Genomic DNA, 137,705 nt, shown 5'->3' with positions numbered 1-137,705 from the left:
CTGCCCTTCTGCCTGAGCCCAGCCTGAGCTGGTTTGTGTCTGGAAGTCCCAGGCCGAGCCTGACGAGGTGTAATGATTCACGTGGCTGCTGCCTCTCAGCACATTCCAGCAGTAGCCCCCAGCGCCTGGCATGTGAGGTGGCTGGCCCCAGACCAACCCCAGCAGCTGGGGCACGTTCCTGGGGCCCCCATCCTCAGGGGAGACCCTTTCCCAGGTCTTCCAGGCTCCTGGGGAGGACACCACAATTTACAGTTTCCGAGCACTTTCTAGTTCACAGGCTGGAGAGGGAGGTAGAGAGCTTGTCCATACCTGGCCTCCGGGTGGGGGAAATGAGGCTGAGGGGGTAGACCAGGATGGCCAGGGGCCTGGAGTGAGACGATGACAAATTAGTGTTTAGGGGGCTCCTGCCCCCCGGTGCTGGGCTGCTCCTAGGAGCGCAGCACCAAGAGGGATCCCTGGGTGCACAATGGGGACCAGATTTCAGCTTTGCAGGTCAGTTTTCCTCTGCCCTCTGTCAAGCTTGCTGCTTCCTGACTCCCCACTCACGGAGCCTCTCCCTCCTCTGAGCCCCACACACCCCTCTGCTCTTCCTGCTGTTCCCACTCTCTCTGGCCAGGGGAGTGGGAGGCTGGGGCCTGTTCTGCCCTGACCTGTGGATCCCCTTCCTGCCTTGGTTTCCTGATCTGTCATTCACAGGCCAGTTCAAGGCTTGAAGGGGCTCCACAAAGTGTGCAGGCGCTCAGGGCTTGGAATCTATGAATCTGAAAACCTGAAGACCTCTCTCCCCTTGGGGGCCGCCTGGCTGTGGCTGTGCTCCTCCAGTGAGCCCCAGTCCAGGGCTCTGAGGGGTGAGTCTGGCCCTCAGCTCCGGGGACAGGAAGTTGTATTTTGGTCCTGGGTCCTCGGGAAGGAGGCAAGGGAGAATGGCAGCTCAGACCCAGTCATGTTTACTCGGGCCCGGCCCCCTCTGAGCTCAACAGGCCCATTCATCGGGAGCCCCATAAACCCTTTGGGGCTCCCTGAGGTTCAGAGCGCCTGGACGCCAGGACTGGCTACCGCCCCCGGACTTGCTGGGGGCCATGGGCAGCAGGTGGGGCGTGAGCAAGGCAGGCCTGGGGGTGGCCTCGGACAAGCCTCAGTTTCCTGACCTGTACGTTGGAGTAATGGTTCCTGCCCATGAGTGTTGCAGAGCAGTTGAGAAAATCGAGGGGGCTTTGGTGGCTGTGTCCCATCACGCCAGGCTTCTGAGAGCATGTCCTCAAAGCCCATGGCCTTCAAGGCAAACCTGAGACCCCACACCTGGCCTTGGGGTGGGCGTGGGTGCACATCCTACAGCGGTGGAGGGGACCCTTGTTCTCTCCAGCACACAGGTCCTCATCTGTTCAACAGAGGGTCTCCATCAGAAGTGGAAGCGTGAGGATTGGTTGGGGCGTTAAGGAATGAGGCTCCAGGGTCCGTCCACCCCCAGGTGAGGACGGGGATAGCTCATGCCTCACACTGTCTTCAGGCTTCCAACTCTGCTTTAGTCGGATGGGGTCAAATATTGTCCCCTGCTCCCTTGAAATGGAAGGGAGGCAGCAGCAGTATTTGTTAGGTGGGAAGAACTGTGGCTTGGGGGTCTAAATTCCACCCAGCTGCCGTGTGACCTTGGAATAGTCCCTTCCTCCCTCCAGGCTTACCAGCTCCCACCCCCTCCGCACCCCTGCCATCATTGGCTGGGGTTAAGCCCTTAGGGTTCCCATGCCGGGCATCTGGGTGGGGACCTGGTGATGGAAAGGGCAGGGTAGGAGCAAGCCCTCCCACCCCAGATGCCTTTCAACAGCGTCCTCACATGCCTGGGCAACCTGGCCAAACTTCTGGGACCCTGGTGGGGGAGGCGGGACTAGAATGGAGTCTCCTTTCCCAGACGCCTTCCGGGTGGGGTGTGACTTCCCACTCCAGTGGTTGTAAAATCCCCTGAAGCTTGGTGGGTCCCTGGAGAGGGGGGGGTGTCTGTGCCTCGGAATACCCCCCTCCCAGGCGTGTTTGACACGTGTTTCCGCCTCTCCCAGCATGGGCTCCCGCTGCTGCTATTTATAACTTTTAAGAGCTCCTGCCGACTGCAAAGTTTTCTTAAACTCAAAATATCACCGAGGTCCTGGGCACGCGTTCCAGAGGCCGGCTGGGCCCTGCGGTTTGAAGGGACAGGGGGCCAGGAAGGAAGACACAGAAAGAAGGGGGTTAGCTCAGACACGGGGTCCTGGCTGGGGGTTATGGTGGGGAGATCTAGGGTCGGGGACCCCTAGGTCTTGGTACTGGGCCCTGCTTGGACTGGAGGGGTGCTCTCTGTGGGTGGTCCTTGGTCAGGCTGGGCCATTTGAGGACGGCGGGGCCATCTCTCTGGGCCTCAGTTTCCTCTCCTGCCTCGGAGAACACTAGCCGGGTGAAGCAATGAGCTGGCAATGACACTGGGAACATCTTGGGCTGGGACCAGACTGTGTCTGTCCGGCCATCCAGCACCCGGCACAGAGCCTGGCCCAGAGGCGCCGTGGACGTTGGCTGAACTGGCCAGAAAGAGGAAGCACTCGGGGAAGTTTATAAAACCGTGTGTGGGAGAACGATGTCCAGAGAGGGGCAATGGCGTGCCAGAGGTCATCAAGCTCATTCAGACCAAGTACCCAGGTCTTCCCAACACCCAGGACCCCGCTGGCTGTGGGAGAGGCTGAAGCGTCCTGACTGGGGACCAGTGGGTCCCCACCTCGGAGGAGATTCCAGAGATAACAGGAGAGTGACTGTGCACACATCAGAAACTTCCCCAGAGCTGGAAGGGCTCCAGCAGCTGCTTGGACCCAGGGAGGGCTGCTCAAAGTCACATACGGAGCCCCTGCCTGCTCCGGCCCACTGCTCTATCTCTGGGGCACCTCTGCCTCTTCTGGAGTGAACGAAAAGCTCAAGCCTCACTTCCCAGGTGGAAAGCAGAGGTCCTGGACCCCCACTGCACCCCTTTCCTTCCCGCCTTCCTGAGCCATATCGGGGATGCAGAGGCAGGGAGCAGGCATGCTGACCCCTGGGCCATCCAGCATGTCCTGTCCCCGCTCGAAACCCCAGGAGCCATTCCTGGCCTAGTGAGCTGAGCTGGGCCCCACGTGGAGGGAAGCCCTGCCTCTCCCACTCAGTGCTCCACACCACTGTTCTGATTCAAGCATAACCACACGGGGCTATTGAGGGGCCCAGGGGGATAAGGGAGTGATGACCTAGCAAAGAAAGAAGTTGGAGGAGAGAGAAAGGAATTGTTCTGTAAGCTCAGCCCTGATGGGGCCACTCCTCTGCTCAAATGCCTTCCTGTGGCCTCCTGGATCAGATCACTCAGTCCCCAACACTTGAGAGCTTACTGTGTGTTCGGCTGGGCCCCCAGATGTGGAGGCTTTGCTTTGCTTCCAGGAGCTACTTCCCTGTTAGCCCCCCTGGACTGGGGTTCCCGTTGCCTGAACCCTCAGTGAGCTCTCACCTTGGCCCCTGCTTCTTCCAGTCTGACTTGCCCTCCCTTCTCGGCTGGGAGGCTCTCCTATGCTCTTCTAATGTCCCTTCTTCTCCGAGGTCTTCCTGGATCTGCCCCCGCCTCCCCCCCCCCCCCACTCCCCAGCAGAATGGGACCTCACTCTCCTGATTCTTGCCATATCCTAAGAGACAGTGAGCCCATGAGGGCAGGGACTGGGTCATCTCTGTCCTGCTGCGTCCTCCGTGGTAGAAAAAACCCTCATCTTGTCCTGTATCTCTGCAGGAAGGGGTTTAGTGGCTGGAGGTTTAGACTTTGAACACTGTGCTCCTTCTTGTCCCCTCTCATCTCTCATCTGCTATGGGGAAGGCCTTCCCTTCCTGATCCTCAGTTTCCCCACGGGGAGGAAGGGAATCCCAGGATCTCAGAGGAGTCCTCCTCTGGCCTGTGGACAAGTCCCTGTCATGCAGTGTTAGAAAGTTCTCCTCCAGGGAGCCTTATGAAACTGAACCCGTCCAATGGAGAGTTCTTAGCAAATCAGGGAGCAGCCCAAGCATCAAGCTGGAGGTGACTGGAGCCCAAAACCCAAAGGGGAGACTGAAACCTGGGAGGCTGGGGGACTGCAGGGAGGGGCCACCCCAGTCCTCCAGTGCAGGCCAACCCGGCTGTCCCTGTGGCTGCTGTCCTCAGTGGGGTGATGGCGGGGGGAGACTGGCATGCCCTCTCTCTGGACCCCAAGGTCAGGCAAGCGGGGGCCGGAGGTGGCGAGTGCTCTTGGCAGCCGCAATCAATGAGTCTCTTCGTGGTTGTTGACCCCAGACTGCCGCAGCCAGTAGAGGCCAGGCGGGGGAGAGAGCGTGCTGATGGGGGTGGGCTGTGGGAGTGGCCTGCTTATCCCCTCTGACCAGAACTCCTGAAGGCAGAACCCCTCTTCAGAGGGGCGGGGTTTGCCAGCAGGCAAGGCTCTCTGAGGGCAGGGGGCGGAGGAAGCCCCCAGTGCCTCTCGCTTATCTGCAGCCTCGGACTAGCCCTATAGTTGTGCAGAATTCCAGCTGATTGTTCCCTTGATGACTCGGCTCTGAGCTCTAAGCTCCAGCAGAGAAGCCTCAGCCTTCTGCTAGGGACTGAGACCTGTGCGGGGGTGGGGGTGGGGTGGGGGGGTGGGGGGGGTGGGCAGAAGTTGGTGCAAGTGGGGAACGGAGGAGACTCGGGCTGAGCATGCCCCGATCTGACTATGCTGGGGACACTGCTTGCCTTTTGAGCTGACCCAAGGCCCCACCCCATCCTGCCAGTGTGTACCCAGAGGTCTCTGGAGGGAAGAGGCTCCAGGAGTCAGTGATGACACCAGGAGCAGGTAACTAATCCCAGGACCAGCACCTCATCATCTGCTTTGGATGGGGCATGATGCTTTCGTGTCCCCTAACATCCCAACCATCTCCCCAAAATAGCTTTTCCATTAGCCCTGGCTCCAAACCTCATGAAGCTCCCTGGAGCAGAGGGGCTCAAGTCCCGCCGCTGCAGAGAGCTGGGTGCCTGTCATGGCCCCTCTCCTTGTGCTCCGGCTGTGTACTTGGGCATCCCTGGGCTGGTTTGAGGGGTCACTCCACGTTCCTGGGCATCTGTGAGTGTCTGAACCTGCTGTGTTCTCCCACCCTGGCCCTCAAGGCCAGCCTGATGAGGACTTGCCTGTCCCTCGGCCATTGCTCTTTCCCTTTGCCCTCACCCCTGCCTGCTCTGGGGTCCAGGTTCTGGGAAAGGAATGGGTCGGGAGACTTCCAGAGAGTCCTTTCCCACGAGAGCCGAGCTCTGACCCCCGTGCTTATCTGGCCTGGGTTTGCCAAGAATAACACAGATGCTAAGGCCTGAGAGCCCCAAACCTGGGGACGCTGACCTCCCCAGGCCCAGCTGCTGTGCTCTGGCCTCTATTTTCCCTCTGTGAACAGAGGTGGGGGTGGGGGCCAGGGAGGAGGCAGTGAAAAGGTCCCAAACACCTGGATGTACACACATACACACACACACACACACACTCACTCACACTCATGTGTGCTCACATGATCTCCCAGACCTCATCAGGCAGGCCTGCTGTGGTTCCCCGATCTCCCTGATCTCTCCTCCTTCTCGTTCCTCCTAATTCCCACCCAGAACTCTTTCTGTTCCAGTGAGCTCAGAGGTGTGATGTGCTAGGTGTGCGTGTATGCGGAGGCACACGAGTGTGTGTGCATATGCGTGCGACAGGCATATGTGTGGGAGCATGTGTGCACACAGGCAGGTACACATGTGTATAAACATTTGTGCAAACGCATCTATACTGTGTGAGGATTTATGTTTAAAGGTGTGCGCGTGGGAGCATGGTTGCTCTTGGTGCAAGCCCCCGTGGACGGGGCGTGTGTGCGTGTGTGCACATACACGCTTCCGTGTGATTCCTGTTGGCCCTGGCGTTGGTGGAAAGGGACCAGGTGGTGTGGGGAGTGTCTAGGGCCCAGTGAGTATTTCCAGACAGACAGGGACTCACAGCAAGAGCAGGTTAGCCTGACTATGGTATTTCTGAGTGTGTGTGTGTGTGTGTGTGTGTGTGTGTGAGTGAGTGTGTTGTGTTTTAGACAGGGTAGGTGGGGCGGATATATAAATATCTGCAGAGGCAGGTACCGGAATTGATCCTAACTATTCCTGGCTGGGGGCTTGGGCCATTTTTATGCAGTTCCACACCCTGGGCCACAGAGGGTGTTTGTGTGGCCACTGGAGGCACAAGGACACAGCTGGTGCTGGGTGGAGTGTGTGGGTCTGGTGGGGCCACCACAACTAGGTGGCGTGTGCAAGGGGACGGGGAGGGAGGCCCTCCCGGTCATCATTGCCTCTTCTGCCATCACCACCATCACCTCCTAGTCACCCTCCTGCCGTCACCTCCGCCACTGCCATCACTGAACCCTGCGCTGCCTACATTCCCGCCACCACCCCCGCTGTCACGGCCGCCCGTGGCCTCGCTCTCTTCCCGCACCCTGGTCTGGGGCCCCTTTCCTGTCCACTCTGGGCTGCTCGCGGGTGAGGCCGAACCTGCCGTATCCCGGCTCCCAGCTGAGGGCCCGGTGCGCGCGCACCTCGTCTGGTGGCCCTGGGAAGCTGCTCCCACCCTGGGTTCTCTCTTTGTCTCTGGCTTGCCTCACAACCCTCCCTGCCCTGTCTCTGAATCCGTCCCCATCTCTGTCTCAGTCCCCGTGTCACGTCTCTGCTGCGGTCGGTGGGGGTCCCCGCCTCCAGTTTCCCCCCATGCCTGCATGGGCACGGAGTAGGGGGGGCCCGTTCCCCCTCCCAGCCAGCAGGGACTGTTTGCCTGAGACAGTCGGTCCATCCAGTCAAACAACCGCCCAATTCAGACTCCTCGTCTGACTGACGGGTTTTTTTTTTTTTCCCCTGCTAAATTTACTCTCATTTTTGACTGAATTGGCCATTCAACAGAGGTTGTGTCCACATGCCCCCACCCTGCCCCGTGCCAGCAGATGAACAGGCTCACAGAGGGACGCCCCCAGACACACTCATACACGCGTGTGGTCATGGCCTCTCGCGACACGCGTGAGCACACGAGATGGCACACATCTGCACACACGCGTTCACACCTCCTGCCACGGTGACAGTGTCTGTCCACCCTCCGACCTGTTCTGGGGAAGCCTTGGGGAAATGGGCCTGGGCAAAGCCCCCACCCCGCAGCCCGGGGCAGCCACGACCCCTGTCCTCCGAGGCCAGCCTCCGTGCCGGGCTCCTTCCACCCTCAGCCTGTCTAGGTGGGGCCTCTGGTCATCTGGGGCCGCCGCCGAGCCCCTGCAAGCCTCAGTACCAGTTCCCAGACCCCGATCCTAAAAGGGGACTCTTTTTTTTTCTTCCAAGGACAATAAATATTTGCTCTTTGGGAAACTGCTGGTGGGAGGGTACGGGGTTTGGCCCAGCGGCGGGAATGTCCAGGGCAGTTCAGGGAGGCCGCAGGCCATGCCGGCGAGGGACTGGGCGGCACCTGGCCCCGTTCCTTCGGACCCCTGCCTCGGGCCTTGCTTTCTCCATTCCTTGGCTCGGCTCATGGGTACCCCTCCTCCTGTCCCTTCCATCTGAGACCCCTCTAGCCCCAAACTCACCCCCGGAGAGCCTTCCCACTCCCATTCACCCTTGTCAGCCCCTACCCCTTTCCCACACACTCAGGATGCCCGGCCCCAACTTGCAGTCTGACTCTTTGGACTAAATAAGGGGTTCGGTATTCTCGGACCCGTTTCCAATCTACCTCCTCGGACCAGCTGCGGAGGGCAAGACCGATGCCCCCCAGGCCAGGCCTCTGAGAGCAGAGCACGCCCCTCACACTGGGCCCCTAAAGTCAGGGCTCTGCCCTCCTTCTGTAACGGACCAAGCCTGGCCAACAGTCCCCCAGTCTGTCCTCCCACGAGGCGCTGGTCCCTGGAGGCTCCTGCCTGCCCACCCCTCCCTCATGCTCAATTGGGCTCCCAAATATAGCGGCCGTGGCCACAGCCGGCCAGGACACCACAGCCCCAAGCGTCAGTCCTGGGCAGGGATCAGAGGGGCAGGAGCTGATTATAGGTCCCTGGGCCAAACCCAGGGCTTGCCTGCCAGCCCGCTGGGTCCTGCCACCCCCACCCCAGAACCACAAGGTTGGAGCATCTGGTCCCCGTCAGCACAGTGGGCAGAGGGAGGGGCCTGAGGGTTGTGTTTGGCCTGCCGAGGACAGAGTTGTCTGTGTGTGGTGTGGGGGTGGTGAGGATGGACTGGGACTCTGGGGCAGTGACTGTCACCTCGCCCCACCATGGCCATTGTACAGATGGGGAAACTGAGGCCCAGAGAAGCCAGGACCAGCCTGGGTCACAAGAGCGTACAGAGTCTCCTGCTTCCCCCTTGGCCACTCCTTCCCGTCTTTCAAGGCCTGGGGCTATGCTCCGGGAAGCAGGCCACATCCTGTTGGTGGCATAGCAGCCCTGCTGGGAAGTCCTCTTTGGAGTCAGACTTTCACCCAAGGCCCCAGGGCCGTGGAATGGTGCAGAAATTCCTGTCCTCCTGCTCCTCGTGTCTGCCTCGTGCCACCTCTGGCCAGAGTTGCTGGGCAGCCGCTGCCCCTCTGGGGGGGGGTGCCTCAGTGCCCCCATCTGTGCAGCTGCGCAGGGACCGGGGGCCCTGCGTGGGGTCTGTGCTTATGGGCACCCAACACGTGGTGGTGGGTTCACGTCTATGTGGATACACACGGGTGCCCTGGTGGGTGAGCTGCTGCCCGTGGGCTTGCCCACGCCTGGACGGGGTCCCCAGGACCTGCTGCACAGCAACATTTGACCTACTTCTAAGGCTCTGGGTCTGGCCCAGGCCGCGTTCTCGACTCCTCCGGGAAGTGTGGGCCTGCGTCCCAGCCCAGAGGCCTCAGGCCAGGAGGGGCGGGCTGGGGCGGGCCAGGACGGCCTGTGGAGCCTGCGGCCAGGGGGACAAGAGCCCGACCCTCCTTCCCTGCCTCTGGCTCCTGAGCCTAAAGGACAGCCAGGCCTTGTCCATCCCTCCCTCCCGTCACCCTCCACCACCCTCTCCACGTGGCCACCATATTCTGAGCTCCCCGAATTGGCTCTGACAGGATGAGGGACATTCCTCATGCCCCTCTGAACATTACAGGAAGGTCTGCCAAGCACTCACCCCTGCTGTTTGCCAAGCGTTTACCCTCCCCCCTTCCCCGCCCTTGTCTACACAGAGATGTCAGCAGTGCCACTCTGGGGAGCCAGCAAGCCCCCGTCCTGGGTCCTGGGTCCCGGGTCCTGGGTCCGGGGTCTGGGTTGACAGTCCTGGGTCCTGGGTCTTGAGTCCTGGGTCTGGACTCTGGGTTGACAGTCCTGCTCCTCGGCCTGGGGTCTTGGGTCTGGAGTCTGGATTGAGGGTCTGGGTTTGGCATCCCGGGTTTTAAAGTCTGGGTCTCCGGAGTGGGGTCAGGTCCTGGGCTCTGGGTTCCAGGTTCTAGTTTTGAGGTTCAGATCCTGAGATTTGAAACCGGAGTCGGGGCTTGGGGTTCCAGGTTCCAGTTCTGGATTCTGGGTTCTGGTTCGGGATCCTGGGTCCTGGGGGTTGGCTGGTTTCTATCCCTTTTACGCCCCCTGCTGGCTGGTCTTCATGGTCAAGTCACTGCCTATAGCACGGGGTCACAGTGTTTCTTCAGGCTAGTGACAGGAGTCCCAGCCAGCGGGTGGGAGTGGCAGACGGCGCAGGCCTGGGCTGAGGTGGCCACAGCTGCTGACTGTACTCCTGTCCTGGGGTGCCCCTTGCAGCGACCCAGGCTCCTACCAGTCTTCCGGCCAATCCCCCCTCCTCAATCTCCCCTGACACCACCCCATGGGTGGAGTTTAGCAATAGGTCCCAGTCCCCGTGTGAGGAATGGGTAAAACTGAGATGTTTTGGGACATCTGCTCATCCGACATTTATTGAGTGCCTACTGTGTACCAGGCTCTGTCGTAGACTCTGGGAATATACAGATGTGAAAGAACAAAATTTCCTCTGTGCCAGCTGACCCTCATGGGATGGGGGGGAGGGTGGGAATCCACATAAGAAACAAAACAACAAAGAAACAGGCTCGTTTTAGGGTGCACCGCGAAGGGGAGTCTGAGTGAGAGACAAGGCAGAAGGAGCAGGTCCAGGGTAGTCTGAGAAGGCTTCGCAGAGGAGGTGACATATCACTGAGATCAGGGGATGACAAGGAGCAAGCCATGGCCAGGGTCCCAGACGAGGGGAGGAAACAGCCTATGCAAAAGGTATGCGGGCTGGAAATAACCTAGAAGGAGGCCAGTGTGGCCTGAGGTCTTCTGCCTCTATCCATGGGCCCCTCAGAAGTTAGGGCCCATATCTTCCCCAGCATTCCCCTTGGCTGGAGAGAGAGGGGGGCAAGGTAGTTGCCCCCCAGAAGGCTCTGGACTGTAGTACCTGTGAGTCTGCATCAGACCGGTCACCACTCAGACACCGGGGCTGGCGGCACCGGAGGGATAAGAGCCAGGCTCTCCAGACCCCACAGGCCCTGCCAGGATCTTGCCTGCAGGCTGTCCTTCCTAAGGGACACAGAGCTCAGGCTGGGACCTGGGAGAGAGAGAGGAGAGCCACACCTTAGAGTGGCCCTCCTTACTGCTCACCTGCTTGCCCACCAACCCACCCCCTGCCTTGCTTCTGGCCTCAACAGCCTGTCCTGCTGGCAATGGAGGAGGCTGATCCCTGCAGAGCCCCTGCTGGGGGGCTGGGCATTAGCTTGAGGTTGAGAGAGGTCCCGCAGGGTGAGCCCTGGGGATGCTGTGGCTCCCAGGAACCAGAGCTCAGCAGTCAAAGACCTGGCCCCTGCCTCCGTCTAAGCCCTCAGGAGGCAGTGGAAGGTGGTTCTGTGCACAATGTCCCCACTGCAGGACCGCACCTGCCCTGTGCATGAGGGAAGGGGACAGAGGCCCCCCTCCCCCCCAACGTTCTCCCAAGCAGAGGACGTGGTGCAGTATGGCTCCGGCTGGCTGCATCAGCCTGTCCCACCCCGTAGCACGGACCTGGCAGCTGCCGGTCAGGAGCCCTATGTCACTCACCTACCCCTGTTCAAGCTGGTGTCGAGTGGTTTCTGAGATATGGCAGTCATGTGTGGACGAAAGGAACGAGATCAGAAGTCTGGGTGACCCTGAGTGTGTCCTCTGCCCTGGGTCTTGGTTTCACCCATCATGAGTGAAAGGGGACTGGGTAGTGTCTCACTGGTTGTGCCTGTGGGTGGCTGGAGTCCTTGTGGGACATCCAGAGTCAGTTGTCTTGAGGGCCATCGGGCCTGGGCAGTGGGGCCGCCCAAGAGCCTCTCTCTCTGTGTGTCCTCCTCTGGCTGTCTTCTCTTGTGGTATTTCTGGCTTGTCTCTGTGGACCCTCCCCCCACCCCTTTTTTTCTCAATACTTTTGCCAAACATCTGGAAGGAAAGTGAAAAACTTGCCCCCCCCCCAGCACCGGATGTTGTCAGATTTCCAGATGTGGGGTGCTCTGTCCTCCAGATGAGGGGAGGCATTTCCTGTGTTCTAGCTGGGGGGGGGGGACCCGGCCCCGTCTGTTCCACTGCTCTCCCCCTTTTGGTGAGGACGAGTGACAGGATCAGAGCGACCTGGGCTCAGCAGGTAGATGGTGGGGGGACCCCAGGAGGGGGAGGCCCCTGTGAATCCTCCCCCCCACCCCAGGCTCCAGCCCCAGCCCCTCTCCACACCCAGGAATCCCCCCTGGGGTCTGGATGGGTGAGGCATTGCCTCTGAAGTTTCTATCAAAGGCTCCGGGCACTTAAAAATAACAAGGAGCACCTCCTTCCCACCCCCGGCACAGAGGGAGGGAGCCCAATGTGCTCACAAGATGTCCCCACTCTCACAGTTCTGGGCCCGGAGGGGCCTCATGCCAGCTCAGCCTTCCCACCTCCCCCGCTTTCCCAAGTGGTGGCCTGGCCAGGCTGCCCTCTGTCACTGCCCTCTGGTGAGACCTGGGCACGGGGTGGGTGCCGGGGCGGGGGTGGGGGTTGCAAATCTCGCTTGGCTCCCTGAGGTCCCTCAGAGGCATAAATAAAGTGGTCCACAGGCAGAGGGCAGTGGGGGGAGAGGAGATGGGAAATGAGGTGAAACAGGAACCGGCGAGGGGCCAGCCGCGTGCCGAGGAAGGAGGCAGTGGGGGCCGCTGGGCTGCTGAACTGTGCTCGAGGGAGCAGCACATTCCGTTGCCACTTGGGGCCTTCCCGGAGCGCCACCCCCCCCCCCCCCGCCCCGCCCGGGGCCACAGCTGCCTGCGAGCCTTGAGCAGACACACACAGATACTTATAAACACCCAGACACAAACACACGGAAGCGACACTCACAGACGCGCTCACAGAGATACACACAGACATGTGCGTACGTATAAACACCCCGACAGACCCGCAGAGCCAACACGGAGATGGGCACGGGCCGTTCCCCACGAGACACAGAGGCGCACACGAGGACCTCCCCCACCAAGCATGAAGACACCTGGACAACACACACAGATACACGCCTCCCACCATAGACAGACAGACATACACAAACAGCCACATGCGCGCGCGCGCGCGCGCACACACACACACAAACACACACACACACACACATACACACACACGGGAATTCGGTGCACAGATGGGAAATTTAACTCAAGAGGTGCCCTTAGGTGATCACAGCCCTTCTGCTCCTGACACAACACGCTCCGGTCCAGCCTTCGGGTCCTGTTCAGTGTATTGACTTGCCGAGGGGCATCAGGGCTGCTGTGCCTATGGGTGCGTGTGCATTTGAGGGTGAGTGGTGTGTGTTGAGCAGTGGCTTCGGTCCTCTCCTCCCCCTCCCTCTCCCCAACAGGTGATTGGGAGGAAGGGAGGGCCCTCCCTCTTCCCCACCCATTCCCGAGCCCGAACAATGCCCTCCCCAGGCCCCGAAATAGCCCCTGAGCTTAGCCAATGTCCTTTTATGGCCCTGTCCCTATTGTGCACTGTGGGGGTGGGGGGGACTGGGGTCAGGAGGTGTCCGGACAGGATAAAGGCCAGGCCTGGGAGCCTCACCTACCCTGCTCTCTGCTTTCCATCTCTCCACATCCCTCTCTGTGCTTACAGCTCCCATGGCCCCCAAAAAGCCAGACCCCAAGAAGGACGACGCCAAAGCAGCCAAGGCGGCTCCCGCGCCACCGCCCGCACCTGCACCCGAGCCCGAGCGCCCCAAGGAAGTGGAGTTTGATGCCTCCAAAATCAAGGTGGGTGTGGGAGCTGGGTTTCAGCAGGAAGGACGGGGCAAGTCAGTGGATCCCAGAGTGGACCTACTCAGTGGCAGGCCAGACTCTAGAAAGTGAGCACTGAGCTGACCCTGGAAGCCTCCACGCAGAGGTCAGACAGGCCCTGGGGGCTTTCAGGCATCCGGAGGGCTGCAGCAGGAGGGATGGTTGTCAGACATCAGGCAGGACTCCCCCAGTGCCGCCGAAGGGCAAGTCTTTTGCTGGCTCTGGAAACTGTCTCTTGCCCTTCTCTCTGGACCTCACATCCTTGGGGAATCCCGGAGCTGCCTGGACCCAACCCCTGTGGCCAAGTGGAGATCTTCCTTGTCTAGCAGCGGGGTCTCACGTCCACGCCAAGTCCCCCAGGGTGGCCTGAGGGGAGAGGATGAGGAAGTGAGGCCCCTGCCCAGGCTGGGTCACACTCACCCCTACCAGAGTGGCCGAGCCCCAGACTTAGTCAAGCCTCAGCTTTTAGGTAGGGAAGTTGAGGCACAGGCTGAGTAGATCATGTAGGAAATTGGTCTTGGAGCCGTGACCAGTGGAACCAGAGATTCTTTCTCAGAGTCTAAACTTGGAGGGAGAGCCATGACTCCCACCTGTGGTATTTGCATAGTGGCACATCCCCCGTGTCCTGCCTGTCCCCTGTTCGTGGCTGGCCACCGGTCACTGCCACCCTGCCCTGTGGAGTTCCCCCAGCCCTACACAGCTCCTGCCTGTCCAGCCAGACCTGTGGCCCAACTGCACAGAACCGTCTCCCGTTCGTGAGCCCTTCCCGGGGCGCCTACCTTGTCCCTCAAGACCCGGGTTCAAATCCCAACATTGTTCCCTCCTGTTCACTGCTCTGGGGCTCGGTTTCCCCAGATGTGAAATGGGGTAATAAACCTTCCTTGCAGGCTACCAGGAACTGTTCACAGAAAGTGCTCTTTGGAGTTGGCTCCCTGACCCCAGCCACCCCCTGTGTCCAAACTCGTGTCCCACAGGCCCCCTGCTGAGGTCCGACCACTCCAGGCCCAAGGTGGCGTTGTCCAGTCTCCCCGGATCTGCGGCGGGCACAGACCCCCTCCGAGAGGAGGGTGTAGGGAGCCCCTCGGGCCGGCCAGTGAAGGGCAGGAGGCTTTGCCAGGAGGCCAGGCAGCCTAATGTCAGCAGGCTTCCTGGTGCCGAGAGAGCTCGCAGGGGGCCGGGAGCAACAACTTGTTCTTCCCAGCACTGGGTGGGGACAAGCACGACAAGGTGGCAGGGTTCCTCTGCGCTGATGTGTGCCGTGGAGGTGGAGGTCGGTGGGGCTCCCAGGGAGCAGCAGTGGAAGAGGTGCCAGTCACGCCCCCTCCCCCAAGCTCCTTTCCCTCCTGCGACCTTGACCTTGGGGCGAGTGACTGCCGTGATAAAAATAGACCTGGTATCGGGTGAGGAGGGGGAAACCAGGTCCCAGGAGGCCTCCTGACCTCAGGTGGCTCTGATGTGGCCTCAGCAAACACTCACCCACACCCCCCTGGCCCCATGCTCTGCTTCGGTGGGGGTGGCCTCGGGCTTATGGAAGGGGTGTGTAAGACCCCATTGTAGAGCGGGGCCATGTGAGTGACAGTGCCTAGCCTTGAGGGCCCTGTGCGGGACAGGCGCGTGTAAACACTTGCAGATGCACACACGTGTGTGAATATACACACGTGCCTCTCTCTCACACACACGCGTGCATTCCTGTGGATATGCTCTCACGCTGACAGAAACGATCTGGCCTGTACCTTCCCCCTTCCCCCTCCTGTCACCCTCCACGAGGAGATGAGGCCTCCCGTCTCTCTCCTGTGGATGGTCCTGCCCGTTAGGCCCCCAGGCCTGCCGGGGGTGGGGGCAAAGCCAGTCTGATCAAATCTTGTGGCTTCAGACACCTCTGTCCAGGACCAGGGGTGACAGGTAAGGCCTAGGCTGAGCTGGGGACTCAGGGCACCGGGCCAGCCTTCTCACCTCTTCCCCAGATGCGGCCCCCCGCCCCCTCTCCCCACCGCCATCAGGGTCTGAGCACATGCAGACTGAAGGCCCTCGTTCTAACAGGTCAGGAGGGGGAAGGAGGCAGGAAGGTGCCAGGGTCGATGGCAGGAGGTTGTGGGTGCTGGAACGGGGACAAGTCGGGTGGCCAAGAGGCTGAGGCCTGGGTTGTGCCCCTGGAAGTGCCTGGGAGGAGGCCTGGTCCCACCCTCTGAGCCAGGCACTCAGAATCTTTGGGGTCTCCTTTCAGATCGAGTTTACACCGGAGCAGATTGAAGGTGAGTGAGGGTCTTGAGCCCGAGGGCGGCAGGGTGGGGCCCAGGGTCCCCAGCCTGAGAGTCCTGCCAGCGCAGCGTGAGTGGGGTGGGCTGACTCTGGGCGTGTCCCCGGTTCACGCCCTCTCCTGGCAGAATTCAAGGAAGCCTTCATGCTGTTCGACCGCACACCCAAGTGTGAGATGAAGATCACATACGGGCAGTGCGGGGATGTCCTGCGGGCGCTGGGCCAGAACCCTACGCAGGCCGAGGTGCTCCGCGTCCTGGGGAGACCGAAGCAAGAAGGTTGGTATGCGTGAGTGCCAGGCCCCGGGGAGGCCGCTGGGGGGGGGGGCGCCGTCTGTGGTGGGACAACGTGGGACCCTCCCTGCTCTGCGCTCTCCTGACATCTTCCCATTGTCTGGATGAGGACACTGAGCTGGTCTCAGGCGATGCCGACGGGGCAACAAGCAGTGAGTTTGCTGGGCCATCTGGCCCCACGCTTATTCGCCAGATAGGAAACTGACAGTGCAAATGAGCTGCCGCGGCTGGTGTGAGGGCGGGCGGGGGGGGGGGGCACCCAGCCTTGGCCACCCTCTGCTCCGTGGCCCTTCCTTGTCTCCTCCACATCTCTCTGGGGCTCCGGGCCCCAGATTCCCTCACCGTTTTTGCCAGAGAGGTTTGCCTACTTTGCCCCGAGGAAGAGTGAGACTTAAGCCCTCTCCCCAGGTTCAAAAGTCCCAGGGACGGTCTCTGATTGGCCCCACTGCTCCTGGCCAATCACAGGTTGTGGGGAGGGTGGGGTCTATTAGAAAATGACACTATCTAGGAGGGTTTCCCCAAAGGAGAGCAGAGGCTCTAGACAGAGCACTGCAGCCAACCGTCCTTGTGGACAGCAAAGGATTATGTAAACAATGCATTTCTCCGTTGACTGTGAAGTGCCTCGTGATGGTGAAGTGCTTTGTAAATGGCTAACGGGTGTAGAGAGTGCTTTGGGACCGTGTGAGGGCCACAGCCCTTCACCATAAGGCACAGCAGAAGGGTGTGCCCATCCCGCCCCTCAGAGCGTGGGACCAAGGACCATCTCTCCACAGAGCTTAACACCAAGATGATGGACTTTGACACCTTCCTGCCCATGCTCCAGCACATTTCCAAGAACAAGGACACAGGCACCTATGAGGACTTTGTGGAGGGGCTGCGGGTCTTCGACAAAGAGGGCAATGGCACTGTCATGGGTGCCGAGCTCCGCCACGTGCTGGCCACTCTAGGTGAGGGCCGCGTCCTCCTCACCCCCACTCCTCCCTCGCGGGGCATCCTGGGAGAAACCACTCGTCACCAGGCGAGCCTGTGTCTCATGTCTGAAATGGAGAGAGTGACAGTCAAGAAGCCTCTATGGCAGGCGACAGCAATGTGGGGAATTTAGAGACTTAGGTAGGGAGGAAGAGAAGGTGTTGGTGCAGCTCACAGAACCCTAGGGGGCTGAGGACAGCTCTGGGGACAGGGTAGGGCAGTGTGGTGTATCCAGCAGGATCAACTCAGTCCCAGTGTTCGTTGTCTTGAGGTCACATCCCAGGGACACGGCAAGTAAGTGGCCCAGTAGGTTAGGCGCCTGCCTCTTGGACATCCAGACCCCCATCATCTGGCTGGCAGGGGCACCCCCTTCTCAAAGAAGCTTTTTTGTACAGTAAATGTTTATTGAGCACCTACTATGTCTGCTCAAAGCAGCTTTTCCCCGTACCAAACGTTGACTGAACTCCTACTGCGTGCTTAGCCCTGTGCTGGTCTCTGGGTTGTGTGTGTGGCTGGGGGTAGGAGGTCGCCCCCCACCGCAGTGAGGGAACCCACACAGCACACAAAACCCAGAGGCAGGAGCGTGGCAGACTTGTCTGGAGAACAGAGATGTTGTCTCTTGGTCTCCTCCACCATCACCCCTCAAGGCCCTCAGCTTCACCCCACGGGTCCTTCCTCGAGCCTCAAAAGGCCGCCCTGGGGAACTGCTTCTGGGGACATGGTGGGGCTGGCCTCCTCATGATGGGAGGACCCCCAGCAGCCCGTCGAAAAAAGAGGACAGTGCGTGCTGGTGACTTGAACGCCAAGCTGGCTTTTTAAAGACAGAGCCCAGGCTTGGAGGGGGTACCAGGCCTGCACCCCAGGTTCCACCGTTTTTGACTTGTCACTGATTCCCCTGGACTCAGAAATGGGGTGATGGCCGAGGCCTTGTGAGCCGGGATGGCCGTGCCAAAGTGAGGTGTGGGAGCACTAGGGAGGCAGACCCACCACCCAGAGGGGCTCAGGGGGTCCCCGCACCCTTCGCACCTTCCGGGGGTGCTGACTCAGCCTCCCGCCCCGCCAGGTGAGAGGCTGACGGAAGATGAGGTGGAGAAATTGATGGCGGGGCAGGAAGACTCCAATGGCTGCATCAACTACGAAGGTGCTGCTCAGCAGGCCAGGAGCCGGTGGGGGGTCAGGGGTGGGGACTGGGACCCTAGGCTCCCGCCCTTGGCTACCCAGTGCTTGAGCCCTGCCACTCACTCTCCCTTTCCTTCCAGCATTCGTGAAGCACATCATGGCCAGCTGAGCCTCCCATCGCAGGTGAGACCCCCCACTTCTTTCCAAACCAGCTGCGGCCTCTGCTGAGAGCAGAGATGGCCTCACGCGCTGTCATCCGGATCCCTTATCGCCACCTCCCCATCCCCACCAACTCCAGTTCTCAGTTGGCATCCTGCTGCCTCGCTCCGCCCTGTCCTCTGTAACCAGTGACCGCCTTTGCTCTCAGGGAGCCCAGGGAGGCCATGCTGGGGACCGCTCATTCCCCACTCTCAGCGCTGACACCGTGGCCTGGAGTTGTGGGGAGCAAGGGAGGGCATCGAGGCTCCTACACCAGCTCCCTCCGCACCGCCCTGCAGATCTCCGTGTGCCTGTCATCTCCCTCTATGAGCTGTGCCTCCCTGTCTTCACCCCAGGGGCCTCATGAATAAACGGCTTCTGTCCTTCCTTTCTTCCTCATTCATTCCTTTCTTCCTTCCCTCTCTCCCTCCTTCCTTCTTTCCCCTCTGTGGCCCTTTGGTTGACTTCTGTAATATGTATGAGCCCCACATGGTTAGCCCTGGACAAAATGAGGGGAGTCATGCCGAGATCCTGCCTCCTTTCTCCCCTTCAAACTATCCTGTCCGGTGTGCCCAAATCCCCTGCGCCTGCGTCCAGGGGCACAGGTAGGAGTAGGGCTGAGCTGGAAGAGGCCCGGGTGCCCCCCCCCCCTTGCTCTTGTCCTCTCCTCCTCCCCCTCTCCCCTCTGGAGGTGGGAGCTGTGCTGTAGCCCCCAACACAGGGATGCCACTGGGGTGTCTGAACTGTCTCCTCCCACCACCAGTAATCGGGGACTCACGGGGCATGGGCCCAGGGCCGCCCGTGTCGCAGGTGGGGAAACTGAGGCCCAGAGCAGTCACACTGAGTCACATTGGGAATGAATGGCAGGGCAGGAGCTAACTTTGTTTCCAGGCTATCAGAATGGAAGGGGCCTTAGACCCCTGCCTGACTCAGGTGGGGAAACTGAGGCACTCTGCCTGTGTTGTGGCTGTAGGCCAGAGGAAGAGGCCTTACTGGGGCAGTATCCGGGGTCCCTGGTGGGTTCCCCAGCCCTGGGCTTCTCAGCAACAGATAAGTGTACAGTCTCTGAAATGACAGGGGGAGGTACATACACGACCTGCAAACCCCGTCCCGTTGCCCACACCCTGCTTGGGGCCAGGGCTCCTCCCCTCCCCTTGGAGTTCAGTGGGGAGTGTGAGGGGAGACTTCCTGGAGGAGGTGATCCACATGGTTTTGATCGGGAGGAAAAGCAATGCCCTGCAGAGAGGCTGGGGGCCCTAGAGACCGGGGGTGTGGGGGAGATCAGGGGCTCAGAGTGAGGAGTGGCCCACACAGGGTAGGAAACTGCCCACAGGCCAGGAGGACCCAGGAGGTCAGGGCAGCTCCATCAGGGTGCATTTGCATGGCCTCCTGTGCATGTGGGTGCGTCAGCATGTGAGGTGAGCCTGTGGCTGTGTGAGTCGCTGCGTGAGGGTGTGGTGTGGTGGGTGGGGGTCCTGTCTGCAAGTGCGCTCGGGTTGTCAGTGTAAGCGCGTGTGGGGAGTGCGCCCGCAGCGCGTGTGAGACAGTATGTATGAGGGGGTGAGTGTGCGGGAGCCCCACTCATCTTCCTTTCATTTTCTCAGAGTTTATTGAGCACCGACTGTTTGCCAGGCTCTCGCCTAGGCCCCGGGAACACCGTTGTGGAGAAAGTGTCAAAACCTCTGCCCCGTGGAGCTCACAAAGTCACCAACCATAAAGTGTGTCAACACGTGATAAAGGCTGAGGAGGGACCCAAAGTGGGGAAGAGGCTTTGCGGTGCGTGTGTGTGTGTGTATGTGTGTGTGCACGTGCGTGCCCATGTGTAAGAGCTAGGAGGGGGTTGACATGTTAAATAATGAGGCCGGTGATGATCGGAGAAGGTAATAGTTGGACAACGACTTAAAAAAAGAGGAGATAATAGCCAGAATATATAAAGGATCTCTACAACTCAAGAGCAAAATAATTAATAACCTGCCTCAACGATGGGCAAGACTTGGGGCGCCTGGGTGGCTCAGTCGGTTGAGCGTCTGACTCTTGATTTCGGCTCAGGTCGTGATCCCAGGGTCTTGGGATGGGGCCCCAAAGGTTCTCTCTCTCCCTCTGCCTTTCTTTCCCGCACAGGCACTCTTTCTCTCTAAAATTAAAAAAACAAAACAAAACAGGGCAAGACTTGAACAGACATTCCTCCAAAGAAGGTCTACAAATGTCCAATTAGCATGTGAACGGATGTTCAACATCCCTAATTAGGGAAATGCAAATCCAGACCACTATGGGATACCACTTCGCGCCCATTAGGATGACGATTACCCACGAAACAACAAGCGTTGGCGAGAATGTGGAGAGACTGGGACCCGTGGGTGCTGTCGGTGGGAATGTAAAATGCAGCGGCTGTGGAAAACGCCACGGAGGGTCATCGCAAAATTAAACACACGTTGCCATATGATTCCTGCAATTCCATTTCTAAGTACATGCCCGAAAGGATTGAAAGCAGGGACAAAGAGATACTCGCACATCAACGTTCATAGAGCCATTATTCACCATAGCCCCAAGGTGGAAACAGCCAAGCGCCCACGGACAGATGAATGGTGTATACACACAATGGACAGTTATTCGGCCCCGAAAAAGGAAGGACATTCTGGCACGCGTTACAACATGGATGAAATTTGAGGATGTTCTGCTGAGTGAAACAGGACAAACGGTGGCTGAGGACCCTCACAGAAAAGCAGGGCCTCCCGCTGGTTACTGTCCAGACTGCAGGTATGGACAAATGCTGTGTGATGCCACTTGAATGAGGTACCTTGAGTCCTCAAATTCATAGAGACAGAAAGTAGAATGCGGTTGCAGGGGAGAGGAGAATGGGAAGAAAGGAGAGATGGAATGTCTCAGCTGAGACAGGGGCCTGAATGCAAGTGGTCTCCCTGGGAGGTGACCCCAGGGAGCATGGGAGAGCAGCTGGAAGGAAAGGAAGTCTCTGTGGGGCGCATGGGAGCAGAGAGCGCCGCGGACAGTGGGGGCTCAGCCCCACTGGGGGCCTCCAGAAGATGGCTGGCTGTCCTACTGAGGGGATAAGGGAATCAGGCTATCCAGCTACTCCTGTCCTCGCTGGTTGAGGCAGGGCCTCCTAGGCAGGCTGGAACATTCGCGTGGGGCACGTTGGCATTTGCCCCGGGCAGCATCGAGGGAAGACATTCCCGCAGAGGGCACAAGGACGCTGAGCGGGAGCAGGCGGTGCCATGGGGGAGGTGGTGGGACCCGAGTCAGAGAGGTGACAGAGGGCCTGTGGCCACGGGATGGGCTTTGGTGGGTGCTCCGGGGAGATTTTTATCAGCATCACTCTGGCTGCCGTGCGTGGAGAATAGCCTGGGGGACACTAGCAGAAACAGAGTGATAAGGGAGGAGGGTCCAGGAGAGGAAAACAGATGAGAGGCAGCAGCTTGGCCCGGTGGAGATGAGAGGCAGTCAGACTGCAGGTCACTTTGAAACCAGTCTCAACAACATCTTGGGCAGATTTCGAGGCTTTCCGGTTCCTTTCCTTGTCTCAACGCAGTCCACCCCAGCCCCAGATCCTGTCTGGGGCGGCAGGAGAGGGACTGGGGCCTGCTCTTTTATGGCGGGGAGTCTGGCTGGCTGGTGGGGCGGCGTGCGGTGGCCTCTGTTAGTGGGGGTGTCTCCCGAGTACGTGTGACCTTGCTGGACTCTGGCTAGCCTCCCAGGACAAATGGTGGCTGAGGACCCTCACAGAAAAGCAGGGCCTCCCGCTGGTTACAATCAGGGCAGGGAGCCACGTGACTGACCGATACCCTTCTGGGCAGCCCCCACTTCCTGCCTGCCCCAGCCACCTCATTCCCGGACGCCAAGCCGGGGAACTGCTGAGCTCTCTTTCAGAAGTCTCCAGGGGCCGCATGGGACTGGGACATCCCAGCTTTTTCTTTCTGGGGATGCTCACCCTGGGCCGGAGTCCTGCAGGCAGGGATCACACCTGTCATCTCCAGGCAAGAAGCGACCCTGCCTCCAAGTTCACGTCTCTCCTGGATCCCAGGGGATACGTTGCTCTCTCAAGAATGCCTGCCCCTTCCAGAATGGTCCTGCGGGGCTCCCAGCCTTCCTTAGTTCCTGGGAGCTACCACCCCACTCGGCTTGGTCTGGCAGCGGAAGGGAGCGTCCCACGCGTTCCCCTAAGACACTCTGCAGCCCGAACCCACCGGTCTTCCTGTGTGGATGAGGGGGCAGGCTGGAGGTGGCTGGCGGGGTACAGCAGGGGCTGTTGTGTCTGATAAGCTCTGGCTGGGGAGGTTTGGTCCCACTCGTTGGGACTCCCCTCGGAATATGTCTCTATCCCAGTCATGGTCATGTTGCCCCTCTGGGCCTTTTTTGCCTCTTGTATATGGCTGTGCTGACCACGTGTGGGCTCCGGCCACCAGCTGTAGGTACAAGCGTCGCAGTGGGTGGGTGGAGGGTTCCAGGGGAGCCACTCAGCTGCAGGGGTGAGAGTTTTCCTCAGTCAGCATCCCCTCTCCCCCCCGCCTCGGCTGGGTGGAATGTGTATCTCTGTGTGTCCCCGTGTGTTTGTGCATGCGTGTGCCCACAAGCGGGCCTGTGTGTTTGTGTCTGAGTGTGCCTGTGAGTGCATGAGTTGCCCGTGTGCATACCTGTATATGTGTGTGCTGCTTGTCTGTGCATATGGGCACGTGTGTTTGCATGCATGTTAAAGTGCGTATGTGCTAGGGGGCTCTGCCGAGTCAGTGCTGGGCCAGGGGGACAGCACTGCCAGCCGGGTTGTGGCCTTCCCACCGTTGCATAAACACTGTCCCAGCTGTCCCCTCAAGCAGGGTGGTCTAGCCTGTGGCCCTGTGGCCGGTGGCAAGGGATGGGAGGGGACAAAGGGTTTGCCCCCTTATTGGCCTGGTTTCTTCCATGTCTCAAGTGCCTGGTCACGTGCCCTGTAAGGTGGGGTCTGATCTGGGGTCTCTCTATGGCTCACTTACCCCATCTGGTCTGAGGCCTGATCTCTGAGGTTGTTCTTTAAAAAAGTTTTTTTTAATGTTTATTTATTATTTTGAAAGAGAGATAGAGACAGCATGTGAGCAGGGGAGGAGCAGAGAGAGGGGGAGACACAGAATCCGAAGGAACTCTGAGCTGTCAGCACAGAGCCCAATGCAGGGCTTGAACCCACAGACAGTGAGATCATGACCTGAGCTGAAGTCGGATGCTTAACTGAGTCACCCAGGTGCCCCCTCTGAGGTCTTTCTAAGGTGGCAGGAATATACCTCTTTGGTTTCGGTCCTGGTCCAGGCTGATCCGGAGAGTCAGTGGGGCAGCCAGGGAAAACCGGGGGCCAGGGGCAGAGTTCAGCCTCAGGACCCTAGAACCAACTGTCCCTCCTCTGCTCTGACGTCCCTGCATGGCTGCTTCCGGCTCTTGGTAGCCTGCTACGCCCTGCGTCCTCTCTCCAAACACCATCCTCAGGGATCGTGAGGTCACCACGGGGCATGGGTCAGATAGCACTAAGTGAGGGGCTGAGAAGGCCAGAATCTCAGGCCGAGGTAGAATGAAGTCGGGCAGGGTCTTGAAGACATCAAATATTACGAGAAGGAAAATCTCACGAGAAGGAAAGAAATCAGGCTGCAGGTATGAGAAAGGGGACGCTAGGGCTCAAAGCACTCAGCGGCAGAGGGGCCGACAGAAAGCTGATGAAGACGTTAAGAGAAATCAGAGGCGGAGTAAAAGGGTCCAAGCCACAGAGTGTATGAAATCAGAGGCAGGGTTGGGGGGGGATGTGGGGGAGATAGGAGGAGAGGCCAAAGAAATCAGGCGGTGGCGGGTGTGACAGGCAGCCCTCATTGCTGTGAAAGTATGTGCTTGGGGACACCAGGCTGGAGGCTCTGCTGTCCGTCCCGAAGCTGTGGGTGGTGGGGAGTGCTGAGGGGAGGGGGCGCAGAGGAGCCTGTGGGTGCCGGCCTAGCCACACCCCAGGACTGCCGGCCCGGTCGCCTCAGAGAACAGCAGGAAAACCCCAGACCTTGAACCCGGTGACCCCGGCACAGAAGTGGCTCCCTGGGGTTCTCCCAGGTCCCTTCCACCCAGCCCCAGGCCCGCCCTCACCCAAGTTTGGGGGCTATTTGTTCCCGCTTTCCCAAAGCCGCACAATCCTGGTTTGCCCAAACACTGACAGAGCACAGCTGGAATGTGGGGAGTGTGTGAGTGTGTGTACATGAGGCTCCCTGGGGCGACCGCCCAACATGCCCCCTCCGGTCTCAGCAGCCAGGGCCCAGGGCCCCTCCGACAGGGGAGGGCCTAGAAGGTCAGGGCTGGGAGGGGAACCCTGCCAGCCCCCTCTTCCCCCGCCTAGCAGAGGACGCCTGGGATTCCACAGTTTTCTTCCAATCTGTGTTCCCTTCTCTGGCCTATAGGTCTGGGTACCTCACCCACCTATCCGGGGAGATCTTGGTGGGAATGAGCATGCCAGAGCCTTTCTAGAGGATTGGGGGTGGAATGTCGGAAGACTCTGGAACTCCAGAGATGGGAAGACAGTGGCCCTTGGGAAGTCTTAGGTCTTGGCCAACTTTCTGATTTTTATACTTTGGTCCAGCTGAATATGATAAGCTCCCCTTTTCCCCCACCAGTCCCATACCCTGGGTCTGGAGGCCTCGATCTTCCCTCCCCTCAGCATCTCTTCTACCTCACCTCATTCGTCTTCTGGTCTTTTCCCCTCCCTTCCTTCCATGGTGAGCCTAGAAGCCACTTAAAGGTGCTCCAGAATGACAGCCCCAGCTCTGGAGCTAACTGGGAGAGGTAGTGAGCACCTTGCCCCCAGGGGTGTGCAAGCACAGGGAAACCCATTCTAGTCAGGAAGGCTGCCAAAGGGGTTCTTGTGCTGGTAGAATTTGGAAGCATTGGGGTGTCCCCAAGCCCCAGGGCCCAGCTTGTGACAATATCCAAGAACGTTTTCATGAGAAAAAAGTAAGGCCCACGTTGGTGGCCCATGGCCTTTCCATGAAGCTCAATTTATCCATCTTTAAGGCCTGCTTGTCTTTCTTCCAAGATCTCATGTGGCCTCCTTTTTTTTTTTTTTTTTTTTGTCTTGAGAATATCCTTTTGTTTACAAAACAATGCTGATGGTAGCTGGTGGCTGTTGTTTTCATGTCTTTAGTTGGCAAAATAAGACCTTACAAATCAATTTTTAGGTTTTGAGAAAATCTCACAGAGAAAATCTGCGATCAACATCTCCCCCAACCCCTGGAAAGAAACCCTTGAATGAGGCCTAGCCTTTCTAGGTCTAAGGCTCATTGTAATCCATCCATCCATCCATCTATCCATCCATCCATCCATTCATTCATTCACTCATTCATTCATCCACCTGTCCTGTCATCATCAGATGCCTATGCTCCCTCTGTGATGGCTAGATGCGTACTGTGCTCCCTCTGTGATGGCTAACAGAGGCCTGGCCCTGCCAGTTGGAACGGAGCAGGGAGTGGAGACTTGGCAGGGGCAATGCAGATGAGCCCTTAAGACAAAAGGGCACTGACGGGGCCGGGGCTGGGGGAGGGGGCACACAGGGTTGGCGGGGGGAAGACGCTTCCATTCCCTTCATTGCAGACTCTGGGACCCTGTGATTTGGAGTGTCCCCAAACCTTTGGATGCCTATACCTGTTCCCACCTGCAGCTGGGAGTGGGAAGCCAGTGGCCACAGCCCCTTGTCTCTAGCTGCAGCACAGGGGCGGGATGGTGGCTGCAGAGACAGGACGGCACATGTTCAATGGTTTCTAACTCGGGGAAGAGAAACAGTGCTCAGGGCTGAGGGACAGATGAGAGGGGAGGCTGAGCACATCCCAGGAGCTTCAGGGGTTCCCTCTGCACGGCCTGATCTGAGTAAAGGGGCCCAGGGCTGGGAGCCCCCAGGAGGGACACACACCCAGATCCACAGCTCCAGGTTAAGCCAGCTCCGGACTAACTAGTAGCTTCTCCGTCTCTCAGGAGCTCAGGCTCTGTGCAGTCCATGCCCCAGAGGGTGCCTTCCTTGTAGTAAGGGGGTCCCTGGGGTAGGTCTGAAGAGTAGAGCTGGGGGTGTGGGCAGGCCCTGGGCCCCTAGGCTTGGGTGGAAGGCGCGAACCCTCCAGGGCCACACCACAGAGTGACTCTGACCCTCTGAAGAATCTGAGGATCCGGTCATCAAGCCCCACACGCAGGGTGGACATGCCTGGCTCTCGGGTCAGCAGCGGCGAGACGGTATCAGGGGTGGCCTCCAGGGGCGCCTGGGGGGCTCAGTCGGTTGAGCGTCCGACTTCGGCTCAGGTCATGATCCCGCGGTTTGTGGGTTTGAGACCCGCATCGGGCTCTCTGTCATCATTGAGGAGCCTGCTTCAGATTCCCTGTCTCCTCTCCGTGCTCTCTCTCTCTCTCAAAAATAAATAAACATTAAAACAGAAAAAAGAGTGGCTTCCACACTCAGTCCTCAGCACCCCCAGGGTTGCCTGCCCCGTCTAGGCTCCTGCCTCAGTTTCCCCTGAGGTCACAGTCCCTCTTTTAGGTGGAGGCCCTGAAGCCTGCAGGCTCGGGGACCAGGGTCTGGGTCAGACCGCATTTAACTCATCAGGACACAACCATCACCTGCTTGTGCTCCCAGCTCTCCCCCAGGCACCAGGACACTGTGGTGAGGTGACAAGGAAAATGCCTTTGCCAGGTCCTGCCCTGGTCTTGGCCCGGCTCCCAAGTGTCCTGTCCTTACAGCTCGGCCTATGCTTCCAGACCCGTCTTGCCATCCCGGAGCGAGTGAGGAGGGACCTCTAATTCCATTCATCTGGAATGGGTGCCTTCCCTGCCGGCCTTGGGTTCCGACCTCAAAGTTGGGCAGGAAGGGGCCTCAGACACCTGGGCCAACCTCTTTTCTTCCAGGGCGAGTCTGATGAGCTGCTGTGTGCTTGAACACCCCCAGCAACAGGAAACTCACCCCCTGTTGAGGCGTCTCTGCTGAGTGGGCAGCTTCCTGATGTGGGGCAACAGTTTGTCCAGGGCCTCCCTAGTTCTCCAAAACTGCGTCCTTAGAACTGTTGCTCCCCGGCCTGGCCTCTAGGTGACTCTCTAGGCTGACCCCAGCCCTGCCGTCCTCTGGGCTGATCCCTTGATCCAGGATGGGCCTTGCCCTCTGTAAGGTTGCTGACCCAGCCAGAGTTCGGTTTGTTAATGCCCTGAGCAGGGCGGGGCCCCTGAGGGCTGTTCTAGCACCTGCTCCAGGCAAGAGACGCCAGGGTCGGCTCTGCATTGTAGAGGGGGCCTCTGAGGTCACCAGTGTGGAAGGTAGCCCAGAGAGGGTGAATAGAGACAGGGAAGACAGTGTTACAAGAGGGTGACAGGGCAGCGGGGATCCAAGCTTGGGGGGAGGTAAATTCAGGTGCAGACTGTGGGGGGAGGTCCCTGCAGGTTGTCCTGGAGCTCTAGCTCTGAGCCTCAGTCTCTCTCCTGTGCTGGGCTGGAGGTGTGGAAGCCTCTGCCGTTCTGAACCCTGGAGAGGCCCCTTCTGGACTCTGAGCTTCGGGCTGGGGGTGGTGGGGGGCGGCGGGAGGCGACAGCTGCTTTGAAATGTGGAGAATAATAAAGCGAGGAATGTCTGAGCTCAGGGGAAAAAAATAACCCCCACCCACTGGGCCTCCCACCCTGCCTGGCGTAATGAATTAAGTACAGGGAGGCACGTTTCATGTGGGGGCGCAGGCTGGGGGAGGCTAGAGGGCCCCTAATGAGAAACAGGGTCCTGGTGGGGCCCCCGGGATCTGGAGCCAGGGGCCACCTGACCCGAGCCTTGGCGGTGGGTGCCCTTATTCCCCAAAACCTTCCTCTCAATCTCCCTTTGTCTGCATGTGAGAGGGGGTGGGGGCACTGTCCCATCCCGGTGCTGACCTCTGACCCTGGGCTGCACTCCAGTATTGGCTCTAAAAGTCAGAAAAGGGAGAAAGTGTAGCTGACTTGGAGGGACCATCTCTTTCTTCATTCTCACTCTTCCTGAACAGAGCACTGATTGGGTGCATCCTGAGTCCAGGATGAGGGGGCCCACGCTGCCCCCTGCTGGATCCCACCAAACCTGCAGCAGCCGCCTCTGACCAGCAAGCCCCAGGCCCCTGATTCCAGGCCACCTCCTGACTTCTAGTCTCCACAGTCCCTCCCCTTCCTCCACCAATCCCTCTGCCCAAAGCAGCCTTCCACCCTGGCCCCAGCTCACCTCTCCTTGGGACTTGGACATCAGTGCCTCCCAGTCCAGCACTACCCTTTCAGTCCACCAGTCTGGGGAATCTGGCTTTCTCACAGGTCACCTTCCCCCACCTCTGCTCTCTCCCTCCCCAGTGAACTTAATATTCCCCCAACAAAGCCCACACTCTCACGTCTCCACTCATGCTGTCCCCTCTTTCTTATCTGGTGGACCCCGCTCCATCTACCTGCAAAATGGCCTTCTAAAAGACCACCCCTTCCCAGGGGGCCCAGGGAACAGTAGGTACGTGAGCAACTGAACCATCAGCAATACGATGAATTCTCAACAAAGGAGCTGGAGAGGGGTGGAGGCAGGTAGGGGTGTTCTTGGAGTTTCCCAAAGAGCCTGGCCTCCCAGCTTCTGCTGGCTTGGGGCAAAGCTGCCACTTTATTTTTAAGAAGTCTGGCCCAGGACTTGGAGCTCCTTGAAATATTCTCCCCCACGTCCCTTCCCTCCCCCCACCCACTTTAATTAAAACCATTGTTTGCAAGCACATGTTAATTAAAAAGCAAACATGTTTTGCTAAGTAATTTGGAAGCTCTGGTTATACAAACCAGAGTCATTCCAGTTAAAAACAACAACAACAACAAAAAAAAACACCCTCACCCAGCTTGCCCCAGTGTCTTGAGAGCTGAGCCTGTGTCCTGGGAGCTGAGGACCCCTTTGGCTACAGTAGATGCCTGTCCCTTTAGAGTTTACACTCTGTGTGGAGGCGTAGCCAGGTCAGGGCATCCTTTCGTCTCACAGGTGGAGGCCCAGAGGTGACTCAGAGGCCTGGAGCTCTTGGCCAACCCTTTGCAAACGTGTACTTTGGGCCCCAGGAGCAACAGCTGGTGAGGAAGGGGGACAGACTCCTGTGCCCCATCTTGCAGGCAGGGTCCTTGTCTCAGAGCCACTGCCCAGCTGTGGGGTGAAGGGAGGAGGATGGGAGCATAACAATGCTGCAAGCCCCGCGAGGAAGGCTGGTGGGTGCTGGGTGGCCAGGGCTACCCCCCTAAGGTCTCTAGCACAGCTGGGGCTACAGATACCCAAAGCTGGCACAGCTGATCCTTTAGGTGAGGGTCAAAGGCCGGGACCAGCCTGATGGGTCAGGGGAGCCCTGGATGCTCAGAGACATCTCCTCTAGCTCCAGCTCCCCACTCTGTGTCTGGGGATGGCCACAATGCCATGTTCCCCACCCTGGCTCCTGGCCCTGGGGGTGCTGGGGCCTTGGAGGCCCTTCAGACCCTGTGCAGTAACCCCAGGGCCCATTGCAGGGTTCAGTGACCTCCAGCCTCTCCTGCTCCCCCCTCCCCCGGCTGGCAGGGATGAGCGCATTTCCCCAAGGGACCTCTCTAGGCTGCTAACTACCTTGCAACCTGCCTGTGGGTTCTCCCACTTGGGAGCCCTGCTAACAGGAAGGAGTTTCTTATACGAAGGTCTCCTCGTGTGGTCTCTGTGTGTCACTGTTAGCCGTGACCGTGACCCCGGTGTGAAGTGGGTGTGAAGTGGTCTCTCCTTCCCTCCTGAAGGAGGAGAGGGCCTGAGGATGCAGGGGTGGGGGCCTGGGGCAGTGACCGGGAAGGGTAAGTTTGTGTGTGGGCAGAGGGGAGGTGGACGCCGGCACTGTGGGGCACGGTGGGCGGGCTCGTTGTTCTGCGTGCGCGCGCGCGCACACACACACACACACACACACACACACACACGGAGAAGGGGATCAGTGGCAGGGAGCCAGGAGACCCAGCTTTGTGCGGTCCAGCCGGCCCTCTCCCCTCTCTGCACTTGGTAGAATGAAGACTGTGTGCTGGGATGCGCGTAACGTAACTTGTCACACGCGGTGTTTGCCCCACGGGAACACACACACACCCTCACAAGCCACGACACGCGGTGACATACAGCGACACACGCTGGCGGCCGGCTCCCGGGACTCAGCCCTCCCTCGGCGGCGCGCCAGCGACACACACAACACCGCCTCTCCACTCGCACCCACATTCCGGGCGGAGTCGCGCTCCCGCCGCGCTGCCCCGATCGGCCCGCGGCGCGGCGCTTCTGTTCCGTTCGCTTCCAGCGCCGGGACCGCAGCGGGCGGGCGGGGATGAGCTCACGCCGCCGCCCGCCGGCCTCCCCGGCCTAACTCGCTCCAGATGCCGGCGGCCCGGCCGGGAGCGCGGCCCTCGGGCGCCCCCTGCAGGGAGCGGCGGGCGGCTCGGGGCGCACCGCCCGCCCGGAAGGGGAGGGCCTCAGGCCCCCCGCCCGCGGTCGGAGCCGCCGCGGGTGGGGGGGGGGGGGGCTGTCCCGCCGGCTCCCGCGTGCTTTCCCGGTCACCAGCCCACGCCCCTCCTCCCCGGTCGGCCCCGCTTTCCTGTGCTGTGTGCTTCCCCCGCCCCCCACCGCGGCCCCGGCCCACACCTCGGGGTGCGCCCCCTCCCCCTGCCCGGCTCCCCGGGACGCCCGGACCCCTGGCCAGGTAGGTGCTGCGGCTCCCGCCTCCCGCCCGCGGTGCTGGCCAGGCCCTGCCCACTCTCGTCGCTCTCGGAACAAACACCCTAGTTTCTACTGGGAAAGCAGCAGGGGCCTGACCACCGCCTGGTTTTAATAAGGAGCTGGTATTTCCCCGAAATCGCGGGCCGGTGGCTGACCTCACGGGGATGACGGCTGGCGCTGGGCCAGGGGGCGGGAGCCGGCTCCCGGGTGAGCCCCTGACGCCTGGTCTTGCGGAGAAGTCGGGCGGGGAGGAGGGGCTCCGGCTTCTAGTCCCAGCTCTGCTGCCGCTCACCCAAAAATCTGTCCATCTTTCTGTCTGCCGTCGCTTTCTGTCTGCTGTACTGCCAGAAGCCCTTTCCAGCCCTGCCCAGGGTCCTGCTTCACCCCTGCCTCCTTGTGTGGCAAAGTGCTCGACCCCTCACCTGGCATTTCCTCTCTTGTAGGACGGGGCTGTTGTGGGATTAGAGAGGGGACCGGCGAGGGAGAGCGGATGTACCCCAGCAACGAGAAATTTCCCGAGGGCAGGGGGAGGGGCTCTCAGAAGCTGGGGGGCAGGGATCAGGCCTGAGCTTCTTGGAGCAGGGTGGCCGAGGCAGGGGTAGGGCCTGGGGAATTGGCAGCCTGGGGTAGATAGGGACAAGTCAGGTGTCCTGGCAGAGTCACAGTGCTCAGTGAAGGGTCAGCAGAGAGGTGCACCGAGTCACGTGGAGACATGGGGGCCAGAATCTTTAGGCACTGAGGGGGTGGGGTGGGGGACAGAATGGAGGAGAGTGGAGCTAAGGCATCTCCGTAAGTGAGTGGGGCCTCTGCCTGAGGGGCGAGGAGCCCTGGGAGCTGGTCCTGAAGTCCCCTCCGTAAACGAGGGACAAAGACCGAGAGAGCCAGAGGGGGACGCAGGATCCAGTGGAGGGACAGAGACTAGGGGCCTCAGAGGGAGCAGGGAGACAGAGAGAGGAGATGCCGCAGGCAGGTAGGCAGGACATGGCGGTGGCTGGTGGCTAGAAATTTGGTTTGTCGGCTCTGGGGCCTGCACCATCCAGATGCTTGGACCCCTCCTGCAAGTGACAATAACGGTGACTAATACTTCTTGAGCACAGCACAAGCCAGGCACTTCTCTAAGCACTTGAGAGTTATCTACGTTCTTGCGCTAGGATTCTGTGTTTTCATTCAGACGTGTATCAAGTGCCTACCAGGTGCCAGACGTGTCCCAGGGGCTGGGACTATAGCAGTGGCAAGACGAACCTGCAGGCGGAACGTTTAGACATGAAAGGGGAGGGCGGTTGATGTATACGTGAGTAAAATACATAGTGCAGCATAGATCATCAAAGGATAAGGGGGAAGACTGGGTGGAGGGCACAGCTTTTGAGAGGGTATCCTGGGAGAGCCTCATCGGGGAGGTGACATTTGAGTACAGACCAAATCTGGCCTGCCACCTCTGAGCTGAGCTGAGAGTGGTTCTTCCAGAAGAGCATTTGCAGTCAATTCCACGATCCGGAACACTTAACACTGATGGTATCCCCTTAAAAGAACTCCATTCTTTCTCCTTTGTAAACCTGTATTACCAAAAAATAAAGACAAAAAAATAGTACTCAGTGGTGATTATATATATACATATTTTTTTTAATTTTTAAAAATTTTTTATTTTTTAATTTTATTTATTTTATATATATATATATTTTAATGCTTATTTATTTTTGAGAGAGAGAGAGAGAGACAGAGCATGAGCGGGGGAAGGACAGAGAGGGAGACACAGACTCCGAAGCAGGCTCCAGGCTCTGAGCTGTCAGCACAGAGCCTGACGTGGGGCTTGAACCCACGAACTGTGAGGTCATGACCTGAGCCGAAGTTGGACACTTAACCGACTGAGCCACCCAGGCACCCCAGTTGTGATTATATTTTGAATTTCATCAATAAATATTTTGTGGAAGTTTGTTTTCTCTGTTCTATTTAAGTATGTGTATAATATTCTTGATTTTGTCTCTTGGCCCACAGGGCCTAAGATATTTAGTATCTGGCCCTTTACAGAAAAAGTTTGCCAACCCTTGTATAGACCTAGGAGGTGAGGAAATGAACTCTCTGGATATCTGGGAACAGAGGGAGCAGCCAGTACGAAGGCCAGGAGGCAGGAGGTCATGAGGCCCATCAAGGAGGCCAGTGAGGCTGGAGCCCCTTTAGTGAGGAGGGGAGGGATTGGAAAGGGTCAGAGGGTCCTGGGCTAATGGTGTAATGTCAGTTCCTAGGTTTGTTTGTTTGTTTATTATTATTTTTTTAGAGAGAGAGGATACAAGTGAGTGAGGGGGAGAGAGAGAGAGAGAGAGGAAGGGGAGAGAATTCTCGTGAACACCCGATGCAGGGCTTGAACTCATGAACCATGAGATCATGACCTGAGCTGAAGTCAGTTGCTTAACAACTGAGCCACTCAGATACCCCATTTCGTAGGTATTTTAAAAATGTGCGTGGCTATCATTAGTGGAATCGCTTGTTTTCTATTATATTTTCTAATTTGTGATTGCTGCAGGATAGAAGTTATTGACTTTGTATATTGATCTTTTCTCCCAGCCCTCTTAGTCTATTTTCTTATAGTTTTATTAATTTTTCAGTTGGTTCATTTGGATTTGTTTTGGAAGGCAAGTGCCTTCTGTATCTTCCTACCTGCATATGACTCAGTTTCTTCCTTTCTTTCCCTCCTTCCACTTCTCTTCTCCTTGCCTCCCTATGCTCTCCTCACCTCCTTCCTTTCCCCTTTTACCTTCCCTCCTCTCCCCTCCCTTCCCCACTCTTCACATTTAATTCCCTCCTTCCCCTGCTTTTTCTTCTTCTCCCCACTTTCCTACTTTCCACCTCATAAAAATGAGAATCTAAATTTTCAAAAGAGACTTGATGAGAGGTATCTCCATCATGTACCTTTGATGCCCCCCCCCCCGGGGTAGGGGCAGAAGGCTTTGTCCCCAGATGGAACCTGGATGTGGATGTGGGGACCGGGAGGGTCATACACAGACTCCAGAAGGGGAAGTCAAAAGAATGTCTGTGACAATCAGAAGAGGCTTTGTGATAGGGAACAGAACACTGATGTCATGTGGCTCTGAGTATAAAGGAGACTAGTAGATGGCTGTTCCTCAGGAGTCCAGATGTCAGATGGCTTTGGTGGGTACAGCCAGGACCTATATTTCACTCCTCTGTGCTCTGCCATCCTCAGGGTCAGAAAATGTGTCTTCCCACCTGGATTTCTTTTTCAAGATTGTTTTGGCTATTTGGGGTTCTTAAGTTTCCATATGAATTTTAGAATAGGCTTTCCTATTTCTGCAAAAGAAGTCACTGAGATTTTGGTAAGGATTCCACTGAATCTTCAGATTGCGTTGGATAATATTATCATTTTAACAAGACTGCATTAAGTCTTCCAGTCCATGAATAGAGGATGTCATTCTGTTTACTTAAAGTCTCTAATTTCCTTAAGCAGTGTTTTATAGTTATCATTGTACAGTTGTTTCACCTCCTTGCTTAAATTTATTTATTCCTAAGTATTTGTATTCTTTTTGATGCTGTTGTAAATGGGATTGTTTTCTTAATTTCATTTTTTAAAAAAGTTTATTTATTTCGAGAGAGACAGAGTGTGAGTGGGGGAGTGTCAGAGAGAGAGGAGAGAGAGAGAGAGAGAGAGAGAGAGAGAGAGAGAGAGAATCCCAAGCAGGCTCCATGTTGCTCCAACCCACAAAGCCATCAGATCATGACCTGAGCAGAAACCAAGAGTCAGATGCTTAACCAACCGAGCCACCCAGGCGCCCCTCTTACTTTCCTTTTTGATTGTTCACTGTTCGTGTATGCATTAGAGAATAGATATTTGTGGTTGATTTTGTATCCTACAACTTTTCTGAATTTGTTTATCATTGCTAACAGGTTCTTCTTTTTTGTGAAACCTTTATGGTGAGATCATGCCATCTATGAACAGAGATAATTTTACTTCTTGCCAATTTGGGTGCCTTTATTTCTGTTTCTTGCCTAATTGCTGAGGCTAGACCTTTCAGTACTACGTTGAATAGAAGTGGTGAAAGTTGGCATCCTTGTTTTGTTCTTGATCTTAGGCGAAAGCTTTTAATCTTCCACCACTGAGTGTGATGTTCACTGTAGGTTTTCCATATATGGCCTTTATCATACTTAGGACATTTCTCTCTATTCCTAGTTTACTGAATGTTTTTATCACGAAAAGGTGTTACATTTTGTGGAATCCTTTCTTGCATCTCAATTGAGATGTCCCCTTAAGGACAATTTTTATTATCTGCCTTTTTCCCCTGTGCATTTCTTGTTTCTTTGCAGGTCTTGCAATTTTTTCACTGAAAGGCAGACAGCAGGTAATATATTGTAGCGAATCTGGACACTGGTTCTGTGCCCCCCGGCCCCACCCCGGACTTATGGTCATGTCGTTTGTTTGGTCATTTGTTTATTTGTTTAGTGACTTGGGTAAGATAATTCTGTGAAGTCTATTTCCCTTCCATTTTGCAGTCTCTGAGATATCCTCGCTCAGATTCCTGCACCCCCCCCCCCCGCCTTATTTTAGGGTTGATTCCTGAATCAGCATAAGCCACTCATTGGTCAATGGTCGTGTGTAAACCCCTTTAGTCAGTTTTATTTTCGCTATTGACTGTTGAATATGTGTGTTTATCTTGGAGACTGCTTTCACAGCTTAGGGAATTTACTTTTCCCCTACATGTTCAGCCAGGGACTAGTAGCTTGGGAGTTCCTTGTCCATTCACTCCCTAGAAGACATAGTTTGTGCACAGTGGTGTGTGCATGGTCTTTCTGGCTCTCTCTAGTTTTCTTTCTAGTTTTCTGAACTAGTTTTCTCTGTTAAACTTCCAGCCGGTCTACCATTTCACTTGTCGCTGCCAGTGTTATGGAGCTATCAACCCTCTCTTACTTGCTAATCAGGAAGATCTCTCTGTTTTAAACAACTCCCTGAGGCACGAATTTCTCTACGTCTGTTCCAAATAAATTCAGTTATTTCAGACAGAGCTGCAGTGCCCTCCTTGCAGCCTGCCTGTCCCCCTGGGCAGAATGTTTGTGTTGCTGCTGCACCAGAGCCGAGGATGGGGGGGGGCAGCCTGCTTCTCCTCGAGTGAAACTCCTGATCCGTGAGTGGGCGCTGGGAAACAGATGGAATCCATGGGGCTTCTCACTGGCCCTTCCCCAGGCGGAACCTGTGTCCTGTGAGTGAGCTGGGATGGGGCACCCGAAGCCCCAGTGCTCTCAGCCTTCTGTGCCTGGGGTTGACCTTCTGCCCTGTGAGTAGGAGCAAAGTGTGGAAAGGGAGCTCCAGTCCTCCTGGGCATGCCTGTTGGAACAGGGCTTCTGCAAATGGACTTTGGGGAAGGAGAGACACGAGCTACCTCCTTCTTCTGAGGTGAAATCTTAGCTGGGGGAGAAGGAGATCCCGTTGTCTTGGCCGCTTATTCATAGCAGAGTTCCATAAAATGGAGCTAAGGAGGGGGGATGAGAGCTGGTTAGGGCTCAAATGCCATAGGCTCCTGCTGTTCTTACCAAGTTTTGTAGATTTTCTCGTATAAATATTTCTCGGTGTTTTGTATGCCCATAGGATTTTTCCAGACACCTGACATCATGGTTTTTAAAAAATAACTTTCACCAGTTAAGTAGCTTTTTCTCTAGAGGGAGAATCAACCAGATTCTTCACGAAGCCATTCTGGAAGTCCAAACTCCAAGTTTTAAAAAACTCGAAACATTTGCCAACTTTCAAGACATTTTTCTGTTATTCTAATTTCTGTTATGATCTGTATCTGCATGATGTAATTTGTATAGTCTCAGTTCTTTAAATTTCTGACCACTTCTTTAATGGCCCATAATGCAGTCTGTCTTGGTGTATGTTTCACAAATACTGGGCAAAAAAGTGTATCCTGCTGTTGCTAGGATAGAATATCTATAAATGTCCATTAGGTCTAACTCATTGATAGTATTTTGCAGATCTTATGTATGCTTACTAGTTCTCTGTGTACTCGTTCTATCAGTTTTTTAGAAAGACATGTTGAAGTTCCAGATTCTAATTTTGGTTAGGTTGTCTTTTTCTCCTTGCTCTGTAAATTCTGAGCTCTGTTGTTTAGGTGTATTTAGGTACATACGCATTTAGAATTTTGTTTATCATCTGTAATTAATGTCTCTGCTTATCCCTGATAATATCCTTTGCTCTGAGGTTGGCTTTGGCTGTTGGTAATAGAGCCACTCCTTTGTTTAGCCAGTGTTTGCACCATATATCATAGTCCATCCTTTTCCCTATAACCTCCCTGTTTTTATATTTAAGCTGTGTTCTTATTTAAAAAAAATTTCTTTTTAATGTTTATTTGTTTTTGAGACAGAGAGAGACAGAGCATGAACGGGGGAGGGACAGAGAGAGAGGGAGACACAGAATCTGAAGCAGGCTCCAGGCTCCGAGCTGTCAGCCCAGAGCCCGACGCGGGGCTCGAACTCATGGACGGTGAGATCATGACCTGAGCCGAAGTCGGACGCTTAACCGACTGAGCCACCCAGGCGCCCCAAGCTGTGTTTTTATATATTTGAGCTGTGTTTTTTTAAAAAAAAACCCAGTTTGAGTGTCTTAATTCACATAATAGAAGCTTTCATTCGAGGCACCTGGGTGGCTCAGATGGTTGAATGTCCAACTCTCGATCTCAGCTCAGGTCTTGATCTCAGGGTTGTGAGTTCAAGTGCCATGTTGGGCTCCACGCTGGGTGTGGAACCTACTTAAAAAAAAAAAGAAGCATTGGGGCGCCTGGGTGGCTCAGTCGGTTAAGCGGCCGACTTCGGCTCAGGTCACGATCTCGCGGTCCGTGAGTTCGAGCCCCGCGTCGGGCTCTGGGCTGACAGCTCAGAGCCTGGAGCCTGTTTCAGATTCTGTGTCTCCCTCTCTCTCTGCCCCTCCCCCGTTCATGCTCTGTCTCTCTCTGTCTCAAAAATAAATAAACGTTAAAAAAAAAAAAGAAGCATTAATTCATTTAATAGAACATTCGCCTTTCGTGTAAGTGTTGATATTGTTGGATTAAAATCTATCATGCCAATTGCTTTCTATTTGTACCATCTCGTTTCTCTTTTTCTCTGTTCCTGCTTTCTTTTAAATTAATGGAGTATTTTTTATGATTCTATTTTGTCTTTGCTCTGGTCTTATTGATAGTTATGTAACTGTTTTTCCTGATTTCCCTAGAGTTTACAGTATATATCTTTCATTAATTGCCCTTTTCTTTCAAATAATACTATTTGCTTTTCAGGAAGTGCAAGGACCTTATAACAGTATCCTCTCTATTCTTTCTCATTCCTGTATTAGTTTTCTATTGCTGTCTATGCTATAGTCAAATCATTTGGACGATAGCTAATGTTTTTTGCATCAGAAGTTATGTCAAGCTGCTTTATACAGTTCTTGTGCTGTTCAAAGTTAAACTAAGCAAGATATGCATGCCCACACAAATTTGCAGTGAATATATTTTCTGAGCTCTCTGCTATCATTCCAGAAGCAGTTTCTGGACCTCTGCGTAAGTGCCACAAAGGAAATTTACATATTTCAAACCCATTTAACTGTAAAGTCGAGGGGCTTGCACCTCAACTCCAGTGAAGTGATTAATTTGCAATGTAATGACATGATGAAAGGCAAGTATCAAGAGAAAAACTTAAAATAGCTCATTAAAGCCTTCCAAGGGAAGAATATGCTTGAAGCTATAGGTCCATGGATTAATATCAGCATTTGGCAACGCTGCATGAAAAGCCATTTTAAAAATTAAATGCATAAAATATTATAGATCACCATTAACAGAAATATGCAATTGATTTTGATGATAGAGAACACTAGTTTTTTTTTATTTTGTTATTTTATGAGTATATTGTTAAATTGGCTTGCATACAATAACCAGTGCTCATCCCAACAAGTGCCCTCCTCAATGCCCATCTCCCATCCCTGCCCCCCCCCGCCATCCACCCTCAGTTTGTTCTCTGTATTTAAGAGTTTCTTGTGGCTTGCCTCCTTCCCTCTCTGTTTATAACTATTTTTTCCCCTTCCCTTCCCCCATGGTCTTCTGGTAAGTTCCTCAAGATCCACATATGAGTGAAAACATATGATATCTGTCCTTCTCTGACCGACTTAGTTCACTCAGCATAATACCTTCCAGCTCCATCCACGATCCTGCAAACAGCATGATTTCATTCTTTCTCATTGCCAAGTAGATCCCATTGTAGATATAAACCACATCTTCTTTATCCATTCATCAGTTAATGGGCATTTAGGCTGTTTCCATAATTTGGCTATTGTTGAAAGCACTGCTATAAACATTGGGGTACACATGCCCCTATGTATCACCACTCCTGTATCCCTTGGGGAAATTCCTAGTAGTGCTGTTGCTGGGTCATAGGATAGTTCTATTTTTAATTTTTCGGGGAACCTCCACACTGTTTTCCAGAGTGGCTGCACCAGTTTGCATTCCCACCAATGGTGCAAAAGGGTTCCCGTTTCTCTACATCCTTGCCAGGCTCTGTAGTTTCCTAATTTGTTCATTTTAGCCACTTTGATCCATGTGAGGTGGTATCTCAATGTGGCTTTGATTTGTATTCCCCTGATGAAGAGTGATGTTGAACATCTTTTCATGGGTCTATTGGCCATCTGGATGTCTTCTTTGGAAAAGTGTCTATTCACGTCTTCTGCCCATTTCTTCACTGGATTATTTGTTTCTTGGGTGTTGAGTTTGCTAAGTTCTTTGTGGATTTTGGATACTAGCCCTTTATCTGATATGTCATTTGCAAATATCTTTTCCCATTCCACTGGTTGCCTTTTAGTTTTGTTGATTATTTCCTTTGCAGTGCAGAAGCTTTTTATCTTAATGAGGTCCCAATAGTTCATTTTTGCTTTTAATTCTGTTGCCTTTGGAGATGTGTCAAATAAGAAATTGCTGTGGCTGAGCTCAAAGAGGTTGTTGCCTTCTTTCTCCTCTAGGGTTTTGATGGTTTCCTGTCTCACATTTAGGTCTTTCATCCATTTTGAGTTTATTTTTGGAGAACACTAATTTTAAACCCAGTTAGGTAAATTGTTATTCTCCCCCCAGATAATCCCATTCTTCTCACTGGTAGATTTGTATGATAAAATATTATACCCAATTACTATTATTACTACATATTTTTTTAATTAAAAAAATGTTTTTTAATCTTTATTTATTTTTGAGAGAGAGACAGAGTGTGAGCAGGGGAGGAGCAGAGAGAGAGGGAGACACAGAATCCGAAGCAGGCTCCAGGCCCTGAGCTGTTGGCACAGAGCCTGACATGGGGCTCAAACTCATGAACTGTGAGATCATGACCTGAGCCCATGAACTGTGAGATCATGACCTGAGCCGAAGTCGGACCCTCAACCGACTGAGAGCCACCCAGGTGCCCCGATTATTACTATATTTTTATGGAAAAATTTTCTTCTTTTTATATAAAAGCCTACATAATATCCTCAGTTGTATCTCAAAATCCTAAAATATTTGCTCTCTGGCTCTTTATAGAAAACATTTATTGACTTCTGAATTAGAGTCTTCAAATATGTTCATCAGAGTATTTAAGATTCCCTGTGTGATAGTTCCAAACCTCATGTCATATCTGCATCTAGTTCTGTTGGTTGCTTTGTCTCTTGACACCATGTTGTTAATTTTCTTTTCATTGAGTGTCTCATCATTTTTTGTTAAAACTAGTCATTCTGTGTAGGCAAACAGAGACTTAAGTAAACACTGTGCTCAGAAATGGTCATGTCTTGGGGCACCTTGGTGGCTCGGTTGGTTAAGTGACCAACTTCAGCTCAGGTCATGATCTCAGGGTTCATGAGTTCGAGACCCGCATCGGGCTCTGTGCTGACAGCTCAGACCCTGCAGCCTGCTTCAGATTCTGTGTCTCCTTCTCTCTTTGCTCCTCCCCCCGCTCATGCTCTGTCTGTCTCTCTCCTTCAAAGATAAATAAAAATATTAAAAAGCAAAAAAAGAAATGGTCACGTCTTTTCTTTAGTAGAGAGTATCGAGACAGTCATGCCCAGTTTTGTTGTATGGTTACCCTCCGTGTGTACCAGGCTTGAAATTCTTCTGTTATTTTTTGCTTAGAGTGGTGGTTGATTCGTTGGATTGTTTCTCGGTGTCTGTTCCACACTCGGGACAGTCTTCTCTGTGCTCATGTGTCAAAGAGGGCGTCTTTCCACGCTTTTATCCCTCCTTTAGCAGTAAACTGCGGTTACTTGTTCCTGGACACTTGCTAGTCTAGTAGGGGAGGGAGGAGGTGGGACATTCTTTGTTTTTCTGGCTCAGCGCCTCACTGTCTGGCAGGTGCTATATTCTTGGCTCTCAGAGATGAGGCCTTCTCAGTGATCTTGACTCTCCCCCGGCATAGGTGAGAGAGTCTGATCTGGCTCCTTCCTTAGGGGTAGAAGTTGTTTTATGTTCTCTTCCTCTAGCTACAGTAGGCTTTAACTTGCGCTCTGAAAGGCAGGTCACAGAGTGGAGAGAGGGCCCCGGTGGAACCCAGTGCGCGACGTTTGGCACGCCAGTGGGGCCCCCAATCCGGGAGCCTCTTGTTCCGTCGCTCGCGCGCATGCGCAGACCCGTCCACCTGCCTCCGCGAGGGGAGCCGCGAAGGGGCGCCGTACCAGCCGGCTCATGGCGTCCCCCACTGGCGGCTCCCCGGGCCTCCTACTCTGGCTCCTGCTCCTCCAGCCACAGCTCAGTGGGGCGCGGGGCAGGTTGGCGCCATCCCCACTCTCCCCTTCGCCCTTGGGAGGCGGCCACGAGGACCCCGATGCCACCGTGTGGAGGGTTGCGGGACCGTCTACGCCCCCCGAGCCCCAAGAATCTGTCCCAGTCTCCCAGTTGGTGGGATTGATCCCAGGTGACACTTGGCGTTGGGGGCCCTGGGCAGGTGGCTGAGGCACCAGAGTGGGAACCAGCGCTCTTGGGGAGTGTGGGGGAGCCAGGGTCCCTCCACCTCCCCCCCCCCCCCCCCGGGGTGTGGTCTGAGGAATGCAGCACCGCTTGTGGAGTCTGAGCGGGATGCCACTCGGCCTCGCGGGTACGTGGCCTGGGGACGTCATAACACCGTCCTGGAGTCAAGGAGGCCGTGGCCTTCTCACGTGTCCAAGGGGCACCTGGGCCTTTCCTGGGAAGCCTGGGGAGCAGGGCCTGTTTCTATGAGGTTCTTCCTCCTGCGCTGTTCTCACCCCAGGGTGTGGCCAGGTAAATGCGAAAATCTTGGGAGGACAGGAGGCTGAAGACGGGAAGTGGCCCTGGCAGGTGAGCGTGAGGATCAGAGGCAAGCACGTGTGCGGAGGTTCCCTCATCACACAGCAGTGGGTACTGACTGCAGGCCACTGTATTTTAAGGTGAGGAGTGACAAGTGGAGACTTGAGAGGTTTTGGTTTTTTTTTAAATTTTATTTTAGAAAGAGAGTGCACTAGGGGGGAGAGGGGCAGTTGGGGGGTGGGGAGAGAATCCCAAGCAGACTCAACGCTCAGCGCAAAACCCTGGGCAGTGTGGGGGGGGGGGAGGGGGGAGGGGGGAGGGGGACAATCCCACCCCCCTTAGGATCAAGACCTGAGCCAAAATCAAGAATTGGATGCTCAACAGACCGACCCACCCAGGCACCCTGAGACTTGAGAGTTTTGAAGCCAGTCCTGCTCTCCTCAAATACCTAGTAGGTTCTGTTGCCCTGGCAAGTTGGCAGAACCCAAGCCCAACCCAACCCAGCCAAAGCATACCCACTAAAAATGGGCGGGGTCTGCGCTGGGAGTGTGGTTACCAGGAATACTAATTCCGAGAACAAAACCAATCGTTTGGATGAGCAGACCAGTTTTGAGAGTCGGTAAGGAGGGATTCCTGGTGTTGGGCCAGTGGAGAGAGTGGCGAGGGAGGTTGGGACCATACTGGGAGACATCTGCCATGTGTGGAAAAGGCACACGGGATGCTTCCTGGGGTCTCTGTGAGGGGGCACATCTTCTTCTCTCCCACAGCCGTTTCCACTATGATGTCAAAATGGGAGATCGGAGTGTCTATAAAGAAATTACAAGTGTGTTGGTCCCCGTCCGAGACATCATTGTCCACCCTCAGCTCTCAGTAGTTGGAACCATTCAAAAGGACCTTGCCCTTCTCCAGCTCCTCTACCCTGTAAACTTCACCATGACCATCCAGCCTATATGCATCCCTCAGAAGACTTTCCGGGTGGAAGCTGGGACCACGTGCTGGGTGACCGGTTGGGGCAGAAAAGAAGAATATGGTGAGACTGTGAGGGCAGGAAGCCGACTCAGGAAGAGGGAGACAGCTTTAGCCCTGCATTAGGCAAACAGGCTAAAGAGGGGGACAGGGAAGCAGACGGCCTGGCAGAGGGGTGAGGGGACAGCGGTTTAGCAGCAGCCAGGGTGATGGTTCCTGATTGGCTTGGGGACACTGATTGAGGACTTTTGTTACAACACAAATATTTCATGGTAGCCATTTAGGAAAGGCACCGGTCCCGGGAACTGGAGCTACTCTCAGGAGAAGAAATACAGGGGTGAAATCTCTTTATGGAGATTCGTGAGGGACCATGCCTGGCTGGCTTGGGTTTTTTTTTTTTTTAGGTTCCCTGGGGACCGAGCCAGATGCTATGGAATTCTATTCAGGGTGGCTTTCTGCTCAGCAGGTGAGGAGTGGTTTGCCAGCCAGAGCTGTCCCTCTCTGAAAGTATCTTGGTGGTTAGGGAGCTTCCCGTCCTTTTGAGTACAGGCAGAGCCAGAAGGTCGCTGTTGCTGAGGCTATAGGGCCCCCATCTCTGGGAAGAGTCTGGACTGGTAACCCTGGGGCACATTCGAGAGTCTGTGATCCTGCTCAAAAGTAAGGATACGTTACTGCTGCACGGAATACCTGTCACGATTACCACTGATACTCAGGGTAACAGATGCCTGGTGATCATTTCTCAGGCTGGTAAGGCCTTGCCTCTTCCTGTCCAGATCGGTTCTTCTTTATCCTGTCTTGGTTTTAGTTCTTACCTCCTTTTAATCCCCGTGTCAACTTTGGGCCTCAGTTTCCTCCAGAGTCTAATGGGGACGATACCCACCGCCCTGCCTTTCTCAAAGGGGATTCTAGGTGCTTAGGGGCTTACTGTCCACCTGCGCACAACCACCCACTGCTGAGTTTCTTTACTTGTAGGTGGCGACCTTATTACCTCTGTTCTCCATGAGGTCGACCAAGACATCATCCACCATGAAAAATGTAATGAGATGATTCAGAAAGCCATGAAAACAACTAGGGATGTCGTATTGGAAGGAATGCTCTGTGGCTATAAAGGTGCAGGAAAGGATTCGTGTCAGGTAAGTTCATGGACCCTTTCCTACCTCTGTATCGAGGTTGTTCCCTCCCAGTTTCCTCATTCGCAAGTGGCACGGCCTCCTCCTCCCTCGTGACTCCCCTGAGCTGGCCTGGCCTGTTTCTTCAGAGGGGAGCAGCCCTTGCTGGCCTGGGGGCACTGCCACGGTGTGGGGAAGCTGGGGCAGGTAACGCTAATACCAGAAGTTCCTTTAATTGAGTTCCTCCTCTGTGGCACTTACGGTGTGAGCCAGTGTGGGTATTGACCCCCAATAGCTCTGTGAAGCCACATCATAACCCCGCGGCATAGACATCGTAGCGATTATACAGATGAGGTGAGGTCCAAAGATGTCAGCTCCAGGTTCCCCCGTGGGTGCTTGCAGGACTCCTAGAGGATGAGTGTTTGGGTTTCTTGGAAAGAGAACAGCATTGTAGGGAGAGGGATCAGCATGTGGAGCAGCTCAGAGGTCCCAGGGAACGTGTCACATTTAAGGGAATGTTTTCCAGGTCTGGACCAAATGAGGTGGCAAATGTGGCCAGAGAAGAGGGTTGGAGTCAGAGTACGCGTGGCCTGGGGTGCTGGTCCAAGTTTCTAGACGCCGTCTGGGCAGGACTGTGGGCTAGACGTTTGTTTCCATCATCTAGGCGATGGTGCTGAGTCCCGAGCGGGACGTGGGGGACGAGGGGGTGAAGGAGGTGTGTCCGACATTGAATCATGAGCTCTGGGTGACTGAGTGCCGTTGAGGGAGGGGGCTCGGGAGAGGTTAGGAGGGCTGTCTGTTTCTGTCTGAGCTGGTTGGTGCGGGTCCACCAGAGTGGGTCTGGGAAGGACGTGCGGTGGTCTGGGTGAGGTGGGGGTATACGGGATGTCTGGGAGGGGATCTTCAAATATGGAGGCAGCTGGCTATATGGGTTAGGAGTCCTAGAGAAACTGTTAGCTAGATAGATGGATTGAGGGGGCTGCCAAGAAGAGGTGATATTCCAAATGTTTTCACAGCCACTGTGGTTTGCGCAGTGACCAGTTAAAATATTCTCCTGAGGATACTAAAGTTTTCCCATTAACTTTTCTATTTTTTTCAAAAAGGTTTTTAATTTTAAGTAATCTCTACACCCAGCATGGGGCTTGAACTTACAACTCCAAGATCAGGAGTTGTATGCTCCACCGATGGAGCCATCCAGGTGCCCCTGCCCATTAACTTTTCAGTTCTTAGTTCTCATATTTGCAGAAAGCTGGGCCTGATAGGTGCCTGGGGGAAGGTCCCCATGTGCCTGAGCCCCTGGTGCCTTGCAGGGCAGTGAGCCTGCTCTGACTTGGATGGCCTTCCATGCCTGTTTGTTTCTTTCTCTTTCTACAGGGAGACTCTGGGGGTCCTTTGGTCTGTAAATTTAAGGACACATGGGTCCAGGTGGGACTCGTGAGCTGGGGCTTAGGCTGTGGTCGTGGAAATGTGCCTGGAGTTTATACAGACATTGCTGCCTACTCTAAGTGGATAGTTGAAGTGATAAACCGGGCTGCCTCTTTGTATCCAGTGGTGTTCCTCATTCCACTTCTGTGCCTGGTGCTGCCCCTGGGCATCCTCGTGGCCCCGTGATCACCGCCGCCCACTCCCCTCCTGTTTTTGACTCTCACCCGAGGCCTGTCCTCCAACCTCCCCCTCCTCCTCATTGCCCTTTCCTCCAATGCTGGTTGGGATCCACTGACCCTGTAGAGAGCTACCCAGTAGAGAGTGGCAGTAAGCCCGGAGCCCTGAAAGTGTCCCAGCCTGATGCCCCAGTCACCTGCCTCGGCCACACCCACACCTTGGCTGTGCTCTGCCTGCCGGGAAGGAGGGAGTACAGGCATCCCAGCCTGAGAGCCAGCCGACCTGCCAGCTGGAGCCCGGTGCTTCCCTGACGCCTTGGAGAGCCTCTACCAAAGAAGAGACCTCGTGAGCAGTGAGACAGCATTCGACCTGGCTGTGGTCTCAGGCTTTCACCTGAGAGTGAGCTTGGTGATTATGCAGACAGAGCCAGGCGGTGTCACCACGGCCCTGCTGAGGTCTGAGGCCTGGGGGTTCCACATCTGACCCAGGTGTCTGGGACTGGGCGAAGTTCCCCCCTACCCAATGCGGATCCACCTGGATCCTGCTGGGGCAGCCCCGCGATGGGGCCCCCTTTCTTGAGTACCCAGTGGCCACATCCAGGCTCACCCCAAGTCGTGTGGAGGCACCGAGTGTGGAAATCTTAGATGTCAACTGAATAAATGTTTGAAGAGTTGCTTTTGTGTTCTGTACGTCTCCTGGTCTGGGCTGTGGGGGACACTGAGAAGTTATCTCACATTTAACTTAGGAGTGTGTTGATGTTGCTTTAAAACATTTCTTTAGGGGTGCCTGGATGGCTCAGTCGGTTGAATGTCCGACTTTGGCTCAGGTCATGATCTTGCAGTTTTTGAGTTCAAGCCCCACATTGGGCTCTGTGCTGACAGCTCAGAGCCTGAAGCCTGTTTCAGATTCTGTGTTTCCCTTTCTGCTCCTCCCCTGCTTGCATTCTATGTCTCTCTCTCAAAAATAAATAAACATTAAAAAAAAATTTAAAACAGGAGAGGCAGAGAGAGAGGGGGACACAGAATGCGAAGCGGGCCCCAGGCTATGAGCTGTCAGCACAGAGCCCGACGTGGGGTTCGAACTCATGGACTGCAAAATCAATACCTGAGCTGAAGTCGGATGCTCAGCCAACTGAGCCACCCAGGCGCCCACATGATGCTTTTTAAACCCTAGAGAGGGGGGGGGCCTCGACTCGAGTTTGACAGATGGTTCTAGCTCTTGGGTCCTGCTGCTGTGCCCCTCATGGCCACCAGCAGCTCTGCAGGGACCTTTGTAGTTGAATTTGCTGGCCGTTGCTTCTAGGGAGGAGGAAGTGAGAGAGAGTGGAAGCGAGAGAAAGGTCAGGACACTGCACCCAGTCTGCAACCCTTATTTTCTGCCTGTTTGTGCTGCTTCCCCTGGAGTTATGTAGAGCCTTGAGCACCAGGTTGCCTTGGCCTGTGAAGAGTGCCGGGCTAAGACTCAGCGAGAGGACAGGTTGAGTGCTTCCTGGGTCTCTGCTGGCTCACGTCCCGCATCATCTGTGGTCCCAAGAGTGGCTCTTTGTTCTGATGCAGAGATGCAGAGCACTTCCCTGCTCCAGATTTCCTTCCCTGTTCTTGAAACTTTGAGGTTCCTTTCTTTTAGGAGGAGATTAGAGCATTTTGCATGTGAGAAGAAAGTGCCAGGTGACTATTTAGGTGGATAAAGAAGGGGACTGGGGTAAAGACTGATAACTCTCCTCTGACACCTCTCATCCCTTAATAAAGCCTGTGTTTCCAAGCCTTCCACTAAGGGAGACACTAAGTTCTGTGTGCCTAAGCTCGTGTGGCACTAAGTCCTGGCCCATAAAATATAAACAGAAGTCTTGGGTGTGATTTGTGGGAAATGTCCTTAAATGGAGGACAAGCCCCTTCTTCAGATCTCTTTGCTCTCTCCTGGCTGGAGTGTGTGCACGGTAACGGGAGCTTGTGCGGGTGATATGGGACACAAGGAACAATGCTAAGGGCACAGAACAGGAATTTAGAAGGAACTTGGCTCCTTGGAGTTTGTAGCTCTGCCCTCACAGCTCTTTATGCAACAGAGAAATACACTCTTTTTTTTTTTTTTTTAATTAAGCCATTATTATCTTCAGTCTCAGTTACTCGTATAAAAACCTCATTCTAACTAATTCAGTTGGTGTCATCTGGACTTTTATTTCTGGATTTTTATGAATATAAACTTTTGAAGTCATTTATTTATTTATTTATTTATTTATTAACATTTATTTATTTTTGAGACAGAGAGAGACAGAGCATGAACGGGGGAGGGGCAGAGAGAGAGGGAGACACAGAATCGGAAGCAGGCTCCAGGCTCCGAGCCATCAGCCCAGAGCCCGACGCGGCGCTCGAACTCACGGACCGTGAGATCGTGACCTGAGCTGAAGTCGGACACTCAACCGACTGAGCCACCCAGGCGCCCCGAAGTCATTTATTTAGAAGGAATTCTTTCTAATTCCTACTTGACTATATACACCATTGCTTCCTTCTCTATTCAGTTTTTAAAATTGATAAGGTTAAAAGCTTATGTTGATGAATGACTGTTATCTCTTAATGTACTTCCGTATTGTTATTTATTGAGGTATAATTTATAGTAAAATGTACACACTGCAGTATAAAATTCTATGAGTTTTTTTAATGCTTATTTTTTATATTTGAGAGAGAGAGAGGCGGGGGGGGGGGGGGGAGGCAGAGCGTGAGTGGGGGAGGGGCAGAGAGAGCTGGAGACAGAATCTGAAGCAGGTTCCAGGCTCGGAGCTGTCAGCACAGAGCCCGACTAGGGGCTGGAACCCACGAACCGTGAGATGGTGACTTGAGCTGAAGTCGGACGCTCAACCGACTGAGCCATCCAGGCGCCCCAATTCTATGAGTTTTAAGAGAGGTATACCCCATGCCAACGTCTCCAAATCATGATTGAGAACGTTTGTATTAATCCAGAATGCTCTCTCATCTGTCCCTTTCTAATCAGCCCCTCCCAGAGATAACCACCATTCTGATTATCATCAGATTATTTGCATGTCATTAGACCTCGTATTGATGGAATAATATAGTCAATGCTCTTTTGTGTCTGGTTTCTTACCTTCCACGTGTTGTTTTTGAGATTCATTCATGTTGCTACATGTACCGTCAGTTCATTCCTTTTTATTGGTGAATAGCAATATTCTTGCATGAATATTCCACAGTTGGTTTATTCTGTTGGTGGACATTTGGGTTGTTGCCAGTCTGGGGCTACTATGAATGAAGCTGCTAGTAAACATTCTAATATAAGACTTTTTTGTATCTATACACTTTCACTTCATTTGGGAATAAACGTAGGAGCGGAACTGCTGGCTCATAAAATCGATGTATGGTTAACGTTATTGGAAATTGCAAAGACTTTTCCAAATTGGTTGTACCGTTTTACGCTAGTCCCAGCAACAAAGGAGAGTTCAGGTTGGTCCACATCTTCATCCGTCCTCGGTGTTTCTATTTGCCCAATTCTAATGGGTATGAGGTGGTATCTCATTGGGGTTTTAATTTGTGTTTCCCTGTAACTAATGATACTCAGCACCTTTTCATGTGCTATTGGTTATCTGCGTATCTTCTTTTGTGAAGTATGTTTTTAATTCTTTTGCCCATTTTTAACTAGGATGCTTATTATTATTATTTTTTTTTTATTGCTCAATTATAAGTAGTCTTCTTATGTTCTGAATAGAATCCTAAGTCTGTCACTTGCTTTTTTCACTTTTTAGCTGGGGGCTGTGAAGATTTTTCTTCTATTTTTTTCTTCCCTAAGCTTTATACTTTTAGCTTTTACATTTATGTTTGTGCTCTACAAATTCATTTGGGGGCATGGTATGGGATAAGGATCCAAGTATATTTTTCCATATCTTTAATGTTTATCCACTTCCAGTACCATTTGTTGAAAATACATTTATTTTCACATTGATTTGCATTGGTACTTCACCAAAAATTAATTGACAGTGTATATATGCATCTATTTATGGATTCTCTATTCAGTTCCCTATCTGTTTATTCTTTTTTAAATTTATAAAAAAAATTTTTATTTCGAGAGAGAGAGAGAGTGTGTGTGTGTGTGTGTGTGTGTGTGTGTGTGTGTGCGTGTGCAGGGGAGGGGCAGAGAAGAAGGGAGAGAGAGTCCCAGTCAGCCTCTGCACTGTCAGCATGGAGCCCTACTCAGGGCTGATCTCCTTGTGATCATGACCTGAGCTGAAATCAAGAGTCGGATGCTTAACCAACTGAGCCATCCAGGTACCCCCTTTTTGTGATTTGTATATTCTCACCCCAACTTTTCAGTGTTCTAATTACTGTAGCTTTTATAGGTAGTCATGAAATTTGGTAGCATTACACCTCCTAATTTGTTCACGTTTTTCAAGGTGGAGCTTTGTGTAGAAATTGACAAGCTGGTTCTAATCTGTGTATGGAAAAGTAAAGGATGTAGAATAACCAAAACAAAGAGCTACTGTACTTTAAGACTTACTATAAAAGTGTAATAATCAAGACAGTGTGGCATTGGCATGAGGGGGCAGACATATAAATCAGTGGAACAGGATAGAGTCTAGAAATAGATCTCTGCATATATGGCCAATTGATTTCAACAAAACTGCCAAGGCAATTCACTGTAGGAAAGATAGTCTTTTTAATAAATGATACGGGAAAAATAGGACATTCCTATTCAAGGAAAAAAAAAAAGCCTCAATCCTAACTTTGCATTATATGTAAAAATTAACTGAAAATGGATTAGAGAACTAAATGTAAAACCTACATCTAGAGAAACTTCTAGAGAAAACTTAGAAGAAAAGTCTTTGTGACCTTTGAGTTGGCAAAGATTCTTTATATAGGACACAAAAAGCATGCACTATACAAGAAAATCAATGATTGGATTTCATCAAAATGATTATATTCTGCTCTTTGAAAGACACTGAAAGACACCATTAAGAAAGTGAAAACAGAAGCCACAGAAAGAAAATAGGAAGAAAATAGAAAATAGGAGGAAAATAGCAGAAAGTCCACTCAAAGACTTACATATGAATGTTCATAGCATCTTTTATTGATAATAGCCAGAATCTGGAAACAATTCAAGTGTCTATCAACAGATAAATGCTAATCAATGAAATACTGCTTGGCAATCAAAAAGAATAAACTGCTGATAGAACTTCCATCCAAGAACATGGATGGAAATTCAAAAACATTATGTTGAGTGAAAGAAGCCAGACCCAACGAATACAGAGTTTTGATTCCATTTATATGAAGACCAAACAGGCACAACAGGTGATCGGTGGTTGCTTATGACGGATTTGAAGAGGGCCCAAATGCACCTTCCGGGGTTTTGAAATCGTATATAGCTTGATTGAGGTGGTAGTTATATGGACCTGTATATTTATTAAAACATTAGATTGTGCACTTAAGGTCTACGTATTTCACCATATGCAAATTTTTCCTCAGTTAAAAAATAGGTTAATGTGACACATTCTAGTTTGGCTCCGATGTCCATTCTCTTCCTCTTCCATAATACATGTCTTATGCAATGGCCTGATGTCTTAGGTCATTCTGGTGTTGTGCCTGCAAATATTTAACAAGCAGCTCTGTAGGGGGGAAAACCCTGATGTATAACATTTACAGATATCCACGGTGTAAATACTTCCACCATGGCTGATTTCGAGACACCAACATGACATTATTGAATCTGGAGTTGGGAAGAGATGTACACCGTTATATAGGAGTTCTACCATATAGCTACAGTAGACCTAATCTCAAGAGCACAGGTAATAATAAAACACAGGAAAATAACTAGGAAGTAATGAATTTTGAGTATTTACTACCTCTGTTTTGAGTGTGATTTCTTTAATGACAGCTTTTATAATTCAAATTTTAATAATGACCGTGTTTGACAGCCAGCTCATAAAAGTCCCGACAATTTGCAATCGGCTTTCGTGAGCCAGCTCCAGGATTCGCTGGGTCGTTTCTCCACGAGCAGATTCCGGGACAGGGATCCATGTTCAAGTAACCTATTAAGAGAGTTATTTTCAGGAAGAACCTGTATGGACGTGAGGGAAGCCAGATAGGAAAGGCAAAGGAGTTTAATAAGAATGTGATTAGAGGTGAAGTCTAGGCTCAGCATGATCCTGGAGTCTGCGTACATTAGAGAATCCATCCAGACCTAAGGCAAGGGAGACTGGGCTTTTGTGCCCTGCAACACCATGTCATTGGCCACAGGCTGACCGGAGGGATGGGAGGTAGGGAGGTAGGGAGGTAAGAATGCAACTCCTCGTCACCTTTTGTAATGTGGCTCCATGTGCTCAAGGGCAAGCCTCCTAAGAAGCTCCTATGAATTTCTAGCAGCAGTGCCCAGAGTAGTTGGGAGATAGGTACACCAAACAGGTAAAATGGATCCCAGGCAATCTGGGTTGATACCCACTTAAAAAGTGCCTTTCTCGGCTTCCCTTGAAGCTTAGGGTGCCCATGTATTTAAGTTATGTTCCATTAGATGTAAGAAGTAGTGTGCTGTTGGGGATGCCCTTCAAAGGGACACGGGTATGCATTTTGGCCCTGTCCCTTTCTCAAGGGAAGATAGAAAGTTGGAGGTGCCATCTTGGACTCAGAGATATGAGCCCATCTTAAGGGTGGCAGACCTCGATCAGGGCTCGATTTGGACTATTAAGTAAGAAATAAACTTTTTTTTTTAAACTGCTATATTTTGAGATAGCTCTGTTAACACACTTCAGCCCGTACCCAAACAAATACAGTGAGTAAAGAAATAAGTAATTGGGGCGCCTGCGTGGCTCAGTCGGTTGAGCGTCCGACTTCAGCTCAAGTCATGATCTCGCGGTTTGTGAGTTTGAGCCCCGCGTTGGGCTCTGTGCTGACAGCTCGGAGCCTGGAGCCTGCTTCAGATTCTGTGTCTCCTCCTCTCTCTGCCCCTCCCCTGCTCATGCTCCGTCTCTCTGTCTCTCAATAATAAATAAACGTTAAAAAAAATAAAAAAAAAAGAAACAAGTAATAACAAATACCTAAAATCATGACTGTGTAAAACAGTAATAATTTCTAATTTGTGGGCTTTTTTTTTTCTTTTTTCTTTTTTAAATCAAGACAGGACTAACCCCAACAAAATGAGAGAATGTATCAAGAAGAACAAGGAGGACATATCCACTGCACAAAAAATACAATTATTTGTACACGACCTGGTTGTCAATATAGGAAACCCCAAAAGAATCTACAAATTATTAAAATTGAAAATATAATTTGGTAAGATTGTTGAATAAAAGTATAATGTGGGGCACGTGGGTGGCTCAGTCGTTAAGCGTCCGACTTCCGCTCAGGTCATGATCTCTCAGTCCGTGAGTTCAGGCCCCGCATCGGGTTCTGTGCTGACAGCTCAGAGCCTGGAGCCTGCTTCGGATTCTGTGTCTCCCTCTCTCTCTGCCCCTCCTACACTCATACTCTGTCTCTCTCTGTCTCTCAAAAATGAATAATGTTAAAAAAAATTTAAATGGAAAATAAATGAAATTGAATTCCTACCTCACACTACAGATTAAAAAAAATGTGGATACAAGATGAAACATGAAAAACAAAACTTTAAAATCTTAGGGGAAAATAAAGGATGATGCCTTTAAGACCTCAGGATAGGGAAGGCTTTAAAAAAAATTTTTTTTAACATTTATTTATTTTTGAGACAGAGAGAGAGAGCATGAACAGGGGAGGGTCATAGGAAGAGGGAGACATAGAATCTGAAACAGGCTGCAGGCTCTGAGCTGTCAGCACAGAGCCCAACTCGGGGCTTGAACTCACTGACCGCGAGATCGTGACCTGAGCCGAAGTTGGACGCCCAACCGACTGAGCCACCCAGGCGCCCCGGGAAGGCTTTTTAAAACCAGACACAAAAACCATACATGATAAAGGAAAAGATTGCTATTTCTGACTACGTTAAAATTAAGAAGTTTTGCTCTTCAAAAGATGTAATAAAAAAAGATGTAATAAAGTGAAAAGACAAATCATGATAGATGATATTTGGAACACACATTACCCACAAAGGAGAACACGTAAAAAAAAAAAAAAAAGCTAAATGAGAAATACTTCAAAAGCAACCCAAATATAAAATTGGGTAGACGTTACAAACATTTTATAGAAAGAAAGCACAAATGGCCAGAAAAGATATGAGAATATACTCCAGGGAAATGCAAATGCAAACCATAACAAGGTATAATTTTATGCCCGCCATGTGGGAAAAGACAGAACCGTGGCAGTAGGTGTCGTGTAGAGTAACAGAGCCATAAACTGATGGTAGGAGTGTCGTTTGGTGAAATGAGTTTGAGAACTCGCATTATGAACCAAGAAATAAACATGAATACATTTCCACACGAATCATTGACATCCAAGGTCATTGCTCATTCTGGTGACACAGCTCATTCAAAAGACACACAATGAAGCAGACTTACTCGTCATCAAAAGTGAAAATATGCCAATACTATGCATGGAAAACTGGTTGTTCCGCTTTTTTGGAAAAGTAGAGTTGTTAAGAGTTAGCATTGTAGGACAGCGTAGGACTACGACCCCAGAGAGAAGGGGAACAAGGGTCCTGACTTCCTAAGCACAGGCAGTTTTCAGAAGGCACGAGGAAGGGAACCCAAACAGAACACGATGGCACCACGAAGTTAAGAGGACAGATTGGAACTCAGGAAGGCGAGGCATCTGGAGTTTGCAGGTCACAATACCGTAGAGCAGATGTTATCATACTACGCTTCGTGGGCCAATTCCACAATAGCCGGTTTTTGTACAGGGCTGAGAATGATGTACACATTTTTAAAGAGTTGCTTTTAAAAAAGAGAACCGCTCTGTCGGTTAAGCGTTTGACTCTTGATTTCGGCTCAGGTCATGATCTCACGATTGTGAGATCAAGCCCTGCGTTGGGCTCTGCCCTGGGGGTGGAGCCTGCTTGGGATTCTCTTTCTCCCTCTGCCCCTCCCCCCCCCCTCAAGGGGAAAAAAAATAATATGTGGCAGAGTCCACATGTGGCCTGCAAGGCCTCAAATATTTACTGTCTTTTACAGAGAAAGGTTGCTGATCCCTGCCGTATAGGATGGAGATATGCCAAGAAACAACTTCCAGAAATCTGCAGAACAACCCCTTTCGGTCTTTGGCTGAATACTAATCTACACATACACAGGTTAAATTTTCAGGAGGCTGGGCAAAGAACAACTGCCAGGGAGCTAGAAGAGGACCAACTCACAGAGTTCACACAGTGCTGGGAGGGTCAAGCTTCATCCACCCGGAGAAAGGACCTCGCTGAATACTCAGGCAATCAGGAGGTACCCCACAAGGCTCACACCTTAGTATTAAGGCTAAGGTAATCCTAGGATAAAGGCTACTCTAGACTCATCCTACAAAGTTTAAAAACCAGCTTCAAACGGACCAAGGTGGGCTGAAAGTAATTTAGCTGCCTGCCAAATTTCAACATTCCTTAAAGAAGGAAAATACAATTCAAATAGTCAGCAACATAACATTAATAGCCTTCAGTGTTCATTAAAAATTACTAAACCCATGCCTGGGAGGCAGAAGGAAATATTAGTGAAATCGAAGGCACAACAGTATAAACTATTCATACTGAAGCACAGATAAAAAAAGATTGAAACAAGTTATCAGACCATGATGAGTTGACCTTTGGGATATCAAATGGTCTTATGTGAGGAAATTGGAGTACAGAAGGTGGAGGAAAACTGGGAGCAGAAATACCTGAAGAAATGCTATTCTTCAAGAAAATTTGAAAAAATAGTTGCCGAAAAATTTTCCAAATTGATTAAAAACTAGAAGTCACAGATTCAGGAAGCACAGTGGACCCCAGGCCAACGCAAAGAAAACCACACTGCCAAACATAATAATTGAATTGCTATTCAAAACCTAGGGATAGAGTTTAAAAGCAGGGGGGAAAAGACATATTACTTACAGAGGAACAGAGATAAGAATGATTGGGGCACGTGGCTGGCCGAGTCAGTGGAGCATGTGACTCTTGATCTCAGGGTTGTGGGTTTGAGCCCCACACTGGGCGTGGAGATTACTTAAAAATAAAATGATAAGAATGATTGCAGACCACACCTCAGAAACAATGAGAGAAGATAGTAGGAAGAGGATCATCTTCAAATGTTGAAAGTCAGTGCAGAATTCTACATCAAATGAAAGTACCTTTCAAAAATAAAATTGAAGTAAAGACTTCTAAAAACCAAAGCTGAGAGAATTCCTTCCTGGGCTTCAAGAAATTCTAAGTTCTTCAGGCTGAAGGAAAATGATATCAGATGGAAACTGGTCTGTACAAAGAAATGCGTTGTCTGCCTAGAATGCCTGTTCAGCACACTGTCAGTGACTCATGGGGCGTCTGAGTTATCATCGTGGGATCCCCCCTGGGCACTGCCCCACAGAGTCTTGAAAGGGCGAACCGCTAGCCCTCCAGGGTGCAAATACATGGATATAATAATCGTGCTACCAAATAGCTGCTTGGTCTCCTTTAGGGATGTAGCAAATTTCAAGGCTGAAATTGAATTTCAAGGGTTGGCATTGACCTTTGATGCTGACAGGTTGGACATCCAGCAGCAGTAGTAGCTACCTCGGCTTTGGTAAGAGGAACCCCGTGTTGTTTTATTGGGTGGACGAATATCCTCCAATCTTGCCAACACAAATACTCTGTTATTGGACACAGTGCAAGCGTGGAGGTTGACAAGGGCAAGTGCTAGCCGATCTCCAGCCGAGGCGTCATCTTATCCACTTGGCCGTTGAGTGGCTCCTTGGCAGTGGATACTCACTGGTGGGCTCAGTGGTTTCCACTGCCACAGGTGCATCCAGGTACGTCTTTCCCAAATTGTGGAGTTTTGGCCTTTCTAAGCCCCTGACCAACCAGACAAGCCATTCATCGTTGTTCAGGGGCCCATTTATATTCTTATTCGGGCCGCTTCTCCTTTTGCAGCAAGCTGATGACCAAGTGCACTATTTGAAGCCCTAGGCACAGGATTTCTCCTCATCACTGCCATTCAGGGCCACTCCTGAATGAGGTTCTAGTGCAACCGCGGTCTGTTTTCAGCTGGCACCAAGATTTTGAGCCCATCTGTGAACGAGGCCCAGGTTTTTACTCTTTCATCAGCTGGTGATAGGACACCCCTTATAAAGCTATGGGTATGAACTGAGAGAGAAGCTTTAATTCAATACAAGTAGGTGATACGAAGGTCTAGGCCATTGCTTTTGTGCAATTCTCTTGTTGTCTTCAAGACCTATCATGACCCAACTCCACATATATCATGTCCATTGAATGATGAATTGCTTTGTCTGGCTGAGTTTATGACTTGGTGAGTCTGGCTAAATATCTACATTATGAGAGGAGGCATGGGACTCTCAGTCACTTCATGTCCCATGGTCTGGCCGTTAGTTTCTTTCTAGGGTGCGGTGGCGTGCCGGGAGTTGCTTTTCAAAGAATGTACAATTTCACAATTTCTTTGCTGCAGACAGTATGGTCTTGTTCCAGTACTGTGGGAGTCTATACTGTCACTCTGTAATTAGGACAGAGCAGACACTCCTTACCTCCTTACCGCATTTTAATCTTACCAGCAAACTAGCTCGATGGGGTTTGTTGGGTCACACAGCCCAAGTGATAGGCTACTACAGCCTGACTTCGTTTCTTCATAGGAGGAACTACAGAGCATTGCGGCCGCTCTTATGTGTGCGCTCTGGGATAATCTCCCCGCTCAAGAGTTTTCATTTAATCACTGTCCTTTTGCCACGTAAGGTAACGTATTCACAGGTTCAGGGGATTAGAACACCGCCATCTTTGGGTTGCCCGTATTCTGTCTATTACAGGGTTGTTTCCAGATGTTGGCTATTAAAAATAAAGCTACTAAAAACATTCCTATAGGTGTGTGTGTGTGTGTGTGTGTGTGTGTGTGTGTGTAATACAGCTTCATTTCTCTGGGGTAAGTGCCCAGGAATGCAATTACTGGGTCGTATGGTAATTGCACATTTTGTTTTATAAGAAACTGCCAGTGTCTGTTTTCCAGAGTGGCTGTAATATTTTTACATTCTTACCACAATGTCTGAGTGTACCTCTGCACCCGTGTCAAGATTTGTTGACAAATCCGGGTTGTCAAGATCTGTTATTTTAGCCAGTCTGCTGGTGTGTTGTGATATCTCATCGTGGTTTGCATTTGCCCTGCGCTAACGGCTCCGTTCAGGTGGAGGTTGATTTTTAAATTTTTGTTTTAACGTTTATTTATTATTGAGAGACAGAGCGAGACAGAGCATGAGCATGGGAGGGGCAGAGAGAGGAGGAGACACAGAATTTGAAGCAGGCTCCAGGCTCTGAGCTGTCAGCACAGAGCCCGACGGGCGGGGGCTCGAACCCACCAACTGTGAGATCATGACCTGAGCCGGAGTCGGACGCCCAGCCGACTGAGCCACCCAGGCGCCCCTAGGTGGAGGTTGATTTTTAAAAGGTGGCACTGCCATCTCTAAGACGGTGGTGGGTGCCGTTGAGGGCAGCGTGTCCGTGTCCGCTGAGCAGTCCTCATCTTGACCGTGAACCGGCGGGGGAGGAGGAGCGGCGAGGCGCGCTGCACGCCGGGCGCGGGGCTGCAGGTGCGTGGCTGCGGGGTCAGCGGTGGCACCCTGTGCCGGGCCCAAGGCCCGGGCACCAAGTGCCCGGGAGGCTCGCAAAGTCGGGACGAAAAGCCTCCCCGAGTCACGACTCCGCGGCCTGCGCCACCCGTCAGGCCACCCAGCGGACGCGGCGGGACCCTGATCTCCGCGGAACGCAGTTTCCCGCCAACGCGAGGGCAGGGCCGCCAGCCGCCGCGAGGGGGCGCTGCGAGAGGCGCGGCGCCGGCGGGCCCATGGCGTCCCCGGGTGGTGGCTCCCTTGGCCTCTTGCTCTGGCTCCTGCTCTTCCAGCCGCGGCTTGGTGGGGCGCAGGGCGAGTCGGCGCCGTCCCCACCCTCCCCGTCCCCCTCGGGGGGCGGCCGCGAGGACCGCCACGAGAGCGTGTCGAGGGTTGGGGGATCTTCTGCGACCCCCGTGCCCCAAGAGGCTGCCGCTTCCCCACAGGTGGCAGCGGTCACCCCCGTTGACCCTGGTTCCTACAGGGCTGCGGCCATTCCTCAGCCAGCAGCAAGGTCGCTGTTTCCTGCAGGTGATGTTTCGGGCCAGGCCCTGCTGCGGAGAACTGGCCTGGGCCCAGGGGGATGGGACTCTGCTCTAGGGGAGGGTCTCACGCAAAGATGGTTTTTCCCAGGGGAGGAGAGGCTCTGAGTGGTCCCAACCCTGCCCTTGAGCTCGGAGGGGACATGGCCATTGTCTTGGGGGGATACAGAGCTGCTCGGGGGGGTGGGGGTTCTGAGGGGACATGACCTTGCTTTGAGGGTTCTGAGACTTCTGAGGGTTATCCAGCTCTGCTGGTGGGGCTGTCATGGCTTTACTTTCAGTCCCCTCCCTTCCTTGACCTGCTCCAGGATGCGGCCACAGGTCTATGAGGATAGTTGGTGGAATACCCGCCCCAGAGAGGAAGTGGCCCTGGCAGGTGAGCCTGCAGATCAAGGATAAACACACGTGCGGAGGCTCCCTCATTGCCAGCCGGTGGGTGCTGACCGCTGCCCACTGCATATTTGGGTGAGTGTCTGGGGTTCTGGGCTTAGGCTCCTGTTCAGCAGGCTCTGTGACCTGTAGCCCGTCTTGTCCCCCTCCCTGAGCTTCCTCTTCCTCATCTGAAGAAGGGGGTCATAGTCCCTGCTCTTCAGACTGCAGGCAGAGGTAAGTGATGGCAGGGCCCTCGGTAGCCTGAAAAGGCAAGACCCCAAATCAGGTTCAAAGCTTGTGCCGATTAGTCTTCAAGCCAAGTGGCAAGAAAGGGGGCAAGATGCCAGCTGAGAGGCAGTGTCTGGGCAAAGACCGGCAAGGGGGAATACTTAAGAAGAGTGGAGTGTGGGAAACCAATTTGGCCAGAGTAGTGGTCTCACGCTTTAATGAGCATGGAAACACCTGCAGAGCTTGTTAAAACACAGATTGCCTGTCCCCACTCCCTCCACCCCCCCCCCCCGCCCCCAGTGTCTCTGATGCGGTAGATCAGAAATGCGATCTGAGAATCCGCATCTCTAACAAGTTCCCAGGTGATGCTGACGCATCACCAGCGAACCCGCCTTGGAGCACCACTGGATGGGTTGGCCACGGGTCCGGGGATGGGACCCGGTTTGGAGGGAGGGAAGTGGTTTGATGGAGATAGGGCCAGGCTGGGAAGGCCCAGAAGATGCGGAAGGGGGGGGGGTGTCGACCCTCCGGGATCTCTCTGCAGCCACGTGGAGTACACCGTGAAGATGGGAGACATCCACGTGAACCATACCTCCAGGATGGCCATCCAGGTGCCGGTCCGGGACATCGTTGTCCACAAATATTACAATCCTGTTGGAAGCATTGAGAATGACATTGCCCTCATCCTGCTGGAGTTCCCTGTGAATTTTTCCTCGCACATCCGGCCCGTGTGCCTCCCTGAAAAGATGTTCATGGTGGAAGCTGGTATGGAGTGCTGGGTGACCGGATGGGGAAAACGAAAAGAAACAGGTGAGGCTGGAGCAAGACTCTAAGCTCAGGCCACAGGCAAGAGGCTGCCCCGCGGTCGGCCTACGAGCTACAGGGGGAGGCGGGGAGGCCATCTTGTAGCAAGAGGGTAAGGGAGGAGGCCGCAGAATGCCGGTAGGGAGCGATTGATGGCGTTACAGACTTCGATTAGGATCTCAGGACCTGGGGTCTTGGGTGACAAGCAAGGCGGATTCTCTCTGGGGTGGACTGTAGCCCAGGGGGTGTTGATCTGTCTGCTAATGGGAGCTGTCCCCAAGCCAGCTTGGGTGATGGTGGATGGGGGGGCTTCCTGTGAGTGAAAAGAGACGCGAGAACTAATTCCTGGTGAGGCTGGTAGGGCCTCCCGTCCCTGGGGAGAGTTTGGATTCAGTACCTTTGGGGCACTCCCTGTCCAAGAGTTTATGGTCCTGCTCCAAAGGGAAGTCACTTCCCTGATGCACGGGACAACTGCCACTCTTACTAAGCATCCTGAGTGACAGACATTTGGTTTTGATTTCTCATGGCTGGTAAGGCCTCTTTCTCTCCTGATCTGTTCTTCCTCCTCCTATCTCCATTAAAAAAAAAAAAATCGTTTTTAACGTTTGTTTGTTTTTGAGAGAGAGACAGAGTGTGTGTGAGCAGGGGAGAGGCAGAGAGAGAGGGAGACAACAGACTCTGAAGCAGGCTCCAGGCTCTGAGCTGTCAGCACAGGGCCCGACGAGGGGCTCAAACTCACAAACCTCGAGATCGTGACCTGAGCCGAAGTCGGCCGCTCAACCGACTGAGCCACCCAGGCGCCTCTCCTGTCTTCGTTTTGATTCTCACCTCCTCCCCTCCCCATGTCCACTTTGGGCCTCCTTTCCTCCAGTGTCAAATGGGGACAGTATTCACTGCCGCGGGGGGTGTCTGTATGTGAACACACCGTATGGAGACCAAGAACGGACACCCGGGGCTCCGGTTTTGGTCTGCTAGGCAGATCCACCAACTCCTAAATCTTCTCTATAGATAAACCCGAAGATGCTCCGGAACAACTTCAGGAGGCCAAGCTAAACATTGTACGTTACGAGGAGTGCAATAGGGCACTCAAGGAACAGATGGAAAGTGGTAGTGACCTAGTGAAAAAAGGGGCTGTCTGTGCTTACAGTTCCCGAGGAAAGGACACCTGCCAGGTCAGTTCACGGGCCCTCGCTATCTTAGCATCTTGTTCCTCCACAGTTTCCTCTTTCACGGGCAGTGGGGCCCGTGTTATCCACCAGCCCCTCCGGTCACCCTTCATTCAAGTCAAGGGGGTCCCAGGGGACACACTGCCAAGGCCAGGCTGGCCCGACTGGATCCTTCAGTAGGACCTGCGCTGCCTGCAGGGATCTGGGAGAGGACGGGCGATTCAGGCAGAAAATACCAGTAATGCCAGTCACGTGTTTTGAACCCCTTCTAATGTGACAGGCAATACTTGGGTGAAGACTTCACTCGTTATGATTACCTCAGAGTGTGTCCATTTCCTTGGCTTATATTCTGTTCTTTGTACACGATTTTTTGAGTGTGTATACGCATTTTGTTTGCTCACGTTTTCAGCTCTCCGATCTGATATCCCCAGAAACCTAGGGCTGGTGGAAGCCCAGGGAGACCCCATGCGTGCCCGTCTCCCCAGGCCCTGCAGTGTAATCAGCCAGTTCTGATACTGATTTGTTTCATCCCTGTGTTTTTTTTTTTTCTCCTCTTTCTCCAGGGAGATTCTGGGGGCCCCATGGCCTGTGAATTTAATGAAACATGGGTCCAGGTGGGGATTGTGAGCTGGGGCTTTGGCTGTGGTCGCAGAAATTTTCCCGGAGTTTATACAGAAGTTAGTTTCTACAAGGACTGGGTCATTGATCACTTGAGTCAGGCTTGCTGTTGGGACTCTGCAGACTTCTTCATACTTCTGTGCGTGGTGCTGCCCCTGGGCATCCTGGTGGCCCCGTGATCACCCCCGCCCACTCCCCTCCTGTTTCTGACTCTTACCCGAGGCCCCTCCTCCTCATTGCCCTTTCCTCCAATGCTGGTTGGGATCCACTGACCCTGTAGAGAGCTACCCAGTAGAGAGTGGCAGTAAGCCCGGAGCCCTGAAAGTGTCCCAGCCTGAAGCCCCAGTCACCTGCCTCGGCCACACCCACACCTTGGCTGTGCTCTGCCTGCTGGGAAGGAGGCAGCCGACCTGCCACGTGGAGCCCGGTGCTTCCCTGACGCCTTGGAGAGCTTCTACCAAAGAAGAGACCTCGTGAGCAGTGAGACAGCATTCGACCTGGCTGTGGCCTCAGGCTTTCACCTGAGAGTGAGCTTGGTGATTGTGCAGGCGGTGTCACCACGGCCCTGCTGAGGTCTGAGGCCTGGGGGTTCCACATCTGACCCAGGTGTCTGGGACTGGGCGAAGTTCCCCCCTACCCAGTGCGGATCCACCTGGATCCTTCTGGGGCAGCCCCGCGATGGGGTCCCCTTTCTTGAGTACCCAGTGGCCACATCCAGGCTCACCCCAAGTCGTGCGGAGACATTAAGGAGTGTGGAGATCTTAGATGCCAATGAATAAACATTTGCGGTGCATTCTTATTTGTTCTGAAGTTCCGGTCTCCTGAACGTTGTGGGGTTGCCTAGGACATGCTCTGTAGAGAACTAGTTTCCAGTGTAGCTTGGAAAGCACTTCATGGGGTCTAGAAGATCCAGAGGTGAGGAATTCGCCTACCTTGATCTAAGTCTCATCAATGCCCTCCTATTAGAGCCATCAACGTCTCTGTGGCCGGAAGTGTTGTCGTTGAGTTCAGCGGCCTCTGGGTCAGAAGCGGGGGGAGCAAGAGAACGGAGATTGGAGCTGGACACACTCACACACCCTCGTACCTCTCCGTGCTGCCCCATACCAGGCATGCCTTGAGGAGACACCAGGGGCTGGGTGTCAAGACACTTTGAGCCCAAAGAGCTGAGTTCCCACAAGGGGAGGGTGGGTGGGAGGTCCTGGCTGTGTGTGTGTGTGTGTGTGTGTGTGTGTACAGCTTCTTTACCCAGTCACCAGACCAAGTGTCCCATAGTCCTCTGGACTGGCTGCTGATCACCCCCCAGCCTCTGTCTCTTGCCCACCGTTCCTTCCGCGGCCAGGGCTAGAGCTCCCAGTTACCATGGACCTCAGCGGGCAGTCTGTGATAGTCCCCCCTGCTGCCAGAGGGAGGCCAGGGTGGGACACTGCTTTGCAAACCCCAGCTGGTTCCAGCTAAACTCCGTTAATGCTACTACTGTCCTTTCACGGACATGCACACGCGGGCAGACCTGAGGGTCCGAGTCCTGCTACATCCCACTCTGACTTACAGCTTTCCTTCAAGCCAACTTGTCCTTTCCTGTGATGTTCCCTGCAGGGCACATCGCTCGGGCTTCGTTTCCTTCTCTCTTCCTCCTCTGTGGTTAAGACCCAGCACAGGCATTCAGTCCTCCCCAGAACCTCCCCTGTGCACTCCCCCTGGGTTGTGAAATGTGCTTTCTTCTAGGCTCCTGGCGGTCTCGTGTCCGTTCCTTACTCTTGCTTCCACTGGGGGACATTTAGGTCCCCAAGGTCAGGGGACTCTGCCCACTCATTCTCTACCTTCCACCCTCCAGTTCTAGGCCTGGAACAGAGCAAGACTTCAGGAAATACTTGGTAAATGAGTGACAGGCAGGAGTCACAGCCCTGGCTGTAGGAAAAGTCCCCAAGCTCTGGGAAGTTTGTGGTCCAGATGGGGTGTCCTGTAGCATGTGACATTAGAATGTGTTTCCTACTGGGGGCAGGGACGGAGACAGGAATTCAGTCAAGGGGCCTGGTTTCCTGAGGATGAAACTCTGGCTGCCAGAAAAGCCAGGCAGAGGCTCCCAGGCAGCAGGACATCAACTCCAAGTGATAGCCATTCTTTCCAACCAATATTTGCAGAATACGTTTTGTGGGGCAGGCACGGGGCTGCGGCTGCAGATAAGATGGGGACCGCGGGTAGGAGGGAAGAGCTGGACGGTAGGAAGACCCTTAGGTCAGGGGCGTGGTGGCCGGACCAAACCACCCTTTGAAAGAGACAAATGACACAGGCGAAGGAGGAGGTTGATGTGCAGGCAAGTTCTCCCCAAAATATTAAACTTTAAAGGGAAAAGAAACAAAGCAAAAAACGCTGGGGTTTCCAGTCATAAGAAGCAAGTGATCTAGAGCAATGAATGTTCCTAGTGCTCAGATTGCAGTGTTGAAATACAGTTTCCCACTGAGACCAGGTATGAAAAATCTCCAGGTGTGGAGCAGGAAATGTGTAGGGGGAGATAAAAATGTCATATCACACCAGATAGGAAGCTATCCAAACAATCAGAATCCTGTCAAAAGGACTCAGGAGCCAACCGGAAGAGGTGCCTTGTAGGGACATGTGGGGTTCCCGCTAAATCCCACTTGCAGAGAAAGCACATCATTCCCTGGCTCCTGAAAATACTGACTCACGTCTGCGCCCCTCACTGAAGCTGCACTCAGCTGCAGGAACGGACCCACTCAAGATTACATCCTTTCACGGTGCAGCCCGTGCCGGATGACTGACATGTGGGGACAGAAAGGCCCAGACTTCTTTTTTTTTTTTTTTTTAATTTTTAATGTTTATTTTTGAGAGAGAGACAGAGCATGAGCAGGGGAGGGGCAGAGAGAGAGGGAGACACAGAATCCGATGCAGGCTCTGGGCTCTGAACTGTCAGCACAGAGCCTGATGTGGCGCTCAAACTGTCGGATCACGAGATCATGACCTGAGCTGAAGTCAGATGCTTAACCGACTGAGCCGCCCAGGTGCCCCTGGAAAGGCCCAGACTTTTTGCCTCACTTGGGGACAACTTAGAAGGGCTTCTTGTAGGATCAGCTGAAACCTCAGCTGGGTATCATAGCTCAGCTCCTCCCCTTGCCCAGTTCTGCCTCCTTTGCTCCCTTAGAGCTTTATCTCCTGAGAGTGCCCCTCAACAGACCCTCGCTTTCACTTCTGTCTCAGGGGAGCCCCATCTGACACATGTGGCCTGGCTGAGACGGGACAGTCTGAGTTGCAATAAGTGTTTCGGTCCTCTGTGGCTGTGTGACCAACCACCCCCAAACCCAGTTGCTAAAAATAACCGTTTTGCTTTTGTGTTTTTGTTTTGTGTGTGTGTGTGTGTGTGTGTGTGTGCAGTTTTTACGTTCTGGGAAGCAGCCATGAATTAGCAAATACCGAACAACTTCTCAGAGACATACAGGAGCAGGTTCCTGGGAACCTCGTTTCACAGCATTTTCATCAGGTGGTCAATATATAACTTTATTTTCTGATTGTTTCTGGTTGAAGGCATCTTATTTAATATACTCCATTGGTTTGTTATCATCGAACTCATGGCCAACAGAAGTGCAAATCATGCCTCCAAGAAGCTTACCTAACATCTGTTTTCTCTGCCGTGCGCCTCACAGCGTGGAGTCCTTAGCAACCCTCGGCAGCCCTAAGTGATATGTCATTTTAAACAGCAAAATCATCAGCGAAATAACACAAAATTGCAAGAAAAAATGTGGCGCTTGACAGATTGGGAACAGGACAGGTATGTACACTAGGAGCTGAAACTAGGAGGCATAGAGCCGTCTCGTTGACCTCATCCTTGCGTTATTTCTGATGAGATGTGTCACCCCTCCCTTTGTTCCTTTTACTTAATATTATCACTGGTTTTGAGCCCTTTGATTAAGTCGTACTTCTTTTTTTTTTTTTTTTTAATTTATTTATTTTTGAGACAGAGAGAGACAGAGCATGAACGGGGGAGGGGCAGAGAGAGAGGGAGACACAGAATCAGAAGCAGGCTCCAGGCTCCGAGCCATCAGCCCAGAGCCCTACGCGGGGCTCGAACTCGCGGACTGCGAGATCGTGACCTGAGCTGAAGTCGGACGCTCAACCGACTGAGCCACCCAGGCGCCCCTGATTAAGTCGTACTTCTGTCTAGTTTTGTTCTGGGTTTAAAAAAAAAAATTTTTTTTTAAAAATTTAGTTCATTTTGAGAGAAAGAATGAGCGGGGGGAGAGGCAGAGAGAGAGGAAGAGTGAATCCCCAAAGCAGGCTCTGTGCTGTCAGTGCAGAGCCTGACTCGGGGCTTGATCTCATGCACCGTGAGATCATGACCTGAGCCGAAATCAAGAGTCAGACGCTTAACTGACTGAGCCACACAGGCGCCCCTGTCCAGTTTCATTCTTGTTACTTTGGTGTTCATTGAGCTTCTTGGATCTCTAGGGTAATAGTTTCTATTAAATGTGGAAAATGTTTGGCCAGTGTTTCTTTAAATATTTTGTCTCTGCTGTCCAGCACCTTCCTTTTGGGAGTGCAATGACACATGTATTAGGGCACAGCCCACATTGTTCTGTTTATTTTTATTTTTATTTATTTAAAAAATTTTTAATTTTTGAGAGAGAGAGAGAGAGAGAGAGAGAGAGAGTGAATGAGCAGGGGAGGGGCAGAGCGAGAGCAAGACTCTCAAGCAGGCTCCACTCTGTCAGCACAGAGGAGCCAGACGAGGAGCTCGATCCTATGAACCATGAGATCATGACCTGAGCCGAAAGCAAGAGTCAGATGCCCAATTGACTGAGCCACCCAGGCGTCCCTCCTAGAAATATTCTTGAGCTTTATTTGGGATGCAGTAAAATTACTTGGAAATTGATATTTTCGGGGCTTGCTTTAAAGATTTGTTAGACAGACAGTGCCTGGGTGGCTCAGTTGGTTAAGCATCTGACTTAAGCTCAGGTCATGATCTCATAGTTCGTGAGTTCGAGTCCCACTTCGGGTGAGCTTGAGCCCTGCATCTCTCTCTCTCTCTCTCTCTCTCTCTCTCTCTCTCTCTCTCTCTCAGTTGGTTAAGCATCTGACTTAAGCTCAGGTCATGATCTCATAGTTCGTGAGTTCGAGTCCCACTTCGGGTGAGCTTGAGCCCTGCATCTCTCTCTCTCTCTCTCTCTCTCTCTGCCCCTTATGGGATTCTTTCCTTCTGTCTCTGCCCCTTGCTCACTTGTGCCCTCTCTCTCTCTCAAAAAAAATTTTTTTTTGTTAGACAGGACTGTAACATCAGTCTAGGAACTAGTATTTCCTGTTGTTGAGGCAAGACCTTCCTGAATATGCTATCCAGTGGTCTGTGAGTCCTGGGTTTTTCCCGTCTGGCTGATGGAAACAGGCACTATTTCTGTCCCCATGCGAACACCAGCCATTGTTACTTCTGATCCTTTCAAGTGGTTATTTCTCTGGCCACAGGTAGCCCCCCCCTCCCCCCCCCCCCCCCCCACATGCCCTGCTCAGTACACCAGGGAATACTCAAGCGAGGAACTCTGCAGATCTCCAGAGTTCTCTCCCCTCCCCTGCCTCAGTGCGTAGCTGCTGCCTGGGGGTCCCCTGGCCCCCAGCTTCACTTGCTCCCCTGAGGGGGTCTGTAGAGCTCTGCCTAGGTTCCCCTTTTCTGAGCTACAGCCTGGAAACTCTCTCAAGGCTTCAAGCATTGGTCATCATAGGACTCACCCCATTTAGTTTCCATCTATCAGTCCTACCCTTTGTGGCCTGCTGTCCCGTGTCTTGAAAACTGCTGTTCCATACTTTTTGCCCATCTTTGGTTGTTTACATGGGAAGGGCAATCCCTATTAGTCTGTCTTGGCCAGAAGGACAAGTGAGCACATGTGTTTAATAATATTCTTCTATAATTAAAATAAATATCTGTCATATCTTTTTTAAAGTTTATTTATTTTGAGAGAGAGAGACAGAGCGGGCAGGGGAGGGGCAGTGCACAGCCCGATGCAGGGCTCGAACTCATGAACCACAAGATCATGACCTGAGCCAAAACCAAGAGTCAGACGCTTAACCGGCTGAGCCACCCAGGTGCCCCTGTCATATCTTTAAGTTACTTTCCTTTATTCTGTATTTTTCCTTCTTTTATCTTATTCAGTCTTACTAGAATGTCTCTTCTTAAGCCTTTCAGAGAACAAAATTCTGATTGTGTTCATCTTCATAATTTTGTCTCTATTGACTTCTGCTGTTATTTCCCGTTTTTCCTTTCTTTCTCCCAAATCCTGTCTTTGATTTTTACTCCATTGATCATTTTCACTTTCTGAGTTTCATATTTAGCTCCTTTGTTATCAGTCCTCTTTATTTTATAATATGGTCAAAGCTATAAATTACTTTCTAGAACCACAGCTGGATCACATGTGATTTCGTATGTAGCGCTTTCATCGGTAGTGATCTTTAAATTGTCATTACTTCTGTCATGATTTCCTTTTTTTTAAGTTTCAAGTTTGTATTTAAATTTTAGTTAGTTAACATATATGGTGAAATTGGTTTCAGGAGTAGAATTTAGTGATTCATCACTTAACGCATAACACCTAGTGCTCATTACAAGTGCCCCCCTTAATGCCTGTCACCCATCTAGCCCATCCCCCGCCCATCCCCCTCCATCAACCCTCAGTTTGTTCTCTATGGTTAAGAGTCTCTTATGGTTTGCTTCTCTCTCTCTCTTTTTTCCCCTTCCCCTATGTTCATCTGCTTTGTTTCTTAAATTCCATATATGAGTGAAATCATATGGTATCTGTCTTTCTCTGACTGACTTATTTTGCTTAGCATAATACACTCTAGCTCCATCTACGTCGTTGCAAATGGCAAGATTTCTTTCTTTTTAATCACTGAGTCATACTCCATTGTGTGTGTGTATATATACATATATATGTATATTATATACATATAATATACATTATATTATATATATATATACACACCACACACCATATTTTCTTTATCCATTCACCAGTTGATGGACATTTGGGCTCTTTCCATAGTTTGGCTATTGTTGGTAATGCTGCCATAAACATTGGGTGCATATACCCCTTCAAATCAGCATTTTTGTATCCTTTGAGTGAATACCTAATAGTGCAATTGCTGGGTCGTAGGCTAATTCTGTTTTTAACTTTTTGAGGAACCTCCATACTGTTTTCAGAGGGGCTGCACCAGTTTGCATTCCCACAAACAGTGCGAGAGGGTTCCCTTTTCACCACATCATCACCACCATCATGATTTCCTTTTAAATAAGAGGATCATTTTCTAGGGTTTTGTTTTTGTTTCAGAACTATGGACTTGTTTGTAAAAGTCGATTTTAGTATTATCGACGTCTGGCTCAAGAACAGAAGCTATGACATTGATTCCTTGAATTTATCAGTCTTCTTTTGTGACCTTTCTGAACATTTTCTGTGTGCTCAGTAAGAATGAATGTTCGGGGCGCCTGGGCTCCTGGGTGGCTCAGTCAGTTGAACGTCAGACCTCAGTTTAGGTCACGATCTCGCGGTCCGTGAGTTTGAGCCCCGCGTTGGGCTCTGTGCTGACAGCTCAGAGCCTGAAGCCTGCTTCGGATTCTGTGTCTCCTCCTCTCTCTGCCCCTCCCTGCTCATGCTCTGTCTCTCTCTGTCAAAAATAAAATAAACATTTAAAAAAAAAAGAATGAATGTTCTTCATTGGTAGTTGTAAAAAAAAAATCATCATACCACTATCAGGTCAATGTTATCCGGTGTCACAGCTAAATATCCTATATTTTTGCTTAACTTTGCCTCTATAAGCTATCAGCTTTTTTTTTTTTTTTTAAACGTTTATTTATTTTTGAGACAGAGCGTGAGCAAGGGAGGGGCAGAGAGAGAGGGAGACCGAATCTGAAACAGGCTCCAGGCTCTGAGCTGTAAGCACAGAGCCCCACGAGGGGCTGGAACTCACGGACCGCGAGATCATGACCTGAGCCGAAGTCAGACACTTAACCCACCGAGCCACCCAGGCGCCCCGCTATCAGCTTCTTAAGAGGAATGTTTCGAAAACTGGTTTCCCAGGAAGTCGGTCAGCTGTTATTTTACCTAGTAAGGGCTTACTGCATATTCTTGGTTATTTCTCTGTCCCGTATGTAATCTTTGCCTTAGATGTCAGGACCTGAAAAAATTGCTATCCCACCTTTCTTTTGCATCAGATTTGTCTGGTATTTCGTTTTCTATCCCTTTATTTTCAACGGATCTGTATTTCTTTGTTTTAAAGTTATGTCTTCAGATAGTACATTTCTGGAGCTCATCATTTTTTGAGCAATGTGAAAGTTCTTCCTTGTCCGGTTTGTTGAACCGGTTCGCACTGAATTGCAAATGCTATCGAATTAGGACTCAATACTGCTCTTTGGTGTTGTATTTTCTATTTATGATGCGTAAGCCAGCAGATCTCTATTTTAAGGTCGATAAAAGCGGTGACATCTAGATTGGTTTTCGGTGAATAACCGGGAGGTGGGAATCTTGGAGGTCTAGCTGGCTGGGAGTTGTGCCCCGGTGGAGGGGGAGGGGGGGGTAGAGGGGGGACCCGGGTCCGGCCAACGCGAGGGCAGGGCCGCGGGCCGCCGCGAGGGGGCGCGCGACAGGCTGCGGGCACCAGGGATCCCATGGCGTCCCGCGGGGGCTTTCTGGGCCTCCAGCTCTGCCTCCTGCTCCTCCAGCCTCTGCTCGGTGGGGCCGATGGGCAGCAGGCAGCGAGCAGGAGGAGAGGGGGGCTGGGCTGCTGGCGGGGAGGGGTCGTGGTGAGGGTGCGGGGGTGGGGAGGTGGGGAAGCGTAGACGAAGGGGGAAGGGTAGGCTAGGGGTGCGCTCAGGCCAGCTCCTGTGTCACTGGTCTTCCCCAGGTAAGGATTACCGCCCCAGCCAGGGTCCTGCGTTGACCTCAGGAAGCCCAGAGACGCCGTCGCCTCCAGGGCTCCTGGAATCCTCGATGCCAGTATCCACTGCAACCCCTGGGCCTCCAACACTCACAGTGGGAGAGGCCGCAGAGTCCACCCAGACCACTGGATCCCAAACGTTCTCTCCTCAAGGTACTGCTTCTGTACAGGTTGGCACAGGCCTGCCTGGGAGGCCAGAAGGGAATGCTGCTTGGCTGGGTAGACCGCGGGGTCACAGTCTATCTTGGAGGGTTTGCGAGGAAACCTGGCTCTGCCCCCGGAGGCATCCGGAGGGGGTGGTAGGGGACAACGGCTGCACTTCCAGTACTTTCTCTCTCTCTCTCTCTTTAATGTTTATTTATTTTTGGGAGAGAGAGAGAGAGAGAGAGAGAGAGACAGAGCATGAGTGGGGGAGGGGCAGAGAGAGGAGGAGACACAGAATCCCAAGCAGGCTCCAGGCTCTGAGCTGTCAGCACAGAGCCCGATGTGGAGCTTGAACCCACAAACTGTGAGATCATGACCTGAGCCGAAGTTGGACACCTTAACCAACTGAGCCACCCGGGTGCCCCATCCAGTCCCTTCTCTTTAGTGAGCCAACCAGGATGCGGCCACAGGTCTATGAGGATAGTTGGGGGAATGGCGGCCCCCAGGAGGAAGTGGCCCTGGCACGTGAGCCTGCAGATCAATAACAAACACATATGCGGAGGCTCCCTCATTGCCAGCCGGTGGGTGCTGACCGCTGCCCACTGCGTCACTGGGTGAGTGTCCGGGCCCCGCGCTTGGGGCCCCTGGTCAGGCTCTGTGACCTGGAGCCAGTCTTGTCCCCCTCCCTGAGCTTCTTCCTTTTCCTCGTCTGGAAAGGAAGTCCCAGCCCCCTACTTTTTATTCAGCCTGGAATGAGGCCCTGGGAATTAGCCTTTCCACCAAGTTCCCACACGCTGCTCTGGTAGTGCTGGGACCTCCTTTGGAGAACCACTGGAGACAGCGGTTAGGGTCTGGGGCCGGGGTGTGGTTTGCAGGCAGGCCGGTGCCTGATGGCTGGCTTAGGAGACAAGGGCCAGGCTGGGAAGAACCTGGAAGGCGTGGGAGGGGATCGACGTGAAGGGCATCTTCCCACAGCCATGAGGACTATACAGTACGGCTGGGAGACAAATCGTTATATCCTAATTCCAAAACGACACTGGTGGTTCCAGTTGAAGACATCGTTTGCCACCGCTTTTTTGACGATACAACTTTGAGGCACGACATTGCCCTCGCTCTGCTGGCCTTTGCTGTGAATTACTCCTCCTACATCCAGCCTGTGTGCCTCCCTGAGAAGTCTTTCCAAGCAGAAACTGGGACGGAGTGCTGGGTGACTGGCTGGGGCCGACCGGAAGAAGGTGAGACTGATGGGGTGGAGGGGCAGCTGAGGGGGCACCCTGGTGCCCTGGGGGTGGCCCACAAGCCAGAGGGAGGGACAGGGAGGCTGGTTCTTTCCCAGGAGGACATACTGCCGGGGTAGCATCCGAACTGCATTCAGAATGGGTTGGAGGGGCACCTGGGTGGCTCAGTCGGTTGGGCGGCCGACTTCGGCTCAGGTCATGATCTCGCGGTCCGTGAGTTCGAGCCCCGCATCGGGCTCTGTGCTGACAGCTCGGAGCCTGGAGCCTGTTTCAGATTCTGTGTCTCCCTCTCTCTCTGCCCCTCCCCCATTCATGCTCTGTCTCTCTCTGTCTCAAAAATAAATAAGCGTTAAAAAAAAAATTAAAAAAAAAAAAAAAAAGAATGGGTTGGAATGTTAGCACCCGGAGGCTCCGGGGCCCGGGTACCAGAGATGGTGGGTTCTCTCCAGCACGGATTTCAACTCTAGGGGGACGAGCTGTCCCTCCGGGAAAGTACCTGCTGTGGCCATGGGATAGCACCTACTGCCCCAACGTCCTCTGAGGAGGCACTGAGTGTGAGCGCCCCGAGCCAGAGCCAGAGCGGGTTTGGGGGGCTCTCTCCGCTCATGCAGACCCTGACTTGTCTCCTCGTAGTTTTAGCACCGATGCCAGTTCTTCTGCAGGAGACGGAGCAACACATTCTTCACCACAAGAAATGCAACTGGATATTGCAGACACAGTTAGGAACGTTTCGCAGCATGGTGAGAAAAGGGATGATCTGTGCCTATCGAGCAGAGAAGAAGGGTATCTGTAAGGTCAGTTCATGGCTCCACTGTGGCCCCTGCAGTGAGCACGTCCCCTCCCAGTTTCCTCGTTCGCAAGCGGCACGGCCTCCTCCTCCCTCGTGGCTCCCCTGAGCTGGCCTGGCCTGTTCCATCAGAGGGGAGCAGTCCCTGCTGGCCTGGGGGCACCGCCACGGTGTGGGGAAGCTGGGGCAGGTAACGCTAATACCAGAAGTCCCTTTAATTGAGTTCCTCCTCTGTGGCACTTATGGTGTGAGCCAGTGTGGGCACCGATCCCCACCAGCTCTGTGAACCCACATCATAACCCCGCGGCATAGACATCGTAGCGATTATACAGATGAGGTGAGGTCCAAAGATGTCAGCTCCAGGTTCCCCCGTGGGTGCTTGCAGGACTCCTAGAGGATGAGTGTTTGGGTTTCTTGGAAAGAGAACAGCATTGTAGGGAGAGGGGTTTCTTGGAAAGAGAACAGCATTGTAGGGAGAGGGATCAGCATGTGGAGCAGCTCAGAGGTCCCAGGGAACGTGTCACATTTAGGGAATGTTTTCCAGGTCTGGACCAAATGAGGTGGCAAATGTGGCCAGAGAAGAGGGTTGGAGTCAGAGTACGCGTGGCCTGGGGTGCTGGTCCAAGTTTCTAGACGCCGTCTGGGCAGGACTGTGGGCTAGACGTTTGTTTCCATCATCTAGGCGATGGTGCTGAGTCCCGAGCGGGATGTGGGAGGGTGAGGGGGTGAAGGAGGTGTGTCTGACATTGAATCATGAGCTCTGGGTGACCGAGTGCCGTTGAGGGAGGGGGCTCGGGAGAGGTTAGGAGGGCTGTCTGTTTCTGTCTGAGCTGGTTGGTGCGGGGCCACCACAGCAGATCTGGGAAGGACGTGCGGTGCTCTTGGTGAGGTGGGGGGGTATACGGGATGTCTGAGACTGTCTGGACACGGGGAAGTGATGCATGCATGGTGTTGGATATGTGGGTTTAAGGTCGGGGAATTTCAGGTTACAGGTGAGGATTATGGGATCCCCCCCACGCAGGGTCGATATGCAAAATATTTCACATCCTTTGAGGCCCAGGACCGAGCAATCAGAGTAGACACCAACCTTAGAGCTGGAGGAGGACTCTGGAGGCTGTGCCAGGAGATGCCCCTTTGGTGGCTGGGTCATGGGAGGCTTGGAGAGGATCATGGGGGTGCTCAGGGTCAGTTGAGGAATAGGGGTATTCAAAGAGAATTCAATATATTACCAGCACTGTTGCTGTACTGGGGCCTACTGGCTGTACATCCCTGAGCACCTGGGAAGGAGGAGGATTTCTCAGAGGATGTTAAACGTTTCACTTAGCTTTCGACTCTCAAATGTTCCCAGAAGCCAAGGGCTGGTGCAGGCTCAGGGGAGGTCGTGGGGAAGCCCCATGCGTGTCCATCTCCCCGGGCCCTGCAGTGTAATCTTAAGCCAGTTCTGATGTTGATTCTCTTCCATCCCTGTGTTTTGTTTTGTTTTGTTTTGTTTTTTCTCTTTCTCCAGGGAGATTCTGGAGGCCCCCTGGTCTGTGAATTTAATGAAACATGGGTCCAGGTGGGGATTGTGAGCTGGGGCACTGGCTGTGGTCGCAGAAATTTTCCTGCAGTTTATACAGAAGTTAGTTTCTATAGGGACTGGGTCACTGATCACTTGAGTCAGGCTTGCTCTTGGGACTCAGCAGGCTTTTTCATACTTCTGTGCCTGGTGCTGCCCCTGGGCATCCTGGTGGCCCCATGATCACCCCTGCCCACTCCCCTCCTGTTTCTGACTCTTAACACTGGGCCTGTCCTCCAACCTCCCCCTCCTCCTCATTGCCCTTTCCTCCAATGCTGGTTGGGATCCACTGACCCCGTAGAGAGCTACCCAGTAGAGAGTGGCAGTAAGCCCGGAGCCCTGAAAGTGTCCCAGCCTGAAGCCCCAGTCACCTGCCTCGGCCACACCCACACCTTGGCTGTGCTCTGCCTGCTGGGAAGGAGGCAGCCGACCTGCCACGTGGAGCCCGGTGCTTCCCTGACGCCTTGGAGAGCTTCTACCAAAGAAGAGACCTCGTGAGCAGTGAGACAGCATTCGACCTGGCTGTGGCCTCAGGCTTTCACCTGAGAGTGAGCTTGGTGATTGTGCAGGCGGTGTCACCACGGCCCTGCTGAGGTCTGAGGCCTGGGGGTTCCACATCTGACCCAGGTGTCTGGGACTGGGCGAAGTTCCCCCCTACCCAGTGCGGATCCACCTGGATCCTTCTGGGGCAGCCCCGCGATGGGGCCCCCTTTCTTGAGTACCCAGTGGCCACATCCAGGCTCACCCCAAGTCGTGCGGAGACATTAAGGAGTGTGGAGATCTTAGATGTCAATGAATAAACATTTGCGGTGCATTCTTATTTGTTCTGAAGTTCCGGTCTCCTGAACGTTGTGGGGTTGCCTAGGACATGCTCTGTAGAGAACTAGTTTCCCACGTGGCAAAGAAACTACTCGTGGTTTTCATGGAGCCCTTGAGGGAGCCGTAAGTCCCCACCTGCTCGGGTGGGAGTCCTCTGCATGGTTTTAGCTCGCTGGGTCCTGCTCCCTGGACTCAGTATGTTTGCCCGGAGCTTCGTAGCTTAATTACCAGCCCCTGGAGCTCAGAAGAGAGGATCACAAGAGACCAAAACTGGAAGCAAGAATGAAGTTAGAACATGAGAAATATTCCTTCTCTTCTGCCTCTTCCACTTGCTGCTATCGCTGCCCATTTTATTAACAAGCATTTGTACTCTCAGAGGGAGGAAGGCAAGGGAGATTCGGTGTGGGAGGCACTGGTTCATTACCCTTATTCTCTGGTCCGGTGTCTCAGCATCTCTCTGTCTGTGTCTGGCTTCTGATCAACTCCTCCCAGTCTCCTGTCCCCTGTCCTTCCAGGGGTCAATGTTTTAGATCCCATATATCCGTGGGCTCAGAGGGCAGTCCGTGTCAATCCTATATGTTGTGGGAGGAAGGCTGGGGTTGGGACCGAGCTTATTAATAAGTATTGAACCATCGGCTTTAAGAAGCCACTGAATATAAATGGGTTAGCCCAATAAATTTAACTTCTTCTTCCTAAAACATCCTAATCAAGTGTTCTTGGTCGGCAGGTATCTTTTCCCCCATCTTAAGGCTCCACTCAGCCCTGTGGTTCATGCTTTAACTGCATCAGATTTCCCCGGAGAGCTTGTTCAAATGCAGATCGCTGGTTCCACTCCTAGAGTTTGTAGTCCTGTAGGTGTGGGGTGGGGCCTGAGAACGACATCTCTAACAAGTTCCAAGCACTGCCTCTGCTGCTCTGGAGAACACTGCTGTCATTAACAGGAGGAGAGAAGGCAGCCTCCTCTTGACTGCCTTGACATGTAAGTGACACACATCACTTCAACTCACCTGCTAGTCATGGGAACTCATTATGTGGACCCCCTTAGATACCAGGCAGGGGAATGTGGTCCCCGGAGCTGGACCCCTCCCCCCATCCCCCAACTAGACAAGAGAAGGTGGAATCTTGGTGGTCAGGTCCCAATCTCTGTCACACCCAGTGGATGCAGAGACCATATCCTTCTGGAAAAATGCTCTGTGAAGGCCCAAGGCCCGGTATACGCCATCATCTCTTTCAAGACCATCCCCTTGGTGGTCTGTAGAAGAGGAGGCATGTATTTCCTTCTCACGACTTCCCCAAGAGTCCTTGTTCCAGTAATAGGTCCAGCTCAAACACCACTTTCCTAAAGACGCCTTCCCGGGTTGCCTAGCCTTAATGTTCCTTTCTTGTGCTTTCTGTATCTTTTCAGACTCTCAAATCAATATAAATTGTCAGCCTTTCGAACGCACCGAGCCCGGGGAGGGGACCAAGGGTGCGGTCAGAGGCTGGGCGACCAGGTGGCCTCACAGGTCCTGGGAATTCGGGCGGGCCTTCACTACCCAGACTGGGGGGGACGCTGTCACCAGCTTAAAGCAATTGGGAGTGTTTTCATGGGCTTGGCCACTTGGGGGGCAATCACAGATCAGGGGCTCCGAGGTCATTTTCGAGGAAGAGGCACGAGGTGTGCCAGCGCAGATGCCGGAAACGCGCCCGTGGGCGTCGGGGAAGGCTTGGCGCGTTGTCACGTGCTGGGGGCCCCATCACGTGACCGGACCCCCGTCACGTGCTGGGGGCGCCCTCGTGCGTCAGGGGCGCCCTCACGTGTCGGACTCGCGGCGCCGCGTGCCTGGGCCTGCAGGTGGCACCTCCCGGGCCTCATGGCCGCCTCGCCGCCACCCAGCTGCGCTGGAGCCTCGGGGCCCTGGGGCCTGAGCCGCCGCCTCCTCCTGCTGCTGCTGCTGCCGCTGCTGAACTCGGGTGAGGCCGCGCCTCCTCCGCGGCCGTGCGTTCCGTGTGTCCGTGTGTCTTCTGCCACCTCCCCCCGCCCCCCAGTCCCCGCTCTGCCCCTCCCAGCACCCCCCCCGCCCTTGAGGGTGGCCCCTCGGCGTGGCCCGCTCTTTGGCTACCTGGGACTCTGTGGACCCCGCCTCCCCACGGTCACCCGCCCTCCACCGCCACCCCTCAGGACGGCGCCAGCCTCCTGCCGCCCTGGCCTCCCTCAGGGGCCACCCGCCCTGCCGCCTCCTGGGGACCTGCAGGGCGGAGGACCCCCTGCATTTCCTCTCTCCCCATGCGCAGCCACTTCCTCCCCAGCCCACGCGGGCCTGGTGGCCGAGACCGAGCCGCCCTCCCGGGCGTGGTCGGGCCTCCCCGACCCCAGGCCGCTGCGCAGGCGCTGCAGGCCAGAGGCGCGTGGTCTCCGCGCGTTGAAACCGGGATGCCACGCCCCCTCTTCTGCCCCCGGCCCACTCCTCCCGTTGGCGCCCCTCTTGTCCTCCGAAGACGCAGGCCCCCAGGTGCTGTCCTCCTTGAGTGCCTCTAGCCCCCAGGGGCCCCTCCGAACCCCACTATTCAGCACCCCCCCCCCTTTTCTTTATCAATCAGAGATACACCTCCTGTTCAAGGTCAGGATGCTGACCCTGCTCTGGACCGCAGGCCCTCTCCGCGCTGCGCTGCTCGGTCATTTTCTTGGAGGTGTCCAACCTCTCCCTCCCTGTCTGCCGAGCTGCCTCTCCCCGCGCCTTCCCCTCACTGCCAGGTTTCTCCCAAGTACCAGTTTCCACTTGGTGCTGCCTTCACTGCTTCCTCGCTTCTCCCGTAATCCGTAGCCGTTCCGGCCATGCCTCTGTCCTTGTCCCTGACTTTTCTACCACTTCCTCCGTTCTCACTTTTTCCAGTCCCTTGGTTTCTCCAGCCATAACTCCTGATTCTTCTCTGCCTCAGGGTAACTCCCTTGCTCCCAACTCCTTGGGGTCCAAAGCTGAGGCTCTCATCTGACTACAAACTGGGTTCTCTTATTCTCTTCTCCTCAACTTCGTGGATAGGAGGCATTGTTCCCTAAAATCCGAAAGTGGGGGTTACCCAAGACCTAGCCATCTGCCCGCACCCCACATCTAGCTCACCATGCGTGTTCTCACTGCCACTTCCTCATTTAGACCGCCTCTTTTCTTGCCTGTGTCCTGCGGAGCCTCTGGTGGGATCTCACTGCCTGGTCGGTCATCTTCCTACTTACTCTTCACAATAGAAGCCTGACCATGTCACCCTTCCTCTGGCCTCCCTCCTCCCACAGGGTCTCTTTGCTTCTCGGCCTGGCTTCTGAGCCTCCCCCCCTCCGTGACTGACCCCGACTTTCCTGCATGGCATCATTTCTTGTCATCATAGAGCCTTGTCCTTTATCCTCTGGAGGCTCTGGCACACACCGTGGTGTTTCTTTCGCACGGAATGTCATTGTCACTTTTCCGTTTTACCTTCTTTTCATCTTTAAGACCTGGCACAATCACCCTTCTTCTCAGAAGCGTCCTCGTCCACCACTTCTTCTGGGCTCCCCTGACACCTGTAACCTGGTCCCTGCATTGATCGCACACAGGCGACTGTGTGTGTTTACTCCTGTCTCCCCTGCTGGACAGGGTGTTCCTAGAGTGCAAATACAGCCAGTATCTGTTGGAGACGCTCTGTCCCCTCCCTGGCCTCGGGCGCCAGGCTGGGAATGGAATGAGGGGGGAGGGAATATTTGGCGAATGAACAAATTAACCGATTCATGACCTCTTGCTTCGTTTCTGTTCCCCCTTTTCTCCTCCAGGTTATAAAGAAAACAATTCCATACCAGGTGGGGAGGGTGAGCCCCTGCGCCAGGAAAACCTCGGCTCCTGGGAGGGTGTGTTCTGAAGAGGGTCACACAGATAGTGTTTCTGGGTGTGTGGGAAGCAGGAATTTAGTCTGACCTGTGTGCTTTCCGAAGGGCCTTTTTCCTTAGACGGCAGGGATGGCGGGCTGGGTTGCTCCTGCTGTTGAAGGCCTTCCGTTGTCACGGGTCCTCCCTGATTTGTTACGAATTGTTCAGTTGCTGAAGTTACCTCTTCCTGCTTCTGTCCATGCCCCGCTGCCATCCTCCCCTTCCCCGTCCTTCCAGCCTTTCCTGCATGTCCAGTGCGTATCTCTGCTTGTGCGTATCCTCGTCAAGATACACATTGTGGTTTTGTGCGCATGTATTTTTAACTTACGTTAAATGGTGTTTCTCTAGATCCCTTTCTGTTTCCTCCAACTTATGGAACACCGTGCGAATACAAATAGGTCAAGGAACACACGCATCATTTTTTCAGAATCAGTTGAGGGTAACATACACCGTGACTCCTTGTCTCTAAATACGTAGGTGTGTATTTTCTAAGAATATTCCTTTACGTAGCCGTAGTATCAACTTATCAACTTATTACTTATCAACCACTTATCAACTTCACACATTTACATGGATACCATACTTTTATCTATTGTCCGTAATCTCATTTGGTCAGCCCTCTGCATTCCTATCAGCCATTTGTGAACAGACCTACTAGATGCAGCTTTTGTCTGTTTTTGCCCATCTCTAACAGATGAAAAATGGCTTCTTGATTTAATTGACATTTTTCTCATTAGTAAGGAGTTTCAGCATGCCTCAATGTGCTTTTGGCCTCTCGAGTTTCTTCTTCTAATAAATCGCCCTTACCCTTGGCATATTGCCTGTTGTTCTTTTTTTCTTGTTGATTTCCTAGAGTTCCATGTATGTTCCTAATGAAAGTCTTGTGCTGATTTTAGGTAATTGCAAACATTGCCTCCCAGTCTGTCATTAACTTGATTAATCAAAGTAATCAGTTTGATGCTTTATGGATTTTTAAAAAATGTTGATTTATGTTTGAGAGAGAGAGAGTGCGAGCCAGGGAGAGGCAGAGAGAGAAAGGAGACAGAGAATCTGAAGCGGGCTCTGCACTGACAGCAGAGAGCCCGACGTGGGGCTCAAACCTGTGCACCGTGAGAGCATGACCTGAGCCAAAGTCGGATGCTTAACCGACTGAGCCACCCAGGCGCCCCTGTGGACTGTGTTTTGAAGTTTTGTTTAAGGAGCCTTTCCCGCCCCATGTCACACAGTTCATCATTAACTTTACATTTTCACTTTTTAGGTCTTCGAAGCTGGTAGGAAAGAATCCAGTTTTGTTTTTCTTACTTTCTTTATAGTGAGTCAGTTTTCCCAGCACCGTCTACTCAACATGCATCTTCCACCCACCGATGGTGGTGGCTCCTTTATTTCCATTAAATTCCTATGTTCCCAGAACAACCTCAGGCTCTCTGTTCTTTTCCATTGCTTCCATCTGTCAGTCCTTGTCAATACCACACTATTTTTGTTATATGGTTTTGGTGTGTGTCTAGATATCTGCTAGGACAAGTGTCCCTTTATGTTCTACTCTCTCAGAGACTGAGCTATTCATGGACCTTTGTTTTTCTATGTCAGTTGTAGAGTGTAAAGTTTCCTAAAATCCTAACTTGGAAAATGACTTTATAGATTAACGTTGGGAAGAATGACATCTGAAATGTCTAGTTGTTTATGTAAAAGCAAGGTCTGGCTCCCTTCCTGGCTTCTGACAGTATAGTGTCATTTTGTATGTGTTCCTTAATGTTATATGGTGTTTGCTGTAGGTTTGTGGCATCTAACTTTTGTTAAGGATTTCCTTTCCGTTCCTACTTTGCTAAGTAACAGGTGGTGTTTGGGTTTTTTTTTTTTTTTAGTCATTAGTATGTGTTGAGTTTTTCAAATGTCTTTTTCTGCGTCTACTGAGAAAAGCATGGGATCTTTCTCTTGAGAGAAAAAGAACTGTTTATGTGGAGAATGCTCTAAGGGCTCTTCCATTGTGGGACCACCCTTGCACTCCTGAGACAATCACTACATGATTGTGATGCGTTTTTTCAAAATACAGCGTTGAGTAATATTTTATTTATAATTTTTGCGTCTGTGTTCACTCATACGGTCGTACGACTTGATTGTTGGAAGGACGTGTAAACTGAGGCCGTGTAAGCTGTGAGTGGGGGCTCCGTGGGCTCCATGTGGAGGCTCTTTCTTGAATGGCCTGTGTACAGATTTCTGACACAGAAGTCAGGAGCTTTTCTTAGCTCTGAGTAGTGTGGGGGCAGAGGCCTTTTGCATCTGGGAGATACAGCAAGCTTATGGCCTTTTGGGAACATGGCCTCGGGACTTCTTCCAGATCCAAGAGAATGTATTTCTTGTCCTGGGGCATTTTCTATGCTTCTCCCTTGTTTTGAGGTTCCCAGCTAATCTCTCCCTGTTGTCTCAGTATCTCTCTCTCTCCTGTGATCTTTATGTCTCTGGCTTGAAGCCTTTTATCTCTGTCATTGTCATTTTTTTGTCTAGCGCAGTGCCTTTCTCTCACCCTGTCTCCCCATCTTTGAAATGAGAACAAGACCCTGAATTTACAGCTTTGTGCAAATTGTCCCGGGGTGGGGTGGGGGGGCATCTCGGTCTCGGGTATCCTCATTCTCCAATATGTGGTCACCGTGTCTCCCCGGCACACTTGTTCCTGAAGTTTGTGGCAGACCCTGGTGGTCGGAAGATTTGGACATGACCCGACATTGGCCCTGGGAGGTGAGCCTCCGGCTGGAAAATGAACACATATGTGGAGGGGCCCTCATTGATCTCAGCTGGGTGGTGACTGCTGCCCACTGCATCCAAGGGTGAGTGTGGCCCCTGTGTCCACGGCCTGGAGACCCAGGGCTGCCATGGGCCCAGCCCATCCTCCTCATTTCCTCTGTGAAACAATGTGGGAGTTGGGAGGTGAAGGGGGAGTAGGAAGGGATATCCGGAATGGGGAAGAGTCCTGCTCAAGGTCTCACAGGGCGCCAGGGGCTGAGTTGAGGCAGGAGCGCAAAGCAGCCATGACTGCATCCTGAGCAAGGTGACAGGAAAACCCAGCATACACTCCCCTGCCCCCCCCCCCGGTCCTCAGACACCTCCCCCCCCTCCATGCACACAAGAACATACACGTATAGCAACACTTGCACGCTTGCATACACCATACATAGATGAGGCCGGCTTGAATCAACTTGAACAGGGAATGAGGAGGCAGCAGCAGCCCTGGCCCTGATGGCCTCCAGGCTGGATTAGCAAGATGGAAAGAGCAGAGCACATCGGGCAGGGCTTCTGCTGAGGGAGAGGGTCTTCGGCGGAGGTAGGAGCACTGCGTTGTTTGGAAACCTGACGTCGACTGGCTGAGGCCGTGTGTCTCCCGTAGCACCAAAGAGTACTCCGTGATTCTCGGCACCCCCAAGCTGAAGCCCGTGGACTTCCCGAAGGGCGTCTCGATCCCCGTGAAGGACATCATCATGCACCCCAAGTACTGGGGCCGGACCTTCATCATGGGTGATCTTGCCCTTCTCCAGCTTCAGACTCCCGCCATCTTCGGCAAGTACGTGCAGCCCATCTGCCTGCCAGAGGCCAGCTACAACCTGAAGGTTGGGACGCAGTGCTGGGTGACTGGCTGGGGCCAGGTGAAGCAGCGCTTCTCAGGTGAGCACGATGGGTTGAGGGTGGGGTGTGGAACCACAGAGGGCGTGCTGCCTTCCTTCTGGGGCCTCGGCTGCTAGACCCTTTCACGGTGCCTCTCAGGAAGCTTGTGGCTGCCACCTCTGGGCAGTTGTTGGATGTGTTAGGACGGTCCTCACGGTTTACACCGCTGGGCCTGCTGTGGGCACTAACGCAGGTCTAGCGACGCCTGCGCTGGGCACGATCTTTTGTGTCTTACAGAAGCTCGGAGTCAGGGAATCATAAATGTACTCACTCACTCATTCATTCACCTGACGAGCCTCGAGCGTCTGGCGCACCCCAGCCCCCTTGCGTTGGGAACACGAGCCCTACCTGCGTGGCGTCGTAACTGAGTGTGGGGGTGGGGGCGCAGGCTGGCAAGGAAGGAGGCCAAGACTTGGTCAGGTGATCTCGAGATCCAGCCAGGAGGGATCTGGGAGGAGCATCTGAGAAGCCTGAAGGAGGAGCGACTATTAATCAGGTGACAGAGGGCACAGCCGGTGCCAAGCTCAGAGGCTGGAGAGAAGCAGTGTGGGGTTGGGGTCTCCAGCTGTAAGTGGTTGCATTGAAACTTGGGTTGTGGCCTGCTCGGTTCAGAAGCAGCTGCTGCCCAGAGAGAGGGATCCTGAAAGCCTCCGAGGGTGAGGGGCTTGGCAGACATGGTCGGTGCTGCAGGGAGACAGACAGGTGAAGGCGGGCACGGGGGTGTGAAGGGATGTGGCTCGGCCGAGTGTCAGAAATGGCGGTGAGAGGACACTGGGGAGAGGCCAGGGCTGAGTGGAGTCAGAAGTTCTTTCTCACCCCACTGGGCTCCTCCACAGCCAACTCCACGCTGACCCCAGAGCTGCAGGAAGCCGAGGTGTTTATCATGGACACCAAGAGGTGCAACCGGATTTACCGCAAGAAGTCCCTCATCCCCCACCTTGTCCCCCTCGTCCTGGGGAACATGATCTGTGCCACCAATTATGGAGAAAACTTGTGCTCTGTGAGTTTCGGGCGGTTCTGGCAGCTCTTCTCTTGGCAGTGACTCCCAGGGTGGGGGCAGGGGAAGTTCCTGGGGAGGGGTTTGCTGGGCTTTTCCCTCTCTGTCAGCATCACCAGGCAATGCTCTGCTCCCATCCCCTGTGACTTTGACTTTGCCTGATAACCCTGGGATGGGTCCACAACTGAGGAGCTGAAGGAGGAGGGCCCCATGTAGTGAGGACCTCAAGGAGCGAAAGAATTTTCCAGGCAGAACTCAGGGTGGGCATTCTGGGTCCTCTGGGGTCCTGGGTCCCCACGGGGCCCAGGGCTTCCATTGTTCCTCTCTCTTTGCCTAGGGGGATTCTGGGGGTCCGTTGGCTTGCGAAGTCGAGGGCAAATGGATTCTGGCTGGGGTGTTGTCCTGGGAAAAGGCTTGTGCCAAAGCGCAGAATCCTGGCGTGTACACCCGTGTCACCAAATACAGCAAATGGATCAAGCAGCAAATAAGTAATGGGGCTCTCTCAGGCCCCCAAACCTCTGCCTGGCTTCTACTCCTGTTCTGGCTGCTGCAGCCCCAGATGGGCCCCTGATCTCTCTTCTCTCTTCTCCCTGCTTTGCCTGTGCTTTATGGGTCCAGGTCAAAGTTAGACCCAGTTCCTGTGTCGGTATTCAACAAGAGTCAAGGTGGGGAGAGTGGCCCCCGGGAGGATGGGGCCCTGCTTTGGCCTCCCCATGGGGAGGGATGCGGTGGATGACTAGGCCTTGGGTGACCAGGAAAAGGGACGTGTGGCCTGGAAGAGCTCTGGAATTGGGGACCAGGATAGCCGGGATTAAATTTGTGCAAATGTGAGCTGGCTCTGTTCTTTTTTTTCTGGGCGACCCTGGGAGGTTAGGGTGGATGGGAGGGCAGGGCCTCCGAGAATTCATTCTGCCAGCAGACTCCCCATAGTGGAGGCAGATGGTTTTTGCTATATCACTAGTCCAGGGCCGTAGGGAAAGGGCCTGGGCCTCAGGCCTCAGTTTCCTCATCTGTAAAGTGGGCCGGCTGGAAGGGGGCAGCCGAAGCATGCCCTGTAGGCTGACAGTAGGAAGGACCCACATAAAGTGCTCCAAATATAGCTTGCTTTCTTTTTTTAAAAATGGCACAAAAAACTGATTATAAAAATTTAGGATTAAGGTTAGGGTTAGGGTTACATGTTTTTTTTTGCTTTTAGAAATTTCTTTAAAGATTGTTTACAAGTAATATCTGAATACATTCTTATTGTGATTTACTGAAAGTGTTCAGAAATACATATAAAGAATCCCTCCTCTCAGCCACCCATGCCGCTGCCTTTCCCAGGAGTAATTTCTGCTGGCATCCTTCAATAAAATGTCTTTATGATTTTTAAAAAATAAATGAGATCTTATATATGTATTATTAATAGCCTACACTAAAAAATTACACACCTTAAAACACTTTCTATGTCAATACCTAGGGCTATTCATAATTTTACATTCCTGCCTGGGTTCTGCGCGGGTGTGACATACGTTATTTAACCAGCACCAAATTTTAGGCTGTCCTGACTTGTCAGCATGATGGTGGTGCTGCCATTAACACCCTCCTGCCTGTGCGTGTGCGTGTGCGTGTGCATGGTGGGGGTGGGGGACGGCACACTCTGAAACATTTCTGCAGCTGTCTTCCCGAGGGGCTCAGGGGAGGATGGTCATCAAAGGAAACACAAATTTAATAATTTTTTTTTTTTTTTTTTTTTTTTTTTTTTACAAATTTAATAATTTTGGATGAGTACTACCAGATGTATTCCTCCCCAAAGCTGAGCCTGTTTACATTCATACCTACAGTACAGGAGGGTGAATATTTCCCCTCTTGCCAAAAATGGATGTTATTAACCTTTTAAAAATGTGCCCATCCAATGATAGAAAGTTGTATCATTGCTGCTTTTTTTATTTAAAAAAATTTTTTAAAAGTTTATTTACTTTTGAGTGACAGAGAGAGACATGGCATGAATGGGGGAGGGGTAGAGAGAGAGAGAGAGAGACACAGAATCCGAAGCAGGCTCCAGGCTCTGAGCTGTCAGCACGGAGCCCGACGTGGGGCTTGAACTCACGAGGTGTGAGATCATGAGTCGAAGTCGGACGCTCAGCCAACTGAGTCACCCAGGCGCCTGTATCATTGCTGTTTTAATTTGGGTTTTCTTGATTGGAAAAATATCTTTTCATGTGTTTGCTCATAAAAAGATACACTTTTTCTCTAGTAAATCCTCTACTCATATACTTGGCCTATTTTTAAGATTGGGTTGCTTTTCTTTTTCTTATGAAAGGGTTTGTCTTTTCTGAATACTGAGCCCTGCTCAGTTATTTTACAAATATTGTCTTGTCTTCTGGAAATATGTGGAGTAGATGGAATTATGGACTTTTTCCATAAAGACCTTTAAAATTATTATGGAGTCAAATCTGTCAGTCTTTACTTCTTTATGGATTTTGCACCTAGCTGAAGGTGGCCTTCTCCATCTCTAGATTATAAGAGCTATCTTCCCATATTTCTCCTATTATTTTGATAAATTTATTTTTTTGTGTGTATAACTCTGTAATCCACTTGAAATTTCTGTTTATGTGTGGTGTGAGGTGGGGATCTGACTCTGTTTCCAACTGGAGAGCCAGTTCCATTGATACTATTTCTTGTAGAGTCTGTCTTTTCCCTGCTGATTTGAAAATCTGCATTCACAATAAGGAAGTCTTAATCTATTCGTGGTATGTTTTTGAAACCTCTGTTATTTTCCCAGTGATCTGTTTGTCCCTAGGGTAGTGCTGTACTGTTTCAAATAGCTTTATGTTATGTTTTGTGAAATGGTAGCAAAAGCTCCCCCTTTTTTAAAAAAAAATACTGCCTAATCTACAGTTTATCTTCCGTGTGAACTTTACGATCAGTTTGTCAATTTCCATTAGAGGTGCTGTTGGTATTTGAATCGAAATTAAACACACAGGCTAATACTGGGAGAACTATCATTTTCACAATGTTGAGTTCCTAACCAGGGATGTGGTATATGTCTCCATTCATTCAGCTCTTCTACTCCAGGATGTCTGGAAACATACTGAGTTTGGTTTTTACAAATTTTGGTTATGTTTATTGTGGGTGATATCTTTTCCCATTATATATTTTAAAAAAATATTTGAGAGAGAGAGAGAGTGAGCACGCGCATGAGCAGGGGAGGGACAGAGAGAAGAAGAGAGACTCCCAAGCAGGCTTCTCACTGTCAGTGCAGAGCCTGATGCAAGGCTCGAACTCATGGACTGTGAAATTGTGACCTGAGCCAAAATCAAGAGCTGGAGGCTTAACTGACTGAGCCACCCAGGCGCCCTTATTTTTTTCTAACTTTATATGTTAGGTATTTTAAAGCCATTTATTTATTTATTTACTTATTTAAAGTTTTTTGTTTTTTTTTTTTTGAGAGAGAGAGAGAGAGAGAGAGAGAGAGAAAGTGGGGGAGGGGCAGAGAGAGAGGGAGACAGAATCCCAAGCAGGTTCTGCACCGATAGAATTCCAAGCAGGTTCTGCACTGTCAGCGCAGAGCCCGATGTGGGGCTCAAACTTGTGAACTGCAAAATCATGGCCTGAGCTGAAATTGAGTCAGACGCTTAATGGACTGAACCACCCAGGTGCCCCTAAAGCTGTTGATTAAAAAAAAAAAAAATAGTGATCTTGATTCCTGGTCATCTTGCCAAACTGACTTACTTAATTCAACACTTTCTCTGTTGATTTCTTTTGCCTTATTTTTGGCTAATCAAATTACCTAAAATGGTGACAGCTACGTCTTGTCCTTTTTGAAAATTGTACCATTTATTTCATCATCTCTGCCTGTGACCCTCAACACAGTGTGAAATAGCCACGATGTGGGGGGTGGGGGATATGTGTGTATCTCAGTCTTCGTCTGTTTCACAGATAGTTACTAGTCTGTTTCACAGAGACTTCTCTGTGTCCCTCACTGTTTGGGGTCCTGTGGATGCAGTAATGAACTATTAAGATGATTATATGGTTTCTCTTATTTTATTTGTTCTCATAATGAAATTCATTACCAGATCTTAGTAGATTTCTTAGGTAAATTCCATAACACATTTTGAATTCAATTTGCTGGAATCTTGTTTAGAAGTTCTTCCCCAATGTTGGACTGGTCTACACCTTTCCTTTCTGTTGTACTGTTTCTTCAAGTTTGGTGTCATTGCTGTGCTAGCCTCTTAAAACATGTTGAGAAGCTTTCTGGTATTTTCCTATGTCCCAGAGAAGTGTCTGTAACAGCAGCATTATCTATTCCTTAGGTCTGATAAATTGTGCACATAAAACTCACTGGGCCTAATAGCTTTTTAAAGGACAAACGAATCTTTGACTCTTTAAAAACTATCTTGTATAGTTATTGGCTGAGTTGGGTTTCTCATTTCCTTTTGCATAAATTTTAGTATAATCACTTACTTTAGCTTAGATTCTTTTTTTTTTTTTTAACTTAGATTCTTACATTTCAAACTGATGTATAAAATTTGAATCTATGGCTTCTTTCCCATTTCTAACATTTATATATGTACTCTTGACCTTTTCTTAATACTTAAAGATTACAATTGCCAGCTTATTGTGTTTCGTAGGTGTTTTTAGAAATCCATCTGGCATACCTTATTACTTAGCTTCATGGTATCCATCCGTCCCTCATATTACCCCACGTCCTGGTCAGCGGCCCACCCCCTCTGCTGTGCTGCTCATGTTCTTTAGGGGAAAGCTATCACACTCCCAGCTCCCAGAAGGAGTGGCTCATTGGTCTGATCGAGTTAGCATAGTGCAGTGCCCCCGCCACCTGACCCCAGTTGGGTCACCCAGCCAGCGTAAGGCATGGTTAGAAGAGGGGCATGCACACTCTTTCTGTGAATGTGGATGACGAAGCAGAAGGATGTGGGCTGTTGACAACCATTTTTTTTTTAAGTTTTAATTTAAATTGCAGTGAGTTAGCATACAGTGTAATATTAGTTGTAGGTGTGCGATATAGTGATTCAGCACTTCTGTACATCACCTGGCCAACTGTTTTTCAACAAAAGAACCAACTCAGGATGAAGCCACCTCCAATGAGGAGAGGAGACAAATTTTAAGCCTCTTAGTTGGGGACTCCTGAATGGTACACACTAACTTTGGGTTTTAGTGCTCAAATCTGCTGCCGCTTTTTATTTCATTAAAGCTCTTTTAGCTTTAGTAATTCTAACTGTCTACTCTTGGGGGACTTTTTTACTGTCCTTTTTCTAACCTCTTGAGTGGTGTGCTTAGTTATTACAGACTTCTTTGATTTCTGATATTTTCACTTAACTGTGTGAAATCTCCTCTGACTCTCACTTTGACCATATTTCACAGGATTTGGTAGGTACTGACCTCACTGATTCATTTCTATATTGTTTCTAATTTCACGCGACATACATTTTTAAGGAAGATTTTATCCAAACTTTATTATGTAATGTTTGTTTCATGCAGTTGTAGCATATTTCTTCTTTTATGTGGAAGTAATTCTTGGGGCACCTGGGTGGCTCATTCAGTTGAGCATCCGACTCTTGGTTTTGGCTCAGGTCATGGTCTTAGAGTTTGTGAGATCGAGCTCTGTGGCAGGCTCCGTGCTGAGCATGGAACCCGCTTGGGAAACTCGCTCTCCCTCTCTCTCTGCACCTCCCTGCTCAAAATAAATAGATAAATAAACTTTAAAAAGAATGATTATTTTTTGTATAGAATTTATTTCAAAATATTTTGCAACCCAGACTTTCCACCATATCCTATTAATCTGAAAAAGCGATGGTTTGTTATAATTGGGGATTACACAGGGAACAATTAGGCAAAACTTATCAGTAAATATCGTTGCTAACCCTCATGCTATACTTCTTATTTAATGCAAGGTGTACATAGAAGGGTGCTCTTTAATTTCCTGATGGATTGTTTGGGGGAGGATGGGGACTTCCTTTCTTCTCTGCTATTAAAACTTATATCACAATGTGGATTTAATTATTGTTGTGTTTTGGAACTTATTGGGGTTTTATTTGTGCCTAGTATTTGGTCAGTTTTTGGTGAGTGTTTCATATGTTTGAAATGAAAGCATTGTGTCTTTTGAAACAATGTTCTAGCCGTAACTGCCTGAATCAGATTTGTTGATCGTATTATTCAGATCCTCTCAACACTTCAGATATCTTATGTCTATATAATCAGTTGATTTCTGAGAGGTTTACCACAAGAGTTAAGATTTCTTTAGGGGCGCCTGGGTGGCTCAGTCGGTTGAGCCTCCGACTTCGGCTCAGGTCATGATCTCGCGGTCTGTGAGTTCGAGCCCCGCGTCGGGCTCTGTGCTGACAGCTCAGAGCCTGGAGCCTGCTTCCGATTCTGTGTCTCCCTCTCTCTCTGCCCCTCCCCCGCTCATGCTCTGTCTCTCTCTCTGTCAAAAATAAATAAACATTAAAAAAAAAGACTTCTTTTTCAGTTCTAGTAATTCTTGCTTTCTCTTTCAAAGCTATGTTGCTAAGAGAGCAAAGTACATGTTCACTGTACCATTGTGGTGGCTTATACCCTATCCATATAAAATGTGCCTTTGATGGTATTTGCTTTTTCAAAGATCTGGATCACAGCATCCATTCCTAACTCTGCTGTTCTAACTGATGAGGGGATATATAATTTTATGTTTTGTATATGTTTCCTAAAGGTTTTCCTTGGATTTATTTTAGACCTCTTGTAGTTTCTTGGTTTGAGCATTTAATTCACTTTCATTCTTTGTTATTCAATAATAAATACCTTTAAGATTGTGGATTTGCCTTGAACACACCCAGTAAGTTTTTAACGCATTGCTCTAATTACTAACATTTTTCTAAAGAGTTTATAGAATGTTATTTCTTCAAAATAAGTTAACGAAGTTTATTTTTAAAAACTTCAGATAAGTTGCTCACTCTTGTTACTAAATCTTTGTTTCATTGATTGCATCATGGTATAAAAGTGTGGCCCAGAGTGTTCAGCTTTTAGGGAAGTTATTGTGGTGTTCTTAGTAGCCTAGTGTGCGGTTGATTTTTATAGAAATTCCATCCCCCAAAGACGGAATTGGAGAAGGCTGTCCCCTACAGGTGAGGTTTTTCAGTTTGTCACATATCGCTGATTGACTTTGCTTTCTAGGTTTGATGCAATGTGATCAGTGGACAGAACTCTACGGTGTTACGTAGTCATTGGCATTTTCATCTTCTCCCAACACAAAGTAACTTTCTTTTCCTGTTTGAAGCTTTTGTCGTGAATCACATTTGTTTGTTTCTTTCTTTCCTTCTTTCCTTCCTCCTGCCTTTCTTCCTTTTTTAGCTTCACACCCAGTGTGGAGCCCAACGTGGGGCTTGAACTCACAACCTTGAGATCAAGACCTGAGCTGAGATCGAGAGTCAGACGCTTAACTGACTGAGCCACCCAGGCACCCCCTGAATCACATTTCTAGAGATAAACGTTGCCATTTCTATTTTCACTTGTATATACTCACTATATTTCTGCCTGTCTTTTTGCTTTCAACTGCTTTGTGTCAGTATGTTTTAGGTGGGTCCCTGATAAGTAGCACATGAGTAGACTTTTTTCCTACCCACTGTATGATCTTTTACTTTTAAAAGTAGAGGGTTGTATTCACATTGGCAATGATGATAGATATGATGGTCTTCATTGAACTGTCTTATTTTGTTTCATTGACTGATCCCCCCAGAGTATTATTTTCCACAAAGGCAGAAGAGTAGATAGGGTTTTTCTTCTCCGCATTTTCTTTTCTTTCTTTCTTCTTTTTTCCCCCCCTCTCCCTCCTACTCCCTGTTTCCCCCTGGGGTAAATCTGATTGTAGGGATAATCATTTCCTTGATTTTCTGCCATGTGTCTCTGTTTTTGGTTTCATACAGTATGTACCTTTTTGTGTCCGACTTCTTTCCCTCAGCAGTACGTTGATGGGATTGGCCGTGTTGCTGCGTGTGGTGGTCCACTTTCGTTTGGGTGAATAATTGTGAGCCTCCATCCTGCCTTTTTTTTTTTTTTAATTAAAAAAATTGTTTTTGACATTTATTTATTTTTGAGAGAGCATGAGCAAGGAGGGAGGGGCAGAGAGAGAGGGAGACACAGAATGGGAAGCAGGCTCCAGGCTCTGAGCTGTCAGCACATGGGACCTGACATGGGGCTCGAACCCACGAACTGTCAGGTGCTTAACCGACTGAGCCACCCAGGCGCCCCTTCCATCCCACCTTTGGTGGCTGTTGGGTAGTTTCCGGTTGGGGCTCTATTCAGCAGCACTGCCATGAGCCATCTCTTGGATCTTTCCTGCTGTATCTGTGCATGCCTGTTTGGAGGGCACACAAGCAGAAGGGGACGTGCAGGTTGTGGGGCACATACTTTGCTTTACTATATGATCCCAGAGTGGGGACACCAGTGGCCTGGACCATCCCCCTCCCCCAGCAGTGTTGGGAGCAGCTTCGTTACCCTGAGTCCTCGGCAGCAGTGGTGATGGGGTGCGGCAGAAGGGAGTGGTCTTAAAGGACAGTGTGAAGAGCATGGGAGCACTGGGGAGGGACCACAGTGGGGTGGTGGGAAGGGGACCCAAGTCATTTATTCTGATGACTCATGAAGACCCAGGCCTACAAGCTGCTTCTTCTTAAGAAGCCACCTTCCAAGGCCTCAAACACGGGGCCTCCCTCTACCCAGGAGCTATTTTCTTGAAAATGCAGAACCTGGGGGAAAAAGGAAAACTCCAGTTCCATTCAGCCACCCACAGCAGGAACTAGCCATCCCCTTCTCAGTGCCTCAGTTTCCACACCTCCTGGGTGCCCTGAAGAGGGTTTCATGAAGGAGATTGGACTGGGCACTGGGATCCACAGGTGCTGTCATGGGCTCAGGATTGGGCATAGAGGGGCAGCATCAAGACCAAGGCTGAGCCCGGGGGGTGCTGTTGTGGGTCAGATGGCAGGTGCTGTCATGGGCTCAGGGTACCAGAAGCATCATTCCAGGGAGGTGCCTAGCAGCAGCCTCCGTTGTGGTCCCAGCGGGACCTTGCCATGACCGCACTATCTCCTTCTCAGGATCCTGCCGCTGCCTTAGCTGGGTGAGCCCCAAACCCTGGGGCAGAGACCCCGGCCCTGCTACCGTGAATAAACGAACCGTGAGTTCTAGAATTCTCACACAGTAGAGATGCTCTGCCCCACCCTGCCCCCACGTCCTATTATGAGGGCCAGTGTAGGTCAGGCACCTGCTAGCCATGGCATGTGGGCCAGGAGATCTTCAGAGCCTCACATCTCCATTTTCTTCTGCCAAACTTGGAAATTCCCTCTTTTCAGAAGGTAGGGCTTTTGGGACATGGGAGAGGGGCAGGGGAGGGGGTGTCTTTGCCTGGGTTCTGTCCTCCTTTCTGAATTGGCCCATATCCTGATGGGCACATCCTCACCAGACTGCACAGTGTACCAACTTAGGGGCCCAGATAGTGTCGAAGCACTTCCAGTTGGCAAGGGGGACCATGAACACGAGGGAAGAGTCTTGTTAGAAATTGGGGAACAAGCTAACAGACGGGGATCAGATGAGCTTGTTTGGGAGGTGCAATCTAGGAGAACCAGGACTTAGGATGACAATGTGTGAGGTATGAGTGACTGTTCACCCTCTGTAAGGTCTCAACACCCTGTGAGGTGGCCTTTACCAGTGTCTCCATTTCACAACGGGAAACCAAGGCCCAGGGGACTTAGGTGGCTTGTGGAGCCAGGGTTCAATACTGGTTTTCAGTAGACTCTAGCCACTGAGTGTTCCCTGTGTGTGTGATGGTGTCTATGGCGAGGTTGATCCCCGACACCTCACACCCCCAAACAATCCATCATGGCTCCCCTCTGACTGAACCGCTGTCCTTGGTGCTGGCACCTGATGCTGGCATCTCCAGGCTGAATCCTGCAAATCCTTTGTAAGGAGGTGGGAGTCTGTGTTTTGGATGTGAGCTCTGAGGAGTGTTGTTCCCCGAGCCCGGGGAACACACTGAGGGTGTGGAGTGTAGCGGCGAAGCCCAGCCCCGCCCCCTAGGACTGTCACTTTTTAGGTGGTGAGGCTCATTCTGCAGGACCCTGGCTCCACGGGGCCCTCAGCTTTGTGAGAAAGGAGAGGGCAAGCCTCTGGAACTCCTCTTCCCTCCCAAAGTGGAACAGCCCCCATCGGGGCAGGCTGTAATCCGAATCACAAGGTAGCCACGGACCTACCACAGCATGTGAGAAGAGCTGGAAATGCGGCTCCCCCTTGGGGGGAAATGGAAAATAGGACAGCAAGCCATTGGATAGGGACATGGGCAAGAATGGAGCCTTGAGAAAGCAAGGCAGGACAAAACTCAGTGGAGATGTGGGGGCCCTTGGGGAAGACCCTGGCTGAGGGTAAAGGTATTTAGCCGCGGAAGTCTGTGGCAAGGGAGCTGACCATCTACACCTGATGGTACCAGAAGCCCTGGGACATAGCAGAATGAGCCAAAACATCAATGGTGTGTGTGGAGGGGTTTCTGTGAGGCAGGGCACACCAGATGTTTCCACTAATGTGTCGGGGTCATCATAGGCTATTAACCTTGTCTGTTTATCAGTGGACCGCTCCACCACCGTTGTGGACCCTCCCTAGGCAAGGACAGGCCTTGGTTACTGCTGCTGAGTCCCTGATGCTCTGCTTGGCATTGCACACTGAGCTGCTGAGGGAAACAGACTTTCTGGAATCATGCCAGCTTCTGACGTCGTAAACACATGTCTAGCTTTGCCTCCATGAGGATCTGTGACTGCATGTTAGCAGCTTGTTGGCCAGTCCAACCTTGACAGCAAGCTACATACAAAAAACCCTTTTTATTTGTCTTTAATCTTGGTCTCCAACCTTTGCTGCAGAATCTCTCCCTCTCCTGTCCTCGATGTTCAGTTATTAAATACCAGTCCGAGATGGTCCAGTTCAAGATCTCAGTCTTAAACCAGTTCAGTGCAGCTCCTTCTTCTCCCACTCCTGCTGTTGGGGGTGGGGCGGGGCAAGGAGGGGGTTGACAAGCATCTCTACTCACTTTCTCATATGGTCACAGAGAGCACACCTCGGGGAGGTGACCTGCGAAGGCAGGCGCTGGAGTTGTACCAGGCGACATCACTGTCCATTGCTTTCTGACCACAGCCGTAAGCCGTCCTGCTCACTTGTGCCCCATCACTTATCCCTTGACTGGCAACTCGCTCCTCGGATGAGTCTCCTGCTTCACTCCCCTAGCCATCTGCTTGTGTAAACGAGTGGGCAGAGAGAAACCCTGGGGGTGGTGGCCGTCCAGTTCCCCTTGCGTGGGGGACTGCTTTAACATGTGGGGCATCTGTTGCCTCTAGGCCTTTGTCATTTGCAGGGCTGTATGCGAAGCCCTTCCCCACGTGTGTGGTGGCCAGAATGTGGCTCTCTCTTCCTCGATAGTCTGCTGCCGTGTGCAGTGGTCTTGAGAGTCTGCACAGGCCTGGCATGGCCCCCTTTCTACTTTTTCCTTAGAGCCCTGGTTCCAGGCCTGTGGTCACACCAACATCGCCTGCAAGATGGTGAAGGGGAAGCTGGTAGAGGTAGGCAAGTGGCCATGGCAGGTGAGCATCCTGTTTCTGGGCGCGTACATCTGCAGCGGCTCCCTCATCCACCATCAGTGGGTCCTCACGGCCGCACACTGCCTAGAGAGGTCAGTCGGGGTGGCCAGCCGTTCCCGGGGGCTTTGCTTTCTGGCGTGGGGGGTGGTGCCCAGTAGATCTGGGGATCTGGGAGTAGGGGCCTGGCTGGGTTACCCTGTGCTCAGTCTGTGTGTCTGCAACCACGTATGGCCTCACTGCTGGCAATCTGCCTCCTACCTATGGCCCTGTAGATCCAAGGACCCCAAAAAGTACTCCGTGAGGGTGGGAGTCCAGCAGGTCTCAGGAAACGGCACTTGGCTCCTGCTCACTCGCATCGTGATCCACGAGGATTTCCACAACCTCCTATCCCAGGACATTGCCCTCCTGAAGCTGAGGGACCCCATCTCCTGGTCCCCCCTCATCCAGCCTGTCTGCCTACCCAACACCAAATTCAAGCTCTCGCTCGGGACCATGTGCTGGGTGATCGGGTGGGGACATAAAAATGAACAAGGTGAGTAAAGGCAGGCAGAGGTCCCAAGACTGCAGCCTGTTCGGAACACAGCTCTGACGTGGGCTCGTTTGTTCATTCCCTTCTTCACTCGTTCAGTCCCTCAGCGAACATTCCCGAGCACTTAAGCACGCTACACACTATCCTGACCTTTGCTGATAGGAAGAGATCCATAGTGCTCTAGTGTAAAGGACGCACATGGGCTATGTGGGCCTCATTTCCCAGAGTTAAATCCAGTGCCAACCCCTCACCTTGCAGCATGGCAGGGAAATTAATCCTGGGCCACTAATGGGATTCCCTGTCTACAAGTGGCACATGGGCCATGATCTCAGGAAGTATTGAGGCACTGGACAGCCATCATACATACTTGTTACCTCAAGGCACCAATAATTCCTGGTTGGTGCCACCCTAGAGTCCTAGAATCGAGGAGTGTTTGTGGGATCCTGCCCTCCAGGGGATGGCACATTTTGGGCTCCTGGGTCTTGACACCTTGGCAGGTAGCCGTGGAGCAGGGTTTCACCCTTGTTGAAGCCTGAACTATTGCAGTAGTCTCTCCTGGTCCTCATTCAGGGCTTAGATGCTGCTCTGAGCCCCCTGGGAGGCTTTTGCTTGGTCTTTCTAAGGAGTTTGAGTGTTTCAAAAGTCAGACTGTGGGATGGGGCCTTTATAAATTACCATCCCGGGACAGTAGCCCTGTCTCACAACCCTAGTGAATGTGGACAACTTCAAGACGGAGATGTGTCAAATAGTTGAAGGGATGATGAGGCAGGATCTCTCTGTCTCTCTCTGTCTCTCTCTCTGTCTCTTCAGAAACCTCAAGTACCCCCTACCGTCTTCAGGAGGTGGCTGTCAGGATCATTAGCAACAGTATCTGCCGTCAGCAGTACCAGTTTCTCTTCTTGAAGAAAGAGAAGAAGTTCATTGGGAAGGACATGCTGTGTGCCTCCTCAGAATTGGGCATGGACTCTTGTCAGGTGCGGGGTGTGTGGCCCACGGGAGGGAGGGGACTTTCAGGGATCGCGTCTGCCTTCTCACACGGCACTGGGTGACCTGAGGAAGATCTCCTTTCCTTGGCCTTCAGTTTCCAAGTCTGTAAAATAGGGTGAAAAAACTCTTTGTGCCTGTCCACAATAATGGTAATAATGGCAATGCTTTTCAGGTCTCTTGGACATTTCTGAACATCAGTCACATGCCCAGATGTGGGCCCGGTGCTGGCAGAACTGGTTTTCATAAATGGCATCGTTCCGTAAGCGTGTGTCTGTCTCTCGCATCTTCGGTTCAACATTGTTTTTGAGATTTATCCCTATTGAAAAGTGCAGCTCTCATTCATTAATTGACATCTCGAGCTAGGATATTCTCTTGTGACCGTGGCACAATTTCTACACTCTATTGTTTATAGCATTGAGGTGGTTTTCAGGGATTTTTTCATATCACAAACCGCTGCTCTGAATATTCTTACACACATCTCCCTACTTACGTGTTCCAGAATTTCTCGACAGGATGTGTCCTGCAGGGAACTGGGGGGGTCATAGGCTGTGCATGCCTTCATCTTTAATAGTTTTTGCTGGGGCGCTGGAGGGCTCAGTTGGTGGAGCATCTGACTCTTGATTCGGCTCAGATCATGATCTCATGGTTCATGAGTTCGATCCCCACATCAGGCTCTGCGCTGACAACATGGAGCCTGCTTGGGATTCTCTCTCTCTCTCTCTCTCTCTCTCTCTCTCTGTGCCCATTCCCTGCTGTCTCTCTCTCAATAGAAAAAAAATATTAAGGGGCGCCTGAGTGGCTCAGTCGGCTGAGCGTCTGACTTCGGCTCAGTCATGATCTCGCGGCTTGTGGGTTCGAGCCCTGCGTCGGGCTCTGTGCTGACAACTCAGAGCCTGGAGCCTGCTTTGGATTCTGTGTCTCCCTCTCTCTCTGCCCCTAACCTACTTGCATTCTGTCCCTGTCTCTCTCAAAAAAATAAATCAAACATTAAAAAAATTAAAATTGTTATTGCCAATTGTTTTCCAAAGGGATCGTGTTAATCCATATTCTTACATCAGTGTTTGAGAATTCTGTTCCATATTGTTGGCAACATTTTTGGTATTGTCAGACTATAAAACGTTTTCCATCCTGTTAGATGAGAAACAGAGCAATAGTATCCCGTTGTGGTTGCAGCGTGTGTCCCCAGTGACCAGTGCAGCTATGCGTCGCTTCCTGTGTGCATTCTCCATTCGTGATTCTTCTTCTATGAATCACTTACTCAGCTGTTCTGCACATTTTCTATTGTTTGCCTTTTTCTTTTTATTATATTTTATATTTTGGATCTTGGTTCTGTGTTCCTTGTGTATATGGCCGATATCTTGTCCCGGTTTTTAAATTTATCTTTTCATTATGTTTACACTGTCCTTTGCTGAGCAGCAGTTTAGATTTTATTGAAGTCAAGACCAGATGGACTTAATATACAGAAAAAAAAATATATATGGAACATTCCATCAAAAAACAAAAGACGGCAGCATGCACTTCCTTTTCACGTGCACATACAACATTCTCCAGGAGAGCTTGATCACATGTTAGGCCACAAAGCAAGTTTCAGTGAATTCAAGAAGACTGAAACCCTATCAAGCATCTTTTCTGACCACAACAGTATGAAACTAGAGATCAGTGACAAGAAACAAAACAAAACCAGAACTGGAGAAAACAGAAACGCGGAGGCTAAACAACACGCCGCCAAATAAATAACAGGTCAATGAAGAAATCAAAGAGGAAATTAAAAAATACCTCGAGACAAATGAAAATGGAAATACAATGGTTCAAAATCTTTGAGATGCAGCAAAAGCAGTTTTTTAAAAATTTATTAAGTGTTTAATTTTAATTCCAGTATGGTTAACATACAGTGTTATATTAGTTTCAGGTGTACAATATAGTGATTCAACCATTTCATACATCATGACTCAGTGCTCATTATGATAAGTGTACTCTTAATCCCCTTTATCTGTTCCACCCACCCCCCACCCACCTCCCCTCTGACATGTTTTATTTTAAATGAATACCCTCAGTTAAAGTTACCGCTTTTTTCCAACAAGAACATTTTTTCTACTTGAAGCATATTTCAGAATATATGGTTCTAAAAGATAAATATAAAACATTCCACCCAACAAAAATAGAATACACATTTTCCTCAAGTACACATAGAAGAATCCTCTGGTTAAATCCCACAAAAAGAGACATAATAAATATTACAAATTTAAGAAGACTGAAGTCATACCAAGGATAGTTTCCAACCACAGTGGTATAAAACTAAAGATCAACAACGGTAAAACGAAGCTGGAAAATCTACAATGTGTATATTAAATATTTAATATGTAAATATTAACACACTACTGCACAAGCAATGGGCCAAATAAGAAATAAAATGGCAAATTAAAATATGTCTCAAAAGAAAGGAAAATACAATATTTCAAAACCTATGGGATGCAGCAAAAGCAGATGTTAGAGTAAAATTTATGCTATAAATGCTCGTATAAAGAGGAAAAGTTCAAATAAACAACATTACACCACAAGGAACCAGAAAAAGAAGAAACAGCTGAGATTTAGTAGAGGAAGGAGATACCAAAAAAATCAGAAATAAATAGAGACCAGAATAAACAATAACATAACACTGAAAGTAATGAGCAGTTTTTCCAAAAAAAAATAAAATTGGCAATGCTTTAAAAAGCAGTTCTAAGAGGCAAGTTTATAGTAATGCAGGCCTACATCAAGAAACAAAATCTGAGACGATCTAACTTTACACCTGAAGGAACGAGAATAAGAACAAAGGAAGGAATAAGAACAAAGTAGAAGGAAATAATAAATATTGGAGTGATATAAATAAAATAGAGACTGAAGAAACAATAGAAAAGATCAATGAAACTAAGAGCTGGCTCTTTGAAAATGTAAAATTGATAAACTTTAGCTAGACTTATCAAGGAAATGAGAGAAGACTCAAATAAAATCAGAAATGAAAGAGAAGTTCAACCAACACCACAGAAATACAAAGAAAATGGGTAAATTCCTAGAAACATACAATCTTCCAAGAATGAGTCAGGAAGAAAAAAAAAATTGGAACAGGCTGATTACTAGTAGTGAAAGTGAATCAGTAATCAAAAAACTCCCAACAAACAAAAGTCCAGAACCAGATGGCTTCACAGATGAATTCTATCAAACATTTAAAGAAGAGTTAATACCTATCTTTCTTAAAGTATTCCAAAAAATTGAGGAGGAAAGAACGGTTCCAAATTTATTCTACAAGGCCAGCACTACCCTGATACTAAAACCAGACAAAGACACTATAAAAAAAAGAAAATTACAGACCAATAGCCCTGATGAAAATAGAAGCAAAAATCCTCAACAAAATCTTAGCAAACTGAATTCAATAATACAGGAAAAGGATCATTCACCTGATCAAGTGGATTTGTTCCAGGGATGCAAACATGTTCAGTATCTGCGAATCAATCAACATGATATACCACATTAATGAATGAAGGATAAAAATCATATGATCATCTCAACAGATGTAGAAAAAGCATTTGACAAAATTCAACATCCATTCATGGTAAAAACTCTTAGCAAAGTGTGTATAGAGGGAAGATACCTTAACATAATAGAGACCATATATGACAAACCCACAGCACATCATACTCAGTGGTGAGAAGCAGAAAGCTTTTCCTCTAAGGTCAGGAATGACAAGGATGTTCACTTGCCAATTTTATTTATTTATTTTTTATTTTTAAAAATTTCACCTGGTTTTTACTTTATCTTGCTGCTTTTATGCAACAGAGTACTGAAGATTAGCCACAGCAATCAGACAAACAAAAGAAATAAAAGGCATCCAAATTAGTAAGGAAAAAGTAAAACTGTCACTATATGCAGATGATATGATACTACATATAGAAACTCCTAACGACTCCATCAAAAAACTGTTAGAGCTAATAAAGAAATTCCGTAAAGTTACAGGATACAAAATATAAAGAAATATGTTCCATTTCTACACACTAAAAATGAAGTAGCAGAAGGAAATTAAGAGAACAGCTCCATTTATCATTGCATCAAAAAGAATAAAATACCTAGGAATAGATTTAACCAAAGGTAAAAGACTTGTACTCTGAAAACTATAAGACACTGATGAAAGAAACTGAAAATAACACAGATAAATGGAAAGATATACCATGCTCATGGACTGGGAGAATTAATCATTAAAATGTCCATACTATCCAAAGCAATCTACAGATCTGATGCAATCCCTATCAAAATACCAATAGTAATTTTTGCAGAATTAGAATAAAAAATACTAAAATTTGTATAAAACCACAAAAGATCCAGAATGGACAAAGCAGTCTTGAGAAAGAAGACAAAACTGGAGGTATCACAATCCCAGATTTCAGGCTATACTACAAAGGTAGATTAATCAAAAGAATATGGTACTGAAACAAAAATAGATACAAATCAATAGTTAATCAAAGGAGGCAAGAATATACCATGGGGAAGACTGTCCCTTCAATAAATAATGTTGGGAAAACCAAACAGCTACATGCAAAAGAATGAAACTTGACCACTTTCTTACAACATACACAAAAATGAGCCCCAAATGGATTAAAGATCTAAAGGTAAGACCCCAAGCCATAAAACTCCTAAAAGAAAACATAGGCAGTAAACTCTTGCACATCAGTCTTAGCAGTTTGTTGTTGAATCTGCCCCCTCATGCTAAGCCAACAAAAGCAAAACAAAATTAAGGCAATTGGGACTACATCAAACTAAAAAAGCTTCTCACAGCAAAGGAAAACATCAACAAAATGATAAGGCAACCTACTGAATGTGAGAAGGTATTTGCAAATGATATTTTTGAGAAAGGGTTGGTATCCAAAATATGTAAAGAACTCATACAACTCAACACCAAAAACCAAAACCAAAAACCCACCCAAAAAAACCCTCCAAAAAACTCAGTCTGATTTAAAAAATGAGCAGAAGACCTGAATAGACATTTTTTTCCAAAGAAGACATACAGATGGCTAACAGACACATGAAAAGATGCTCAACATCACTCATCATCAGGGAAATACAAGTCAAAACCACGATGAGATACCGCCTCACACGTGTCAGAATGGCTAAAATCAACAACATAAGAAACAACAGGTGTCGGCAAGGATGTGGAGAAAGCGGAACCCTCTTGCACCATTGGTGGGAATGCAAACTGGTGCAGCCACTGTGGAAATAAGTATGGAGTTTCCTCAAGAAGTTAAAAATAGAACTGCTCTATGATTCATTAATTCTCCTGCTGGGCATTTATCTGAAGATAGTGAAAACACTAATTTGAAAAGACATATGCCTCCCTATGTTTATTGCAGCATTATTTACAATAGCCAAGATATGGAAGCAGCCCAAGTGTCCATCCATAGATGAATAGATAAAGAAGACATCCAGTGTAGTTTTGGACTTTTTAATTTTCTTTTAAAGCTTATTTTGAGAGAAAGAGAGCACGTGTGAGTGGGGGAGGGGCAGAGAGAGAAGGAGAGAGAGAATCCCAAGCTGGCTCTGCACTGTCAGCATGGAGCCCTATGCCGGGCTCGAACTCACAGACCTTGAGACCATGACCTGAGCCAAAATCCAGAGCCTCACATTTAACTGACGGAGCCACCCAGGCGCCCCTTACTTTTTTCTTTTCTAATGAAAGCATTTAAGGCTACACATTCCCCTCTTAGTAAATGCTTTAGCCTAATGCCACATATTTTAATATGTAGCATTTTTACTGTTATCCGGCTCTAAATATTTTCTATAATTCCCATTCTTATTTCATTTTGACCCACGACTTATTTAGAAGTGTGTTTTTTTGATTTTCAAATACATGTGTACTTATTTGTTTTGTTAATGATTTCCAACCCAATTTCTGTGTGGTCATAAAATAGGCTTTATGGCGATACCAGTTATATGGAATATGTTGTAACTTGCCTGGCAGCCTGGTATGCAGTTAAGTTTTAAACATTTATTTCATTATTATCTATTTCTATTAATTTTTCTTCTGCTTCCCTTGGGCTTGATTTGGTTTTCTTTTTCTGTCTTCTTGGACAAAAGGATTTACCCTTTCTAGTTTTGCATTTGAAGTATTTAAAACCATAAAATCATCTTTTTAAAAAAATTTTACTTGAGAGAGAGAGAGAGAGAGAGAGGGAGAGAGAGAGAAAGGGACAGAGAGGGAGAGAGAGAATCCCAAGTAGGCTCCACACTGCCTGTGCAGAGCCTGGCACGGGACTTGATCTTATGATCATGACCTGAGCCGAAATCGAGAGTTGGACGCTTAACTGAGCCACCCAGGTGCCCAAAACTTATCTTTTAATTAAACGTTGGTTTCATCTCTTAAATTCTGTACTGTTGTGATTCAATTATCACTACCTTATTTAAGAATATATACATATAGTGTGATTTGAAAGGAAATGGATGCATTGCCTTTAAAAAGTAGTACATAAATGCAAAATTTAGAAAATGAGACTCTCCTATAATCAAACTCTCCAGAAATTTCCACTCTAAGTTATTTAGCTTCTATCCTTAACATTTCTTTTCTATACATATATGAAACCCTAAATAAGTTTTAGGGTTGTTTTCTAGTTTTTATTTATTTCTAACTTTTTTAATATTTATTTTTGAGAGAGACAGAGACAGAGAGCAAGCAGGGGAGGGGCAAAGACACACACACACACACACACACACACATGCACAGAATCTGAAGTAGGCTCCAGGCTCTGAGCTGTAAGCACAGAGGCCAACACTGGACTCAAACCCACAAACCGTGAGATCATGACCCGAATGAAGCTGGACGCTTAGCCAACTGAGCCACCCAGACGCCCCTCTAGTTTTTATTTTTAATGAAAGATTGTATTATAATTTTATTCAACTTTTTTACTTTCACTTGAAATAGATCTTGGACTGTCTTGGACTATCTATATAAATGCCTTCCATTCTCGCTGAATACTGAATAGTAATTCTTTCATATTGCTGTGTCTTGATCTATTTAACCATTCTACTGATAGACATCTGAACTCATTTCAATATTTTTCTGCCATGCTAGAGTAAAAATCTTTGTTCATAGATCTTTGCACATTTGTTCAAGTATTTCTCTAAAATAAATTTTTAGAAGTGTAATTACAAGAGCAGTTGTATGCACATTTAACATTTTAAGAGATACAGACAAATTAGCCTCCTCAAATATTTTGACCCATTTACACTAATACCAACAGTATATGAGTGCCCTTTTCTCTACGTCATCATCAGCATTAGGCATTATTTTTATTTTAACTTTTGTTCCTCTGGGAGACTAAAACTTTTATTTTTGCTTTAATTTCCATGAAATCGAGCAATTTTGTAAATTGCCGGTGCAACAGGTTATTAAATAGGAAGTTTCAGTGAAGTCATCAAAATACAGTATGTATCAGGGTTCAAAGATAGTTGTGTGACATTCCACTATGTGTACATACCAAAGGGTCAAGAGAGTAGTGGGAGGTGATTTTATGAGGAGGATTTCTCTGGAAAGAGCTGCTCCTGTGTGCTCACCCTTCTTCCTTTAAGGGATGGGGGTGGGGTGTCAGATCTCTTGGGAGGGGTTTCAACAAGATCACTCAGGGAGTGTGATATGTGCCCACTCAGGGGCGGAGTCAGCTGTCAATCTGCTCAAGACCCAGAGAGCAGGAAGTACCTGGGGGATAAGCTGGTTTTCTTGCTTCCCCACCCTCCAGCTTTAACTTTGGCAGGTTCAGGAAACAGGTTAGCAAGATGGGGTTGGAGCCGTTGCTGAAGGGAAGGAACAGGAAGGGAGGGGGGGAGAGGGGAGCGGATCTGGCTTCCTCCTTCCCAGGCGTCCAAAAGCCTTAGACAGTAGTGGGGAAAAGTTCTTACTTTAAATCAAGTCTGGCGTTGTAATTATTGTGTGGGAACGCATATTCTGATTTCTGAACTGAGATATGTTTATGTGACAGTGTCCTCATAGCGCCTATGATTACATTAATCACAGGGAGCAAAACCTTCTGGTTCTGCCCAAGTGTTTACCCAGGGTCAGAGAAAGAACTCACCTTCTAAATCAATTGTAAAATGACAAAGAGAGTCTAGATAAAGATGCTTGCTGTGTTCGGTGTACCATTTACACTTTTCCCTGCCATTGGCTCATGATTTTCTATTAAACTACTTTTGTTTTTATTGATTTGTAAACACTCTGGATATTATATGCTGTAGTAATTATCAGGAAGGAGCATCATGTCTTTTCAACTTAATTTAAAATGGTGTATATATATATGTGTGTATCTATACACACACACACACACATACATACATACATATACACATACACGTATGGGGAAAGATTATAAAACAAATATGGTACAACATGAACAATTAGTAAATCTGGGTAAAAATATTATACTTGCAACTTCTCTGTGAGTCTCAAATTATTTCAAAATAAAAAAGTTATTAAAAACTTTGGGAACTGGAAATTTTAACCATTTATAACATGGTTCACAATATTTTGCCCTATTTGTCCATCATTTGCCTTTTTTCAGTGTGGATTTTTTTTTCCATAGAGTCATTTAAAATTTTGTCATTATTTCCCTTGATGATAGTGATTTTTGTGCTAGGCCTAGAAGTACCTTTCCCACCCTAAGATAAATTATTCACTCATACGTGTTCTCAATTCTTTAAATATTTTAATTTTGTTTCATCTGGAAGGTCGAGAGAAGGCATCCATTTTATTTTTCTCTAAACATAGCCAGTTATGTAAATTATCTTTTATTGAATGCTTTTAATGTGTTTTGGGGCAATGAATAGAAATGCCCCCTTTAGGGGAGGCCGGCAGGCTCAGAAGAGTGTGTGACTATTTTTTTTATTTTTTAATTTTTAATGCGTATTTATTTTTGAGAGAGAAAGGGAGACAGAGCGTGAACGGGGGACAGAGCGTGAGCAGGGAGGGGCAGAGAGAGAGGGAGACACAGAATCTGTGTCAGCACAGAGCCTAAGAGCCCGATGTGGGTCTCGAACTCACAAACCATGAGATCGTGACCTGAGCCGAAGTCAGATGCTCAACCGACTGAGCCACCCAGGTGCCCCGAGCATCCACCTCTTGATTTCAGCTCAGGGTCGTGGGATTGAGCCCTGTATCCGGCCCTGAACTGAGCCCTGAGTGTAGAGCCTGCCTGGAATTCTCTTTCTCCCTCTGCCCTTCTCCCTGGCTCACACTTGCTCTCTCTCTCTAGAATATAAAACAAAGTTCCTTTTTTAAAAAAAGCACAGTGTCTCCTGGAAGACAGACTAATTGTTCTGAAATATAGTTCTTACACTGTAGTAGACAAGAAAAATAAGAAGTACACATGTTGAAAAGAAGGAGGTAAATTGATTACTGTTTATAGATGATGGTCTCTGGACCTACAAAATTAAAGAGAATCAACTAGATCCAGAAAGGATGATTGTTACAAGGTAAATACACACACACACACATACACACACACACACACTATATATATATATATATATATATATATATATACACACACACACATTTGTAAATATATATATTTACCTTGTATATATATACATGTATTTGTATATACATATACATATATATTGTGTATATATATATTACCTTATAATATATTTACCTTGTGTACATATATACATATATATGTATAGTATGTGTATACATAAATATATAGAAATATAATGTATATATATAAATATGTGTATATAAATGTATATATATTTAAGCAGAAAATATAATGAAAGAAAACATATTGCTCACAGCAGAGATACAAAACACATAAGCATATACTTAAGCAGCATCAGGCAGTAACTATATGCAGAAAGCTGTAAACCCCTCGCTCTAGACAGAAAGAAATAGAACAAAATAGTCTATTTCCCCTAAGTTAATCTATTAATTTCCACCAACATTGCCACGTGATTTTCTTTTTGACATTATTCTAAAATTGTTCAGTTGGAATGAACGTGGGAGAACAGCCAGGCAAATTGTTTGAAAGGAGGATAATGAAGGAGGACTTGCCTTACCACATACGAAAGAAAAACAAGAATTCAAAAGCTACAATAATTTAAGAGTGGTGTTGGCAAAGGAATGAGACTGCAAGAGGCAGAAACAGACCAAAACAAGATGGGAATGTAGGATATAATAAAGGGGGCATTTCTTTTCTCTCTCTCTTTTTTTTTTTAAGGTTTTATTTTTTTTTATTATTTTTTTATTATTTTTTTTAACATTTATTTATTTTTGAGACAGAGAGAGACAGAGCATGAACGGGGGAGGGTCAGAGAGAGGGAGACACAGAATCTGAAACAGGCTCCAGGCTCTGAGCTGTCGGCACAGAGCCTGACGCGGGGCTCGAGCTCACGGAGTGCGAGATCATGACCTGAGGTGAAGTCGGCCGCCCAACCGACTGAGCCACCCAGGCGCCCCTAAGGTTTTATTTTTAAGTGGTCTCTATACTCACTGTGGGGCTCCGACTCACAACCCTGAGATCAAGAGTCGCACACTCTTGGGGCACCTGGGTGGCTCAGTCAGTTAAGCATCCGACTTCGGCTCAGGTCATGATCTCACGGTTTGTGAGTTCAAGCCCGCATCAGGCGCTCGGGCTCTGTGCTGACACAGATTCTGTGTCTCCCTCTCTCTCTGCCCCTCCCCCGTTCATGCTCCATCCCTCTCTCTCTCTTCAAAAATAAATCAACATTAAAAAAAATAAAAATAAAATAGAGTTGGATGCTCAACCGACTGAGCCACCCAGGCATCCCATATGCCATTTTGTTTTAAGTTTGTTTCTTGTTCAACAGCATAAACCTGGATGCTGTTTTTGTTGGTACCTCTGGGAGAATATCCTTTAATCCATCTACCAAAAAGAATGTTGCGTTTTGTTCCCCCACCTTGCATTTTGGGTTGATTTTGTTTTCCACTCCACCTTTCTGCTGTTGGTTTGCAATTTGTCATGTCTCAATTTCAGTCTGCTACCGGTCACCTTGCATTTTCCATGCTCATGTTTAACATTTAATATTAATATATGAACACCCAGAGTTCATTGGCATCTTCAGCTTCCTCCTCAGCAGGATGAGACCTTCCTTTCATTTTCACTTTCTTCACTTCCATCCCCAGACTCATCCTCTTGTTGAAAAGGGTGAGCTGAACTCTTCTGTTCTACCTAAGAGTTTTTAGTTGACTCTCTGGGGCTTTCCAGGCCTACACTCCTATGAGCTGCCATTAGCAATGATTTTGCCTCTTTTATTTCCACGATATTTACTTTTTTCATTGCCTTAGGCACTTCTTCTCTGAACGACCTGGAATGGAGCTGTGTTTTTTCTTGTTGCCGACCTTCTTGGACGTGCTTCTCACACTTGATCATGAAGCGTGGTGCTCATCTGGCATATCGTCTTTCAGGGAGAGAGCCACTCCTTCCTGTTCCGCTATGGCATTTTTACTTCAGGAATGAATGCCCTGCTTCCTAAAATGTGTTTTCTGTAGCTGTCAGGATGACTCCATGCTCTGATGGGATGTGCTGAGTCAGCTCCATGAACAGATTCCCTCAGGTCTGTGTCCCCTGCGTGCAGGATCGCCCTCCCCCGCTCATGGTGTACTTTTTTTTCCTTCATAGGTCGGATTCAGATTTATAATGTCTTGTTTTAGAACGTGTTTCATTTGTTCCTTCATCCAACAGACACCCCGTGCTGGGCCCCGGGCCAGGCACAGGACAGTGTGGGTGCAGGGCCCGGGAAGGGTACTGACCTGGGAAGGGAGTGTCCCGTGGGGCACCATCCACACAGCACGACCCACACGGCCTTTGTGTTTTGTCTTCTTCCTCCAGTGAGGCTGGGCTCCTTTTAAAGGCGTGTCGAGAAAGGCACCCCCTGTATCAAGGCATAGAATCAAGACTACGCTTCCCTTGAAAAATATTAGTCCATGTTCTGGAACATTTGAAAAACATAAATTACCTGCTCCTTGAATGCCGGGGAGAAGTTACCCAGGAAACCACGTGGGCCTGTTTTCCTTTGAGGGGTAGTTTCTGGACAGTATTTCAAGTTGTTTTGCCCATGGTTATTGGACTTACATGATTTGCATTTTCTTAGAAATTACTCATTTCATCCAGAATTTAAATACGTAAAGAGGAAGTTACATTCTTCAGATTCTGAGGGAGTGTATTTTCCCTGGATGCAGTTCTAGCCTCTTTTCTACTCATGCCACAAAGCATTTGCATCTCCTTCTCTTTCTGTTTTTCTTGGAAAGATTTACAAGGTGCTAATCAATTTTGTTGTTTAAAAAAATTTTTTTTAGTGTTTATTTTTTGAGAGAGAGTCAGAGCGTGGGCAGGGGAGGGGCAGAGAGAGAGGGAGACACGGAATCTGAAGCAGGCTCCAGACTCTGAGCTGTCAGCACAGAGCCCGACGCGGGGCTCAAACTCACAGACCACGAGATCATGACCTGAGCCGAAGTCAGACGCTCAACCGACTGAGCCACCCGCCCTCCCCCTATTTTGTTGTTTTTGAAGAACGACCTCTTGATTTAACTTCTCAAGGCTCTGATTTTCTGCTTTCTAATGCATGGATGTTCTCCTTTTTGTCTTTATTAATTCCTTTTCAAGTGTCTTGAGCTGAATGTGCAGGGATACATAATTGATGATAATAATGAATAACTTAGCTTCATTCTTTCTTGTTCGGTAAAAATATTTAGACTGGGACTCTTCCGTGTGCAGTTCAGGCCCCTATCCCCCGGACTTTGCCACACGTGGTATTCTTTTTGCCCTACACAACAATCGTGGGTTTTAATTCTGTTTTTACTTGAACGTTTTTGAAAATTAACTTTTCCTTTGATGGGGTAGTTCCCATTTTGTTATGGGCTCTGGTTTTATTTCATTGTGGTAAGAGAATGTCCATTTTTGAGAATTCTCTCTCTCTCCACTATTCTGAGTTCTCTTTTTCTCTGAGCTCCCAGAGTCCAGTAAATCTCTCTCGGGGAACGGCCCTCATGTTATCATTAGCTTGATTATCAGTGTCTTGATTTTCCCCTTCATCTTTCATATTCTTGCCCTGCAAAGGCACCTACTCAAATCTCTTTCTTACAGCTCTTTAAAGATGTCTGTATCTCTGGAAAATGCATAGTGTTGCTGAATGTGTATTTTAACTTGCATAAATGATATTGTGCTACATACCCCCTCCTGCATTTGTTTGCTGAGGAGTCTCAATTTGTTAGAGAATCCACATGAAATGGTTTTATTTTTTCAAGTCACTCCCCTCCACATGTCCTATGTCAAAGCTTCTTCCCTCCCCCAAACATCATTTGGGGCAGAGTATACAGTTTTCAGTCACTTTTAGTTACTATACACCCTGTCTGATTACAAGTCTCGATTTAAAAATCAATTTGATTTAAACCTTGCCAAGTTCGACCACATCTCCCTCCTCCAGTGCTCCTGGGGGATGAGGGGTTCCCTGCCTTGCCAAACTGTCAGGGAGCTGGCAACTGGAGTGGACACTCTTGTGTCTCCCTCAACTCTTTTTCTACCTCAGCTTTTTTTTTCAACTCTTTTTTTTTAAGTTTATTTATTTTGAGAGAGAGAGAGAGAGAGCATGAGAGGGCATGTGCACAAGCCGGGCAGGAGAAAGGGAGTGAGAGAATCCCAAGCAGGCTCCACACCAGCGCCGTGGAGCCTGACGTGGGGCTCAATCTCACAAACCATGAAATCATGACCTGAGCCGAAACCAAGAGTCAGACGCTCAACTGACTGAGCCACCCAGGTGCCCCATTTTCCCCCAATTCTATATGCATGATCACTGCTTCTCCATCCCCTCACTTTCAATCTGCATGCATCTTTCAATCTGAAATGAGTCTCTTGTAGGCAGTATACAGATGGCTCTTGTTTTTTTGTCTGTTCCATCACTGAATGTGACAGAGCATTTAGTCCATTTACATTCTAAGTAATTAGTGGTAGCTATGTATGTGTTGCCATTTCGTTAACTTGTTTTATGGTTTTTGTAGTTCTCTGATTTTTTTCTTACTCTCTTCTCTCACAGTTTGCGGGCTTTTAGATATGCTTGGCTTCCTTTCTTTTTGTTTTTTGCATATCTATGACCAGTTTTTGATGTGTGTTTGCCATTAGAGTTGTATGTAACATCTTCTGCATATAGCAGTCTATATGAAGTTGATGGTTACCTAAGTTTGAACCCATTCTTTCTTCTTCTCCCCGCTACCACCCCACATTTTAGGTAGATGGTGTCATACTTTACATCCTTTTATTTTGTGAGTCCCTTGACTGATTTTTATAGATATAGATTTTACTGGTTTTGTGGTTCCTACTTTTCTTACTCCCGCTTATGGTCTTTCCTTTCCACTTAAAGCATCCCCTTTAACATTTTGTATAGGGCTGGCTTGGTGGTCCACCCCCATCAACCTTCAGTTTGTTCTCTGTATTTAAGAGTCTCTGATGGTTTGCCTCCCTCTCTGTTGGTAACTATTTTTTTCTTTCCCTTCCCCCATGGTCTTCTGTTAAGTTTCTCAACTTCCACATGTGAGTGAAATCATATGATATTTGTCTTTCTCTGACTGACTTATTTCACTTAGCATAACACCCTCCAGTTCTATTCATGATGTTGCAAATGGCAAGATTTAATTCTTTTTCATTGCCTAGTGGTAGTCCATTGTATGTATATACCACATCTTCTCCTTTTTTTTTTTAATGTTTACTTATTTTTGAGAGGTATAGAGACAGTGCACGAGCAGGGAACGGGCAGAGAGAGAGGGAGACACAGAATCCGGAGGAGGCTCCAGGCTTCGAGCTGTCAGCACAGAGCCTGACATGGGGCTTGAACTCATGATCCACGTGATCATGACCTGAGACGAAGTTGGATGCTCAACTGACTGAGCCACCCAGGGGCCCCTATACCACATCATTCATTAGTTGATGGACATTTGGGCTCTTTCCATAATTTGGCTATTGTTGATAGCGCTGCTATAAACATTGGGGTGCATGTTCCCCTATGAATCAGCATTCCTGTATCCTTTGGATAGATTCCTAGTGGTGCTATCGTTGGGTTGTAGGGTAATTCTATTTTTAATTTTTTGAGGAACCTCCACACTGTTTTCCAGAGTGACTGCACTAGTTTGCATGCCCACCAACAATGCAAGAGGGTTCCATTTTCTCCACATCCTGATCACCATCTGTTGTTTCCTGAGTCGTTAACTTTAGCCACTCTGACTGGTGTGGGGTGGTATCTCAATGTGGTTTTGATTTGTATTTCCCTGATGATGAGTGATGTTGAGCATCTTTTCATGTGTCTGTTGGCCACTTGTATTTTTCTCTCTCCTGTTCAGCTTGATTGCTTTCCATAATTCTGTACTCTAGGTCACTGATCCATTCTTCTGCTTCCTCTAGTCTACTATTAATTCCCTCTAATGTATTTTTAATTTCATTTATTTGAGTTTTTTATCTCTGATGGATTCTTTTTTGTTTTCTGTCTCTTTGTTGAGGGGGTCACTGGGGTCCTCCAATCTTTTGTCAAGTCCAATGAGTATCTTTATGACCATTACTTTGAATTCTCTATCAGACATATTATCTCTATTTTGTGTAGCTCCCTTCCTGTGATTTTGTCCTCCTGTTCTTTCACTTGGGACATATTCCTCTGTTTCCTCATTTTGTCTGACTCTGTCTGTTTCTTTGTGTTAGGAAAGTCAGCTGTGTCTCCTGTTCTTGAAAGTAGCAAACTTATGAAGAAGAGGTCCTGTTGTGCCCTGCACTGCAATATCCCCTGTTCACCAGAACCTGGCACTTCAGGGGTGTCCCCTATGTGTGTTGTGTGCACCCGACTGTTGTGGCTGAGCCATGTTTGCCTTCAGTCTAGTCACCTGCAATGGCCCTCTTTGCCTGTTGTGGGTAGGGTTTGGTCTCTGTGTTGTTAGTGGGTCAGTCTGGGGCTGCCTTCAGCTTGAGTTGAGTCAGTCCAGGCGTTTGCAAGAACTGTGGTAGCACTGAATCGCTGGGTATTTCCCCTGTGTCATCCCCTGAAAACTTTCATCAGTGGGTGGAGCCTGCAGTGAGATCAGATGTCTGCCCTCAGTCCACTGCTGGGGCCACTGATGGACTGGTATGTGTGGTTATCTTCCCCTCTCCCTGGGGCAGGAGTCACCTTGGAGTGGTACTGGCACCCTGCTAGGGTGTGGCACTGCTTTGGATGGTCTCCTGCCAAGGGCGTGTTGGAGGGAGTGTGTCTATAGGAGAATGTGGTGTGGGGTGCCCAATGCCGGCAAGGCCTGTGTTCGTCACTGCAGGAGGATGAGCTGTGGCTGCCTGGGAAAACTGCTGAGGCCAGCTGGGATAGAGGGGGCATGTCCATAGGAGAATGCAGGGGTGAGGTGCGCTGTTTGCAAACTAGGTGGAGAGTGTTCTCAATGAGCTGGTTCCCGCAGGTGTCCATATATCTAGGCTGGGGGGTAGGAGAGGCAGGCGGCACCTGCCAGCCCTTTTGTTCCTGGAGAAGTCTCCCAAAGATCCCTGCCCCTCCAGCACACACTCTGAGATTAGTAAGTACGTCTCCTTTTCATATACCCTAGGTGTTTTTTAAGCTGCTCCTTCTCTGCTGTATCTCCCTGGCTGTTTGTTATGCCATCTCTTTAAGAGCAAAGACTCAGTTTCCTATTACTCTCTGGCTCTCCCAGAGCTGAGCCACTGATTTTTAAAGTTCTATTAAGCTCTACTGCTTGTAAGAACCAACAAAGTTAGGCCCCTCTAGTTTTCAAAGCCAAATGTATGAGGATGATTCATTTTCCCGGTGGGGATCCCCTGTGCCTGGGGTGCCTGGTGTGGGGTCTGCTCCTCTCCCTGCCCTGCACCTGGGGCATCCCTTCCTCCCATAGACAGTATTGCAGGTCAGTTTGGCTCCTGATTGGCTGTCCACCCTTCCTACCCTCTTCAAGGTGACCTTTTCTCTGCATTTAGCTGTGGTGAGTCTGTTCTGCCAGGCTTTGGGTCATTTTCTGGTTTATTTACTCTGATGTGGGTGTTCTCTAGGTGTATCCGTGGGACGAGGTGAGCCCAGGATCCTCCTACTCCCATCACCTTCCCCAGAAATCTCCCAAGTCTCTTTCTCTGCTTGTTACTGTTCAGGGTGTCCTTACATATACTAAATATTGACCTCTAGTTGGTTTTAGACCGAATAAATGCCCTATCTTAATTCATCATCTATCTTCAATGAGATATGGTGTCCTTCACTGAACAGTCATAAATTTGATGTACTTAAGCCCAACACATCTCCCTTCTTCAAGTTTGTAGGTTTTGAGTCTTATGTAATTTTTTAAAAATGTTTATTTTTGAGAGAGAGAGAGAGAGGGAGAGAATGAGTGGGGGAGGGGCAGAGAGAGAGGGAGACACGGAATCCGAAGCAGCTCCAGGCTCTGAGCTGTCGGCACAGAGCCCGACGTGGGGCTCGAACTCACGGACCGTGAGATCATGACCTGAGCCGAAGTCAGACGCTTAACCGACTGAGCCCCCCAGGCGCCCCGAGTTTTGTTTTAAAACATATGCTTCGGGGTGCCGGGTGGCTCGGTCGGTTAAGCGTCCGACTTTGGCTCAGGTCATGATCTCACGGTCCGTGAGTTCGAGCCCCACGTCGGGCTCTGTGCCGACAGCTCAGAGCCTGGAGCCTGCTTCGGATTCCTTGTCTCCCTCTCTCCCTGCCCCTCCCCCACTCATGCTCTGTCTCTTTCACTCTCAAAAATGAATAAATGTTAAAAAAATTTAAAAAAACCCATATGCTTCATCTTAAGTCAAAGTCATGATCCTACATGTTTTTAACGAGCTTTACCTTTTTAACTTTTCACATTGAGGGTTTTAATTCCTCTGAGGTTTTGTTATGGCAGGCAGGACCCAAGTTCATTTTTCTTCATCAGTTTCCCCACCATTACAAGAGACCACTTTTCTCAGAACTTTCTGGAACATGTGCCACATCTCCTCACATGCAGACATCAGGCTGGCTCTCCATTGCATGATTGGTCAATTTTCCTATTTTTATGCCAGTGCCACAGTTTCTGTAATCACAGCTTTGAAATATATGTAACTCTCTGCTAGGTCAAATCTACCACCAGCCGGACTTTCCAATTTGCTCTTTTTTCTCAGACCTGTCATGGAATTCATGGCCCAGTGTCCTTCCATATCAACTTTAGAATGCTTTGCACAAGGAGGGGGCTGGTTTGCATTTCAAACCGCTCACTCTGCAAGCAGGAGTATAGGAAAGAAGGTGGTCAAGGGCAACACCTTGGAGGCCTCCCATGAGTTAAGGGAGGACAGAGGTAGAGGACCCGGGGGTTCTGGTCAGAGAGGTCGCAGGAGAAGGGAGGGAGAGGCCAGTGTGGTCCTGAGCCGGGGCCCCGGTGCCGAGCTTTTGTGCCACAGAGCAGGCTCATAGCCATGTGACCAGGGACAGCACTTGCCTAACACAGCTCATGCTAAGCCTGTGGCCCAGGAAGGTGTGAATTTCGGCAGGGCCTGCAGCGAGGCTCTCCCCTCCTGCCGCTTCCCTCACGTCTCCCCCCTCCCCTCCACAGGCTAACTCTGGCAGCCCCCTCGTGTGTCAGGTGAACAACTCCTGGATCCAGGTGGGGGTGGTGAGCTGGAGCTTTCTCTGCAACCGGCGACGCTTCCCAAGCATCTATACCAGCACCCCCCACTTCACCTACTGGATCCAGAAGCAGATCAGTGACATGAGGTTCATCAGCAGGGCCAGCGCTGCCTTCCTGAGCCCGGTCACTGGCCACATCCTGCTGGTGTCCTTGGGCTCCATGTGGCTCCTGTGAGCGGTGTTTCCAGGGCAGGCCCGCCCGGAGGCCACTTCTTCCTCCCTCCGTCTGCCCTCAGGAGAAGTGGAGACCCAGGGGACACGTGACATCAGGGCAGAGCACCCTTGGGGGAGGGTCCAAGAGCTGCTGTGTTCAGAGTTGTTCAATGAAGATGCTCTTGAGTTTTGCGCCACAGAAATCATCATCTTTCTTCTTGACTGTGGCCAGAACCCTCCGGAGCCTCTGCAGCCCCGGGGGGCCTGTCTGTCCTCTCAAGGGGAGCCTTTCCTGAGGGGCTTACTTGTGCTTTGTGCTGGCCATGTTTCCCCCCTCGGGGCTGCGCTGTCCCCTTCTGCCAACTTTGGGGTGGGACTCTGTGACCCCTAAGCCCTGCTTAATCCTGTCGCCACCTCAGCAACTCCCCGGGTCCCCATGGCCCTCCCTGGGGCCTCTGACGAGAGTTTCCCTCGGGCTTTCCTAAGAGAATTTGGCCTCTTCCCAAGAAACTCACAATGACCAGATCTGCATTTATGGACTTTGTTCCAGAACCTGTGAGCCTCTCCCAACCCTTCAGATCCCCCTAAGGGTCTACAGAAGCTGACAGGTTCCTCCTCCCTCCCTGGCAGAGGTGGATGGTGACGGGGGGAGGGGGGTTGGGTGGGGGGTAAGGCAGAGTACTTGCTGGGATGAATCGTGTGAGGTGACTGCGCCCTGAGCTCCCAAGCCGCCTCAGTGACCTCCATCAACGCCCCAGGGAGCCAGAGCCCTGCCTCCGTGCGGAGGTAGGCGTGGGGTCAGCTCAGACCCGGTGGGCCTCAGGTTCAGAGCCCTTGCCCTTTGGGCTCCAAAAGCGTAGCGGGTGTGATTTGCTGTCTTCGCAGAGATTGGGGCACTGAACGGGCAGCCTGAGTGTCACCCAAGACAGCGGGTCCTGGCAAAAGTTAGAATGTCCTGACTTGCTTTCACTGTCACCTAGAATTTCCCAACAGTTTTAAGCCCCCCATAGGATTTCATCACGACACTTTTTAATTGTGTTATCTGTCTGTGTCACAGAGCCATCAAAATGTTCCCCAGGGGCGCCTGGGTGGCTTGGTCGGTTGGGCGTCCGACTTCGGCTCAGGTCATGATCTCACGGTCCAGTGAGTTCGATCCCCGCGTCGGGCTCTGTGCTGACAGCTCAGAGCCTGGAGCCTGTTTCAGATTCTGTGTCTCCCTCTCTCTCTGCCCCTCCCTTGTTCATGCTCTGTCTCTCTCTGTCTCAAAAATAAATAAACGTTAAAAAAAAAATTAAAAAAAAAAATGTTCCCCAAATTCCAACCCACCTTCAAGTGGCTTTCTGCTCCCAGAGGCTCTGCTGGTTACCATCACTCTTCCTCTGAGGAGAAACCTCACCTACCTCCTTAGCCGTCTTTCCGAAGTGGATGGATCTATAAGAGAAGAGCATTTGCTGAATGGTCGGGGGGGGGGGGGTCGCTGCTTAAAATTTTAATCTTCAAAAAATCATTCCTGAAAACCTTTCCATCTGATCAATTGCAGTGCCCCGGGGGCAAAGCCCTACAGTAGTCAGCAGGCTAAGGGGCAGGCGGGCCACTTGAAGACCCTGGAGGCCAGCCCCAGGGGCCGGGTCTCATGTCACCAGTGGAAGGGTGGAAGCAGGCCCCAGCAGGGCAAGTGGGCTGCAGGAGGGAGGAGGTGCAGGAACTGGCTGCGGGTAGCCCGAGGGAGTCCAGAAAGCGCGTGGCCCCGGGGCGCCAGAGGCAGCCCGCGCCCTGGGGCCCTGACACAGTGCGGGTGGAAGGGAGGCCAATCAGTAGGGGGCGCCCGCGGGCCGGGCGGACACGGGGAGCGCCACCGCGGGTGGCCACTGGGGGGCGCCCTCATTCCCCACGCAGCAGACGCCTGCGCGGGATGCCGACTGGGGGCGCCGTCGCGAGAGGAGCACCGCGGCGCAGAAGCGGCTACTCCCCATGGAGCCTCAGTGCAGGACGCGGGCCCGCAGGCAGGGCCCCCAGGGCCGCAGGGCCTCTGCCGTTGTGCTGCTGCTGCTGCTGGTGCTGCTGCTGCTGAGGCCCGCTGGTGAGCCCCGTCCCGCTCCCCGCCCCCCTCCCCCGGGCCCTCCCCGGGCCTCGTCTGACCCCTCTGCGTCCTTCCGCAGGCCGCCTGGCGGACCAGACTCCCGGGACACCCTCCAAGCCTGCTCCGGCCGCCCCTGGCGTCCCCTGTGCACCCACTGCCACCTGCCCCTCAGGCGGGCCTCGCCTTCCTCGCCAGGCCCCCACCGTCCTGTCGCCGCCCTTGACCCTCCAGACCAGCCCTGTTTCTAAAGAAGGCATCAGCTTATTTCCCAGTGAGTACCATGGACTCCCGGGGGGGGGGGGGGGGGAGGAGGGTGCGGGGCAGTCTTGAGGACCTCTGACCCATAGGGACGGAGGGCGCGGAGGAGGAAGGGGCAGGGAGGAGTGGGAAGAGACGTTCCTTTTCCAAGGGTTCATTGAGCATCTACCGTGGGCCGGGCCCCCATCCTGGTGAGGTAGGAGGCCAGGAAAGTTGGCGGTGCCTGCGGCGGGCTGCATGTCCCTACGTCCCTGAACTGACCCAGGCTTCCAGCCAAGGACTTAGGGGATCTCCAGGATAGGTTTCAGGGAGCCTTGGGGTGGGAGCCTTGCAGCAGTGGTTCTCCAGCATGTTGAACAGAGACCCGCGGAATCACTCCTTATCCTGGAACTTCCTGCGCACAGTTTAGCTGCCACAGAAAGGCTCTCACACAGGACCCAGTGCGTGCAGACCTCCCCTCTCCTATGTTAGCCTTGGCAAACGCTGGTCCTGGCCCATGCACCCTCATCTCACAATCCACGAATCTCCCTGGAAAAACCCTGGAGGGGGGCTGCTGTGAGGTCGGAGATGTGCGTCTTCAGTTTGAAAACTTTTTCCAAAGTGGCTGCACGCGCTGGCACTCGCTCCAGCGGGGAGTGAGCGGTCCGGGGCGGTAATCCTCACCAATACATGGTGTCAGGGACCCTGGAGTTGGCCTGGCAGGTGGGGTGGAGCGGAACCTCACTGTGATGCAAGTCGGCGTTTCCCTGAGGACTCACAGGGCTGAACAGCTTCTGTGTTGGCTGGCTGCTGGGGTTCCCTCCTCGGGATGTGTCTGTTCATGCACGTGGCTCCTTTTTCTCTTGGGTCGTCTGGTTTGTTTTCCTCACTGAGTCACAGGAGGGGTTCCCAGAGGAGGGAGAGGGGTCTGCCTTGGCCAAAGTAGGGGGAGCCAGATGGAAACATGGATGAGTTTCTGGAGGTTCTGGCCAGAGCTCAGGGGCTTCTCAGCCAGGACAAAGGGGCCAGTGCTGCACCAGGCTGGTGGCTGGGAATGCCCTGGGGCCTGGGACCAGAGAGGGGGATTGCTTGGGGAGCACTGAGGCCCTTTGGAGACTGCAGACCTCAGTCCTCACGTGGACAGCATCATAACAGGGTGACCAGTGGGGAAAGAGAACCACCGCATGAGCGTGGGCCAGCAGCCCGAGAGGCGGGAAATCGGGCTGAGGGGAGGGGTGGGAAGGCGACTTGCGATGGGGCTGGAAGGTCCCATCCTGCATCAAACTCTCACCTTCCTCCTCAGCCTGCGGCTCCTCCTTCGAGGAAGACCCCACCCTCAGGGACCCAGAGGCCATGGCTCGACGGTGGCCGTGGATGGTCAGTGTGCGGGCCAATGGCACACATATCTGTGCAGGCACCCTCATTGCCTCCCAGTGGGTGCTGACCGTGGCCCACTGCCTGATCCGGTGAGTCGGGACCTAGGTTGGTGGGTAGAAAGGCGTCTGGAGCCACTGGGGCCCAGTCATTCCTGGCAGCTGGTCCCTCGGCAGCAACTGTGGCCTCTGCAGAACCCCACGAGCCCAGCCTCAGTCCCACTTCAGCTCTTAGCAGGTGGAGGCTGAGTCCTGCAGATTCCTTCTGGGTTCAAGCCGGGTGCTTGCTCCCCTCACCTGGCTCCCCAGTCCTGAGCCTTCATGCCACAGATAGGACGGGGGGGCTTGGAAGCCGGAGGGCAGGCCTCCTTCCTCCTGTCCACAGAAAGGAGCTCCCAATTCTTTTGTTTCACACCCTTTGCTTTACTTACTCATTCCTCCCTCTGTTCGACTCAAAGCCTTTGACGTTCCTCTGGAGCCAGGCCCCGGCCTGGGTGCTGGGGGCAGGGAGGGGACACATCACTCCTCTTGGGGTGCCAGGGAACACAGATGAGAAGACAGGGGAGTCTGGGCAGTCTGGGCAGGGGACAAAAGAGGGGGCTGCACATGTTCCAGGGGGCCAAGGCAGCAGCCCGGATGCAACATCCATGCTGGCTTCGAGGGCTGACCACGGAAAAGCATGCTCCACACCTGAAGGCCGAGGTGGAGACTTCAGGGGCATGCCGGGAAAGGAGGCTGGAGGGCGAGGCCACGGATGCTTGCCTTGATGAGTGTGTTGGGCCCCTGTCACTTCCAGGGCCCAGCACGGGCTGCCAGACAGAGAGTCCAGAGTTTGGAACCAGAGAAAAATGGTCCACATCCCAGCTCTGCCACTTCCTAACTGTGTAGCCTTGAGCTGTTTGCTGGGCTCCTCTGAGCCTCGGTTTTCCTCTCCACAAAGTCAAGGGTTGTTGTGAAAGCTGGAGCACACGGTCTGTGCGCAGGGCCCTGTCCACATCTGTCGTGAGAGAAAGGCCTGGGGGGCTTGAAGCAGGTGGGTGGCCTGCCTGGGTTTGCTCAGAGTACAACAGTGGGGTGGGGGCAGGGGTGGGGTGCCTGGAGCTGATGACAGACCCCCCTCGTGGTTCTCCCAGGAATGATTTTATCTATTCAGTGCGGGCGGGGAGCCCAAGGATTGACCAGATATCTCAGACTACCGCCGATGTGCCGGCACTCCAGGTCATCGTGAACGAGAGGTACCAGTCTCATCGGTACTGGTCCTGGGTGGGCCAGGCCAACAACATTGCCCTTGTCAAGCTTGCATGGGCACTCAAGTACAACACGTACGTCTGGCCCATCTGCCTGCCTAACTTGGACTTCCAGGTGAAAGATCACTCTGTCTGCACTGTGACAGGCTGGGGACTCCCCAGGGTTGATGGTGAGTCAGAGCCTCCCCAGACTGCTTGGGTGGGGAGCGTGTGGGAGAGGACCCAGGTGCAGGCCCGAGTCTGAGACATCTTCTTGTCCGGCTCTCATCTCCTTCCCCTTGGGGGTCTCGGCAGTGAGTGCGCTGTAGCCGTTCAGGCCTTAGAGGCCCCAGAGTGCCCATGAACCCCCCGCCCCAGGCCGGGGCATGTAAACAGGACTTCCTTGAAGGCAGAGGGAGTGGAGAGTAATATCTTGCTGCCTGCACGCAGTCGTAGGACATCAGGACTTGAAGCAGGACGTCTTGAAGTGCCATGAACGAGGTTCTGTAAAAAGATCCCCCGACGCCTCACATGGTTGGTTAAGGGCAGTCCGCACCCAAAGGCTGGGAGTCACTCAGAATCCACGTGTGGCTGCCTCCTGCCCCCAGTGGGCCTCAATCCCTTTGTCACCCCAAGGGATGGAGCAAGGCCCGAAGAGCAGGCTGTCGTCCCAGGCCCCCCCAGGGGGCATTTCTTTAGGAGTCTGACGAGTGCCCAGTCCATTTAGGGAGCTCCTCTTTTTCACAAGAGAGGTGCTCTTGCCTGTGGCTTCACCGAGCCAACTTGCCTAAAAAGAGCAGCTCCACCCTGGGGGTGGGGGTGGCTGTGGCTGTTTGTCTTTCCTGCCGTGGCCTGTCTGGGGAACGGCTGGGGATGGTTGGAAGTCTGTCCCCCAGGGGCTCCTGGCTAGAGACAAAGACATGCTGGTGAGAGGGAGGAGGGGGAGGAGGAGGAGAGAGAGAGGCACACAGTGCCTGGGGCCCACAGAGGGGGGTCTGGGCTAGTGAGGGCAGAAGAGGCCTTTGGGGAGGGCTTGAGCAAAGCAGGGAGTTGGACCGGAGTGGGGCCGGGCAGGCCTTGGGAGCAGAAGGGTCAGAAGCCAAGCTGCTGAGGCAGGAACGGACCCCGTGGACTGGACTCTGTAGGGGTGAGAGCAGACCCAGCAAGGACAGACTGAGGGCAGCCTGTTCCAAGCTGTCCATGGGGGGCCGTTTGAGAGGTTGGAGGAGCGGCCAGGAGCAGGGAAGAGGGCCGCCAGGCTTGCAGCAGTGAGAGCACCAAGCCTGAGCTGTGGGGGGCCTGCCCCACAGGCATGTGGCCCCAGTTCCGGACCATTCAGGAGAAGGAAGTCACCATCCTGAACAACAAAAAATGCAACCAGTTCTACCACAAGTTTTCCAAAGTCCCCTCTATGGTCCAGATCGTGGACTCCCAGATGGTTTGTGCCGAGGACTCCGACAGGGAACACTTCTGCTATGTGAGTGCTCCTCTTCGTGCTCCCTCACCTCCAAGGGTGCATGGCCAGGAGGGGTGCTGGGGTGCAGGGCAGCGGGGCTGGAAGGGGAAGGGACAGGAGCACGGAGGGAGGGGTGAGAGAGAAGGGGGGGCAGTGGGAAGACGGGGGGTCGGGACCTGGCATGAGAGAGGGGAGATGAACCCCTCTGAGGGAGGGTCTCCTGAGTCTGGATCTCGAGGGCACCCCCTGGGCAGGGTGATGGGGGGCTGTGGGAGAGATGTGCTGCGAGGTCCCTGCTTGTCCTTGAGCTGGGGCAGGTCTCCCTCCAGCCACACCTGGCCCCCCTGACCCTTTTCGTTCCGCCACCCCTCCCCACAGGAGATAAGCGGTGAGCCCCTGGTCTGTCCTGTGGACACCACGTGGTACCTGGTGGGACTGGTGAGCTGGGGCCCAGGTTGCGAAAAGAGCAAGGCCCCGCCCATCTACCTACAGGTCACCTCCTACCGTCACTGGATCTGGGAACGCGTCAATGGGCAGGCCCTGCCAGCCCCGTCCAGGGCCCTGCTCCTGGTGCTAGCGCTGCCCCTCAGCCTCCTCGTTGCCCTCTGACACCCTCGTGCCGTCCCCGGGGGGTGCCGTCCTCCCCCTCTGAGCCCAGAATGCTGCAGGTGTAGCTCTCCCAGACCCGCAAAGTGGGGCAGAGATGAGGTGCTCAATTAAACACTTTTCTTCCACAAGCCTCCTCCTTCCTGGGTGCGCTCGAGTGGGAGGTGAGCAAGCCAGACGGGGGTTTGATGGGGGGACTCCAGACCATCTCTATTGAAAAGCGCAGAGCCCCCCCCAACCCCCGGGTCTGCCTCCATCTCTAGGTTTGGGGTGGCTCTCGCAGAAGGTGGGAGTGTATAGGGACGATACTGGGGTGATGGATGGCCTAGAATGTTCTGTCCGGGCTCAAGCTGGGCTGCCAGGACGCAGAGTGAGGCTGGGGTAAAGGTGCAGCTCTGTCTGGGCCCCGCAGGCGAGTGTGTTCTTTTCTGTGATACTTTCCTTGACTTTGGTGGCTGGAACACACCCTGTCATTGCCCTGAAGCACCGTAGTGAACTCTGATCGTCCAGCCCTGCCCCCTGCCTAGAGACTGGAGCAGGTGCCCACTGGGACCAGACATTATCTGCCAGCAGCCATGCCTGTCCATAAAAGAGCAGCGGAGGCCCCACGGCAGAGGCCAGGGAGCAGCTGGCAGGGCAGATGGAGCTCAGGCCTGGACCCCCGAGGCTTTACCAGCTGGTTCTCTGTTTGACTTCAAGTGGCCCCTGCTCCTCTGGGCCTCTGTTGCCTGGGCCACACAGGAGGGCCCTGGCCTGTATGGGTCTAATGACCTTTGCCACAACCTGAACCTGCTGTATGAGAAGCCCGTAAGGCTGGACCCTGAGGGCAGAGTCAGGGTTCCTGCCTGGCGGACTGAGCTCTCAGTGCCCACAGCAGGTCCTCTGCAATTTCTCTGCCCCCTCGCTGCTCCGTGACTCACGTCTGCCTGTAGACTCGTGTCTTCTTGTAGAACAGTGATCCAGCTGTAGGTCAGAATCCAGATTTGACTCCTCCGTGTCCCCAGCACAAGGCTCAGGCCACAGAAGGCCTACTGAAAGCCACAAAGTGGAGGGGAGGGGAGCGGAGAACGGGCCCCCCGTTTTAATGCCCAGCAGGCTGCGGCTGTCCCTCTGCCTCTCGGCCGCCACCTCTCCCTCCAGCTCATCCTAACTCAGGCTGGGAGAATAGTCAGGGGAGGGAGCTTCAGCTTGGCCCATGCCACCCGTCACTGCCACGTCACCCTCCACATAAATGCTTCAGGGATAGGGCGTCCTGAGGGGTCATCTCAGGTCACTCGGGTACGAGAAGGCACTCAGCTTTATTTACAAGTGTCTGCAGGCTGCCGAGGCAGCGAGAGATTTTCCAGCAGCTTCCCCAGCTCAGGAGCCTCTGGTTTCCAGGCTCAGACCTGAGCGCCTCAGCGGAGGTTCGCTGCCATCTGGAAACCCCTCTGAGTGTCCTGTCCCCAAAGATTCAGTCTCTAGGTGACTTGACATCTTGACTCCCTGGATCCCCAGGATGGGGCCCAAGTACCAGCTTTCTTCCCCTCTCCCTTTGGCCTACTGGTCTCAGCCTTCTGCACCCCTGACCCAGCCCTGCAGCTCCCAGCCCTGAGCCCCCAGGCCTTCCGCTCAGGCCCCCAGCAGCCTCCACTCCATTGCAGTTGCTTGGCACAGGGTATCTGCTGGGCTGGAGCCCCTGTTTCTGGGTCTCTCTGTTCACCATCCCAGCCAGCACCCCCACGGGGCCTAGAACAGTTTTGTGGCCACCAGGGCTGCTGTCTAGCCAGGTCTGAGAGCTGAAGCTTCCCCCAGACACCCTCTGCCTCCTTGTGGCTGTTCTGGGCATGGCCTCACACTGCAGCCCATCCAGTTTGGCCATCCCCTTCGGAGAGAGGAAACTGCTTCCCGTCAACCCTGTAGAGCCACTGCTGTTCCTGACGGAAGAGACAGAGGCACATCCGGGTGGGTGTGATCTGGATCTGCAGGGCAACAGTGGCCAGAGACCATGTTGGCTGAACAGCCACATGGGTGAGGCGACAGGAGCTGAGTCCATGCCGGGAGGCAGGACACCTGAGGCAGTCCTGTCTCTGCCCCTGACAGGCCGTAACGATGGGGCCTCAGCCACCCCGTCGGAGCTGAGAAGAGGGTGTTCTGCAACCTCTGTGGTCCATGTGTGAGCTTGGAGTCCGAGATGCCTGGAGCCTGGCCTGGACTTGAGCCCCAGGGCTATCCAGCCCCAGCTGCCACCTCCAGGAAGCCCTTCTCATTTTTCTCCTTTCTTCTTCTTGGCCTCATTCTTTTCATCCTCCTCTACCTTGATGGCCACTGTGTCCACGCTATCCTTCTTCTTCTTCTTCTTCTTATCCTCTGTGGGGTAGAGGAAAGGCAGGTAGCAGGAGTGAGGCAGGGTCCTAGGGCCCCCACCAGAGCCTCCCGCATCCAGCCCTTCACTTCTTCCTTCCTACCGAACTTCTCCTGCCTGCAGAAGAGCTCCAGGTGTAACTTGCCTCTGGGTCTCTCTCACTCGGGCCCATTTCTGTGCTCTGGTCTCCAGGGACAGGTTTGGGGCAGAGGCGTGGAGCAGGGCCACTCTTGGTGGCAGGACTGAGGGTCTGGCTGGCTCGGCAGGGACAGGCGGTGGTGCAGCTGGGGGCCCCTCCCTGGTCTGCTCACCTCCGGGGATTTCTGTGAGCTCGTTGAGGGGCGGCACAGTCTCCAGTTTGTCCGTGTACATCTTGGCTGCCTTTCGCTGCAGGTACCGGGCTTCGATCTCCTTCCGGGTCCGTGGCACGCGGCAGTTGAAGACACAGCACAGAGTGATAACTGTAGGGACGACAGAGCAGGCCTGGCCGAGGCTGGAGCTCAGACACCCCAGGAATGGTGCCCACATTGCAGACCTGCCTTCATCTACCTAAATGTGTCTCACCCAAGAGACTCTGGCAGAAGGCTCTGTGTTTGGACAGAACCCCTGTGGGCTCTGGGATTTCCGAGGTCAGCTCAGCAATTTCCAGAGCAGGACTGGCTTCACACGGGGGCCCGCTCTTGGAAGGGCCTCGCGCTTGGCTTAATGCTCTGCCGTCGATGTTCTTAGCAATTTGTGAGCAAGGGGTCTCATACTTTCCTTTTGCCCTGGACCCTAAATCGTGTCATTGGTCTCAGTTTCTGGCTCGATTGAGGCCCCTGGAGGGCAGGGCAGAGGACTGCACGGTGACTCACGCTACAGCTACCTGGAGGCTGTCCTGTGTTCCCACCCAGGTCTCTCGGCTCCTAGTAATTCCTAGGTTTTCCTCCCCAGGCTCCTGAGAGGACCTCAGACACTGGAGGACGTAGCTGTGTCCTCCTCAACCCCCCTGAGGACAAGCCTGAGCTCCTCCTGGCCGTGAGAGCCCATGAGAGCCCACGAGAGGGCACAGACCCTGCCCTGGGGCGTTCACCTCCCACAGTTATTCCAGGAGCGGTTTTCCGGCTCAGGGCAGCTGTGCCCACGCGAGCTGGGCCAGGGAACGAAGCTGGACTGTCTAGTGATGGGCAGGGCAGTGCTGGGCTGCCAGGGCCCGGCTGGACTGAGTTTATTTTTCTAAGGCCCCACAGTCTGACCACCTTGGCCCCAGCCTCAGGGGAGGGGACGGGGCTGCTTCCTATTATAAATCAGATGACAAGACATAACTTCCTGGCAGACTCCTGGGGGCAGGACGGCCAAGCGGGACAAGCCAGGCCTATTTTAGGGAAGATGCATCAGACCAGTGTAGCCGGGGCTGGAGCACCCTTTGGAGTCAACTGGTGTGACTCTTTCAGCCAAATATCGTGGCCCTGCTAAGTCTCCCCCAGGTTCACAGAATGAAAAACAAGGAAGGAAGGAAGGAATGCATGCGTGCATGAGATGGCCTCAAAGCCTTTGCTGCTCAGGACAGAACTGGACTCCCGAATGGGTGGGTAGGGGGAGCTAACAGCATCCGGGCACCCTGGGGGGCTGCACGAGGCCCCAGCAGTAGGTCTGTACCTTGCTGTCCAGGGGTAAACGGCAAACCTTTCTTATCCGGAGAGCTGGGTTCTGGTCTTCTCCAGACCCTTGTGTGTAGGCCTATGGCCCTAGTCCTACCACCAGCTTGGGCGGTCTCTTCCAGCCACCCCACCAGGCACGTCCTCTGACCATGCTTACTCAGGTTCTCCACAGAGGCTGGTCCCAGGCTCTATGAGGCCTCAGCTTTGCAGGGAGCTCAGCCATTGGCAGCTGGAGCAGGGCCCACACACCACCCCTTGCCTGCCCCACCCAGCCTGGCCCAGTCACTTCTCTTCAACGAAGGGAAAAAAACAACGCGTTTTGGATCGAGTCCCAGGGCCCAGGCAGGGGCTTGGAATGTGTAGTCCTCGGGCTGGAAGGACCTCCAGAGGCACCCCCACCCAACCCCAGCCCCTCTGCACGAGGTTCTGGGCCCAAGCAGCCGGGAAAGCAGGAAAGAGGTTTCCTCTCCAAGAGATGCCATCCCTACTCCCCAGGGCCCTGCATGGAGCCCTGCATGGAAGGTAACAAGTGGTGCCCTGCTGCTCAGAAGACTTTGGGACTCTCCCTTCCTCTCCCTTCCTCTTTCCTAGGAAGCAGGGTGAGGAGTAGGGGCTGGTGTGTGTGCTTCATGTCCAAGCCCCTCTTCGGGTCTGTCACTGCAACTTTCTTGTGTGGCCCTGGGCACCTCCACTGTCCGGGGCCCAGCAGAGTCTGGAGAGGCCGTTCTGTGTTTAGAGGCCCCTCAGTGCCTTCACCCCTGCTCCGTGGAGTGCCCCGGAGCTGCTCCCTGGACATGCACCCTGCACTGCTCCTTATGGGAAGATGCTCTTGGTGCTGTGGGTTGGGGGGCACGGTTTCCTCTCTGAGCACCTGGGCTGGGGCTGTAGCCACAACGGTGTCAGTAGGGCCTCCAGAGAGACGCCTGACTGATTCTCACCTTGGCTAGGAATGAAATGTAGGCCCTTGGTCAGATCCTGCTCCCACCCCAGTCATGAAGAAATGGTGGTGGGGGTGTGCGTGGAGACTTTCCCACAAGGAGGGCCTTTCTGGTGCCAGGAGAAACAGATGCAAATCAGATGTCCCTGTCTCCCTCGGAGTCCTCACATCTGGGTGGGCCCTCTGCTGTGGCGCTGCCCTCCAGGGGACCTCATCCTGAGCCAGCTCCAGCTCGAACTTATCCGACCTGGGGGGCACGCAGTAAAAGTCCTCTAGGGGTCACCTGAGACCTTGTGTGGAGGCCATTCCGTCTCTGCTCTGCCCGCACCATGCCCTCTGCCTGGCATTTTTGGGGGGCAGCCTACCCAGCCAAACTGCATGCGTCCCCGCACGCATCCACAGTGGAGAGGACCCTCCTCCGTGAAGCTTGTGCAGGGCGAGGGGGTTTTCTGTCCCTTCGTTGCCTGCGTCTCCTCCAAACCTCTGACGTGTAGGAACCTTCGTCAGACTCTGCTTTGCACCCTGATGGTCTCCCTATCCACCGACATTTCTCTGCCCTCTTTCTCCAACTCCAGACCCCTTCTCTGGAAGGGCCGAAGGGGGCACGCCAAGCCCATCTCTGTTGTGAGCTGGAGTCAAGCAACTCAGTCCCAGGAGAGGAAGGGGTCCCTTGCTCTTAATGGAGGTGGGTGTGAGTCGTTCCAGGGGGACGGGATCTGACAAGGCAGGGTTTGCAGCCTGGGAGCCACATCTGCCGGGTGTCTGGGGAGCCTCCAGGCTGGGCTGCGGCCAAGGATGGCCTTGCTGGGGCTTCTGGGTGTGGGCCCTTTAAGCCTGGCCAAACTGCAGGAGAAGCATCAGGAGGCCAGCGATAGGGAAAAATGACACGTCCTCATCCTGGTTCAGTGGAGTCCCCTGTAATTACCGTAATTGCCATGTGGCTGTGTCCCAGTTGGGCAGAATACTTCAGGTCACCACCAGCCTGTCAGCCCTCCACAGGGACTTTGTGTAGATCAGGAGGTGCCAGAAACCACAGTGGGCCTCCTGCGGGCGACTGGCCTGCTTGTACTGCCCGGAATTGCTGCTCTGAGCCCCTGGGGGTGGTGCCGGGGGCGGGGTGCAGGGGGTGGCGTGGGGTGGGAGAGGGCGGGGAGCAGCTACTCACTGATGGACAACACGAAGAGCGAGAAGATGCCCACCACGTGCCAGAGGCGCATGTCCCAGAACACCACGGTCTCCTTGGTCAATGGGGGCGGCTTGGGCTTGGGCGGGGCTGTGCTGGGCTGCAGGTCAGGAGAGAGAAGAATGAGCCAGGCAGAGGCCGGGGGCTGGGGCTGGGCCGAGAGAGGCCCAGGTTTCAGCAAGGACTCAGCCCAAGTGTTTCGGAATCTCCTAGAATCTAGAGTCTTAGACATTCACAGTCAATGTCCTAGACCTTGGGAAGTTCCGGATTTAGAGCAAGGGAAGAAAGCAGCTCCAGAACCATGGAGCCAGGGACCTGGGGTACAAGGGTACTTGGGATGCTTGAGGACACCAAGGCCTGAAGGGGCAAAGGTGGATGGCTTGTCCCAATGAGGTTCAAGGCCCCTTCGGCAGCCTGCTGGTCTCCTCCTGTTCCAGTCCTGGGCCCCGCAGGCAGATGGGGTCTCAGGACCAAGGCCAGAGACAAGGCAAGGCCTGTGCTGCCCTGGGGGACTTTGCTCTCAAGCACCCTCGGTGTGGGGTGGGTTGTGGAGCTGGACTCAGGGCCCGTGGCTCGGCTGTCTGGCCAGGATGCCCACCAGGTGACCTCAACAGTCACCTATCCTGCCAGAGTCACCTCTTCTGACCAGAAGGATAGGCCAGAGTCTCCTGGGACAGGACCAGATAAATTGTCTGCAATGAGGCAGCGACACCTAGAGGCCGAAAGCTATAAGCATGACTGGAACAAGCCTGTGCAGAGCTTAGCAGGCCACCTCCCACCTTCCCAGTGGGACACAGCCCTGCCCTGGGTGTCTAGGGACATGGCCCTGCCCTGGGGGTCTAGGGGACACGGCCCTGCCCTGGGGTACTAAGGGGACACAGCCCTGCCCTGGGGGTCTAGGGGAACAAGGCCCTGCCCTGGGGGACATAGCCCTGTCCTGGTGGTTCTAGGCAGGACCTCTCCCTGACCTAAGGGGCCGAGAGGGATATGACCCTATCTCTGTCACCAAGTTTGGCTGAGGGATGGAGGGGGAGGCGGTTAGCGCTTAGAGGGAGAGAGGACCCTGGGGCATCTGTGGAATTCATTGTCTCCTGATTAACTGAATATGGACCGACCTGAGGAGTCCTTTCTGGCTCTCTGGGAAGGAAAGGCAACTCACAACTCAACCATCCGTCCAGTCTTTCCCCTGGTACATGAGCATGGATTGGCACCTACCCCAAATTCCTCATCTAATGAACACCACCCTTCGGCATGTTTGGGGACACTCAGAGAGGATCAGCAACCTGTCCCAGGTAATGCAGGGCATCTCTGTGCTTGGGACTGATACATGATTCCTCAGCTTTTTTCTCTTAACCAGGGTAAACTGGGGTGGGAGACATCTTTCCTCTAGGCCTCAGTTTCTCCATCTGTAAGTTAAACGTGGGGTGGTTCCAAGGTTCTCTGGGAAGCTCTCTCTACCCAAGTAGAGTGGGAAAATTGACAAGAAGATAACCCTCCTCAGCATCACCCCAGGGGCCTGGATCCGTCTGCAGGGTCAGACACATGTGTGTAGGGTCAGGCACATCTGGGGGTTCAGGGCTCATGTGTGTGGGTTGGAGCGCTTAGGGTTTGGGCACATAGTTGTGGGTACAGGGCACACGTGTGGTTGGAGTACGAGCGTGTGGTCAGACATATGTCTGTAGAGTCAGGGCCGGGGTCCTAAGGCTCAGTGTGTCTGGCCTGGCTGGGCTATGTGGCTGGAAGACTCAGAGGTCCAGAGAAGAGATCTTGGATTCTGAGCCCGGGGAAGCTGAGAGCCCACTTCTGACACCTTGTTCCAGCCTTGTTCTGGGTGGAATTGAGCTTACAATCTCTCCCTGATAGGGATCTCAGGTAGAGGGTAACACATAAGAGTGGGGCACCTCCTCGTGGTTGGCACTGCTGGGGGGTCTGAACTCTAAAGCTTGGGAGCTCCGGCCTCCATCAGATGGAGGATGATGGCTGTAGGGATCGTGGTGGGCGGTACCGTGGACTCAGCCCTGCCCATCTCTCTGGTGCTTCCCTGGGTCCCCTGGGCTCAGGCTGTAGGCAGATGGCAGGCAGATGGACTCCAAATGCAATTTTCCTTGGTGAGCCAGGAGAAGATGTGCTCCTGGGGACTGAGGGGAAGAGTCCTTGGCTCAGAAGTGATGCAACACCCACCCTCAGCCTTCTGCCACACCCAGGCCAGCTCAGCTCTGCACCGGAGGCCTCAGGGCAGCCACTAAGGGGCCCAGGTACACTCTGCGGGGCTCAAGCCAGCCTGGCTCCCTTTACAGGGACACTGGAGCTGACATCCGACTCCAGCCCAGCATTTTGATCACACCCCCTGGTCTGCAGCAGGGACAGGCTAGTATCGAGGTACAGGGCTCTGTCTTCATGTCTCTTGGACCCTCAGGTTCAGCGCTGTGTCTTCTTAGACCCTCAGGATAAGGCTCTGTCCTCCCTCTCCATCCTGTCTCCTGGCACCTGCCCCCGAGGGCTCTCCTGGGCACCTTGCTGACTCCTGCCTTTCTGTCTCTCTGGCCTCTCCTCTCTGCTTCTGCCTGCACAGGCTCTAACCCCCACTCCTCCCTGGCCCTGCCTCTTGGGCCTTCTCCCTCCGGCCTCGTGTTTCAGAATTCTGGGTCTGGTCTGCCTCTTTGGCTCCCCTTCTCAGCTCAGCAAGAATGGGGTACGGAGGGGCCAGGGAGGCTGCAGGTGGCCCTGACTCTTGCCTTCCCCACCCTGCCTGGCCCCAGCTGAGCTCCCGAACCCCCCCGGCTGTCCTCCTTCTCTCTTGCTGGGCGGCACGGCAGCTCCCCGCAGTTCTCTCAGCCGTGCGCCCTCTCCCAACTTACCCTCCTCCTTCCACACCAGGACCCATCACAACTCTCCCCTGCTCAGAGACCTTTGCCAACTCTCCATTATCACCAGGACCAAGTAAGATCCCTGAGTGAGTCTCTGGGTCCTGGCCTGCCTGCCTCTCCCCACCAGGGCCAAGTGCTCCACATGGAGTTGAACTCAACACACGGCTGCTCTGTAAAGGGTCTCCTCCTCTTCCTGCCCCTACCCTCCAGCTTGGAAAGCCCTCGCCTGCTTCCTAAGGCTATGTCTCCCCCATTAGTCAGGGGACCCTGAAGGATCTCTGGAGGCAGAAGCTCTTTCCTCTGGCAGACCCTAGGATCAGGGACTAGATCTCCCCTATCAGACTAGATAGAGGTCACTGAAACCAAAGATCATGCCTCTCCCTACACCCCCCCACACCCCGCCCTCATTAGGGCAAAGGCAAGAGGATAAGGGCTGTGTCCCCCAGCGACTGAGCAAGGCTGTATCCCCAGTCAGACCTGGAATCCTTATGATCAGGGTGAGTCTCCCCCACCCGACTAATGTTCCTGAAGTCAGGGGCTGTGCCCTCCCATTAGACCAGGGACCCTAAGATTGGGGGCTGAGTCTCCCCCCCGGAGCCTGGAAGCCCTCGGGGCAGGGCTGTGTCACCCCATTAATCCAGGTCCCCTAGGGCAGGAGGAAGGGAAAAAGGCAGCTCCCAAGGCAGAAGGGCGTCCCCAGCCCTCTGCCACGCGGCCACAGCCTCCCCGAGCCCCTCGCGCCGCCCCGCCTCACCTCCACCAGCTGCCCGGCGGCGACCCCCGCGAGGCAGAGCCCCAGCGCGACGCCGCCCAGCGCCCACAGGGGCCCCGCGCCTCGCCGCTGCCCGGCCATCTTCACGCCCCGCGGCTCCGGGCCGGGCGAGGCCTCAGGTGGGGGGAGCCAGCGACGCGGGGGGCTGGGCGCGGTTGGCCCGGTGACTGCCCCGCCAGGCAGCCGGCGCTGGCGGTGACGATCTGGTCTGGTCGCAGGCCGCGAGTGGGCATCATTTATTCATCGTCGGTGTCTGGTTCCCTGCCGCCCGCCCCCACATCACCGCGGATGGAGGGCCCGCCCCCCTCCCGGTGGATCCGAGTCCGGGTCTCCCTCCCCTAACCCGATCCAGCCGGGCAGAGAGGAGTGAGAGTGACAGGCTGGGGTCAGGTCCTTGAACAACAGGCCCCAGCTCCCCTGCCCGACTTGGGCCTCAGTTTCTCCATCTGGGGCAAGGGGAGGAGTTAGAATCTGCTGATCTGGGAGGCCCTTCCCAGTCTGACGTTCTGAATTTGAAAAACCCTGCTGAACCCAGGCTGGTGGGGGGAGTGGGGGTGGGGGGGCGGGGGACGGTATGGCAGGCAGGTTGCCATAGTGACAGGCGCTCAGGGATGTCCTGGGCTTTCTGGGCTGGCTTCCTGCCCAGAAATGGCTCTGGTCACTCTGGACACCAGAGCTAGAGTGGGGGATGGGGACCAGGGGATGGTATGGTCAGAGTTGCTAGTTCTGGGTGCTATGGAAGGTTCCTGAAGAAGCCAGCACCTGCTGCCCCACGGGACTGGGACGACTCCCCCTGGAAGGGCTGGAGGACCATTTTCTGACTCTGGCCGATCTTGAGCCTCTGCCCCAGTCTGATCCCCAATTCTTACTCCAGTCTGAGCCATGATCCTGGCCTCGCACTGAACCTGGCCCACATGTACTCTGGTCCTGACCCCAGGATGAGCCTTGACAACCCAGGGATGGAGCAATGGAGGGTCTGAGAAGCTGTGGAGACCCAGAGGGCTTTGGAGGAGGATGAAAAGGAGGAGGAGGAGGAGGAGGAGGAGGAGGAGGAGGAGGAGGATGGTCTGGGGTGGGGAGACTCCTCTGGTCCATCCTTTCTCTCACTTCTCCTTCCACCCCTCCCTCCCTCCCTTCCTTCTTCCCTCCCTTCCTCCCTCTCTCCTTCCTCCCTCCCTTCCTCCCTTCCTCCCTCCCTCCCTTCCTTCCTCCCACCCTCCCTCCCTCCCTTCCTCCCTCCCTCCTTCCCTTCCTTCCTCCCTCCCTCCCTCCCTCCCTCCCTCCCTCCCTTCCTTCCTTCCTCCCTTCCTTCCTTCCTTCCTTCCTTCCTTCCTTCAGGACCCTGTAGATTCAGATCCTCATAGGGCTCCTGCCTGGAGGTGCAGCAGATGGGCAAGGGCCAAGGTGAGAGCTACAGCAGAGAGCAGAGGGCCAGCCATGGACACCCACAGGTGACAGGGGTGGGAGATCACAGGCAGGCAGGGAAACAAGAAAGCCACTGGCGAAGGACAGCTGGCCTGAGGGATCCTCAACAGTAAGTGGCAAAGTCTGGGGTCTCAGTGGGCTGGGCCACCCCATCCTCCCCAGGCTTGCCCCAGCCAGGCAAACAGGGATTCTATTAAAGCCCAAATGACTTGCTGAAGCTTCCACTTCCTCATGCCTCTGTCATGGGCCAGGCTAGGGAAAGCCGCACTGACCAGCCAGGGAGGTCACCCTTGGGACACAGGGTCAGAGAGGCCTTGGCTGGACTGGGCTGAGGTTAGTGGGCCTGACAGTGGCCGTGGGCAAGCTGTTACCCCTCTCTGCTTTGAACTTCTCGTCTACGGAATGGAGAGGGCAAGACTTTCATCAAAGGGCTGTTAGGAGGATTATATTGAACTAAGGATTATGGAGTGCTGAGTTGCTAGCTTTCCCTGCTAGCAAAAATGATTTAAATTTCCTTTTCCGCTCTCTGAAGGCGGCGAAAGTTGACCGAACAAAACTGAAGTTATTATCCCCAATTCACAAAACTAAATTAGCACGAAGAAATTTTAAGAAATGAAACTTTCAAATTAGGTTTCCTATAGATTTGTAGCTTTAAACTTTATAACTTCTAAAGGTACTGAAGCTTAAAACTAAGACTCCTGGGGCATGATCATATCGACAGCTTTCAGACCTCAGATTGAACCTCTCTGAGCTTCAATCCCTCATCTGTAAAATGGGTATAACTATGGTATCACAGCACCTGCGCATCACAAGCCTTCAGGAAATGCTAGTCGTTGTGATTGTTGTGGGTATTGTCTCAATTCCCTCTTGTCAAACATTGGTGTTTTTTCCAGTTCTCCAAAAGGTGAAATACCACGGTGAGCGAAACATCCTTGAAGCTAAAGCCTTTTCCATCTTCGAAGGCTTTTCTTCCTCTCCTCTGTGGACTTATGAGGAATTGAGGGCCAGAGAGGGGTTGTGCCCTGCATAAGGTCTCACAGGAACTGGGGCCTCAAACTCAGTCTGTGGCCCCTAACCCAGGCCTCTGTCCCCTGTCCAGTACTTTCTCTATTTCTTTTTTTTTTTTTTAATTTTTTCATGTTTATTTATTTTTGAGAGAAAGAGAGAAGAGCGTGAGCAGGGGAAGGGCAGAGAGAGAGGGAGACATAGCATCCGAAGCAGGCTCCAGGCTCTGAGCTGTCAGCACAGAGCCCAATGCGGGGCTCGAACTCACCAACTGTGAGATGGTGACCTGAGCCAAAGTCGGATGCTCAACAGATGGAGCCACCCAGGTGCCCCACTTTTTCTATTTCTTATGAGGTCCCTGATTTCTCCTGCACCCTACTACCAGTAAGGCCCATCAGGTCTGGGGTGGCAGAGCTCTAGGTGCCCAGATTCCCCAGCCTCGTTCCCCTGGAAGACAGTGTCCCCTCCATGCATGGTGGCATGAATGCTTGGCCTGCGGAACCCTGTTTGTCCCTCGGGTGCTATTTTTAGCTCCTGTGGGTTTCCTGTAGGGGCCCGGTCCAGTCTCTAGGACCGCTGGGTTGGAAGCCATGGGCAGTGCAGTCGACAGTGGCCAGGGGAACCTGTGGACACTTCTCTCCTGGAGCCAGAAATGCCAGGGCTCAAGGCTCAGCTCTGGGGAAGCAGAGGGTCGGGAGTAGGTATCTTCCCAGCCACGGAGCCAGGCCGGGATCCAGGACATCTTGGACTTGGCCTGGGCTGAGAGTGGGGGCTGGGCTGTCTAGGCCTGAGACACGGTGGCTGGGGCCTGCTGGGAGCTGGCAATCTCTGACCTTGTTGGCCCCAGGCCTGGCCCAGAATAGCTCTGGGGCTGGGCCGGACCTGGTGAGACCTGTGTGTACAGAAGCGTGCGCTCGTGTCCCAGGCTCTCGTGTGCACAGGAGTGCATGCACACTCTGCACTTGCCTCTCTGTGTGTCTGTGAGTCTTAGCGTGTGTTCCATGGAGCAGTATGTAAGTCCGTGTCCACGTGGATGTGCACGGCGTCTGCCCGTGCCCACGTACAGGGCTGCCTCCTGGGCTGTGCAGCTTGGAAGTCCTGCCAGTGTGTTCATAGTAGATGGGTCTGTGTGGCACAAGTAAATGTACACGCCGCACATTCCTGTGACCGTGGAATCACATACGTGTGCGGGGCATGCGAGAGTGGGGTGGGTGTGTGTGTGCACATCTGCGGTGGGATTGGGCAAGGGCCCTTGGCTGTGTGGGCGGGTGGACCCAGTGGAGGCTGTCCTTTGGGCACTACTAGGGGCTTAGGGATTACTTGGCCCTGGCCGAGAGAGAGAGGGAGCGAGGCCTGGCGGGTCTTGCCCCACTTGGCAGATAGTAAAACCGGGCTTGGCAATGCTGGTGAGGTCACCCACTCTGGGGGTCGGTGGGGGGCGGGGGGTAAGGGAAGATGTCCCCCAGCTTTCTGATTCCCCTAGATGTGGCCGAACAGGAAGGCTGGGCTGTGGGGAGGAAGCTGAGGGGGCCCTTCCCTTCCTGCTTGAGCCCAGCCAGCGCTGCCCTCCCTCAGCTGTAGGTACAGATGAGGACACTGAGGCCCGAAGAGGGGACGGGCTGCTGCTGAGACACCACTCACTGAATCTGCTTCCTCCTGCTCAGGGCTCTGTCCTGCCTGCCTTGCTCGCCACACCCTCCTGGACAACCTTGCTCTCTCTATGTGGCCATGTCTACTCTCCAGCCCTTGGCCCTTCCCCCCAAGCCCCAGAAACCCCTTGCTTGACCACACCCACGTGCCAGAGGACCCACAGACCCACCAAGACCCTGCTCATCTGAGAAGGATCCCCTTGAACTGCCATGTGCCCCCTCCACTGGGGATCTTTCTTCAGCCTGGCAGGGTGGGTGGGGCATGACTTCCACCCCCTCAGATTTGAGTATGGGGTTGGTGGGGTACCCTTTCTGCCCTTCCACTGTCCGTATGGGGCCTGTTGGCCTCAGTGTTGTCAACCCTGAAAGGGGAAATGACTCCAGTCATCCTCTGGAACCCGTGTACCGCGGGAAGTGATGGGGGGGGGGGGGCATAGGCATGGTAGCTGGAGGGGGACCAGGCAGCAGACAGCGGGATCCTTTGTTACAGGCTGAACCATTGTCCTCCCCGGCCCCCACCCCCCCCTCCTGGGACTAGGCTTCCGCCACCCTTTCCAAGGTCACAGGCCCTGGAGCAGACCAGCGCAGGCTGCATGCTCTACTGGGCCATGATGAGAACCAGGAGTGGGGGCAGGGGGACTTCCCCAAGGTCACACAGAAAGAAATGGTCGCTGGCCATACACATCTGGCCCAAGGGGGTGCGGGGCAGCCTCGGTTTACCCCACTTTCGGTACGTTTCTCGAGCCCACCCAGCGCTGCGCTTGTGCTGGCCTCTGGGATTCGGTGCGGGTGGAGGTCATGGGGTTGCACCCAGGCCCAGAGCGGTCAGAATAGGGGCGGATGCCCGGGAAGGCCCCGCCAGGACGAAGAAGCGAGGCCGCTTCCCAGACACTGCCGGGCGGTCCTGGGAGCCCTTCCTGGGAAGCTAGGCGAGCCTGGGCCTGAG

The 137,705-nt window shown here is 51.9% G+C and overlaps 7 protein-coding genes across 9 annotated transcripts; 6 read left to right on the top strand and 1 right to left on the bottom strand.

The window, feature by feature from the left end:
• Positions 1-13,023: 13,023 nt before the first annotated feature.
• MYL3 (myosin light chain 3) lies at positions 13,024-18,476 on the top strand. Of its 2 annotated transcripts, none has more exons than XM_007088428.3 (7): positions 13,024-13,226; positions 15,475-15,502; positions 15,635-15,784; positions 16,573-16,746; positions 17,832-17,909; positions 18,028-18,070; positions 18,186-18,258. In XM_007088428.3, exons 1-6 carry the CDS (start codon positions 13,095-13,097, stop codon positions 18,054-18,056), a joined length of 591 nt encoding a protein of 196 aa, XP_007088490.1. In that variant the 5' UTR covers positions 13,024-13,094; the 3' UTR covers positions 18,057-18,070; positions 18,186-18,258. The 2 variants fall into 2 exon arrangements, with proteins under 2 accessions (XP_007088490.1, XP_007088488.1); XM_007088426.3 differs by having other exon boundaries at positions 13,026-13,226; positions 18,255-18,476.
• Positions 18,477-41,360: 22,884 nt separating this feature from the next.
• LOC122236640 (putative serine protease 42) lies at positions 41,361-46,369 on the top strand. Of its 2 annotated transcripts, none has more exons than XM_042978775.1 (5): positions 41,361-41,523; positions 42,003-42,159; positions 42,787-43,049; positions 43,958-44,118; positions 45,469-46,369. In XM_042978775.1, exons 1-5 carry the CDS (start codon positions 41,376-41,378, stop codon positions 45,703-45,705), a joined length of 966 nt encoding a protein of 321 aa, XP_042834709.1. In that variant the 5' UTR covers positions 41,361-41,375; the 3' UTR covers positions 45,706-46,369. The 2 variants fall into 2 exon arrangements, with proteins under 2 accessions (XP_042834709.1, XP_042834708.1); XM_042978774.1 differs by having other exon boundaries at positions 41,372-41,669.
• Positions 46,370-58,571: 12,202 nt separating this feature from the next.
• On the top strand, positions 58,572-62,869 carry LOC102954763 (serine protease 44-like). Its single transcript, XM_042978773.1, has 5 exons — positions 58,572-58,871; positions 59,191-59,347; positions 60,027-60,292; positions 61,295-61,458; positions 62,016-62,869. The coding sequence occupies exons 1-5, from the start codon at positions 58,577-58,579 to the stop codon at positions 62,247-62,249; spliced, it is 1,116 nt and encodes a 371-aa protein (XP_042834707.1). The 5' UTR covers positions 58,572-58,576; the 3' UTR covers positions 62,250-62,869.
• A 7,827-nt stretch (positions 62,870-70,696) lies between these two features.
• On the top strand, positions 70,697-84,882 carry LOC102954475. The gene is made up of 14 exons (XM_042977064.1): positions 70,697-70,781; positions 70,954-71,139; positions 71,576-71,744; positions 72,106-72,365; positions 73,002-73,162; positions 74,663-74,884; positions 75,133-75,261; positions 77,367-77,485; positions 77,807-78,024; positions 79,308-79,382; positions 82,075-82,222; positions 82,780-83,054; positions 83,891-84,054; positions 84,389-84,882. Exons 1-14 carry the CDS (start codon positions 70,718-70,720, stop codon positions 84,620-84,622), a joined length of 2,424 nt encoding a protein of 807 aa, XP_042832998.1. The 5' UTR covers positions 70,697-70,717; the 3' UTR covers positions 84,623-84,882.
• Positions 84,883-93,216: 8,334 nt separating this feature from the next.
• Positions 93,217-116,150, top strand: LOC102952945 (putative serine protease 46). Its single transcript, XM_007088423.2, has 5 exons — positions 93,217-93,371; positions 95,548-95,725; positions 95,906-96,165; positions 96,973-97,136; positions 115,733-116,150. The coding sequence occupies exons 1-5, from the start codon at positions 93,290-93,292 to the stop codon at positions 115,979-115,981; spliced, it is 933 nt and encodes a 310-aa protein (XP_007088485.1). The 5' UTR covers positions 93,217-93,289; the 3' UTR covers positions 115,982-116,150.
• A 1,442-nt stretch (positions 116,151-117,592) lies between these two features.
• On the top strand, positions 117,593-123,065 carry PRSS50 (serine protease 50). The gene is made up of 7 exons (XM_042977063.1): positions 117,593-117,748; positions 117,856-118,039; positions 118,119-118,310; positions 119,580-119,742; positions 120,783-121,066; positions 122,186-122,352; positions 122,710-123,065. Exons 1-7 carry the CDS (start codon positions 117,593-117,595, stop codon positions 122,938-122,940), a joined length of 1,377 nt encoding a protein of 458 aa, XP_042832997.1. The 3' UTR covers positions 122,941-123,065.
• Positions 123,066-125,083: 2,018 nt separating this feature from the next.
• TMIE (transmembrane inner ear) lies at positions 125,084-132,761 on the bottom strand. The gene is made up of 4 exons (XM_042977343.1): positions 132,663-132,761; positions 129,024-129,141; positions 125,593-125,742; positions 125,084-125,286 (listed from the first exon to the last, which is right to left on the bottom strand). Exons 1-4 carry the CDS (start codon positions 132,759-132,761, stop codon positions 125,183-125,185), a joined length of 471 nt encoding a protein of 156 aa, XP_042833277.1. The 3' UTR covers positions 125,084-125,182.
• Between the last annotated feature and the right edge of the window lie 4,944 nt (positions 132,762-137,705).

The sequence above is a fragment of the Panthera tigris genome, chromosome A2 (genome assembly GCF_018350195.1).
Source record: "Panthera tigris isolate Pti1 chromosome A2, P.tigris_Pti1_mat1.1, whole genome shotgun sequence".
In the NCBI taxonomy this organism is placed as follows: Eukaryota; Metazoa; Chordata; class Mammalia; order Carnivora; family Felidae; genus Panthera; species Panthera tigris.
The sequence above is the reverse complement of the archived record's forward strand: the minus strand, read 5'-3'. Positions and strand labels throughout refer to the sequence as shown.

What these genes read in the sequence shown, in the direction of transcription:
- LOC102954475 (XM_042977064.1), top strand. Translation starts at nt 70,718, where the DNA reads ATGGCGTCCCGCGGGGGCTTTCTGGGCCTCCAGCTCTGCCTCCTGCTC. An exon ending in GCTGCCCACTGCGTCACTGG is followed by an intron (nt 71,745 to 72,105) that starts GTGAGTGTCCGG and finishes ATCTTCCCACAG; the next exon opens with CCATGAGGACTATACAGTAC. An exon ending in CCGAAGACGCAGGCCCCCAG is followed by an intron (nt 78,025 to 79,307) that starts GTGCTGTCCTCC and finishes TTTCTCCTCCAG; the next exon opens with GTTATAAAGAAAACAATTCC.
- PRSS50 (XM_042977063.1), top strand. Translation starts at nt 117,593, where the DNA reads ATGTCACCAGTGGAAGGGTGGAAGCAGGCCCCAGCAGGGCAAGTGGGC. An exon ending in CGCCCTGGGGCCCTGACACA is followed by an intron (nt 117,749 to 117,855) that starts GTGCGGGTGGAA and finishes TTCCCCACGCAG; the next exon opens with CAGACGCCTGCGCGGGATGC. An exon ending in GGGACTCCCCAGGGTTGATG is followed by an intron (nt 121,067 to 122,185) that starts GTGAGTCAGAGC and finishes CCTGCCCCACAG; the next exon opens with GCATGTGGCCCCAGTTCCGG.
- LOC102954763 (XM_042978773.1), top strand. Translation starts at nt 58,577, where the DNA reads ATGGCGTCCCCGGGTGGTGGCTCCCTTGGCCTCTTGCTCTGGCTCCTG. An exon ending in AAGGTCGCTGTTTCCTGCAG is followed by an intron (nt 58,872 to 59,190) that starts GTGATGTTTCGG and finishes GACCTGCTCCAG; the next exon opens with GATGCGGCCACAGGTCTATG. An exon ending in GAGGAAAGGACACCTGCCAG is followed by an intron (nt 61,459 to 62,015) that starts GTCAGTTCACGG and finishes CTCTTTCTCCAG; the next exon opens with GGAGATTCTGGGGGCCCCAT.
- TMIE (XM_042977343.1), bottom strand. Translation starts at nt 132,761, where the DNA reads ATGGCCGGGCAGCGGCGAGGCGCGGGGCCCCTGTGGGCGCTGGGCGGC. An exon ending in CCGCCGGGCAGCTGGTGGAG is followed by an intron (nt 129,142 to 132,662) that starts GTGAGGCGGGGC and finishes CCTGACCTGCAG; the next exon opens with CCCAGCACAGCCCCGCCCAA. An exon ending in GCTCACAGAAATCCCCGGAG is followed by an intron (nt 125,287 to 125,592) that starts GTGAGCAGACCA and finishes TCTACCCCACAG; the next exon opens with AGGATAAGAAGAAGAAGAAG.
- LOC122236640 (XM_042978774.1), top strand. Translation starts at nt 41,441, where the DNA reads ATGGCGTCCCCCACTGGCGGCTCCCCGGGCCTCCTACTCTGGCTCCTG. An exon ending in GTTGGTGGGATTGATCCCAG is followed by an intron (nt 41,670 to 42,002) that starts GTGACACTTGGC and finishes TTCTCACCCCAG; the next exon opens with GGTGTGGCCAGGTAAATGCG. An exon ending in GCAGGCCACTGTATTTTAAG is followed by an intron (nt 42,160 to 42,786) that starts GTGAGGAGTGAC and finishes TCTCTCCCACAG; the next exon opens with CCGTTTCCACTATGATGTCA.
- LOC102952945 (XM_007088423.2), top strand. Translation starts at nt 93,290, where the DNA reads ATGGCATGTGGGCCAGGAGATCTTCAGAGCCTCACATCTCCATTTTCT. An exon ending in GGGACATAAAAATGAACAAG is followed by an intron (nt 96,166 to 96,972) that starts GTGAGTAAAGGC and finishes CTGTCTCTTCAG; the next exon opens with AAACCTCAAGTACCCCCTAC. An exon ending in TGGGCATGGACTCTTGTCAG is followed by an intron (nt 97,137 to 115,732) that starts GTGCGGGGTGTG and finishes TCCCCTCCACAG; the next exon opens with GCTAACTCTGGCAGCCCCCT.
- MYL3 (XM_007088426.3), top strand. Translation starts at nt 13,095, where the DNA reads ATGGCCCCCAAAAAGCCAGACCCCAAGAAGGACGACGCCAAAGCAGCC. An exon ending in TACACCGGAGCAGATTGAAG is followed by an intron (nt 15,503 to 15,634) that starts GTGAGTGAGGGT and finishes CTCTCCTGGCAG; the next exon opens with AATTCAAGGAAGCCTTCATG. An exon ending in GGGGAGACCGAAGCAAGAAG is followed by an intron (nt 15,785 to 16,572) that starts GTTGGTATGCGT and finishes ATCTCTCCACAG; the next exon opens with AGCTTAACACCAAGATGATG.